At 34.7% G+C, this 115,266-nt stretch overlaps 2 protein-coding genes across 6 annotated transcripts; one reads left to right on the top strand and one right to left on the bottom strand.

The window, feature by feature from the left end:
• Window positions 1-18,191: 18,191 nt before the first annotated feature.
• On the top strand, window positions 18,192-87,638 carry WDR17 (WD repeat domain 17; the record flags this gene model as incomplete). 5 transcript variants are annotated; one of them, XM_080710605.1, is made up of 30 exons in its annotated part: window positions 18,192-18,257; window positions 25,227-25,355; window positions 29,034-29,217; window positions 32,860-33,090; window positions 36,323-36,574; window positions 38,904-39,026; window positions 42,252-42,436; window positions 46,458-46,626; window positions 47,816-47,907; window positions 50,476-50,558; window positions 52,855-52,941; window positions 56,152-56,316; window positions 61,103-61,305; window positions 62,381-62,530; window positions 62,613-62,743; window positions 63,039-63,164; window positions 64,916-65,071; window positions 68,039-68,103; window positions 69,938-70,070; window positions 70,780-70,871; window positions 72,170-72,269; window positions 73,201-73,340; window positions 74,923-74,943; window positions 77,306-77,441; window positions 79,651-79,792; window positions 80,096-80,198; window positions 81,385-81,486; window positions 84,536-84,634; window positions 84,944-85,127; window positions 87,519-87,638. In XM_080710605.1, 30 exons carry the CDS (start codon window positions 18,192-18,194, stop codon window positions 87,636-87,638), a joined length of 3,969 nt encoding a protein of 1,322 aa, XP_080566731.1. The 5 variants fall into 5 exon arrangements, with proteins under 5 accessions (XP_080566731.1, XP_080566732.1, XP_080566734.1 ...); XM_080710606.1 differs by having other exon boundaries at window positions 77,330-77,441; XM_080710608.1 differs by having other exon boundaries at window positions 36,374-36,574; window positions 77,330-77,441.
• Window positions 87,639-89,531: 1,893 nt separating this feature from the next.
• On the bottom strand, window positions 89,532-109,243 carry SPATA4 (spermatogenesis associated 4; the record flags this gene model as incomplete). The annotated part of the gene is made up of 7 exons (XM_080710230.1): window positions 89,532-89,653; window positions 101,928-102,044; window positions 107,120-107,340; window positions 107,446-107,564; window positions 107,973-108,102; window positions 108,900-109,045; window positions 109,169-109,243. The coding sequence occupies 7 exons, from the start codon at window positions 109,241-109,243 to the stop codon at window positions 89,532-89,534; spliced, it is 930 nt and encodes a 309-aa protein (XP_080566356.1).
• Between the last annotated feature and the right edge of the window lie 6,023 nt (window positions 109,244-115,266).

Genomic DNA, 115,266 nt, shown 5'->3' on the forward strand with positions numbered 1-115,266 from the left:
TGTGAGTGGTCGTTATTGATATTTACTGAATGGCTTACTTATTTACTTATTGACTTAGACAAACACTGTCCTTTTGAGAAAAAGCATAAATGTCAATTTTAACTTTTTTTTCTTAGCACCCAGGTTTATTTTATCTCCGCGTTACACCCCAGCCCCTTCAAAGAAATGATTTTTAATTTTGAGACAGGGTATCTCTAAATTATCCAGGCTGGCTTTGAACCTTTGAACTTCCGGTCTCAACCTCCTAAGTACTAGGATTACAGGTATGCACTGATGTGCTGGACTTTTCAATTTTAATTTCTTCAGATGAGAATTTGGATCAGTTGGTTATTTCTCTTTCATCTCTTAAATGAACAAAAATAACAAAAAAAGCAGTGGTAGGGTTAGAGTGGTATGGTAACTAGATAGTGTGGACAAACATAATGAAAAAAAGGACGTTTATTATAATTTTTTCTTAGTTTACCTGTTGTTTTCTTAGAAAATTTTAGGCCAGAAAATGCATTAATTTATTAATTTTTTATTAATGTATATTTCATATTCATGCATATGTATATTTATGTATATATTCAAAGACCTTTCTTTCCTCTTTTTATGGGGGGAACAAGATTTCCATGAACTGGGAAAACAGCACAAAGGAAATCCTCTGAGGACTGGTTTTATAACTGCTCTCAACGAGCATGGCCTAAGGGAATTTGGCAATGTTCTAAACGCAACTTTATGAAGATGGCTAGTTTTTGTTCACTCTTGTTTATAATCTGATGCTTGTAAAAGCAGGTGAAAAATTAACTGCCCTTCAACTCAGTGTCAAAGATTTAACTTTGAATTAAAAATAAATATCCATTTACAAGAAATAAACTTATTTTAGGTACCCAAAATCTTCTGAAATATTTTGAACAGATTGCTTCACGGGAGACTCCCATTCATAGCAACAGCATCTTGCCTTGTTTTCATAGCAAAATAGCCTCAGGCATATTTTCTAAAATAGGAAATCTGAACCTTTACCTCAGTTTAGTCCTTGGCTATACTGTGTCAGTATATAGCAGTTTTTCAATTATAAGGCTTTAATGAATTTTATTTAAATACCCACTTACAGAACTGGGCGTGGTGGCACATGCTTGTAGACCCAGAATTTGAGAGGCTGAGACTGGAGGATTGCAGTTTGAGGACAGCTACTTAGTGAGGCACTCTGCTACTCAGTGAGACCCGGTTTCAAAATAAAAAAATAAAAAATAGGGCAGGGGGTATAGCTCGAAGGTTGAATGCCCCTGGATTCCATCCCCAGACCTGCAAAAAATAAAAATAAAAAATAAATACCTAGTTACACACACACACACACACACACACACACACACACACACACACACATTGAATATTGGAGAGTTTAGATTTAGAAAATTATAATATCTCAGATAAAAGTTGCCTGTATTTTATACAAATATGTATGTATGTATAAATATTTATATATGCATGAGATATAATAAACTGAAAAAATATTATCAGTTAAGATGAACATGGTCAAATTAATGGTGTAAGATCAGATGGCTGGGCAAGAGAATTTATTAATTTTACTGCTTTTTTATTAACTTTCAATATTCAATATGCATATAGGATTTTCTAGGTTTTATCTATTATTTTTAAAGAAGTACATTCACCATTTTCCCTTACTATTATCAGCTAATTGTATATTTCTGGTACATTTTAATATAAATTGTGGAGAATTAGTTATTTGCCAAGTCATAAAATAATTATCAACATAAAAAGTGTATATACTGTGAAGTACAGTTTCATCACAAACATGATGGGGGTGAACTACCAGCACAAAGTTGAACCTATTTGTGTTTCATTCTCACCATAGCTTAAGATGAGTAGCACATTTTCAAGGCCATGAAGACAGCCAGACACAGAGATAGTAGATAGATACATAAATGATTTTAGAAACATCAAGACTTATAATGCATTCATCTGTCACATTTTTTAGACAAATTTAAGTACTTCCTTGTGATATGCTAATAAATATTTACCAGGCTGTTCTCTGAAAAACCAATGCATGCATATAAATACATTTATTAAATAAGTTTATTATAAATTTCATTAACAGAAGTGTTATGACAATTTATATATAATACAATATGCGCTATTCTTTATTTTATATTCTATATAGCTAATTAATTTTCTCAAAATGCTTTCATTAATTTTTGCCAAACTCTTGTAGACAACTTACACTTGTAATTAAAAATGAGTACATGACTGACATTAATGTTGACTGATATTTTTGTTTATGTCATTGGTAAAAGAAAAGTGAAACAATCAAGGGAGGTGTAGAAATATCACTTGTTCACTTGAGCAATTTTACCGAACATAGTAATAGATTCGGGATATTAGAAGAGTAGTTTCCCGATTTTTTGTGCCATTTAAAGTGTAATATTTGTAGACAAAACACATTTGAAGTTGAATTGCATTAATAGTTTCCTTACTGTTTTCCTAAATTTATACCAGAGATTGAGAGATTATAGCCCATAGTCAAACCCAGCTTGACTCCTATTATCTCTGAGCTAAATCCCCAGTCCTATTTTATTTTTTCATTTTGAAACAGGGTCTTGCTAAGTTGCTGAGGTTGGCATATTTGATACTTAAAAAAGATGAAAGAGTACTAAAATTATATTTTATAACAAAAATATTAATTTTAAGTATTTAATGCATATATATACATATATTAATAGGCAAGATAGTGGATATAGATTACAGGTCTATTAACAATTTCAATTATGTTTTTACACATAGTAAAATTTTAAGTATAGAACTTCATATTTAATGTACATCAATTTTATAAGATCCTTTCACCCTTGTTTCTGTTTTCTTTTTCCTTGTTTCTATTAAAAAAATAGGTGGAAAGGGCATTTCAGCAAGGTGAATCTACAGTTCTTTTGTTCAAGTTTTCCTAAGATTTAATCTTAAGTTTTTTGTTGGCTTTTATTTAAAATAGCCAAGAAAAATGTACTTGTCGCATTAAATTGCATGGAACACCTTTTTGAAGCCATTGCTCATCCAGAACAGGCCTGGCCTTGAAGATGAATTGACTAGAATCATGTGGTTTCCCTAATCACTCTGCTTTTAAGTTCAATCATGAAGAACTCCATGTACTCAGAGTGTTAAGAACTAATGATTGCTCTGAAACTGTCAGCCTGAGTGACTGACATTTTTCTCCCCTGGTAATAGAAGGGCAATGCATTAATTTGTTTTAAAAAATGAAGATTTTCCTTTAGAAATTCGGTTATATTGTTTCTCTAAATCTAACTGTAGTTGGCAATTGATTGAATCTCTCCTTCGAAACTAATGAACCAATTCATGGTAAAGGGCTAAGAGCACTGAACTGGAAGGCTGGGATCATGATATCAATACTGCTGTTAATGTAATCAGAGATCATGTCTGTTTCTACACACACACACACACACACACACACACACACACACACACAGTGCAATTCTATAACTTTCCAGACCTTAATACCTTCTTTATCTTTAAATTTAGAGTACATATTCAACATATTAAAATGTCTTTTTAGTTCTTATGTTTTTTTTTTGTTTTGTTTTGTTTTGTAGTACTGGGTATTGAACCCAGGAACATTCTGTCTCCAAGATACACCCTAGCTCTCTTTTATTTTTTATTTTTTGTTTGGAAACTGAGTCTTACTAGGTTGCTAAGAGTTTTGATATGTTGCTGAAGCTGTCCTTGAACTTGAGATCCTCCTGTCTCAGTCTTCTAAGTACTGGTATTGCAGGTGTGCACCACCATACCTGGTTAGTTTTATATGTTAGCTGGAGACTTTTTCCTCTTCGTGTGCATTATAAACTCTTCAGCTCTATACCGACAATATATCAGTTATAAGTGTTTCCTCCTGGTCAGTCATGCTTTTCATCTTTCTGCAGTCTCAGGTATCTCCAACAATTCCAAGGTATTTTTTCTCAAGAAAAATCCCTGATTTTACTCAACTTCAGTGTCTTTCTTTGGCATTGAGGATAAAGCCTAATGTAAATATGGAATTCTGTATCTTCCCAATCTGTATTTCCTTTTTGAAGTACTAAGGATGGAATCCAGGAGCATTCTACCTCCAAGATACACCCCCAACCCTATTTTTTATTCTTTATTTTGAAACAGGGTCTCACTGAATTGCAAAGGGCCTCATTAAGTAGCTGAGGCTGTCCATGAACCGTAGTTCTCCTGTCTCAGCCTCCCAAATGCTGGGATTACAAGCCTGGCCACTGTGCCTGGCTGGATTTCTTTCTTTCTTTCTTTCTTTCTTTCTTTCTTTCTTTCTTTCTTTCTTTCTTTCTTTTTTGGTCTTTTAACCTTTTACCAATTTCTGCTCTCCATTCTTGTCTTTGGATACCACCCTCACCTCCTCCATGGAAGGCAACCATGTCAAAATTAGTTATTTCAACCTTTTACTTTCTCCACTGCTTTCAGGAACACTGCTTTTGCTGCACGTTCTGTTCTTTCCCCTTTTGTATCAAGTAAAATCCCATTTCTTTATTTATTTCCTATTCAAATAACACTATTATAGAAAGTTCCCCCGAATATCCAGAGAGAAAAATTTCTCCTTTCTTCTCCATATTAAATCATCTCATACTACTCTCATGCAATCTATTTTAGAAATTAACAGGTTGACTTATATTTAGTTGTCATTTTTTTCCAGTAGATTATATGCTACTTTATTCAGTCACCAATCAAACCTTTATTGAAGACCCATTTTTCATTAGGCTCTTTGTCAGATATAGGGAACATAGTCGGAAGAACTAATCTTTAAACGAGTTCAATGTCTATATAGAGTCAACTTTAAATAATTTTTAACTTACAAACTAAGATAAATGTGGTGATAGGATGTAGTCTGAAGAAAATAGAGTGGAAAAAAGAAAAAGACAAGTTCATGCACAGGAGGGTAGGGATTATATCCAGGGAATGTCCCTGGTTGGGGTACACCATTAATTTAAACCTTTTAGCTAGGCATGGTAGCACATTCTGTAATCCCAATATTTGGGAGGCTGAGACTGGATAATGGAAAATTTCGGGCCAACATCAGGCACTTAGACTTTTAGCAACTTAGGAAGACTCTGTTTAAAGCTAAAATAAATAAATAAATAAATAAATAAATAAATAAATAAATAAATAAAAAGGGCCTGGAGTTGTAGTTTGTAGGTAGAATGTCCCTGGGTTTATTCCCCAGTACCAAAAACAAAACAAAACAATTCAGAGCCTGGCATATAATAAAAACTCAATGAATGTTGTTAAACACGTATTTTGAGTATATAAAGGCCTATTTTCTCTAGTGTGTTGGAAAAAATCCATAGGTAGTGAAGAGATTTCAGAGGTATAATAAAGCTCACACGAGTGAGAGTATCAGGCCTTTCTTTGCACAGATATTCCACAGGGAAAATTAGTTTTGCACACTGTGAGAGCAGATATATCAACTCCATCCACCTTGACTAACAGAAACAATCTCATGCACAGAAGACTCCCACAAAGCTACTACAGGCTTGTAGAACCATCAGAAGTGCAGGAGACAGCCTTCCTTACACACATCAGGAGATGGAGATTCAGCTTCTTCCTCCTGGCTTCCCCCCAGGAGGTCAGGTGATTGATTTATTTGTTGCACGTTTGACTCATTTTCCTAGAAAGTTCAGACTCGGCAGGTAATGTTAGGTGGTGAGATCGCTGATGGCTCCTTCATCCTACACTTTTCAACCTCACTGCAGACCTTCTGCCCCATGCCGCCTTCTAGGTCCAGACCACCACGGTCTGCGCATCCCGCTGGTTGCTAGGTAACCACCTCACCCGCAGCCTGGTCTCCAGGGGGTCACGAGCTGCTTCTGCCTCCCTTCCAGTCGTTCCAATCAGCAACCAGGGTGCGCGTCACGTGGGACTCTGGGGCGGGGCCTGGGGCGGTTCCCGCCACCCGGGCGCCTGGGTCGAGTTGGCCGCCCCAGCCTCCCCGCCTCTCGGGACCCGCTGGCCAGCCGCCCCGCCCCTGGGAGCCGGTGCCCGCGCTCCTGCGGTCCAGCTTCAGCACCGTCCGCTGTCCGCAGCTGCAGCTGCCTCCAGGTAAGGAGACCGGAGGCCACGGGGTGAGCGCCGGCCGCGCGGGGCTGGAGAGGGGACTTTGATTTGCCCTGGCGTGGTGGTCGGGGCCTCGGTGGTCCCCGCGATCGCAGGCTGGCGCTGGGCGCGTCTCCTAGGGCTTTGCACACGGAGGCGCGTAAGGGCTAATCCCCCGAGCTTTAGATCCACACACCTGATTATCACAAGGAGCAGCGAGAAGCCATCATTCATGTAGTTCATGTAAACCAGGACTGTGTCGAGACACACTGATTTACTTTTGTTTTTAAGGCTCTTAAGCATATGTATGTCTAGAGCATGGATTGTTATTCTCACCGGTGTGCACACTGTCAGACACTTCTCTGTATGGATGATTCCTTACCCCTTGGAAGATGGTCGTAATATTAGGGTTATAACCCAGAGGTCTGATTAATAAGGAAATGGGTTCCACAAAGAGGCAGAGGTATTATGTATGAAGTAAATCATAAAAACACAATCTTCTCTTTTCTCACCCCACAGACTTTTGTGGATGCAAATAAATATTAAAAAGAACCAAAGATTTACGTTGACAAGATTTTTTACACTATTAACCAAAAGCAATTGGTTGGAATGAAATTTAGTGAAAAGTTTAATCATCAGTTAAAAATAAGCCACTCTTATTCTATAGGATTTGGACACAGTTACTACGTTTTAAACTTTCAGAAATATCCTTCAAAGAAAACTAACCAAAAACCAAACATAAGTTCATTATGTAAAAGGTGCAAAATAGTCCGGCGTGGTGGCACAGGTTTGTAATCCCAGCGTTTGGGAGGCTGAGACAGGAGGATCGCACAGGTTGAAGCCAGCCTCAGCTATTTAGTGAGGCTCCCAGCAACTTAGTGAGACCCTATTTACAGATAAAGTATAAAATAGGTCTGGGAGTGTAGCCCAGAGGTAGAAAAGCCCCTGGATTCCACCCCCAGTACTACAAAAAAATTTTTTTTAAAAAAGATAAAAAAAGGTGCAAAATAGAGTTGATTAAAAACAGAACATGAAATTATAAATTGTAATTTTTAGCACTGAAATAGCATTTCTGGGTAATGATAAACAGAACATTGGTGAAAATGAGTTTATGAAGGTTTATCAACTTTAACTTAACAGGGATTTAAACATTCGGTGCATTTGTAGATTTATGAATTGTCTTATCATTATTCTGCATTAAGGGAGTTGATGCTGGGCTTCTGGCATTTATAACCTATATGGAAAAAGCATTCTCTTAGATACTTTGAAATTCTGCCCTCAGTGGCCTGTGTATGCAAGAAAATGGAAATAGTTATATCTTACCTATTTGAAGGCAAAACTCTGAAACAATCTGTTTAGCAATCTATCCTGTTCTATCATCTGAAATTCAGTATAGTAATTATGTGCTTATGAAAAGTTAATTCAGTAGAATTTGGGGAAACGTGCTTTAGTGGTTTACTTAGAGATATATATATTACAAATAGTAGTCTCAGTTTACTGAATCAAGAGTTCCAGGGAAGTTTTCAAAGGCCAGACAGAAATCATATATGTGTACTTGAAAGTTTTTAATTTCCTTCTTTTAATTTCCTTCAAATTCTGACAAATTTGAAGGATTTGCATTTCTTCCAGAATTCATTTGAGATCTCATATGTGAAAAAAGGTTAACAGTATATCAGATGACTAAATGACAAGCTTAATTAGCCTTTCATGGTAATGGTGCCTATTATATGGAAGAATCACTGCTACCTTTTACAACTGCTGAGTTTCATTTAGCAGATTGGAATGTTACAGTGAAGCCATGTAGCTTCCATTGTGCCTTCAGGGACAAAGATTTCAGTGAGTGTTTTAATTCATAGACAGTATGTGAGGAGATTGGAAAGAGTTTCTTATAACTCAGCCTCTTTTTTAATCAAAAACTTATAAATTGAGACTTGGTTGGCACTTTTCAACAAGACCGTGCTTTGTTCTGTATAACACGGTGATGATTCCCTCATGGTTGATGACATTATGCCTTGGAGATTTGTGAGCAAGAAAGTAGATCTGGATACCTGTAGAGAATTTTAGGTATTCCCCAAAGAATCTAGTGTGTAGGGAAACAAAATCTAGAGGGAAACTTGTTCTCAGTTGAGTTTACTTAAAGAGTTCATGAAGGATTTGTAACTTTGATAATCAATTGGTGGGGAAATACTATAAAATGATCAGCTTTGACCTCTGCCTTTATGTTTATTTTTACATATACTTTTGTCCTTGTACTTTGAAAGAAAAATCCCATCATGATTGATTAGAAAGACTTATTCATGTAGTGAAGCATGCCTTATCACAATAGACTGTAGAGTTCTGAATATTTTCATTTGGTCTCAGTGATAGACAAATATAATAGAAGATAAATTCAAATTTTTCAAGTAGGCTAAACTTTGAAAAAACACCAACCTGAATTAGGAGCTACGGCTGGTACTTGCCAGCCAGATATAATTTAATCAACCACTTGAGTGAAATAATTTTGTGTATAATGATACAGGTCTTACTTTTATTATTTCATATCTACTTGCAAAGTATAGTTTATTAGACTAATTATGCCTTAAGGTTCTAGAATTTTACATCTACCTTAATACATATAACAGATAAACAGACATTAATATAAATCTTAGACAGTAAAAAATATAAGAGGTAATTCATTGATGTTATTTTGTATTATCAGGTTATTTGATAACTGTCACGTTCAGGGAGGTATTGACAAAAGATACATCAAATAAATTCCCATCTGTCAGTGAGGATGTTATAACATCCAATACTTGTTTATAGATTCAAATGCTCCGAGATGGGAAATTCACAGTATCTTAAACAATTTTTCTTATGCCTAGGTTTGTTTTCTTCTTCCAAAATCATTTAAAATTATGATTATGTATTAGTATTCCAGGAAATCTCACTTACAATGATTATATACAATAAGCCCAATTTCATATCACACAAATAACAAACTTACTTTCAAGTTGCAAAGTAGCAAATAATTCTCATTATAGAGAGCACTTGTGTTTAATGTGTGATAAAATAATTTTCATTCATTAATGGAAAGAGCTCCATGTGTAGTCATGAAAATTAAATAGTTGCTTAATAAACAGCAACTAATATTTAATGAAGCTTAGTTTTTAAGATATATATTTTAGTAACTCTTTTAAGTGCTAGGGAGCATCTTTCTTAAAACCGCATGACAACACGTTTGAAGGAACATTTTAGAAAAGAAGCTAGAAGGGTTCTTCTATAATAAATAAAATCAATTAATCTATAATGACATCAGTTAATCTCATTATTTTTCACATGAGAACCAAACACATAAAGACTGTTTCTTAAAATTAGGAATAGGAAAGTTAAACTAGAAACTCGGGCTTTGACACTTAGTATTATGCTACCCTTCTCAACAGTTACAAAATATATCACCAACATTATTTTCTTATTTTTTATAATTCTTCAAGTGACTGATTCAAAAGTTTGAATAACTAAGGTTTAAATCACTTTGGTATTCTTAAAATAATAATTAAACATAACAAATAATATGCTTATATTTGGTCTCATCATTTAGAAATGTTTACTTAAAATATTTGTTCAAAAGTACCTTACCACAATCTATATAACGTATTTACTTGCTTATCAATGCAATTTAAATTCTGCTGCAAGGTCTTTTGTAATTTGAGATTTGGTTACCTTAGAAATTCTTTATCTCAGTGCACCCTATGATAGCTGTCACTCCTGCAGTTAAATGTTAATAATATTAGGATTAAATTGCTTTTTTAAATCATACCTGAAGCCTAGATTGTGGGTATCTTTAGGTAAAATTTTAAATTTGAATATGTTTATTTTCTAGGATTTCTCCCTCCTTGGTACTAGATGCATCTATTGCACTGTTATTTTACCTGTATCTTAGTTGAGCAGCATCAGCATCTCCTGGTTCTCTTGTTAGGAAAACCTGGCTACTCTATTACCATACCCTTTGTGAGGGGGGACCCTGGAATCTGTTTTAGCAATTCTTATGCAAAGTAGGGTTTGAGAAGTACTGATGAAAGGTGCCTTATACCATTGGACTTGGTCACCTCTTGAGCTTTGAAGCTTTGCTTGGGCATACCATGCACTACTGATTAACTCCTTCCTAAAAATATTACAGTAGATATATTTTATTAGCATTTTTATTTCATTAGTAAATTTCAGAACATAATGTCATACCTTCATAGTAATATTAGTTCATGTTTAGAGAGAATTGTATGTTGGCTAAAAAATAAATTTTAGCAAGTAGATTATGAAATAGATTAAGCACTGCACTAGTATTTTAGGACTTATTTCATAATTCTGTCAATATACTGGATACATATACAGAACAACCTTTTGAGTTTAGTGCCTTTAAATAGGCTATTCGTAAAATGTTTGAACTCATAAGCTCCCATTGGATTTTCCGTGTTGGTTTGTTTATTTTAACCAATTGACTCGCCAAAATGATTATTTAAAAGTCTTTGCCCAGAACATGAAAATATGAGTATAAGTTACTTTTTTGACAAATGAGAATCTTGATGTTTATAGATAGAGAATTACAAATGGTCACTTTGATATAAAAACTCATATACAAAAGCCATTTACCAACTGAATTAATTATAGGGGAACAGGTCTCTTCAGGTTTACAGGGACATTTTATGGCATAGCTCCTAAGCCTTCCTTCATGAAGAATGGTATTACTTATAAAAATAAGCCTACAAACTATTCATTATACCCTATTAAGGAAATAGCCCTATATATGTTGTGATAAATATTTACTTTCGTAATGTTTCCTTAGTGGCATATTCACTTGTAGTTTCTTAGGTTATGAATGGAAATCTGTGGTTTCCTTCTCTTCTACTTTTCTATGGATGATTTTCTCAAAATGGTCACACAGAAGTTTTTATGAATAAGCCTGTTTAAGTAAAAGTAGATTACTTCAGTCAAATCAAACATCATTTCCACATTACAGCACTGAAGACTCTAATCTTCCAAGGCCCTAGATAAATCTATAATCATAGTTCAAATCCATGTAATTTTCATTTTGGTGGTTAAAATATAGGAATGTATAAAATAAATATATGTAGGTGGATGGTGAATATAACTATATTCACATTCCTACCACTTTAAATCACTATCTTGCTTTTCTGATACTCAGTATGTGATTTTTACTTATATCTCCTGGTTTTGCTGACCACCATGGACTTTATACTGGTATAAGGAGTCATCTTGTGTGAGCCCAAACTAAAACTTCCATAATAACCTAACACTTTCTGTGTGCTTCCTAATCCAGGATTTTAATGTAGGCTAATACTGTATTAGTTGTGACCTCTTTTATCATTTAAGCTTTTAAGACATCATGATTTGACATATATTGAGAATGCTTAGATAAAATGTCCTGCCAGCAAAAGTAAAAAGGTAAACTGAGAGATGAATCTTTGTTAGTAGAAGATGCTAGAGGTAGTTTTTTTTCCCCCTAAATTATCTACTGTTATGTAACCAAGTCAGTAGTTCTCAAACTTCTCTGGCATATCTGGAGGCAATATTGACAAGCCCCATCCCAGTATTCTGATTTGTTAAATTTAGAATCTAATCCAGAAATCTGCATTTGTGGCAATTTTTTGAATTATGTTACAGAATGTATGAAAAACACGCACACATTGAAATGAACTAATTCAGACACTCAAAATGTCTTACTTTTAGCCAGGTGTGTTGGTGCACAATTGTAATCTCAGTATTTGGGAGACTGAGACAGGAGGATCACAGGTTTGCAGCCAGCCTCAACTCTACTTAGGCTCTCAGCAACTTAGTGAGACTGTTTCAAAATCAAGAATAAAAAATAGGGCTGGGTATGTAGCTCAGAGGTAGAATGCCCCGGGTTCAATCCTTAGTACACACACACACACACACACACACACACACACACACACACAAACACACACACTCCTATTTATGCTTAATAATTTGTGGCTTTACATATCACAGTGAAAGTCATGATCCTATAGAATTAAAGATACCAGAAAGATACAGGAAGATTTTAAGTTAGTAAACCAATGGTTGATAAAAAAAATAAATACTTGCAGTATCTTATATTTTCAAGTGTTTTTTCAAACAATAATCACATACTGATTATGTAATTAGAAATATACTTTGTATAGCTTGACCATATATTAACATTTAAAACACTGATTTTATTGATATATTTAAAAATTTCTATAATAAAGGTGATATATTTCTATTACAGAATACTTTCAAAATTTAGAAGAGTATAAAGATGTGCTTAACAAAACATTCTTAAATCTCTACATTCCAACATATATCTGATCTTTTAATGCACAGTTTTAGGCACTTTTATTGATTATTTTTTGTACCAGGGATGTAACCCAGGGGCACTGTACCTCTGAGCTATACCCCAGCCCTAGTTTTTAGTCTTTTTAAAAAAAATTTTTAATTTTTTAAATTTATTTTTATTGATGCATAGTATTTATACGTCATAATGAGGTAAAAAACTTGTGTAGGCATAAATGCACACATCACCCAGCCAGCCCCCACCCAGTCCCCAGCTCACTCCCTCCCCAACCCTCCCTCCCATGCTTGGTTTAGTGGTTGACTTTGATAAGTACATCATGCGCTTTAAAGTGTTTCCCTCTTCCCACCTCCCATCCCCACAGTTAGGTTGTCTTATTTGCTCCTCTATAGGATCTCTTTTTTCACCTGGAGTTACTCCTATGACTCCATTCACCCTAGCTTTCACATATTAGGGAAAGCATCCGATTCCTTACTTTTTGTGACTGACTAATTTCACTTAGTATAATGTCCTCAAGATCCATCCATTTCCCTGAAAATACCACAATTGTATTTTTTTTTATGGCTGAGTAAAATTCCATTGTGTACATATCCCACAGTTTTGTAATCCATTCATCTGTTGATGGACATCTTGGCTGGTTCCACAATTTGGCTATGGTGAATTGTGCAGCTATTAACATAGATACACAAGCATTAGTTTGATAATTTGGTTTCTTTTCCTTTGGGTAGATATCCAGAAGTGGTACTGCTGGATCAAATGGTAGATTTATTCCCATTCTTTTGAGGATTCTCCATACTGTTTTCCAAAGTGGTTGCACTAATTTGCAATCCCGCCAACAATGTCTTAGAGTTCCCTCTTCTCCACATCCTCGCCAGCATTTGTTATTTTTCATGTTTTGAATGATGGCCATTCTAGTTGGAGTTAGGTAAAATCTCAGGGTAGCTTTGATTTGCTTCTCTCTGATTGCCAATGATACTGAGCATTTTTTCGTGAATTTATTGGCCATTTGAATTTCTTCTTTTGTGAGGTGTCTATTTAGTTCATTTGCCCATTTTGTTATTGGATGATTTGCTTTTTTAGTGTTGAGTTTGAGTTCTTTACATATTCTATATATTAGTCCTCTATTGGAGGGGTGGGTGGCAAAAATCTTCTCCCATTCTGTTGGCTCTCGATTGAGGTTCATGACAGTTTCCTTTGCTGAACAGAAGCTCTTCAGTTTTATGCAATACCACGCATTGATTTGTCTTTTGGTTTGGTGTACCTTTGGAGTCTTGTTGAGAAAGTTTTTATCTGTGCCTATGTGTTGCAGTGTTGGACCTATCCCCTCTTTGAGGAGTCTTAAGCTCTCTGATCGAATTTCCAAGTCTTTGATTCATCTTGAATTGACTCTTGTACAGGTTGAGAAAGTGGGATTAATTTCCAGTTTTCTGCATATGGTTAACCAGTTTTGCCAACACCATTTGTTGAAGAGGCTATCTTTTTTCCAGTGCATGTTTTTGGCCCTTTTGTCAAAAATCAATTGGCTGAAAGTGTGTGGACTTGTCTCTGGGTCTTCTATTCTGCTCCATTGGTCTATGTATCTGTTTTTGTGCCAGTACCATGCTGTTTTTATTACAATGGCTATGTAGTATAGTTTAAAATCTGGCATTGTGATTCCTCCTGCATGGCTTTTGTTGCTGAGAACTACTTTGGCTATTCTGGGCCTTTTGTTTTTCCAAATAAATTTAAGGACTGATTTTTCTATGTCTGTAAGACATGATCTTGATAGTTTAATGGGCATTGTGTTGAATCTGTAGATCACTTTTGGAAGTATGGCCATTTGATAATATTTATTCTGCCTATCCATGAACATGGAAGATCTTTCCATCTTCTAAGATCTTCTTTGATTTCTTTTTTCAATGTTTTATAATTTTCTTTGTAGAAATCTTTTTCCTCCTTGGTTAAGTTTATTCCTAAGTATTTTATATTTTGTGGGTGATCTTGAGTGGAAGTGTTTTCTGAATTTCTTTTTCAGTGGGTTTATGGTTGGTGTACAGAAAAGCTTTTGATTTTTCAAGATTGATTTTGTATCCAGACACTTTGCTGAATTTGTTGATCAGTTCTATAAGCCTTTTGATTTGAGTTTATTGGGTTTTCTAAATATAGTACCCTGTCTTCTGCAAATAGTGAAAGTTTGAGTTCTTCTTTCCCTATTTGTACTCCTTTGGTTTCCTTCTTTTGCCTTATTGCTCTGGCTAGAGTATCAAGTACTATATCAAAGAGAAATGGTGATAATAGACATCCTTGTCTTGTTCCTGTTTTTAGGGGGAATTCTTGAAGTTTTTCCCCATTTAGTATGATGTTGGCAGTGGGCTTATTGTAGATTGCCTTTATGATGTTGAGCTATGTTCCTTCTATTCCAATTCTCTGCAGTGCTTTTATCATAAATGGATGTTGGATTTTATCAAATGCTTTTTCAGCATCTATTGAAATGATCATGTAATTTTTGTCTTTGGTTCTGTTTATATGATGAATTACATGGATTGATTTTCATATGTTGAACCAGCCTTGCATCCCTGGGATGAACCCTACCTGGTCGTGATAAATGATTTTATGTGTTTTTGAATGTGTGTTGCTAGTATTTTGTTTAGCAGTTTTGCATCCAAATTCATCAAAGATATAGACCTGTAGTTCTCCTTCTTTGAACTCTCTTTGTTTGGTTTTGGTATTAATGTGATGTTGGCGTCATAGAATGTATTTCTGAGAATTCTGTTTTTTTCTATTTCATGAAATATATTGAGGGGTATTGGTATTAGCTCTTCTATAAAGGTTTTATAAAATTCACTTGGGAAACCATCTGGTCCTGTGCTTTTCTTTGATGGTAGGCTCTATTGCTGTTTCAGTCTCTTTGATTGTTATTGGTTAGTTTAAGTGTTCTATATCTTCTTGACTCAGCTTAGGAAGGTTGTATTTATCTAGGAAGTTGTCAATTTCCTCCAGATTTTTCATTTTGTTGGAGTATAGTTTTTCAAAGTAGTTTCTGATAATCCTCTGGGTTTCCACACTGTCAGTAGTAATATCTCCTTTTTCATCTCTTATCTTCATAATTTGGGTTGATTCTCTCTTTTTAGTTAGTTAGGTTGGCTAGTGGTTTGTCGATCTTGTTAATTTTTTTGAGAAACCAGCTTTTGGTTTTGTTGATTTTCTGTGTTTTTTTTTTAATTCTCTACTTCGTTAATTTCTGCTCTGATTTTAATAATTTCCTGTTTTCTACTGGCTTTGGGATTAGATTGTTCCTGTTTTTCAAGGCTTTCAGGTGTGTCATTAGGTTATTTATTTGATAATTTTCTGTTTTTCTTATGTGAGCACTCAATGCTATAAATTTTCCTCTTAATAACTGCCTTCAAAGTGTCCCAGAGGTTTTGATATGTTGTATCTTTCTTTATTTTCATACTCTTGAAGAGTATGAAAGAGCTCCATCCTCTACAGGAAATGTGTAAAGGAAGTGCATCCAAAGCAAAAGCATTTCGAATCTTCAAGGCACTTAGTCTGAAAGTGTAGAACAGTTTATGTTTGGGAACTACAATGAAAGCAGGGGACCGGTAAGTAAATTATTCCATTTGTCTGCACAAAACATGATGAGAAGTTTTATTTAAAAAGTGGAATTAGGAGCCAGGTGTGGTGGCGCACGCTTGTAATCCCAGCATTTGGGAGGCTGAGACAGGAGGATCGTGGTTCACAGACAACCTCAGGTACTTAGGCAGTTCGCAACTTAGTGAGACCCTGTTTCAAAATAAAGAATAAAAAATTGGGTGGGGGGTGTAGCTTGGAGGTCAAATGCCTTTGGGTTCCATCCCCAGACCCGCAAAAAATAAATAAAATAAATAAATAAATAAATAAATAAATAAAAAGTGGAATTAGGGATGGAGATAAGGGCCTTTTGATGAAGCATTTTAAATGTAATTTGAAACGGCTTGCTGATCATATGTAATAGGAAGGAAAGACAACATTAATGAGCAGCAGATGGCTTAATGTCTTCATTTCAATTTACTATCTATAGTATTCTCATGGTCATTGGAATGGAACATCCAAGAGGAAGAATCTTGGGTGGTGATAAAAAAGGAAACCTTACTTGAAATAGATTTTAAGTTCTAAACATGCTAATACCAAGATGCACAGGTGAAAGTTTGAGGTATCCAGGATTAGTAGGTATTGGAACTGAAGCTTAGGAGCGTGGCTTGGATAGAAGGTTAAGTGTATTGGTAGAGGAACTGGGATCATTGAAACAGAGACAAAGTAGTCAGGAGATTTAGGCCTGTTGCATACAGGTTAAAGAAAAAGGGAAAAAGTAAACCAAAAACATATGCAGGACTTCTACCAAGAAGTGCAAGTCCAGCTAGGATAAGCCAGACGAGAGACAGCTAAGAGGTGGAGACAGTTCCAGAGGCTTGGATAAGGCAGGAGATTCGAACTGAGCAGACAGACAGGTGGAGAGCCCTCCGGGAGAACTAAGAACAGGGAAAATAGCACTGCCCTGATTCAAGGCAGACATCAATGTAGTGAAATTAAGCAAGGGACTTGCCAGTCCTGGAACTTCTTGTGGAAGCAAGGACTTCAAGAAGGTATTATTGAAAATATTTCTATGATATAAGAAATCACAGTTCAGATAGGCTATTCTCAATTTGCTATAGCAATACTTATATTTCATAGTAGCGTGTCTTTTTATGCCAGAGTAAACTCTGCCTTGCTTTTGGGTGTGAAGGAGGAAACAATCTAATTATTTCCTCTTCTTTTTCCTCTTCTTCTGTCTCCCTGTTTTCTTCTATCCCTTTGCTCTTCTCTCCCTTTTTCTCTTCCCCCTTTTTTTGCTCTTTTACTTTTTCCTTTTATTCTTTCCTGTTTTGTTTCTTCCTCTCTTCCTTCCTCCTACCCTCCCTCCCTTTCTTCCTTCCTTTCTTTGATTTTTGTACAAATGTAAAGGTTTGATGAGTTTCATTGAGAAAAGGTCACTTGGATCCTTTTACATATTTGGTTAAACATCTAAGTCTTATAGAGGATATTTTGCAGTCCAGTTATTCTCTGATATAGCAAGAAGTATATATATTTTTATCATGGCTAGTAAATAATTTATTGCAGAATGAGTAAAAAATAAAATTCATGTGATTTTTATCACCTGTTGAATGTACTAGCACTCTAAACTTTTTGAAAGAGGTGATTAGCAATCAGCAAACTATAAAAAGATTTGACTCTCAAGTACTGAGCTGTAAGCAAACAGTAACGTAAGATTGACATTGTCATTTGTACACTTTTTAATTTGGAAGTTTTATATATCTAGCTTTATGTCCAGCTCGAAGTGGAAATTTGAACTTTTTTTTTTTTTTTTTTTTTTTACTTTCTAATACGTTGTTAGGATTTCTTAAAAAAATAAAACTTCTATCTTTTGAAATCATTTGCCTATTTCATACAAAAGTTAAACCTAAGATATTTTTAGAATGCAAACTGAAAGTCTAATAGAATACCTGATGTAGCATTCTCTGAAATTATACAACATAATTATTTATCTTAATATAGTATTATATTTTCTGAATTAGCATCCATCTGACAGGGTAATTATTTCTGAGGTATTACAGCCCTTTAAGCTGAAATATTTATGCAGTATTTAGTTTCTTGTACTGACCTCATTTCACAAGAGAGATTGTGGTCAAGCTTGTCTGGTTGAAACACATTATTGTTACTTTAGGTGCTGACTATTCTGATGCCGAGTTTCCATTTGCCTTGATTAAAGTAGAATCATTCTATGGCTTGGATGACTTACGTTTCACATTGGTTTGAGCAAGATGATTGGTTTGAAGGACTACAAAGAGTAAGATACATTTATGTTGTAACTATGACTTTCTGTGGTTGTTTTCCGCTTTGATTCTTATGCAGCTATATTTTGTTTCACTTATACTGAAGATACTTTTGCATTACCGAATTCTGATAGTAGATAAGATAGTTTTTTGATATGTTTCAAGCAGAAATAAGTATACTTTATTAAAATAGTTATAATCATATATTAAAGAAAAACGTATTTTTTCTATCCTGCTTTCAGATAAATTTTAGTCATATTTTCATCTTGTCTTTAGGCTTTAAATATAAAATATCATTTTGTAAATGAGATTAATGTATGAAAATAGCAATAACCTGAAGAAAGTAATTTAATATAAAACCATTTAATGAAATAGAAGTTAAATGTATTTTAGTACTATATATTAGAATAATATTATAAAAGGAAATGCACAAAATTTCTAAGAATGAGTGCCATATTGTATACGATAAATTTTAGGCAATTAATTATGGTTCCAAAGGAATTGCAATATCATGGAAAATTTTGCATGGTAATTTTTATCCTGATCATTATTTCAATAATAAAAAGTTATTTAAAATATAGCATGCTAAAATGGACAGCTTTGTTAAAATGGGCTTAGCTTAGAAATATAGGGTTTCTTTTTATTTTACATTTCTAATGGAGAGTTTAGCATTATTTAAATGACGACTGTGTGGATTTTTATTTTCACTAATTTATTTCAACAAAAAAGCCAGCCTATCTCTGTGCAGTTTGATCACATTTTTCTCATCTTTGTTGGACGGCATAGGCTCTTAAGATACGCAGAATTTTATTTTTATTGTTTTTCATGTCTCCATTCTAATCATGTCAGTCCTGTATTTCTCATTATTTTTCTTCTTTTTAATTATAAATTCTCAGCAGTGTGTATAGCTTCTTGAGTGTTTTCTAGATACTTTTTCCCCCCTTGTGTAACATGCCTGTAAACATCTTTGGAGCCAATTGATAGCTAACTTTAGATATTAATACTCATATTTGTGAAACCTAAAACATTTCTCAGAAAAGTGGTGGAAATTATTAAATAGCTTTTCATCCTGAATTCCAACTTTATCTATAGTGATGGAAAAATTTAACTTATGAGTTTAATAGTCTAATTCTAAGACACATACATAGCAACACACACACACACACACACACACACACACACACATCCCTAGAGTACTGGTATCCTTTGTAATGTGTTATTATATTTTACATGTAATAAAAGTGTATTTCTGATTTTTTTTTTTTTTGTGTGTGTGTGGTATTAGAGATGGAACCCAGGGGCATTCTACCTCTGACCTACACCCCCAGCCCTATTTTTTATTCTTTATTTTTTATTTTTTTTATTTTTTATTTATTTATTTTTTTGAACTGGGGATTGAACCCAGAGCGCCACACCTGCAAAGCAGGCGCTTTGCCACTGAGCTACATCCCAGCCCTATTCTTTATTTTTTGAAACAGCATCTCACTGAGTTGCAGAAGGCCTCACCAAGTAACTGAGATTGTCTACTAACCATGATTCTGATGTTTTTAAAATGTTTTTTTTTTCCTTAAGTGGTTCCCATAGGATAACACAGGGTGATAGTCTAATCAGGGGGGTAAGGGAGAACTGATTTTAATAAAAATCCTTTTTACTAAAATATGTGTTTTTATAAAGTACCTTTGAAGCAGTTCAGGAAGATTATGAAAATTCAAAAATATTTCCTTTTTTGCCCTTTAATTTTACTATGGGTCTTTGTAAATTAATTTATGGTTTTGAGACATAGTAAAAGAGGAACTGTTCTTAAATATAAAAAGATTGTCCTTAAAATTACCATGTCATCATTCAGAGTTTGGACTCCTTCTTGTTCAAGTTTTGATCAGTTCTTTTTTTTTTTTGGTGGTACACTCCCAGACCTATTTTCACATTTTTATTTGGAAACAGGGTCTCCTAAGCCAGTGGGCGCGGCTGGCTTCGAACCTGCGCGATCCTCCTGTCTCTGCCTCCCAAGCCCAAGCACGGGGATTACAAGCGTGCGCCACCATGCCCGGCGGCTTGATCAGTTCTTAAACAGATGAGAGTAAAAGATCCTATTCTAAACACAATTGACGTGTGACTGTTGGCTTCATTTTAAGCCAAAAATTGAAATTATTTTTAAGTTATGTGGAGATACAAATATATCCTAAGTAATTATTTATCATATGAGATTTCTTGAGTTATTTTTTAAAATATTCACAGGAAGGGAAGTTGGATTTTTTAGTTAAAAATTCTGTTAGTAATACACTGTGATCTTCCCGTCTCAGCCTCACAAATGCTGGGATGACAAGTGTGTGCCACCATGCCTGGCTTCCATAAACTTAATTTTGATTTACTTTTGAAATTTGGATTGATGATATCATAACTCTATTATCTATATTTGAAAAAAAATTTTTTTGGCGGTACTGGGGATGGAACCCTTCTGCCTCCAGGCTACACTCCCAGAGCTATTTTATATTTTATTTGGAAACAGGGTCTCTTAAACCCACAAGCCTGGCTTTGAACCTGCGCGATCCTCCTGTCTCCACCTCCCAAGCGAGGGGATTACAAGTGTATGCCACCATGCCTGGCTATATTTGAAATTTTATGGTGATCACCCGTATTATAATTATTTGTATATTCAAAAGTAAGCTTTATTACCTGTACAATGCTAATGAGGACATACTTTTATTTATTTGTTTGTTTGTTTATTTATTTATTTGTGGGTCTGGGAATGGAACCCAGGGGCATTTGACCTTGGAGCTACACCCCCTGCCCTATTTTTTTGTTCTTTATTTTGAAACCGGGTCTCACTGAGCTGCAGAGGGCCTCACTAAGTAGCTGAGGCTGTCCGCGAACCGTGATCCTCCAGGTCTCAGCCTCCGGAATGCTGGGATTACAAGCGTGCGCCACCACGCATGGCTATGAAGACATACTTTTATCATGACTTCACTTACTGTGCAAAGTATCTTTCAACATATATTCCCTATTAAACATAACAGTAAACCGTGTAATTGGTGCATGTGTGTGGTAGTGTATTTCATGTGGTATGACTGAAACCAAAAACAGAATTAGGTTAGAAAATTAAAAATAATATCCTGCAAAGGCCACAGCTGCCAGGTGACTGTCACTGTCAGTTGCATGTGTGATGACACAGTTCTCTGGCTTTCTTCCAGAATTCATTATAAATTTGTATTATTCAGTGAGCTGCAGTGTTTAGTTCCTCATTGGTAAAGAGTACACGTTACTTTGGGGCCAAAAGAGTTATTTCCTGAAGCAACAACTATTTGGAATAGACATGAAAATTCTTAAGTGAGTCACATAAAAATAAAACATTCTGAAGAGAGGATAATGAAAGGTTTAAAATACATATTAAATGTATTACCTATTACAATTAAATATGCCTATTTACTATTTTACATGACATAGTTTATAGGATTTACATTTAAATTTACAAGTATATATTTTGAAATATACACTTAATTGAATGTTTTCTATTTTTAAGAATATAGAAATATTAATTGTGCAACCATTCATGCTAATAACAAAGGAAAACCCATGGACATTTAATCTCCATGGCAACCATAGATACCACTTAATAAACTGGTATATATAAATATACCACTATATATAATATATATATTATATTATATATAAACATATATATGTCATAATCCTATTGAAAAAATAAGAAGTTTCAAATACTAACAGTTGTTTGAATACATAATACAGATTTTTAACATAATGGTATTTATATGTTTAGTGATATGTTTTTAGATTACATTCAGAATCATAGCTTTAAAAAATAAAATGCCAAGCTGGGCATGGTGGCGCATGCTTGTAATCTCAGTACTTGGGAGGCAGAGACAGGAGGATCCAGGTTCATGGCCAGCCTCAGCTACTTAGTGAGGCCTTCCACAACTTAGTGAGACCCTGTTTCAAAATAAAAATAAAAAGTGAGGCTTGTGTGTAGCTCAGATGCAGAATGTCCCTGGGTTCAATCCCCAGCACCACAAAAGTGAAAGGCTAGAATGGATATTTAAGAATGCACTGTACTTTCCACTCAATTATGCTATAAACCTAAAACTACTCTAAAATAGTTTATTAATTTTTAAAATATGAAAGTTAGCAGAAGGTGAAAATTTTAAAATGACTGCATTTTATATGTTTCAAGTTTTTCTTAGTTATGTTTCTTTTTTTCTTTCTTTCTTTTTTCTTTCAGTACTGGCAGTGAAACCCAGGGGCATTCTACCTCTGAGCTACAGCCCAAGCCCTATTTTTATTCTTTATTTTGAAACAGGGTCTCACTGAGTTGCAAAAGGTATCACTAAAGAGCTGAGGCTGGCTGCAAACCACAATCCTTCAGTCTCAGCCTCTCAAATGCTGGAATTACAAGCTTGTATCACCACACCCGGCTTTTTAAAAATTTTTTTATTGGTGCATTGTAATCATACATCTTAATGGGGTACAAGATGCTAGAGGTATACATGTTGTTTCTTTTCCAAATATAAACTCAACATTTTGTTAAGTAATTTTTAGTTACCCAGAAATGTCATAATTAGTAATCATGGATAAATAATATATAAAAGGTTATTTAACTACTTTGAGGCTGAAATTGTATATATATGTATATATATTATATATTTACATATATTATTCAAAAAGATATTGTAACATTAATTGAAAAAGGTATATATATTATGTTTTATATATAAAGGTATATATATTATGTATATGCAGATATATATAATACACAGAGATATTAATTTATCCTGAATGCTAGTACCTGAAGAAATATAGTGTCTTTAGAGGAGGAATAAAGAATATTTCTGTAGAAGTTTTTGAATACTAGTAAGCATTAAAGATTGATAGCACTGTTTCTTTATCACAGAAATTATTCACTTCAAATGATTTGTTTACTTTTTTGTATATCTTTAACAAGTTCTGTCTAGGTAGGTGCTTTATTAGGCTAAAACTATAAAATGTTGAAGAAGAAGAGGATAAAAAAGCAGAGAAAGTAGATCATTTCCAGAAGCAAAATATGAAGTGGAAAAGATAAAAGTAATTTTGTAAATTAATACATATTACTAGTCCATTGGGTAAAATATAACAGATGAGCATTTAGTAATTGCTGGACATTAAAAAAAACTGGGGGTATAATCAGTATAGGATTCCAGATAATACTGAAAATGAAGCAAATAATAAAAAGAGACACCAAGCTATTCTCCCAGATCAACACCATGCATCATTATTTCAGGATAAGCTTTCTTTAAATTTCTAGGTAGCAGATTAGGAAGATAAGAGGGTATCTAAATTAAATTGGAGGACTCCAGGGAATACACTCTACAAGCAAGCCCCTGAGACATTCCTACTACCAATCACATATGTGTGTATGTGTATGTTTTATATAAGTGATACTTCTATATGCTTTCGTTTTGACATTAACATTATGCTCTTATAAAGCTTTTGAGCAGAATAAACAATGTTGACTAAATATTGAATAAGTTAGGTAAAACTGATTTTATAATATAACCTAGTTTTCCATTTAATTATCTAAAACTATTTTAAGGTTATAATTGCTTTATATAGTATTTTCCTTACTTGAAAATCAGGTATGAAATTCACACTAATTGATATTTAAATGGAATTAATTTATAGTGCAAGTGGAAGATTGTCTTTCATTTTAGACACTTCTATATTTTTAGAATAGTATTAGATAAAATACCTAGTGATGTTCTGGATTCCACTTTTTTGTGGTACTGGGGATACTTTGGGATACCCAGGGGCATTCAACCTTCAAGATACACCCTCAGTCCTATTTTTTAAATCATTTTATTATTTTGAAACAGGGTCTCACTTAGTTGCAGAGGGCCTCACTAAGTTGCTGAGGCTGCCCTTGAACCACGATCCTCCGGACTCAGCCTCCTGGATGCTGGGATTACAGGCGTGTGCCACCACACCTGGCTTTGGATTCTACTTTAAAAAAATGTCTTGGCCAATAATTTACTGTATTAATGTTTATTCAAATATAAATTAATTACCAGCTTTTTGCTTTCTGCTTTTAATGATGAGTAATGTTGTTAAACACCTTGTATAGATATAATTATTTTCACTAGGTTTTGTGAGGATAGTCAGTGTAAGCACCATGTTCGGCTAGGTACCGTGGCACACACCTGTAATCCCAGTATTTGGGTGGGGGTTGGCAAACTGAGACAGAAGAATCACAGGTTCAAGACCAGCCTCAGCAACTTAGCAAGACTCAAGCAAACTAACGAGACCCTGTTTCTAAACAAAAATAAAAAAGGCTGGAGGTGTGGCTCAAACAAAGTATACCCCTGGGTTCAATCCCCAGTACCACAAAATAAAACCCATAAAAACCAAACACTCCACGAAGTTCTATGACATGACACAGTCCACACAGCATCGGTCTATAGTGTTTTAAATTTCAATTGGCTGCTTTAATGATTTAACAGTATGTAAAAATCGTATAGTTCACAGAAATATCTGGATATTTTAGTTTTTCTGTGAAGTTATATCCATCTAGTGGCATGGGGTAGCCATCTTCAGTGGTACGGAAACCTTTTAGATAGGATATTCACTTGATTTTCACTATAGTTTTCATCAGTCCTTAAGGGTTCACCAACATAGTCATTCCTCATTTTATGATCTCATGATCTCTGAATTACTTGCCTTGATGTTTATATGCATTTGACGGTTTCAACTCCTTTTATCTGAAAAGGTAATGGGAAATCAATAGAATTAGTAAAAAAAAAAATTTAGGGCATGAAGGTAAAGATTGGGATATATATACATACATACATACATACATACATACATACACACACACACACACACACACACACACACACATATATATATATATATACATATATATATATATATATATATATATAAAGAAATTTAGCCAATAATGAAAATCACTGACATTTTTTTCAAATTTTCTTTTCAAGCCAAATATGTCCCAGGTAAGGCAAGTGGGATTGTTGGCTGCTGGATGTCAACCCTGGAACAAAGATGTATGTGCTGCCAATGGAGACAGGTTTGCATATTGTGCTACTCTGGCTATCTATATTTATCAGGTAAAATAATACTAACTTATTGATTTTTAATTTTAACAGGTAAAATATTATTTATTCATATTTATTTTAAGTCCCTGTCACATGAAAGCTTAATGGTATAACTGAATTGATGTTTCTAATTTCAAATATTTTGCTTTCATACTATATTGGCTTTGTTATATTAAAGTATTCTAGCAGTAATTTATGGTTTATTTCAATGTAACAGTATAGTCTCATAATACTGATGTAAAACTTAATAGGAATCCATTAATAAATTAATTTCTGCAAATAGTTCAATATTCTATAGTGTGGTTAGAAAACTATAATTTGTAATGGCAAAGTCAGTGAGAGTTATTGATGTACAACAAAGGTTCTTTGTACATTTTCTATATTTATAGATTCTTTAATTTCTAACATATAGAGAAGGTTTTTCTATTAGCTACATGGGTACATTTACAATATCTATCACAGGTAGCTTAAATTGCTAAATAACATAACAGCCTATTCATTTCTTTTTTATTTTTTATTGGTGCATTGTAGTCATATCTCTTAATGGAGTACAAGATGGTAGAGGCCTACATGCACACATCACTCATTTAGCCCTTCCTCAATTCCCACCATATTCCCTGCCCCTCCCTCCTTCTCATGTTTGGCTTAGTGGTTGACTTAGATATGTTTGTGAATGTACATCACCTACATTAGGGAATTTCCCTCTTCCCCCTCACATTCCCCTCATTTAGGTTGGCTTACTTGCACATCTATAGTTTCTCCTCCTTTGTCTAGGGTTCCTCCTATGACCCATTTTCTCCCTAGGTTCTGCATGTTAGGGAGCGCATCCGATTTCTTATTTTTTGTGACTGACTAACCTCACTTATCATAATGTTCTCCAAAGAGATGCAAATCAAAACTACCCTAAGATTTTACTTAACTCCAACTAGAATGACAATCATTAAAAACACAAACAACAATAAATGCTGATGAGAATGTGGAGAAGCGAGAACTCTAATACATTGTTGGTTGGATTGCAAATTAGTGCAACCACTTTGGAAAGCAGTATGGAGGTTCCTCAGGAGAATGGGAACAAACTTACCATTTGATCCAGCGATAGACTTCTGGGTATCTACTACCCAAAAGAAAGCAAACCAAACCACCAAACTAATGCATGTGTATCTATGTTCATAGCTGCATAATTCACAGTTGCCAAATAATGGAACCAGCCAAGATGTTCATCAACAGATGAACTGATTATAAAACTGTGGGATATGTATATAGTGGAATTTTATTCAGCAATAAAGAATAATACAATTACATCATATACAGGGAAATGGATGGAACTGGAGAACATAGCCTAATTATTTCTAAATATTTATTTCTAAATACATATAATTATGTATTTATATTTTGTACTTTTATCAGTACACCATGGTCTCACATCATAGTGTAGTTCAGAATGATTATGATGCACATGCACACAGCACTTGGTGGGCTTTTTCCCAGCTCCGTCTCCACTTCCTACACCATCCCCAAATAGGATAGTGAGATTGATATCGGTTTTCCACGTGTATACATAATGTCAGTGGAAATGTCCCATTAATTAATTCTCCCTCTCTTCGCTCTGTCCTCTTCCCCTCGACCACTCCTTAGCTCCACTGGACTTTCTCCTCCATTATCTGAAGTCTCTCTGGTATCCCGATTACTCCCTAGCTTCCACATATGAGAGAAAACATATGACGTTTCACTTTGTGTGACTAGCTAATCTCACTTCACATAATATTCTCTAGGTTCACCCATTTTCCTATAAATGACATAATTTTATTCTTCTTTACTGCTTAATAGAATTCCATTGTATCTATATATATCACAGGTTTTAACCCATTTATCATATGAATAAATAGAGGCCCTAAGTAAGAACTAAAAAGAGTCTTTGAGCTAAATAATTATGTATTTAAGTGGGCCAGCTTAAAATTATTATTGTTCTAGTGCTAATCAGATGAGAATACCAATAGTACTGGATCGTTTTTTCCTTCATCAAAATTGTCTAAGAATAATGGAAGGAGAAAAAATTAATATAAGAGAAAACCTTAGGAAAATAATTAGATCATTAGTCAAAATTTGATATAAATGTTGTTTATGGCATCATTGTTGGGATAACAAAACTTAGAACTTATATAATACCAAACAATAGCATAATGGTTTGGTCTTTCAGCATCAATTAAATTTCTTTGTAGACCAAGTATTACTTAACAACAGAGATACAGTGGTGAACTAACCAGGTAAAATCTTCTTGTGCTACTTATGTTCTTAGGGTGGCAGGGAGAGATCATAAAATGAATAACAGAGATAACCATGAGGTAGACTTTAGGGAGAGTTGTGAATTTTGATAGCATAGCATGGTTGAGAAGAGGTGATTTTGAACTAAAAATTGAACAAGTGAATACATAGCCTTGAGCAAATCAGTGGGGAAAACAGTAGAGATCAAGGGAACAGCAAGCATAGGCTTTAACAGGGAAATTGTTTTTCCCTGTTGGAGAAACAAGAAGTTCAGAACAAGCAAGGAGCAACCTGATAACAAATTAGTTTTGGCAAGATAGCAGAGGTTTGATCCATGTATATTACTAAAGGATGTCCTGAAGGATTTCACTGCAAGTACTTAAAGATAGGTTGGTATAACATTTAATATAAAGGTTTTAAAAACTTTCAGTGAGGCCAGGAATGATGGCACATGTTTGTTTGTACTCCCAGCATTCGGGAGGCAAAGACCAGAGGATCATGGTTGGGGATCAGCCTCAGCTACTTTAGCGAGACCCTTTGCAACTCAGTGAGACCTTGTTTCAAAAGTAAAGAATAAAACATAGGGCTGGGGTTGTATCTCAGAGGTAGAATGCCCCTGGTTTCCACCCTCAGTACTGTAAAATAAATAAATAAATAAATAAATAAATAAATAAATAAATAAATAAATAAATAAATAAAATAGGGCTGGTGGTATAGCTCGGACGGAAGTACATTGCCCCTGGGTTCCATCCTCAGCACTACATACACACACACACACAAAAAAAAAACCCTTCAGTGACACTGTGAAAAGTTCATTACAACAACCTAACATGTACAAGATAAACTAAGACATGATAAAATAATGGAAAAATTAATTAATCCACTAATGAATGAAGGCACATTCACAAAGGAAACAGGAAAAAATAAGCTATCCATTTCATCCACTTATATATAAAAACACAACCTAATCTCCCATCTGAAAAGCAATGTTATAGAAAATGGCCGACAATAATACTGCTGTGGAAGAACATCTCAATAACATAAGAATGAGAAGTTGGTTTATTTAACCTAAATCTTTTTGATTCAAATATAAGTAAAAAATTGTAGAAAAAAGTTACAGTATAAATTTATTAAAAAATGTAGCAAATCTCTGAAATACTATGCATATTTAAATTTAAAATATTTATTTTTGCTAATCTTAATTGATCTGTATTTATATCAATTCATTTTCTTAATGGTTTCTTTCAGCCAATTGACTATACTTGAATGTAGTTGACTGTAGAATATGGCTTGGAATGTGTTCATAACTTTATGATTAGGTGAACTAATTTTTCATGTGTGTAGCTTTTTTCTTACATAGCATGATAATCAAGAATGTATTATCTAAAAAGGAACACTAAAACTTCTTATTTATATATTTTGTTTTAGTTGGATCATCGTTATAATGAATTCAAACTTCATGCAATTATGTCTGAACATAAGAAAAGAATCACCGCTATCTCTTGGTGTCCACATAACCCTGATCTGTTTGCAAGTGGTAGTATTGATAACTTAGTGATCATTTGGAATGTTGCAGAACAGAGAGTCATTGCTAAACTCGACAGTGCAAAAGGTATGTTTATCACCGAGACTTAGTTTATATTTTATTTCAACAATCACAACTAGTTTTAGTAGTTCAGTTTTTAAGTTTGTGATTTCAAACTAACCTATATAAGAAATGCATCATGACTCCTATACAGATATGTATAAAAGCATTTTTATGAAATAATTATACCTAGAAGATATGCTTAACTAAAACATCAATACAAAATAATTTCATTAATATTGAAATGTGCAGATTTCAAAATAAATATAAAAATAATTATTTAAAATTTACTTTTAATGAAATGAGTAAAAGGCTTTGCCTCATCATTGGTCTATACCTCTGTTTAATATACAAAGATAATATTATGCATATACTTAATATAATGTTCACTTGGTTTTCTACTTTTATGTGTAATTTGTTCATTGGAGAAAGTCCTAGTATACAAATAGATCTTTGTAAATTTGAATATTTATTATCCTATTTCTATTTAGCATTGGAAACTCCTACTTTAATCTTACTCCATATTGATAATACAATTAATTGTTTTTCTGTGTTCAGTGTAACAATAACTCACTCTTTGAGCTCCAATTATAGACTAGGCTTTTAAGCTATTACTGGATATATTTTCCATATTAGTAGCTTCTTTAAATTTTTTTAGATTTTTTTTATTGGTGCATTGTAGTCATACATTTTTTTTTCTTTTTTGTGGTACTGGAGCTGGAACCCAGGGGCATTCTACCTCAGAGCTACACTCCTAGCCCTATTTTTTTTTTTTTTGTCTTTTTATTTTTGAAAGAGGGTCTCACTGAGTTGTGAATGGCCTCGCTAAGTAGCTGAGGCTGTCCACTAACCACGATCCTCTGGCCTCAGCCTCCCAAATGCTGGGATTATAAACACGCACCACCACACTCGGTTTGTAGCCATACATCTTAATGGGTTAAAATTAATGAATCTAACAATTTTCTATCTTAGATGGAAAATTGAAACAGGACAATTTCACCAACTTTATTTCAATCAAAATTTCTTTATAATATTCTTCTAAATATATAGCAACATTATTGGGAATTCATAGGCAATCATATTTTTCATAATAATAATGTCTTTTGGAACCTATAGATATATTTAAGTTACTTACAATATAGCTTTTTCTTTGTCTTTTCCATGTCTTTGGATCATTAAGAATGCTGAACTTGCCAGGTGTGATGGCACACGCTTGTAATCCCCCACTTGGGAGGCAGTGACAGGAGGATTCCACAGGTTCGAAGCTAGCTTTGTTGGCTTAAGAGACCCTGTTTCCAAATAAAAATATAAAAAATATAAAAAATAGGTCTGGGAGTGTAACCTGAAGGTAGAAGGGTTTCCAGGAATCCTAGTATCACCAAAAAAAAAAAAAAATGCTGAACTTATCAATAAAATACACACATTTTCTTATTCAACTATCATTTAAAAAATACTGGCCAAATGAGGTAAATTTTCAGATATAAAAATGCAAATTTCAGAGCCAGGCATGGTGGAGCACTCTTGTAATCTCAGCATCTGGGAGGCTAAGACTGGAGGACTGCAATTCACGAACAGTCTCAGCTACTTAGTGAGACCCTTCACAACTTAGTGAGACCCTGTTTCAAAATAAGAATAAAAAATAGGCTAAGGGATGTAGCTCAGAGGTTGAATGCCCCTGGGTTCCATCCCCAGACCCACCCACACACAAATATAAATTTTATTCCCAAGTTGATGTGCCCTATTTTTTATTTTCACTTGTAACAACCAGAATGTTATTTTATATAACCAGAATGTTATATAAAAGATATTTTAAAAGATATTTTATTAAGTGAGATGCCATTATTTTAATTCATAATTTTTCTTCAGATTTTTATTATATCAATGAAAATACCAGATTACTTTGGTACCAAACTTTGTGGTATACAGACAGTGATTGATAGCCTCAATTGAGGTCTTTTTAATATCTCCCCATGTTTTCTAATTTTTTGTTTCCCCACCAATCACAAATCCTACAGATTATTCCAGTCATTTTAATATTAATCAGCAATGCACTTTTTGGTGGTACTGGGGATGGAACCCAGGGGCCTTATACCTCTGGACTACACTCCCAGATCCATTTTATTATATTTTATTTGGAAACAGGGTCTCTTAAGCTAGCTGTGGCTGGCTTCAAACCTGCATGATCCTCCTGTCTCTGAACAATGCATTCTTATAATATATTAAATTCAACTTTATGTGAGGTTAATTTTCAATGACACAAAGTAAAATTTTTCTAAAACTTTTTTCAGATTTTATTTGAAATAAACTAAAAGTTCTAACCACATCTTGTAACCATTTATAACTGCTTAATGAACATATTTTTAAATATGCAAAACTACAGATTAGACAACATATATTGTCATCTATGTTAGCCAATGATTTATCATCAAACACCATGTATATCACATTTCTTCATGATATTTTTAATTCATCAGCTATAAACTGTTGCCATAAACTTAATTTACTGCAAATTTCAGCACTGTGTCTTTATTCATATCATTTTTTCTTCCTGGGAAATACTGCTCATACTATATATTTAAACACAACCTCTCTTTCTAGGTATAATAGGTAACAAATTTCTTTTTAGAAAAGTAGCTCAGATGTTCTCAAACTTCATTTGAAGAAATTTGTTAAAAATAGGCTTCTGGGTCCTATTGCCACATGATCTGATACATTATTCAATTTGATGATCCACATACAATCAATTTATCTGTGTTAGAAGATTCTATAATCTCTCTCTTGAGTCCTTAACTTCCCAGACATCGATTTTATGAATGATTTTTGTTGGGGGAAAGGATAATGGGGAGTGAATTTAGGAGTACCCTACCTTTGAGCTAGACTCTTGTTTCTTTTGAAACAGGGATTTGCTAAATTTTTGAGGGTCTTGCTAAGTTGCTGAGGATGGCATTGAACCTGTGATCCTTCTGTCTTGGCTGGGATTATAGGCATGTACCACTCTGCCTAGCTTATAAAATTTATTTGCTCATAACAGTAGCAGAAACATTAACGATTAACTTTTGTGTTTCATAAAGTAGTTTAAAAGGTACTCATATACATCATTATATTTTCTTAAGATGCACGTGAAATAGCCAGCTGTTTTGTTATTTATATTTTATAGATGAATAAACAGAGTAGTTTAGAGGTAAAGCTAGGAATTGAATCTAAACTTTTCATAGTTGCATAAATCTTTTCATGAATTTAATATATCTTTCATCAATTGATACTGAAGATCCTTTATCCCATACTACTTTGTATGCCTACAATGCCTAGAAAAGGTCTTATATACAAATACAATAAGTATTCATTACTTTAATATATAGTTTATTGAAATAAAGAAATAAAAATTTTTCTTACTTCATGAGGCATGTGATCATTTACTAAAATACTATTAAGCATTTAAACACAATGAGGTGTATTCTTTTCATCATGAAAGTTCCCTACATATATCTCCTGTATTATTTGGGATTATTTTATAAATCTAGTTCCAAAGTAAGAGAGTAGTATATTTTAAAGGAATAAACACTTTCTTGTATTTTAATTTGCTTTAGAAATGTACAATGCAAATGGTATTTAGTGACACAATTTTAAACCACATCTTTCTGTTAAGTATCTATGTTTAATTCATTTCAGGGAAGCCTAACTGTCTTAGCTGGTGCTGGAATGAAGATGATGCTGTAGCATTTGTTTCCCACAGAGGCCCACTGTTCATTTGGACCATCTCAGGACCAGATAGTGGAGTGACTGTTCACAAAGAAGCTCATAGCTTCTTGTCTGATATCTGTATATTCAGATGGCATACCAAAAAAAGGGGAAAAGTTGTATTTGGTCATATTGATGGAAGTCTATCAGTTTTTCAGCCAGGTAAGAATTCATTTAATCTAGTCTCTTAAGTTATATTTTTCTTAGCAGATATTCTTTCTAACTTACAATATGTATATTAGTCTGCCTTTTGGGACTACAACACATACCTGAGGTAAATAAGCTTAAAAAGAAGAAAGGTTTACTTTGGCTCAGTTTTGGAGGTTTAAGCATGTGACCAATTGGCTCTATTGCTTTGGGTCTGTGGCAACACAGTACATGTTAGCAGGGACATGTAGTGGATCAGTCCTACTCAGCACATGCCTGAATAGGAAAGCAAAAAAGAGGAAGATGAAAGGGCTGGCTTCCCACACACAACCACATTGGAAGCAGGTCCTCAGTGACTCAGTACATCCAATAAAATATGTTCTAAAGGTTCCACCACCTCCAATAGCACCATGAGCCAGGGACCAAACTTTTAACACATAGGTCTTTGGGGAACATTCCAGATCAAAGTATAGCAATACATAAAGTCAAAAGCAACAACGTTTTAATATTAAAGTAATAGATGTGAAAATATTATCCACTATTGAGCCAACTACACATACTAATTTGAGGTAACTTTTATTTATATGTATTTCAATACATTTAACTAAGCTGTGTAGATCTTATTTTGAATTTTCCCAAATAAATCATTTGTCCTATGTTTGTGCTTTTCGTGTCAATTACTTATGTCTACTTATTTACTAAAGAAATAACCTAAATGAAAAGTAATATACAGTGAGAAAATATGATGGCTTTTTAAAACTACTCAAAAATATTTTCTCACCTGCTTATAAGGAGACAATTTTGATGCCATAGCTCTTTAACAAAAGCTTTAAACATGGCAAAAAAAGGGACAATAACAATTTGAACCTCTAGTTAATTAATTTGGCTGAGTTAAAAGGTAGGATAGATTAATCTATTCTGATTTTTTCAAATTTCAGAAATAGCAAAAAAAAAAAAAAGTACAATTCAAAAAACAAAAGAGTACCTGACTTGGTCTTTCCTCTAAGTAACTATTGTTAACTTTTGGGAAACATGTTTTTAGTGATCTGGTGTCTCTTTTAGTATATGGGACTTAGGCTGGCTAGAAAGTTAGGTACGAGTGTTTTTACAAGAACAGAATAATAATTGCATTTAAAAACATATTACATTCAAATTATCTGAACTTAATAAAAGAAATAAGAAATGAAATTTGAAAAGAAGAGATTGTGAATTGTTAAATCTTTCTTTACAAAATAATTGTTCTTATTAACTTAAAAAAGGATTATATACAACATTGATACATTGAGGGCATTATATTTTAAATACATTTTAAACAGTACCCATTACTTGCCTTTTAAATAAAGGTAAAAATAGATACACAGATACTTCTTTACCACTTCACCACTCTGCTCTTTGTATCTGGGCTTAGTTCTTTGTGGGTTATGCTAATTTAACATGGGGATAGTTCATCCCCTTGTTGAAGATTATTATAAAAAGAGATCAATGACTCTTGCTATATTTATTTATTTATTGTATTTTTGTTATTAGTTTTTTTTTTACTTTTAGTATATCATATTGGAAATGGCATACATTCAGACTGTGCTTGGTGTCCTCTCCCACCCCCCATTTCCCCTTTCCCTTCCTCCCAATGATGAGTGTCCAGGTTGACCATGCTACATTCATACTTTTACACATATTCAAATATAGTTTCTCCATTAATCAACCTCTGCCTTCTTTCTCTCCTATCCTTCCATTTTGGCTTTGCTGAGGTTTCCCATCCATTATCTGGAGTCCCTCTTTCATCCCCAATACACTCTAGTTTGGGCATATTAGAGAAAATATATGTCCCTTCTCTTTCTGTGCTTGGATGATCTCACTTAACATAATGTTATCCGGTTTCAACCCTTTTGGAAAGATACCCAGTAATGGTATAGCCAAATCATGTGGTGGACTGAGGCAGGAGGATCATGGGATTGTAGACAGCCTCAGTTACTTACTGAGGCTCTCTGCAACTTAGTGAGACCGTTTCAAAAATAAACAATAAAATATATGACTGGGATTGTAGCTCAGAGGTCCAATGCCCCTGGAATCCATCCCTAGTACCGCAATATATATATATTTAACATATTTATATAAATATAACATCTTGGTAAATTTAATTCCATTCCAAAAGTGATACAATTTCAATTCACTTTACAAATATCTGATATATCAAGAAAACTGATATATCAAATATATGATATGTAAAAGAAAACTAATATTTTTCTGTTTTTATCTTACCCCACTGGAACATTCTAAGCACCTAATCAACTAACACATTTAATCTTTTAAAAACCTCTTTGAGGCAAGTGTTATCTCCTCTATTATGAAAGTAAAAAAACTTGGGTTCAGATTATGAATCTTGGAAGCAGAATTTGAAATAGGCAGCTAGCTTCAAATCCATCACTTCTTGATAGTCTTCATTTTGAAAAACACCTATTCCTGTGCTATTTTAACTAAGTGAATTTTGTTATTGACAAAATCAAGTGCAATACTTACATATACCTTTTTCTTATAATTTTATAGTAAAAATAGAAATATTTAAGGCACTAGAGATTACCAAAACAAAGCCATTGAGTTTGACCTGACCTTTTTTTTTTTTTTTTTTTTTTTTTTTTTTTTTTTTTGCGATACTGGAGATGGAACCCAGGGGCATTCAACCTTCAAGCTACACCTCCAGTGCTATTTTTTATTTTGAAACAGGGTCTCACTGAGTTGCAAAGAGCCTCACTAAGTAGCTGAGGCTGTCCTCAAACCGCGATCTTCCTGTCTCAGCCTCCCAAATGCTGGGGCCACAGTGTGCGCCACCATGCTTGGCAAGTTTGACTTTCATCAAGAAAACAAATTGCTTCCCTTGCATTCACATGATAATGATCCTTCCTGCAAAAAAACAACAGATTGGTATTCTCAAAACTCTTAGAGATTGGTGCTATACACCAATAAAATTATTATGATTTAAATACTAATTTTAGTCAGGTGTGCTGGTGCATCCCTGTAATACCATTTGAGAGGCTGATTCAGAAGGACCACAGGTTTACAGCCAGCTTTAGCAACTTAGTGATGCCCTTAGCAACTTGGCGAGACCCTGTTTCAAAATAAAAAATAAAACAGCTGGGGATGCAACTTAAAAGTAGAATGTCCCTGGGTTCAATCCCCAGTACCACAGTATAAATAAACAATTAATTAACCTTTTGTGACTTTTTGGAAAATTTTTTTTGTATCATAATAGGTAACAAAAATCAGAAACATGTTCTGAGACCTGAATCTCTTGAAGGAACAGATGAAGAGGATCCAATTACTGCCCTGGAATGGGACCCACTATCTACTGATTATCTTCTTGTGGCTAATTTGCATTATGGAATTCGCCTAGTAGATTCTGAATCACTTTTTTGCATAACCACATTCAACTTGCCCAGTGCAGCAGCTTCTGTACAGTGTTTAGCCTGGGTTCCCAGCGCTCCTGGCATGTTTGTAACTGGAGGTATACTCACGCCTCTTCTCCTGAGTTTTAAGTATCCTTTCATTGAGCTAGGGAAACTATAGTTTTCTGGTTAATTTTGTGTAAAATGTATTAGTATCTCAAATGCCTAGTTTACTTTAATTTATATAGTACATCTTTAAGATGATTAAAAAAATAAAAATAAGGCCCAGTGTTCTGAACTTCCAGAAATACATTGTAATATAGTATGTCTGCATATATATGTTTGTCTGTGCATGTATGAAAGACAAGAACAGTTTAATTTTGGTTATGGCAGTAAACTTACTGACCAGAATGACATTTTGCCAGGATAGGAGCCCTATCTACCTCATTAATAATCATGACTGCCCTTATCCAGATATGCCTACATAGACCCAAATATTTTGAACCTGGTTTGAAAATGAAAGTAGAACTTATTACCATGGGTGGAAAAAATGCTCCTTCATGGTTTTCTAATCATTAGGGAAATAGCAAAGGTAAGTAGTTATGAAGAATGAGACAATGGGGGTTGTTAAGGATGCTAATTAGGAATTAAGTGACTCCTTTTACCATTTGCCTAGGTTGAGAGAGAGGCCTCTGAAGAAGCATTTTCACCTACTATATAAGTACTTCCTACATTGATTAATGCAAAATAATAATGATTCTATGTCCTTTCAATATTTTAAAGGAATTCTTTACATCTTGAGTGTTTAATATACACATGGAAATAGATTATTTGTTTCTGTATATTAATTGCATTTAATTTTACAGAACTTAATAATAGGCATCACAGCTTTTAAATATATTTATTATCATCATTATTAATGAAATATAGTCCACATATCATAACATCCACCATTTTTAAAAGATACTATTGGCCCTGCATGGTGGTGCATGCTTGTAATCCCAGCATTTGGGAGGTTGAAACCAGAGGATGATCAATGTTCATGGACAGTCTCAGCTACTTTGGCCCTTTACAACTCAATGATACCCTGTTTCAAAAATAAAAAGACTGAAAAATAGGGCTGGGGGTATAGCTCAAAGGTACAGTGCCTGTGGGTTCCATTCCCAGTACTGAAAAAAAAAAGTAAAAAATGATACTATTGGGTGGTTTGCAGTATAGTCACAAATTTGTACAGCCATCTCCACTAATTCCAGAATATTTCATGATTCCCCAACCAACTCTACCTATGAACAGTAAAGTTTCATTCCTCCTTCACAGTCCCTGGAACATGTGCACACATATAATCTGGTAACATACTTTCTATACTTGTGGGTTTGTGTAATCTATTTTCTATATCTATATGGATTTGCCTACTCTAGACTAATTTCATATAAATGGAATCATTCCATATATATCCTATTGTGTCTTGCTTATTTGACTCACATAACTCTGTCAAGGTTCATCTTGCATTTATCAGTACTTCTTTCTATGGCTGAGTAGTATCCCATTATGTGAATATGCCATTAATCATTCACAGACATTGATATTGTTTCTACTTTTATTCTATTTTGAAAAATATTGTCATAAACAATTATGTACATATTTTTGTATGGACATATGTTTATAATTACGTTGAGTATAAACCTAGAAGTGGAATTGCTGGGTCATGTGGTAATTCAGTGATTGGCTGCCTGATGAACTGCCAGATTGTTCTCCAAAGCAGCTATTAAGTGGGGTTTTTGGAAAAAGTAAGACTTTCTAATGGTCTTCAGCTATATCTAACAGTCCTTATTCAGTTAAAAGTGGACAGTGGAACAGTTTAAAATGTTTGAAGAGAGCCAGGCATGGTGGCGCACACTTGTAATCCCCACGCTTGGGAGGCAGAGACAGGAGGATCACGCAGGTTCGAAGACAGTGCTGTTGGCTTAAGAGACCCTGTTTCCAAAAATAAAAAAGTATAAAATAGGTCTGGGAGTGTAGCCCGTGGGAGTGTAGCCGGAAGGTAGAAGGGCTTCCAGGAACTCCAATACTACCAAAAAATAAAAAATAAAAAATAATGTTTGAAGAGTGAAAGAATTATTTAATGTTAAAAATGGAGAGTTTTTGTAGCTGACAGTGTCATACAAGTGTATATAAATGAAGTGGTTTTACAATCTAATTATTATACCATTCTTGGGGTAGAGGGAAATCTTCCAAAGCAGGCTTATAATAAAAAAGAAAAAGTGCCCCAGATTTAAAAATTAAAAAGCATTTTAGTAGTTTCTTTGGTTGTAACATTATATATACATCGCCATTCAAAATATATAAATTATTGCTAAAATTTTCTAAGCTGAAGTCTTTTTATTATTTTTATGTGAGAATTAGTTTTGAACAAAATTTGTTAACGTGCTTGTTTGATCATCTGACTAGATTCTCAGGTGGGTGTTTTGCGGATTTGGAATGTTTCAAGAACAACACCTATTGATAATTTTAAATTAAAGAAAACAGGATTTCACTGCTTACATGTGCTTAATTCTCCTCCAAGGAAAAAATGTAAGTAAATGTCAAAATATTAATATTTAAAATATATTTATATCAACTAAAATGACATATAGTGATGTAAATATATTAAATACCGTATGCACTTTGAGAAGCAAATCTTAGATATAGCCTTAATTATGTGTGTGTGTATATAAAATGTGTGTGTGCAACACATGTTTTAAAGGGACCACCAAATTCACAAAATGACTAATATTACTAAATTGAAATTATTAGAAGCCAACTTGTATTTATAAAATGCTGTTAAATTAGACTATTCAGATCACCTTAAATTGTTTCTGTGAATAAGATGAAAACAATGATAATGGTGAAAATAAGTTAGTAATATCAAAAGTGATGGGTCTAAACAAAACTGATCTGGCCAAAAGAATTTATTTCAAACATGGCTCACTTATCATCTGTACAGATTATGACAAAGTTCAAAATGTAATGTTCACATTAGAAGATCTAGAATTCATATTTCATCTTTACATACAAGTTGTTGCTGAATTTGTAGTTAAAATTATGGGCATTCTATATCTTCTTCATTTTTGTTGTGTATTTTTACTGATTGTCATTCATTGCTCCTGGAAACAAGAAAAAAAAATAACAAAACATACTTATGCTATAAATAAAAATCACTGGAACTTGGAGGAAGTTTAATATTTGATTTTTATTGAAGGTAAGGGAAATTAATTTCCTGTTAGGTCTATCACCATCACTCTGCATGGTTGGTAGTGTTTCTGTTTTGTTTGGATCATAAAAAAATTAGATAAGGAATTTAGTGATTGAAAAATCTAGAGTAATTCCTCTTTACTTGAGTCGGTGTATGTTTATAATATGCTACTCAAGCATACATATGATTATAATATCGTAAATAATTAGCAGTGGTTAGTCAAATTTCTACATTTTTATATATAATTTAGCAGGCAGTGGTAAGTAGTAGAAAAATGCCTCTATTTTACCTTCAGCCTTTTAACAAATTTAAGCCTTTCATTTATGTCCTAATACTTTTAGGACCTGGATATTTTGATATCTAGAAATATTAAGAGAAATGGAATAATATGCAGGAGGCTCTCTTATTGTTTTGTAGTCTACTTTTGTTAGTTTTAGTTTCTTTGTTTATAGATTATGAACTTCTCTATTTTGGAATGATTGAGACATCACAGATTCTCTTTTCTTTAATACTTGTTCATAGAGCAGAAGTCTATATCTATTAGTCAATTAGAAAATATAAAGACGCACATACCAATCTTGTTAATTTTGAGTATTTCTTCTTTTTTTTTTTTGCGGGTCTGGGGGTGGAACCTAGGGGCATTCAACCTCGGAGCTACACCCCCTGCCCTATTTTTTATTCTTTATTTTGAGACAGGGTCTCACTGAGTTGCAGAGGGCCTCACTAAGTAGTAGCTGAGGCTGTTCATGAACCATGATGCTCTTGTCTCAGCCTCCCAAATGCTGAGATTACAAGTGTGCACCACCACACCCAGATGAGTATTTCATTTTAGATAACCTATGTTTTCCCCTCAATTTTTCTTTTTTCTTTCTTTCTTTCTTTTTTTTTTTTTTTTTTTGCAGTACTGGAGATGGATCCCTGGGGCATTCTACCTCCAAGCTATACCCACAGCCCTGTATTTTATTATTTATTTTGAAACAAGGTCTTGCTGAGTTGCAAAGGGCTTCACTAAGTAGCTGAGGCTGTCAGGGAACTGTGATCCTCCTGTCTCAGCCTCCTAAATGCTGGGATTACAAGTGTGTGCCACCATGCTTGGCTCTCCCCTTAATTTTTAAATATAATAGTTTAGAAGAATAATTATGAAAATGAAGTTTTTAGTTTGATTTGGAGAAAGACAATAATACATGAATGTCTGACAATTGAATTTACTTTTTACTGATTTTTTTTGTACCAGAGTTTTTGAGGATTTTGCACAGTGAGAAATGGCATAATTGCTATACTTGAGGCTGTATATACAGTAAAACCTAGGGGTTTTTAAATGTTTGGGGAAATTCTTATGGGAAAAAAAGATGTAGAAGAACCTCTAACAAGGTTAATGCTCATGCTGAGGTCTTTTGAGAATTCAGTGTGTACATTTTGGTATCTAATTTAGTAGTTAGTGGTAAGCTTTAGCTTACACAAAAATAAAATGGTTTAAAAGAAAAAAATAAAAGGTAGATAATATCACTGAATTCTAAAAAGTATGAGTTACAGATTGATGCATTAAAGTTAAGACCAGTCATCTGCTCATAATGTCAACTAAATAAATTATTAGAAAAAGCAGCCATGCATTATATTAGCTTTTAACCCAGCTATCCAATATTTCATCAAACTGGTTACTTCCAAATTCTTTTATTTGTTGTTCATTATAGTTGGACTCCCTCTCACTCTCCAATTCAGAGAAATGAATATTATCCATAATGAATCAGGAAGACTTTATCTTGGTAATAAAAGAATGTACTGGGAAATATTTATCCATATTTTAACATGTAATTAATAATAGATTGGTCTAACAATTACAGTGGCATCATTATTTTGCATGATGTTTGTAAGAAAATATTCACCATCTAAAGAAAAACTTCTTGAAAGGAGAGAAAATATGGATTAAATAACATACAATAATTAACTAAAAAGAAGATGTTTATATAATTGAAAGAGAAATGAAAGTCTACGAACAATAAAAAATAAGAAAGAAGAAAGAAAAGTTGAGATAGAAATGTATGTCAGACTGTAATTCATGATTTGGGTGCTAAATTGGATTATAACAAATCTCAAAAATAATTGTGTTCATTGGCTTGAAACTAGTAGCAAAGAATTATTCTCTTTTAAAGAGAAAAATCCCATACATATTTGCAATTTATGTGAGTAAGTGTGGAATAAGCTATCATGTCAGTATTTTGAAGAGAGAGTACATTAAAAACAAGCAGGCTGTGCTATAATTTATGGGGAGGTAAAAAACACAAATATTCACAACAGACTGTGATTTCTCACTCACTAATTTTAATTCATTTTACTCCATCTGTACATCTCTATACCTCTTGAAATTAAGTCCAATTTTATGCTTGTATTTCCATATTGTCTGGCTATGCTGAAGAAGTGTTTCAGTGTGGCAGAAACCATGATCATTTATATAGATTCTGGATTTGAAAACAAAACAAAGCGAATAAGTATCTATAAACTAAACCAATGGCTTTGTTCCACTGGGAAGCCATTGACATAAATCCTCTGTCTCCCTTCTATTTTAGTTTCAATTCAGTCTCCAACCAAAAATCATTATACATCTTCAACAAGTGAAGCAGTTCCACCCCCAAGTTTGACACAGAATCAAGCATTTTCTCTTCCTCCGGGTCATGCCGTGTGCTGTTTCTTGGATGGTGGTGTTGGACTTTATGATATGGGGGCCAAGAAGTGGGATTTTCTTAGGGACTTGGTATGTTGGCAGTAATTTCTTCTATTAAACACAACACTTACTTGGCATAAATTTGTGTTGTTCACCTTTACTCTATACTAATATAAATGAAATTATTGTTATAAGTAATGATATATGAAGATCTAGTTGGTTGAAACATGTTTAAATATAGAGTAATAAAACTATTAAGATTATGTAAATGTTAGAAATTAAATTTTTTGAAAACATTAATGTCTACTTACCTCATGTTGTATGTAGTGGTCAAGTATACTTCAAAAGCCAGGGGTGCAGCTCAGGGTAGAGTGCTTGTCCTGGGTGAAGCACCTGTTCTAATTCCTGTTTTCACTCGAAAAAGAGAAAAAGCATATAGGGGTACATTATTGAAGGCAATATAGGGAATAGAATTCTTTTAGGATTAGAAAGACAACCTTTTGTCATTTATTCCAAAGCATATTGCTCCAATGTTGTCCGTGAACAGAGTAAGGTTGGATCAGCGGGTTTCTAAGCCTTATTTCTATTGTCGCATCATTATAATTTGCAAATTCTGTTCTTACCATCATTAAGCCTTTACATAAGATACAGTACAACTTCTTATGGTTCATTTTGTATCCATACTACTTTATATAGTACCTAGAACACAGGAAGACTTTAATAATTATATTTAATGATGACATGCAATAATGCACTTTGTTTATAAGTAATGTTTGTCAAAGTTATCCTCTTTAATTCTCCATAGTGTAGAGTTTATAAAAATACTCCTATTTCCCACAGGTTTGAATTAGATAAAGCTAGACACTTAGCAAACTTAATTGTTAATTTCTTTCCTATGATTTCACGTAGAAAAGGAATCTAGACTTTGTGTCTGTTTTTTGGCTGTACTGGGGATGAAACCCAGGGGCATTCTACCACCAAGCTACACCCCTAGACCTATTTTTTAATTCTTTATTTTGAAACAGCATCTCACTGAATTGTAAAGGGCCTCACAAAAAGGCTGAGGCTGTTTGCAAACTGTGATCCTCCTGTCTCAGCCTCCCAAATGCTGGGATTACAAGCGTAATCCACCTCACCTGGCTAGGTTTTCTTTTAAAAAAGAGAGGGAATGAATCGATAAGGTTGAGTCATTTTGAGACTGCTCGTTTAATTTTGCCCTGAAAAAACACTGAACAATAATAGTACAGATATTTCTGAAACAATGTATAGCTTGATTATAAAAATATTTCTTTTGTAGATATTTATTAGAAAATTATTTGATTTTATTTCCATTTATCCTTTTTCATGTAAACTCTTTCCTAATGTTGTAAACTTTTTTCTGTATTTAAAATTGCCATTCAAACAAATTTATGATAAAGAAGGGAAAAATAGAAGAACACAGTTAATTTTATAAAAAGTTGTTTTAGGCTTGGCATGGTGGCACACACTTGTAACCCCAGTACTTGAAAGGCTAAGAAAGGAGGATTATAGGTCCAAGGACAGCCTTAGCAACTTAGGGAGATCCTGTTTAAAAAAAAAAAAAAGAAAATGGCTGGAGGTAGAATGTCTTATGGGTTCAATCCCCAGTACTAAAAATAATTGTTTTAATAGAAGAGAAATCATGCAACTTTAACTCAGTTTTTTATTAAGTGTATAGCTTCACAATAAAATGTTTTAGTCATAATATATGTTAAATTTATAAATCTAATAAATACTAAAAAGTACTACAAAGTCACTTAATTATACATTATTTCACTAGCTTTACTCATTTAAAAAAAATCTGCCAGTCAGAAGAGGTAGTCATTTTTTTCCCTTATACTTTATCCTGTCTTAAACACAACTCCAAATTTGAAATACTAGAGGTATTAGTAGAAGAAACATTTCCCTCTTCATATATACATATATATGAAGCTCCAAAGATTTCAGATTACATAGAGTAAGAATTCTTATTACTATACATTCTGAAAGAGATGCTACCATATGAAGGTTTGCCTGTTAAAATTAAGAAAAATGGGTCGGGCGTGGTGGCGCACGCTTGTAATCCCCGCACTTGGGAGGCAGAGACAGGAGGATTGCGCAGGTTCGAAGCCAGCCGCACGTGCTGGCTTAGGAGACCCTGTTTCCAAATAAAAATGTAAAAATAGGTCTGGGAGTGTAGCCCGGAGGTAGAAGGGCTTCCAGGAACCCCAGTACCACAAAAAAAAAAAAACAAATTTAAGAAAAATGAAGCCTCTCATGGTGGCTTACGCTTGCAATCACAGCATTAAGGAGGTTGAGACAGGAGGATCACAGTTCATGGCCAACCCTGCTACTTAGTGAGGCCCTTTGCAACTTAATGAGACCCTGTTTCAAAATAAATAAATAAAAGAATAGGACTGGGAGTGTAGCTGGGAGGTCGAATGGAACCTGGGTTCCATTCCCAGTACTGAAAAAAATTTTTTTAAAAAGGCTATATTTTACTCTTCTTCCCTGTTTCCTTCTTGGTAAGAAGAAAGCAGAATTACAATTTGGTTCTTGATATGTGGATTTTCAACGTTACAATTTGAAGGTATAGCAGTGAAATACAATTTAAAAGAACACATACATGCTACTACTGCCTTAAGTATGTTCTTAATGTGAGAAATAACCATCTGAAATAACGCCCACCAGTGAACCCATGGTTGTAACCATCTTCCTTTTTTCCTTTTTTTCTAACTTTTGGAGTTTTCCTCCTCTACATTCACCTAAAAGAGAGACTTTAGAGCACCTTTGCATTTCCCCAAGAATTTCCGTTTCTGCTGTTAGTGGAAATACAGAAAGTTTGAAGGCTTTCATTGTCTATCTTACTACAGCAGTTGAGGAATAGAAAGCCCTGTTCTCATATCTCAACTCCATCTCTAGATCTAACTCATTATAGTTTCTGCCGCTTGCATTTCAATTTCCATTCTTCAGTATTTGGAAGAAGACAAAATACAATTCTGACTTTATTTTTTAGCCTCTTTATTTTTGAAAAAAGGTCTCACTGAGTTGCGAAGAGCCTCACCAAGTAGCTGAGAACTGCGATCCTCCAGTCTCAGCCTCCCGAATGTTGGGATTTCAAGTGTGTACTGCCACACCCAGCCTAATTCTGGCTTTTTAAATTGGATTTGAACAGATGTTCCCATGGACACATTAGTTATTAAGTGCTACTGTACAGGTATATGTTTACATGCATATACCACTTCATAGTCTTATGAAGTGTTTAGTCTTATGAAGGGTGTTTAGAATCCAAATTCCAAAGAATATATGTGCTAGAAATTTTTGAAACAAAACTCATAAAATTTTGAGGCAATGCCTGATTCTTCCTATTTCTGCCCAAATTGTGAGGACCTTTTGGAATATATATATATCATTAGTATTAAAAAGGAATATTTGTATTAACAGAAATTTAGTTTTGCTATCACATTGTTCTTTTACTCTACTGCCAGAATGGCATGTAGTATTGATAAGTAATCGCTTTATACATGTCTAGCTTATTATTCTGTTTATTAAAAATTCAGAATACTTTGTATTGAATTAAAATTGATGAATGAGGCTTTTGAACAATTTGAATTTAGTTGCTGAATTGAAGAACTGTGGTTGAATAACATGTAGGTCTGCACAAAATATAATTTGACTAATGCCACAAATGGCAAATTCCACAGCTGACTTATGTAACAGATCACAGTCAAATGGTAGGTTCCCTAAAAAGAGTGTATAAACTTATCTTCAGGCTATGCATATGGGATATATAGGAAATAGCAATGACATTCATGTTTAGACTAAAGTCTCATCACAAAGACGTTTCACTATACAAAATGGAAATATTCCAAAATTCAAAAAAATATCTGAAGTTTGTAACACTAACCATCCCAAGCATTTCAGATAAGGGATATGCAACCTGTAGCAATAACAGTAGCATTGATTCCAATTTTGTGTGTTTCTGTTTGTATATTTTTGCATTAATACTTAGAAAATCATACTACCTGTATCAATCTGATCATGTATTATGGTCTGTGGATTAATGGTGTCTATTTTTCTCAGTAGTTATGACCTTTTTATACTGCATGCTTAGGGACATGTGGAAACTATCTTTGACTGCAAATTCAAACCTGATGATCCAAATCTTTTAGCAACAGCTTCATTTGATGGCACTATAAAAGTTTGGGATATAAACACACTAACAGCAGTCTATACTTCCCCGGGTAATGAAGGGGTTATTTATTCCCTCTCATGGGCTCCAGGTAAGAAGTTATTTTATTAAAACCAGGAATGCAATTAAGTGGCTTTGCTAAATTTTATTTTCATTTGAATTATCTTCTTCCTCCAGATATCATCTTGTTCCAAATGATCATAGAGGCAAATTAATACCAACATTTGGTTGCTTTAGTTTTAGAATAGACTACCTGCAGAGGTACTTTAATTCTTGAGCCTTTTAATATAACATAGTCATATAGAAAAGCCACAGTAAATCTGAATAATCTTTACTCATCCGATTTTTAGCTGTATTTGTAGAGCTATGTCTTGAAATGTATAAGACATTTGCATGATAAAAGTTTCTCAGAAATTTTTCATGTGATCCAAATTTATGAAAATAATAATATATTTTCTAAAAATTATGATGACTTCCCCAGATACATGTCATAAATATCAGTGATTAAATTTTTAATTATAACAATATATATATATAATCTCCAACCTTTGTAATATTGAAGAACTTTTATGCCATAAAATTGTTTCTTCTCAACCTCAGAAAGATGTAATGTAGACACCTCTATCCATAAATGAGAGATATCCTACAAAACCTTTGACACTTTCTCCCAAATACTTTTCTATAAAAATAATTTTATACATATAAGTGGATTTCACTTTATAGATTATTTATTATGCTTAATTATTTATCCTAATAGTAACTCATTGATTTAATAACCAGTGTTAACCAGGATACAGCTTATCTTTATTTTTTAACTTATTTCTTCAAGCATGGGAATTCTTAATTTTGAATTTTAGAGCCTTCAAGATGTTTAGATTTCATTAGAGTCTGTAAATTTCTTGGGATCTTATGAATTATTTTTAGTTTATAACATTTATGCCTGTATCTGTCAAGAACATAATCAGATTTCCAGAGTGGTCCATGACACACAAATGGTTAAGGTCCGGTCTTTTCTATATCTTATATCTACAGTGAAGAGAAGTCTGGAAACAAAATGATCTTACCTACAACTCTTGATGGCAGTGTTGGCTCTTTTAAGCCTGTGCTCATAATTATCGTAGTGTGCATGACCACAGCAGGTTTTCCTAGCCTGCAGTATGGGAATTGGAGCAGCCAGTAGAGTAACATAACACTATGTGTGCTATTAGTTGAACATTTTTTAAAGAATCACATTTGTGGCAATTATTTAATATGTAATATCTACCACATTTCTTCCCAAGGTGGTTTAAATTGTATTGCTGGGGCAACTGCCCAGAATGGAGCTTTTATTTGGGATGTTCAAAAGGGGAAGATGATACAACGATTTAATGAGGTGAGATGCATTTATTGCTACTGAGTATCATGATGTCTTACACTGTACAACGTTCTGTTAATGTTATTTCTTAACAGTTAATAACCTGGTAGTTTGTTAATCTTTTATTTAGAAGAAAATCAAAGTAATTGCTCATATGCTGAAATCATTCTGATAATTGTAGATGAGTCTAAGATTCAAAAAAATTCAAAAAAATGAATTGCAGATTCCAAAAATTTTATATCATCCTCCAAAAAATCTAAGCAAATAATAAGTAATGAGAGGAAGACTAAACTCAGAAGATTCAAGTTACAATTCTAGTTCTATTAGTTGTACCTCTTGACAGAAAGAGAATCATTTTGTTGCCTTGAACCTATTTTTCACCTATAAAATGATGAAATTGGATTCATCACCTTTTAAACTTCCTTTCAGTTGTCAAATTCTGTTACTGTATTGCAAGTCCAAAAGCTGGCCCTCTTCCTATATGTGATGCCACAAATTGCACTTATACTTAGGCTTAAATTATCATGCCATATTTTACCAAGTCTCATTAATATTTGTGTTATATGATATATTTATAGTAATGTACAATTTGATGCAACAGAAATATGATAAATGTCTTTATATTGAAATTTCATTTTTATAAACAGCAACTGTTGAATTGTATTAAATATATAATTTCTCTGAAAGTTATTTATATAATTGAGGCTTAAAAACCATTTTACATGAAAAAAAGCCTCATTACCTATTCTGAAAATTAGAATTTGGAACCTTAAAGCAAGATACAGACTTTGAATTATATATGTCTTTGAAAGAAGGATGGCGATCTCCCTCCAGTTTCCACATATAGGAGAAAATATACATCTCATGTTTTGAGGTGCTTAAACTTGCTTTTTATAATATTCTTCAGTTCATCCATTTTTCCACATATAATATGAGTAAAATTCTTTATGGATGAATACAATTGTATTGTGGATATGTCTATGTATGTATCTATACACAAACACCTAGGCTGGTTCCATATTTGGCTATTGCAAATTGTGCTGCTATGAATATGGATATATAATACTTTTATTTCAGTTACTTTGAGGATATGCCCAGGAGCACTATTACTGTATCATATGGTAGTTATATTGCCAATTCTCTGAGAAACCTCCATACTGATCACCATAGAAGTTTGTAGTCTCATCAACAGTATGCTTTAGTTACTATTTCCCCACATTTGCTCTAGCATTTATTATTTGTCTTCTTGATGATTGCCATTTTAACTGGAGTTAGATGAAATCTTAGTGTAGTTTTAATTTGCATTTTCCTGATTGCTAAACATGTTGAACTTTTTTTTTGTGTGTGGGTCTGGGGATGAAAGCCAGGGGCATTTGACCACTGAGCTACACCCCTTGCCCTATTTTTTATTCTTTTTATTTTGAAACCAGGTCTCACTGAGTTGCAGAGGGCCTCACTAAGTAGCTGAGGCTGTCCGCGAACCGTGATCCTCCAGTTCTCAGCCTCCCTAATGCTGGGATTACAAGCGTGCACCACTACGCCCTGCATGTTGAACTTTTAAAAATATATTTGTTTGCCATTTGTATTTCTTCTTTTGAAAGAATCTATTCAATTTGATTGCCTAAGGAGGATTACGGCAGGGAGGAGAGGGGATATAGTCATAAAGAATGTAACAATTGAAATAATGCTACAAATGTTCACAAAATTACTAATTCCAATTTCAAAGACATGAACAAGAAGGGTGAGGAAGGAAGGAGGGACCCTGTAGGAAGGAAACCAAGAGTGGTATGCATGTATTTTTCTGTCATTCTATATCCCAATATGATATAAAATTACAGTGCACTAATGCACACTTGTCATTCCAGTTCTTGGGAGGCTGAGACAGGAGGATTGCAAGTTCAAGGCCAGCCTCAGCTACTTAGTGAGGCCCTCTGCAACTTAGTGAGACCCTGTTTCAAAAGAATAAAAAATAGGTCTGGGGTGTAGCTCAGAGAAAGAATCCCCGTGGATTCAACTCTTTGTTTTGTGTCAAACAAAAAGCAATAGAGCCACCACATTTATGTCTTAAAACAATGGATTTAAGTATGAAAGTGTTACACATTTGCATTAGCTTTTCATATACAGTGACCAAATACCTGACAAGAACAGTTTAGAGGACCAAAGATTTATGTGGGCTCAAGGTATGAGATGTTCAGTCAATGGTTGGCTGGCTTCAAGACAGAAACATGGCTACCGGGTGTAGTGGAGGAAAGCTACGCAGGAAGGCCAGGAAGCAGGGTGCGGTGAGGGGCTACAAAGGGATAGTTAACACCCAGTAAGTCCTTTTAAGTTAGTTGCTGATTCAGTTATTTCACCTCTGCACAGTTTTGCTTTGCTAATGCATGAGCTTTTCTGGGAGACATTCCGTATCCAATTCGTAACAGCATTCTTAAAGTATGTATTGAAGTTTTTGCTATTGACAAGAATACGTCTGCTGGTATTATGAAAAATAAGATCATAACAGAAAAGAAATACTAAGAAGTAAATAAATAAGAGAAAAAAGGGGTGAATTATTTTTTATTGATAGGTATTTTGCATTTTTTGAAGCATGGAAAAAATGGAATATTCTGCGTTTCCTGGAGTCATAAAGATTCCAAAAGAATAGCAACCTGCAGTGGTGACGGTTTCTGGTAAGTACTCTGTATGATATTATGAAATTACCCTGTTTATAAAAGGTGGTTTATCCCTAGTACTGCAAAAAAAGATGGTTTATCATTCAAAGTGTATATCAATGATATCTCATTTTTACAGCTATACCAACTATCATAGATATTATTTATCATTTAATTTACTTAATAAACAACAGTTTGTTTCTTTAAGAATATAAAATAAACCAGTCATTGTCTTCTAAATGAAAATACCATGTGAATTATAGCAAAAAGGCTGAATTCCCTCAAGGAAATTTTAAGGGCTCATCACATTTTGGAAGGAAAAATATTTCACAGGTGTTTCAAGAGATATCAAATGCCATAGCAAATTTTTCACAGATTTTAGGTTATTTTATTTATGAAAGGATAAAATGTCTTTGAAAGCAGGAATATGATAATCCAAGTGGCATTTTTTTTTCCCCAAAAGAGCAAACCGAGCTGGGCATGGTGGTGCTTGCTTGTAATTCCAGTGCTTGAGAGGCTGAGACAGGAGGATTACAGGTTCACCTTCAGCCTCAGCAACCTCATGAGGTCCTCTGCAACTTAGTAAAACTCTGTTTCAAAATAAATTGTAGAGCTGGGTGTATCTTGGATGTAAAATGGACCTGAGTTCAATCTCCAATAACACAAAAAATAACAACAACAAAAAAGCAAACTTCCCTGACATTTTGTTTTAAAAAGTATGTGTTTTCTTAATTTGTTATTTCCCGGGAAAAGGTGGGTTTCCAAGTACAATAATATAAGGGAAAATTGCCCTGGTTTAAAATTGGACAGTGCTACCCTTTGGCTATCAATCGTCAAACTTGGAACTTGGCAGGACTAAAAAGACACTCTTGATTGTTGAGAACACAGAAGTTTGTCTTCTGTTAGATTGCTCTATACTAAATTCGATTTTCCCATTCTCATTTTTTTTTTTTTTTTTTTTGCAGTTCTGGGGATTAAACCCAGAGGATTCTACCTCTGAGCTATACCAATCCTATTGTGTGTGTGTGGGGGGGGTACTGGAGATGGAACCCTTCTACCTCCGGGCTACACACACACACACACACATACATACATATATATATATATATATATATATATATATATATATTTTTTTTTTTAACAGGGTCTCTTAAGCCAGCAAGGCTGGCTTCGAACCTGCCTGATCCTCCTGTCTCGGCCTCCCAAGTGCGGGGATTACAAGGGTGCGCCACCACACCCAGCTACCAACCCCATTTTTTATACTTTATTTTGAAGCTGGATCACACTAAGTTGCAGAGGGCTTCACTAAGTATTTGAGGCTACCCTTGAACTTAGAATCCTGCTTTCTTAGCCTCACAAATACTGAGATCACAAGCATGCACCACCACACCCAGCATCCCATTCTCGATTTTAACTTAAAAGAGTAGATATCGAAACCAAAGATCCTTTATGAGGAAATTAATATTTTATAAATAGATTAATGATGTTTCTTTCCTGAAAAAGAACTATTTGCAAATTGGTAGATACCTAACAACAAAAGATATGCCTAAGAACTTTTAATTAAGTGAAACATAGTTAACTTTACCATTTATTTTCAGGACATTATTTACTTGATAAATACTATGTTCAGTGATTAAGCATTTGTAAGCATCAGTTACCACCACTCACAAGGAACCTCAAAACTTTTAGTGGGTCTAATGGCATTTAAAAGTATATTTTAAATAACTTTTGAAACCTTACTACTTTTTTCCCCCCCTAATGAAATCAATAGCCCTTCCATTGTGGCTAAAATAGATTAGAGTAAGATAGCTGTTTCTTTATTTTTGCAGTTAAATAATAAGGACCCTTCGTTGATAATGGGAGTTGGGGTTTCTCTGAATATCTGTTACTGCCATAAAAATGGTATAAATCATAAGCCCTGGTTACAGCAGCACATATAGCCAACTTTGTAAATGAATAAACACTATAAAATTTAAACCACCTAATTTTGAAAATCTAATGCATATGTTAGATGATTGCATTAAAAGGTATTAAATATATTTTTCTAAACTAAAAAACTGTAAGAAAATATTTCTAAAGCAATATTTATCACTTTTAATTTGATTTAAATGAATTCCTATGGTTAATATTACATGATGCAAATACACTTGTAGTTGGTAATATCACTTTACACAGTACTTTGAAGTATTTATGATTTGCAAAAAGGGCTTCTATCTTGAATACTCATTCTTGAAAGTGACAATTCTGATTTTATGCCCTTGAATAATGTATTTAGACTATCATTTTCCTATTAACACCTTATAATTAATTTCAGTATTATTCGAACAATTGATGGTAAAGTACTGCACAAATATAAACATCCAGCTGCAGTGTTCGGTTGTGATTGGAGCCAAAACAACAAGTAAGACTTTTTTTCTGAAATAAGTAATAATTATATTTTAGATATTTTAAATACCCATACATTGTATGCTATTTTCATAGGTAAATCTTGCCACTCTTTTTAGATATTTGTCTTACCTAACAAATGAGAAGCTTTGTGTTTATTTATTTTAATTATTTTTATTTTAAGAAGTTTTTGTATAATTTAGAAATACTGATTTCATGCTGTCAAGACAACTTTAAGGTACTTTGGAAAAATCATATTTCTAACTAAGAAAAAAATGGAAAAAAGTACATTCTATGTGTGACCTTTACCATTGAAATGCAGTCTCTTCCCTAATTTGTTTTAGGCATCTATGTAGTGCTATTGTTCCACCATGACTTTCCATAGGGTCCCACCTCAGACTTAGGCTTCTGCACTGAATTATTTCCTTAAATATGGAATTTAGTGGGTAATTTTGAAAGGGAAACCTTGCTTGTGAGTTGAGATTTAAAATAAGTCCAAGTATAATTTCAAAAACATTGGACCTTTAACTCACTGCATTTCCAATAATTTTGTGTTTCAATATTTTCTTTGATAGAATATAAATTATATTTAAATAAATTATATTTAAAAATCCAAACTTTAGGTTTTTCAAAAACAGCATGAATTTTCTTATGTTTTTCCATACTACACATGAAAAGTATATAGATGAATATTGAAATCTTATTATATTTGTGTTTTTAATCAAACCATATGTTATACAAAATGTTATGTATTTCTTCCAGTAAATACAGAAACACATTGTTGGTTTGTTGGGTTATATTCAAATGAGCTAATGACTAGTACATCCCAAGGTCTAAAAATTGCTAAAAACAAAAACTACCAAATCCCAAATCCTTGTCACTTGCTTTTATACATATCATTTCTCAATTTTCATTTCCAATCAGCTACCAATACCTGTCATATGCTCCACCTAAATATTCTTTATTTAAACATCTCCTTGCCACCAAACCAATAATATTTTCACTTTTATGTTTGTTTTAGGGGTCCCTCAAAAGCCTTCTAAAAAAATCCAAGAATTTACACTTTTTATAACCACTTTCTCTCTTCCCATCTGCGTTCTCTGTGTTGTTATCAGAGTCAACATTTAAGGCACAGATTTTTTTTTTTTTTGGTGGTATTGGGGTTCCTGGAAACCCTTCTACCTCCGGGCTACATTCCCAGACACCTATTATTTATTTATTTATTTATTTATTTGGAGACAGGTATCTCTTAAGCCAGTGAGTCTGGCTTCGAACCTGCGCGATCCTCCTGTCTCTGCCTCCCAAGCGCGGGATTACAAGCGTGCGCCACCACGCCTGGCTAAGGCACAGATCTTAACATAGCATTTGACTGTTTAAATTCTTTAATAGTTTCCCATGGGTTGTAGGATAAAATATAAACAGCAGATCCTGTAAAAAAGACTCTGTATAAAATAGTTTCTGTCTACTTTATTATTCTCATTCTGTGCCACAATCACCATCTCCTTGCATCTGAATCTGTTTCCCTTTATCTAGGATTCTACTCCCTACCTCACACCACACACCCACCTAAATTGAACATAGAAAACTGCTACCCATTCCTTAACTCCCAGCTCAAAAACTACTTAAACAGAAAAGCTATCTCTAATCTCAGTATTAGGTAAATTTCCCCAATAATGAGTATTTAGAGCACTTATTATAATAAAATTAAAGTTTAAACTCTATAACTGTTGCATATTAACTGTCTCACCTTCTAAAGGCCCATAAGATCCCCAACTACATTGTCTATGTTTATTTTATTTTATTTTATTTTATTTTATTTTATTTTTTTCGGGTGTGGGGATGGAACCCAGGGGCATTCAAACTCTGAGCTACACCCCCTGCCCTATTTTTATTCTTTAATTTGAAACCGGGTCTCACTAAGTTGCTGATGGTCTCACTAAGTAGCTGAGGCTGTCCGCGAACCACTATCCTCTGGTCTCAGCCTCCTGAATGCTGGGATCACAAGAGTACTCCACCACATCCGGCTTGCATTGTCCATGCCCAGCTTGCATTGTCTATGTTTAGCAAGATATTCTTAGCAAAACACTGAGTGCTAAACCTCATTCTCCCTTGAAACACATAGATGTTCAGTAAATATGTTAATTATGCAAATTAATATAATTAGCTTGAATTAATGGAAGCATTATCTGAATAACAGAAAAATTCACTAGAACAGTTCTATTTTCATTGTTTTAAAGGGTTAATAAAGTATTTGAAAATTTGAAATGAGATTTAAATGCATTATGATTAGTTTCTTAATAAAGCTTTATTGAAAAGTTGACAATAGAAGTATGTTAACTGTTATGCTTACCACCAAACATGACTCATGAATTTTTAAAAGGTTTTTTTCAAGAACCTTTGAAAATATTCTTATTGTATTCATATTATGCTTTGTATCTTGGAAGCAAAATAAAATGCACTGACCTTATCAAAGTTCACTAATAAGGTATTTTGAAATTATAAGCCAAATATCTTTATCTATCCTTCAGATATTTTATGTTTATGTATCTGCATCCACATATATATAAAAATATTCTTGTGGGTAGATGTAAATATATGTACTATGCAAAATATGGTTTCAAAATGGAGACTGGCCTGTTTATTAGTGGGCCTTAGAAAGATGTAATATGTTTATAGCAGTTTTCTAAATATTATATTTCTGCATATGGGCTTACTGAAGCTGGGCATGTACTGGGATTACATGCCTGTAATCCCAGTACATGTAAAGCTGAAACAGGAAGATTCCAGGTGTTTAGAAGCCAGCCTGGGTAACTTGCAAGACTCTTTCTCAAACAAACAAACAAACAAACAAACAAATAGACTGGGTATGTAGCTCAGTGATAGTATATAGAGGATTCAACCCCCAGTATCACAATCAATCAACTAATCAATCAAAATAACATGATATGAGGCTTACCTCAGGGATAAAGCACCCCTGGATATCTCCCCCCCCCAACTCAGCTAGAAACACAGAGTAAGACATTCTTTTTATACTGGAGCAGTTTCTGCAAATGAGCAATTGCATAATTAACAATCGCATAATTCTATACATGTAAATTTTTAGTCTAACTTCATTAAAAAATAAAAAGTCTGCCTTTAGAAATTAGAAGTCATATATTTTTAAAGTTATTACTAGTAAATAATACCCAAGCTACTGCATTTTAATGTTTCATTGATGACGTTTCAGGGACATGATAGCCACTGGCTGTGAAGACAAAAATGTTCGCGTATATTATGTAGCCACCAGCTCTGATCAGCCATTAAAAGTGTTCAGTGGACACGCAGCGAAAGTGTTTCATGTTAAATGGTCCCCTTTGAGGGAGGGAATTCTTTGCAGTGGATCTGATGATAGGTATGTATTTTTGTACTCTCATTTTCTAGTATTTAAAATCAGAAGCATATTTTCTCAGAAATGCATATATTTATATAATCAAATTATATATAGAAATATTAAAAACACATACTTAAATGAACAGCTAGCAGATAACTAAATTACATCTATCATGTTTATATTATCATTATAGTCATGATTTTTATTTTGCAGTGTGTTTTTATTGTGCATACTTATTTTCAGTTTTTTAGCAAGAAAAGTAAAAGAAACAAAGGCTTTAAAAGGGTACAGAAGGAAAGGGAAGAAGATTTGAAACAAATATCCATAAAATGTAGAGAAAGATTTGTTTTAAATAGTGGTATGTTGAAGTGGGAAACAACGGTACTCTGTTTTATCAAGAATGAAGTAAAAGCTGATCATAAATTTTGGCATAAAGAGAAAACATTTCGGAAATGAGGATTTAAAATTTTCTAAGTTTGTGAATTTCTGAAATCTTATCTGTATTACATATTCAAAACAGATATATTTACATAAATTGTTTGTTTAATTACTATTTAAAGATGGGATAGATTTGAGTAAGAAAACTCTTTTGCTGTACAGGTAGATATCATCGTGTGTAGTAAACACAGGTTTCATATTGAATAATTAAGTATTTTCACCTTGAATATTTGGCATGAATCCAAAATTAATAAGAGAAATAATTAGGAAATTTTTGTGGGTTAACACTTATGTAAAATGTTACTTATACAGTGGTAATTATGTAAAGGTGGATAAGGCTTTCATTACGAGATGTTTCTAGTCTCTCAACATAGACTTTAGCATCGATATTTTGTTGTATAGAAAAAGTATAATCTTCAACCATTGGCTAAGTAATATTTTCAGAATGAGCGGAAGCAGCCGGGCATGGTGGCGCGCGCTTGTATTCCCCGTGCTTGGGAGGCAGAGACAGGAGGATCATGCAGGTTCGAAGCCAGCCACGTGCGCTGGCTCCGGAGACCCTTTTTCCAAATAAAAATGTAAAAATAAGTCTGGGCGTGTAGCCCAGAGGTAGAAGGGCATCCAGGAACCCAGTACCACCAAAAAAAAAAAAAAAACAAGAATGAGCAGAAGTATTTTACCATTGCAATACTGAAAATTGAAAAATTTTTTACTAATGTTATGTATTTCTTTAGTAGTCACTATTAATATAGGCAAAAGTTATAAACACCTCACTAATGTTATCTTTTACCTTTGAATAACAATGAAAAATTTGGGAAACCTTACTTTCCAATATACTCATAGCAAAACTCATGGATACTATACCTGAGCCTAGCAAGCCTAGACAGTTTTTATCAACAGGGACATATAAAAGCCTTTCATATGTTTGGCAAAAAATGTATAATGTAGCTGGGTGTGGTGGCACACGCTTGTAATCCCCGCACTTGGGAGGCAGAGACAGGAGGATCGCGCAGGTTCAAAGCCAGCCACGCGCGCTGTCTTAGGAGACCCTATTTCCAAATAAAAATGTAAAAATAGGACTGGGAGTGTAGCCTGGAGGTAGAAGGACTTCCAGGAACCCCAGTACCACCAAAAAAAAAAATGTATGATGTAATTCTGAAGCCTAATTAGCTGTGTCATAAAAGGAAGGACACCAATAGCTGGACATTTTGCACATGTGTGTCATCCCAGTATTTGGGAGACTGACGTAAAAAGATCATAGGTTTGCCGGGTGTAGTAGCGCACGCTTGTTATCCCCGCACTTGGGAGGCAGAGACAGGAGGATTGGGCAAGTTTGAAGCCAGACGTGCTGGTTTAGGAGACTCTGTTTCCAAATAAAAAAGTATAAAAATAGGTCTGGGAGTGTAGCCCAGCGGTAGAAGGGTTTCCAGGAACTCCAGTACCACCAAAAAATAAAAACAACAACAACAAAAAACATCATAGGTTTGAGGCCAGTCTCAGCAACTTAACAAGAATATCAACAACTTAGTCCCTTAGTTGTTAAAGAAGTAAATAAGACATACAGCATTATACTTAAAAGTTTTTGCTCATCAAAGGAAACCATCAAGAGTCTAAAGAGAAAACCTACAAAATAGGAGATCTTTGCCAGCTATTCTTCTGATAGAAGACTAATATCTAGAATGTACAAAGAGGTAAAAGACTTTATGTTAAAAAACAAAATAACCCAGTCAAGAAATGGCAGTTGAGCTAAATAGATATTTCATAAAAGAAGAGGCCCACATGGCCAACAAACACATGAGAAAAAAAAATGTTCAACGTCATTAGCAATCAAGGAGATGAAAAAATCAAAACTGCATTGAGATTCCATCTAACCTGAATCAGAATGACAATCATCAAGAAAACAAAAATACAATAAATGTTGGTGAAGATGTAGGGAAGTTAGAACCCTTCTGCACAGCTGGTGGGATTGCAAATTAGTTCAGCCCATATAGAGATTAGTGTGGAGATTCCTGAGAAAACTAGGAATAGATCCACCATATGATCCAGTTATACCACTTCTGGTATCTTTCTAAAAAGACTAAAATCAGAGAACTACAGTAACGTATGTATGTCCATGTTATAGCAGCACAGTTCACAATAGCCAAATTATGGAACCAGCCCAGGTGTTTATCAACAGATGAATGGATTACAAAATTGTGGGATATGCACTCAATGGAATTCCACTCAGCAATAAAGGACAAAACCATGTCATTTGCAGGGAAATGGATGGACCTGGAGGAAATTATGTTAAGTGAGATTAGCTAGTCACAGAAAGTGAAGGGTCATATGTTTTCTGTAATATGCAGAATCTAGGGTGTAATCGGGACACCAGGAGACTTGACATAATGGAGGAGAAACTCCAGTGGAGCCAGGAAGGTGGTCTAGGGATAGAGGAGGTGGGAGAAGAGGATCAATGAAGGAATTACTTCCATCAGCGTTGCGCACATATTTGAGAATACCAGTGTCAATTTCAATACCCTGTATATGGAAGGGGGTAGAGAAAGGGGAGGAATCCCAGGGAAAGCCCACCAAGTGCTGTGTGCATGTATATCACTATCACTATTATTTAGATTATGATGTGAGACTATAATGCACCAATACAAATATATAAAAAGTAAAAATGGCTGAGGGTATAGCTTGGAAGTACAGTGTCCCTGGGTTCAATCCTCAGTACCAAAGGGGTGGAGAGGAAGGATACTATTCCAGCGACCCTCTACAACAACATTATTTTAATATAAATCACTTTAACATTATCTATAAAAACATAAAAATGAACTTGAAATGTTTGCATGCTAATATGTATTGAAAACTAGCAGCCGACATTGTGATTATATTTGGATATATGACATAGTCATTCCTGAGTATCCAGGGATCATTCAGGACTCCACATCAGTCTCCTTGGATGCTCAAGGCTCCTATAACCTACATATACCCTCTCATACACTTAAATCATGTCTATATTACTTACAATACTTATTACAATGTAAATACTATATAACTAGCTGTTACACTGCATGATTTGGGGCATTGATTTCCTAAGTCTATGATCTGCCCATGGGGGCTTTGGTTGAGGGGAGCTGGAAAGCTCTAGGGGGTGGTAGAAGCCTCAGGTGAAGCTGGGAGCCTTGAGTAAAAATACAGGGTGTAAATACCCAGGGGTTGTTGAGTCTTTTTCCTGTAAAGGGGTCAGTAAGCCAGTAAGTTTGGGAATCTAAGGCTTATGGAATATAATAACATGAAGAAAGTATGGACATGTTCATTATGCAAATTTTAAAAGATATTTTCTATACAGGCTTGGCTGAATCTGTGGATAAAGAATTCATAGATATAGAGGGCTTACTGTATTGTCCTGTACTAGGAAATTTGGAAAAAAAGAAAATTCTTTAATGTAAAGCAGAAGTAAATGTGTCTTATGAAAATAAAGGTATATGTTGTGCCTCCTAGATAGTGCAGTATAACATTTCACATACTAATACTTTAATACTGTCAGATTGATATATGTTTGTGACTAAAAACTTGTGGATTATCTAACTAAATTGGCATTTGGAGATATTAAAAAAGTATAATCTCAGTATCACTTGTTCTTTGTACAGTCAGGTCTAAGTAATATCATAAATCCTTTTATATTTAATTTTTTTATCTAAACTTGTCTGTACATTGGCCAAGTAAGTTGTTTTACGAACAAAAACATGAAGGAATTATTTCTATATTGATAAAAATGTAAATATAGAATGATTTTTCAAATGATATCCATCATCATACATATTTAATTTAATTTAATTTAATTTTTGTGGTACTGGGGTTTCTGGAAGCCCTTCTACCTCCGGGCTACACTCCCAGACCTATTTTATATTTTTATTTGGAAACAGGGTCTCTTAAGCAAGCACAGCTGGCTTTGAACCTGCGCGATCCTCCTGTCTCCGCCTCCCAAGCGCGGGGATTACAAGCGTGTGCCACCATGCCCGGCATCATCATACATATTTTAGTGACATACTTTTATATTATGTTTCTATGTTACCATAGTTTCTTTTTTATTATATTTGTTCTGGACATTACATTTCATAAAAGCAGTTTTTATATATAATATCTGAAGCAATATATTTATTCTCAGTAATAAATTTCCAGTAAAAGACAGGAAAGAAAATGTGTTGGAATAGGATATGCTGGCATAATTCAGTCCTCTCTACTTGAACCATAAGACTATTATTAATATATCTTAAAATTAAATATTTTAAATATACTAAGAAATAATTACTTTGATTCATTAATAATATATTAATACTTTGAGTAAATTGTAATATGAATTATAGACATAATATCTTGTTTTCAGTTCTGTCCGAATCTGGGATTATACTCAAGATGCCTGCATCAGTGTTCTTAGTGGACACACTGCACCAGTGAGGGGATTGATGTGGAATACTGAGATTCCTTATCTACTAATATCTGGCAGCTGGGACTATACTATAAAAGTGTGGGACACTCGGGAAGGAACTTGTTTGGATACTGTGTGTGATCATGGTGCGGATGTATATGGTAAAGTATTCTTCATGTATTTGTCATTCCTATTTATTAATAGTGTTTATACTTTCTGCATAGTACAGTATTTTTAAAGAAGTCTTATAGTATTTCACTTTGAAATAATATTTTTCTCACTAGAGAAGTATGTATGTTTATTATTGAAATATCAGATGACACCAAAGATAATGGAAGATTTCATTAAAAATTACCAGAAGATGACTATTAGCACTGTTTTTCTCTCTCTGCAAGTTTATTTTTTGTGTATATACACATATACACACACACGGAGTACACACACATACTCATACACACATATACGTGTGTGGGTTGAATTTTTCTCTTTGCTCACCATCAACTCCAGAAATAAGTGGAAGAAAAAGAAATTAATAATAGATCACATATAACTAATTTACACTATTATACTTATTGACCTATTCTTGGATTCTAAGGGAACTTTTTGTTTTTTAAGATAGTACCAACTATTTTAGAATTGAATTAGGTATGGAAATATCAGATTATTGATCTTTTGCATATCATTTTACTTTGTTATTTTTTCTGTCTCTTTGCAAAACCTTGATGAGAGTAAGCCTATTGGACATGGATTTGAGAAAATAAATCCATTTATTCAGATCCATATGCCTCATCCCACTGGCCTTTTAGCTGAGGCAATGTAGGACTGAGTGTCGGAGAGAATCCTACTTTCTGATATCTGAATTTAAAAGTCTCCACTCTGTCGTCCTCTAGAACTTTCGCCTATCCTCCCATTCCCTCACAGATACCATGTGCCCTATTGGTATTACAGTATGCTTGCTGCTTTGCCAAAGGAAATATAATTTCAACATTTTCATTCAAGACTATTTCCTTTCTAATAATTATTCAATTTTACATTTGTGTTTACAGAATATACCTAATAATTTATTGATATCAAGCAACATACTAATTAAATGCAAGTAAAAAGTTGACTCTGAGAACCATTCTTTATTCACAAAACTTCTTAGAATTTTAATTCTGTAGATGTTTTATGAGGTGCATATAAATAAAAGTGGCTTTCAATATTTACTTTAGTTAAAGGTTTTACTTTTTCCACCAGGTTTAACATGCCATCCAAGTCGCCCCTTTACCATGGCTTCCTGCTCTCGTGATTCTACAGTGAGACTCTGGTCACTTACACCTTTAATCACTCCTTTACAAATAAACATCTTGGCAGACAGATCTTGGGAAGAAATTATTGGGAACACTGGTACTGAACATATATAATTATTATTTTATTTTTAAACAAAGTATAGGAAATTTTTTCTCACAGAATTATGTCTCATCTTCAGATTATGCTATAGAACAAGGCACTCCTCCTCTACTGTGTGGTAAAATGTCAAGAGATATTAAACAAGAAATAGAAAAACTAACTGGTAATCCTCGAGTGAAGAAACTAAGATGGTTTTCAGAATGTTTATCAGTAAGTATTAAAGGAATTAAATGTGAACATTTTCTATTTATCCAAAATGAGTGACTACATTTGTCATTAACTTATGTATTTATATTCCGAAGATCAATTCAGTAGGTCTCTTTTAACATAATCTGTGAATATAAGAAAGCAAATATAAAATCAGAAACAACAAATGAGATAATGTAAAGTTGTTTTGTTAATTTTTAAATTTAGATAAGTTTGCATTGTAATATTTTTGAAGATGCAAGACGTGTGGATTTTTGTTCACTGCTATGTATTTGACTATTCTGTATCAACTTTTTAGCCTCCAGGTGGCAGTGACAATTTATGGAACTTGGTTGCTGTGATAAAAGGGCAAGATGATAGTTTACTCCCTCAGAACTACTGCAAAGGAATAATGCATTTGAAACATCTGGTTAAATTTAGAACAGTAAGTAAAGAATGCAAACATAATATACTCAAGCAAGCCTTTTGACTCCTACTATGAAAGTGGGAAAGTTGTAAAATCCACATTTATGTAATTGGGTTGGTAGACTGAAATAAATGAACACTGAAGAAATAAATCTTTGAAATCAAAGACGAGAATATGAATTATTTCAGAACAAATTAAGACAGCCATAGTGTTCATAGATTGAGTCTCATAACATTGTTCAAAGGTCTCTTGGAACTTTTTTTTTTGGTGATACTAGGGTTCCTGGAAGCCCTTCTACCTCCAGGCTACACTCCCAGACCTATTTTAAAGGTTTTATTTGGAAACAGGGTCTCTTAAGCCAGCGCGGCTGGCTTCGAACCTGCACAATCCTCCTGTCTCCACCTCCCAAGCGCAGGGATTACAAGCGTGCGCCACCACACCCGGCTCTTGGAATTTCTTGCAATGCTTTACCTTCATGCTATTACCAAATTATTGCAACATAGGGACTGCTACAGTTTTACTTTCAGAGGACCTGTATGCTGCAATATGTTTTATGAAAGCTGATTGTATGATAGCTTTATAAAATTATTTCATGAGCTTTTTAAATTTATTTTAAGTTTATTTTCTTGTTGCAATTATACATTATAGTGAAGTACAATGTGATAAAAACATACATATGTACACACAGCTTTTGGTGTATTTTCCTCCACATTCTAACCTTCTCCCCTCTACCCTCCCTGCATGTGTTAGTGAAATTGGGAGTAATACCTTCACATGTTGTCATAGTATTCTTTGAGCTGTTTCCTTCCTTTATCAATCCTCCTTCTTCCTCTCCCTAATTCCTTCCTGCAGTCCTTTTCCACTGCTCTACAGGTGTCTTGCCACATTATTTAAAGTTCTTTGTTTTCTATTTTTTGTAGCTTCCACATATGAAAGAAAACATAATCTCAATACAGAATTACTTGTTGCCTTATACGTAGGGCAATATACAATATCAACAACAAAATCTGTACTTGGGTGAGATAGAAGAAATAATTTATATATTCCCAATGAAATATCAATAATTAACTAGTGGAGCATAGAGAGAATCGTGTCACAATGTGGATTTGATGGTCATAAGGAAGAACTGTTACCCTAAAGAGAAAGCACTTTCCTAAATCACATGCTAAATGTCTCATAACAGTAACTGAAAAATCTCTTGATAGTTTAGGGGACAAACTGAGCCAGTGATTTTTAAAATTTTCATTAGAGACCTGTTTGTTTGTTTGTTTGTTTGTTTGTTTAAGCAGTTGCCTGTCACTTCACACGACCTCTGGACATCTGGACTATCATTTAACCACAACATTTAAAGAGTATAAAGGGCAATGGAATTCAGCTTCTCTTCTCCTACTCTCCATCTGCATGCACATGCCAAATATTATGTTGAATAAGTATTATACTTCAAAGAGAAAAACTGTTGTTTTAAGTATTTAATGTCCATTTGTGAGGCTGAGACTGGAGGATCAGGGTTCGTAGCCAGCCTCAGCTACTTCGTGATGCTCTCCGCAACTTACTGAGACCCTATTTCAAAAGAATAAAAAATAGGGCAAAAATAGTAGCTTGGCGGTTGAATTACCCTGGGTTCCATCCCCAGACCCACAAATATAAATAAATAAATAAATAAATAAATAAATAAATAAATAAATATTTAATGTCCAATGCTAGATTCTTTTACAATATCCAACTGTTATATAATTGAATTTTAAGCTTTTTATTTTCTTTTAAACCAGTCAGAGGCCCAAGAATTAACAACAGTCAAGATGTCTAAATTTGGTTGTGGTATTGGCGTACCTACTAAAGAGGAAAGACTGAAGGAAGCTGCTGAAATACACTTGAGATTAGGACACATCCAGAGATATTGTGAACTTATGGTTGAACTTGGAGAGGTAATGTACTCTAAAGTAATATTACTGTGTTTAAAGTAAAACTCTTAAGTATTAAGGATATACTTAATTGTTAACTATTCAAATATGAAGCTCATTCTTTTGCATCTAGTTGATTCTCCAGCAATATGATATCAGATGTATATCCTAGAACAATACTTAACTTTAACAAAGCAAGGTCTCCACGGCTGGTAGCATGACTTGGGAACATGCATGCCCCACCCCAGATCTACAGAATTATAAACTTAGGGGATGAAGCTCAAATGTCTGTATTTAATTTTTTATTTTTATTTTTACTTGTATTGATGCAATGTAATTATGTATCATAATGATATTCAAAGTGCTACAGGCATACATGCAAGCATCACTTAGTATATTTCCACTGTATTGTCCCTCCCCTCCCCCCATACATGTTAGTGAGAGAAGTAGTGAAATCTTATATGGACATAAGCCTTATTTGAAAAAAAGTGTGTTTTTAATAACCCTTCCTGGTTATTCTCACACATCCTGAGGTTTGAGAATCACTGCTGTAAAACTACTAGAGGATGAATTTGCATACAGCAGAATCCTCTTGATAGTACTCTTTTTTTTAAATCTAAATTGCATATTGGCCAAAAGAGGGGTTTTCACTGGGGATAATCTGGTGAAGAATGCTGATAACACATACCCTGATTTTTATGGAGGACTCAGTCAACAAATCAGATTTTTTTAAAAAAAAAAGTTAGAATGTGTGCTACTAAAAGATAATGGCTTCCTTTGATAGGTGGGTAGCGGCTAGAATGGAATATAGGAGAGGAGAATGCTCTGTTTGATTCTGCATGTGGGTTACATGGGTATGTATAGTTTGTAAAAAGTCTCACTGGGCTTTTCCCTTTTCTGAATGTATATGTTAGTTCAGCAAAAATTCTCTCCTTTCTTATCCCATCCAAATAAACTTTAGAAGGACATAGACACATTGAATACTTTATTATTTTTGTAAACCTCTAGATTAATTTTATAATCATAAGGCATAATATTAAGAATGCCTATAAATTAAATAAAGGAAAACTAGGCAATATAGTTACATTAAGTATATTAAAATTAAGTTTAGTTACCTTCTTATTTTCCCATACATTTAGAGACAAATAATGAATTACTGCTTGAGTTTAAAAAAAGGTTTATTTTAAAATATTATGGAAAAGGCGTTATAAATTAAAAGTATTTAACTTAGGAGCAATGTAAAATTCTTATCTCTAAAGTAATAAAGATCCAACTTAAAGATTACTGTTTCCGCAGGGCATTACTAGGAAGAAGAGCTATCAAAAGTCAACCAGAAAATGAATAAATTTTTTAGAACTGTAATTCTTGACCTTTCTGAGCTTTATATTTGGGTATATATAATTTTAAACCATCTTAACTCAAAAGCTTTCTCAATTAGGTATTTGTGTATGAAGCTTAATCATTTTGTTGTTGTGTAGATTTTCTAATGGACTTATTCATAAAACTGTGTTTATAATTCTTTAAAACATGAGTATGCCGGGCGTGATGGCGCACGCTTGTAATCCCTGCACTTGGGAGGCGGAGACAGGAGGATCACGCAGGTTTGAAGCCAGCCACGCTGGCTTTAAGAGACCTGGTTTCCAAATAAAAAGTATAAAATAGGTCTGGGAGTGTAACCCCGAGGTAGAAGGCCTTCCAGGAACCACAGTACCATCAAAATAAATAAATAAATAAATAAATAAATAAATAAATAAATAAATAAAACATGAGTATTCTTATAATTACTCATAATCACCTTCTAAATATCAGATTAACCCAATGGAGGTAGGAATACAACTTTTCACTTATAAGATAAATTTTTGTTGAAAGAGATTGGTGAATTCAGAATTAATAATCAATATGTAAACTCTTCTTTCCATTTTCCTTTTCTATAATAAAGACTTATTTCCTCTAAAAACATATTTTCATGTGCCTTTTAAAAAGTAACATGATTTAAAATATGTAATGTCAAAAATGATCAATTTAAAATTTAACATTATTTTAAGTTAATTACCAATTTTCCTTAATTGAAGTAAAACTCTCATGTTTTGGAAAGCCCTAATTAAAATGAAGCTTTGATTTATGTAGTCACATTTAAGAATATTTTATCCTCAGTTCTCCTCTAGAGTTAAATTCAGCAAAATCCATATTTTAAATAATAATCATAATTATCCTTGACTGAATAATTAGCTCCCTTGATAGTAGTCTTATTTTTTAAATAGGAAAATTATTAGTAATTATAAAGGAAGACATGACAATAAAAATAATTATGAAAAGACTAAAATGGGAATACATGCTGTATTTATTCAATATAAGTAACGGTGAAATAAAAACTTCAATATTATTTTTAACACAAAACACTATAGAACAAATTACTTTGATGTGTCATGTTAGAAGATGAGTTATAGCCGGGCTTGGTGGCGCACGCTTGTAATCCCCGTGCTTGGGAGGTGGAGACAGGAGGATTGTGCAGGTTCGAAGCCAGCCATGCGCGTTGGCTTAGGAGACCCTGTTTCCAAATAAAAATGTAAAAATAGGTCTGGGAGTGTAGCCCGGAGGTAGAAGGCCTTCCAGGAACCCCAGTACCACCAAAAAAGAAAAAGAAAAAAAAAGATGATTAATGATATTTTCAAGCTATATATTTTAATTACTCTTCTTTCCACTCCCCTCCTTTCTCTTCTTTTTTTACTCCCTCTATGTCTCCTTTTTTCAATCTTTTTTTTATCTCTCTAGTATTATGATTGAATTTTCCCTGATAAATAATTTCACATACTGTATTTTATAACATGTTATCATTTAGTTTATGTGGAATGTAGTAGAGTACAAAATATTCCTGGAAATTCAAAACTCTAAAATTCTGTTTTATAAATATGAACTCATAAAAAGTCTGTTAAGAATTATATAGTATAATCAAAATAGAGATGCTTCTGCTCTTTTTCCCTATACTTCTAGTGGGACAAAGTCCTTTCTATTGCACCAGGGGTTTCTATGAAATACTGGAAGAAGTTAATGCAGAGGTAAGGCAGAGTGTTTGCATTCAAGCAAATGCTTTAAATCATGCTTTGGCTAAAATAGAAGCATTATAAAATATGGCAGTGCTCTTGGGATTTCTTATTCTTATGTTGTCTCAAATACTGAATGAATTTTGTATCTCCTGATACAGAATGAATCTTATATTTGTCTTTTCCTCTGATGAAGACAGTGTAAGGCAAAATTTTTCATATCAATTGGAGAAAAGACAGACAGCAAAAGTGCTAACTGACTAATATACTGTGTTAAAATATAAGTAGAAAAATTTTCTGAAAGTCTTCAAATGCTTGTAGAATAGTATTCTAAAAATAATCATAAATATTCTTTCTGGAGATACTAATTCCTGCCATTTCCTCTTCTCAGCTATAAGGTAGATACTGATGATGAAGAAGGATCTGACTACTGCGAAAACTTAACTAGATGCTCCTGTTTAAGAATGCTGTAAACCAGCAAGATTCTCTCTCAGGCATTTTTAGTTGTCTAAAGTTGCCCTAACAAGTTATCATTTACTGCATGGCTTAAAACAATTGAATTTGTTCTCTTATCATTCTTGGGGCAAAATGTCCAAAATCCTTTTTTTTTAAAATTTTTTCGTCAAAATTATTCCTCCTGAAAGTCTGAGAAGAATCATTTCTATCCTTCTCTCCAGCTTCTGATAGTCTTCATCAGTGATATATAGATGCATCACTATTGCCTCGGAGTCATCTTTCTGTGGACATTATTACAATTGTGTGTGTGTGTCTAAATTTCCTTTGTTTATAAGATTACCAAGTAGACTGGATTTAGGACCTACTCTTTTTATATATTTATTTATTTTTGTGTGTGTGGGTCTGGGGATGAAACCCAGGGGCATTTGACCTCCGAGTTATACCTAGGGGCATTTGACCTCTGAGTTATACCTGCGGCCCTATTTTTTATTCTTTAGTTTTAAACAGGGTCTCACTGAGTTGCAGAGGGCCTCACTAAGTAGCTGAGGCTGTCTGCGAACCACGATCCTCCAGTCTCAGCCTCACGAATGCCGGGATTACAAACTTGTGCCACCATATCCGGCTGGGACCTACTCTTAATTTAATAAGTTACATAAACAAAGACTATTTCCACAGATAAGATTACAGATACTCTGGGTTAAGACCTCAACATATGTTTTGCATAGCATTTCATCTCAAAATACACACCTGTTCTCTATTCAGTTCAACAAATATTTATTTAGTGTCCCCTATGTGTCAACTATTATACACTGTACCAATAAAAAAAGAAAAAAATTATGATAGGCCTATAAATTACTATTGAATAAGTAAATTATATATCTGGCTTACGGCATTAATAATATTGTGCATTGTATTATAGATATTTATATTCTTGTATTATCCTTTTAAGGATTTTAAGCTACTTCAGTTTAGAGACTATATTATTATGCACATTAAAACATTTAAAATTTTGTCTTAAAAATGTAATTAATGCAGTCGCAATTAGAAATCCCATCATATATATGTGCCCTAAAACTTATTTTCAGATAAACACAATGCCTACTTTAATAGCTAAACTGCATCAACTTTTAAGACTTGAGATGTTTAGGATACTTGAAATATGTACATATGTAGTGTTCTAATGGTAAATAAGTATCTATGGTGTTTATTATTTTTATAACTCCTATATGTGTTTTCTATATGTGATTTGATTAAAAACCTAAGTTCTTTTTAAATGATATGCCAGTGGGCTTTATGAGATCTGATACAAATTTTGGGTATGCTTTCATAAACCTTGAAGTTAACTATTTTAATATAATTTAATATAGTAAAAAAAAAGTTCCTATTTTATTAGGAGAGCGGACCAATTAATCCAGGAAGATAAGGATGATGTCATTCCATACTGCATAGCCACTGGTGATGTGAAGAAACTGGTCAATTTTTTCATGTCAAGAGGTCAGCTTAAAGAAGCTCTACTTGTTGCACAGGTACAATCGCACACACAGGCCAGCCACGTACATCCATGGGCTTGAGAAAGGGAGAAGCTGTTGACAGGCTCACCTTCACATGACTGATGGTCACAGATAGCTTGGTTCACCCATGGACCCAGCCTTTCTTCTCTGCATTTCAGTCATACTATGTTTGTTCTCATCAAACATATGTTGCTTTCAGTCATACTATGTTTATTTTATACCTTTAAACATACAAGCACCTCTGAAGCAACTCTTCACATTCTGCTGACTGTACCATACCATGTATCTAAACAACAATATTATTATTGATTTTATAGTGGTGGTGCTACTAAGGATTGAGCAAGGGCCTTCCTCTACCTCTGAGCTACACCCCCCAGCCCAGTTTTTGTTGTTGTTGTTGTATTGGAACAGGGTCTCACTAGGTTGTAGAGACTCTCACTACTAGCTGAGGCTGTCCTGAGCCTGTGATTCCTTCCCCATCTCAGCATCCCAGGTCTGGGATTATAGGTGTGTCCCTGAGCAGTATTTTAGGAACCATTTACTTGAAGCTTCATGTTAGTACTCTTAATGGAGTTAGTATTTATTTCTTTTCAAATTCTAAAACTACTTCCAAGTCATAGTATACATTTCAAACATAAATGTAATTTGCTTAAAACAATATTCTAAAATTGGGGTGTTATCAATAGATAACTAAATACTAATTGTAGGCTTACTTAAATTCTAGGCTGCATGTGAGGGAAATATGCAAACTTTACATGTTTCTATGCCTAAAGAAGCTTCAGATTCCGATGATATCTACAAAGAAGACTTTAACGAGTAAGTGATTTATTCTCCGTTTTTGCTTAATGCTGTTTAGGGTTTGTTTCCATTTAGGGACTTTTGTGGGATATGTATCTCATCCCTCAGCATATGGAGAGCTCGCTGCTTCATGCTCAGCTGCATTTCTCAACAGGATGTCCTATGACAGTGCCCATCCCAGACAGACAGGAAACGGCAGGCAGGTAGACACAGCCTACGCGTATTACACAGAGCTTCCCAAAGGTAAAATACGTTTCAATAGAGAGCAATCAAAGCACACGAATACTTAAAAAGTGATCAAACCATGGGGAGGAGAGAATGGTGGAACTAAAATGTGCTGCTTTTCATGTTTCTCTGTGCAGTCAATATATGAAATATCCCAGCAATGTTCATAGTTACATGATGCCAGCGTTGTTGTATAGAATATTTATTCTTCTTTTAGTGAAGAAATTCAATAGTTCTTTTAGAAAAAGAAAAAAATTAGACTTTTTTAGTGTTTCAAACTTTTCATTACGGTCTTCCCTCAGCCTTTCTACTGACTCCTATTTTTGCCCGAGACAATAAGATAACTTTTGGGACACTTATAAAATATAAAAACGTTGCCGGGCGTGGTGACGCATGCTTGTAATCCCCAAGCTTGGGAAGCAGAGACAGGAGGATCACGTTGGTTCAGAGCCAGCCTCGCTGGCTTAAGAGACCCTGTTTCCAAATAAAAACAAAAAAAGTAAAATAGGTCTGGGAGTGTAGCCTGGAGGTAGAAGGGCTTCCAGGAACCCCAGTACCACCAAAAAATAAAAAGATAATTAATTAATTAATTAATTAATTAAAATATAAAAGTTTTATAAAATGTCATGCATTATGTTCTGGGACTCATGTATTCTTTCCTGGATCTTGGCTGCTTGCAAATCTCTGCCATTTTTAAACCTGGCATTTTAAGGAGCTAACATATACAAGCCATATCTTGAACACCACCTAAGGTTTGAAACAATTTACTTAAACAGGCGATTTTTCTAATGTTATTGCTCCTATAGCTGAGTCATAATTTACCTAATGAGAAATGGCAAGTTTTAAAAATACGGCTTTTCTTCTGACAATTGTGAGGGCTAAGACTTAACAGACTATTTATTTACAAAGACTGCTTTTCTAGCTTACTTTTTTTTTTTCCAAACTAAAGCTTAGACCTAACATAAAGATGTCAAATTAAATCCTGTTTGGTCCTTTGGTCACTCTATAAAAGGACATTATTCCATTTTTGTAAAGGAACTCTTATATGTGTGTATGTATATAGATATATAATTTTCTTTCTTTTTTTCTAGACTCCTGCACAAAGTCAGTAAAGAACTGGCAGAATGGTATTTTCAGGATGGTCGTGCAGTACTAGCCGCATGTTGCCATCTGGCTGTAGATAATATCGAGGTACAACATTTCAAACTGGTATATGTGGTTGAAAACCTCTTTAGATGTGTGATGGTGTTTGAGAGGGAAAGATAAGGTAACTTCAATGTAAGATCTGGTTTTGCATGCTTCCAGGCCTGAGTAATTCCACACAGAATAAGTGCAAATAAAAGCTACAGACTATCAAACCTGTTATTTTATTTATTTTTAAAATAAGATATGCATTTGTAACAACCTTACTTTAAATGTTTCATCATACATGAAAAGTGGTGATGTTGTGAAGAGAAACATACATGGATTCCATACATAGAATCAAAAGATCTGACTTTGAATCCTGCTTCTGTCACATTGAACATGTCATTTAACCTCAGAATCTTAAATGCCCTCAGCTTGCAAATAAAAATGTGAATGACTACCGTACATATTTTACACAAATTTGTTAAGATTATGAAATCTGATGCAAATTAAAGCATTTGTTTTAGTATACTGTGATATATTCTTCACATATGTTTTTAAGGTACAGTTTACTTTGTCCCACTCATGTAATAAGGAAAATATTAAGTAAATATATAAATCATACTTTGCTCTTATCCTTATGTCTATTGACAGTGTATATAAAATTTTGAAGAAGCTTTTAAGAATGTATATTATTTTTGATAAACGAAAGAACATGTTGAAGAGTATTATTAATTGCAAAAGTAGGAACAAGAGTTCTTAAACTCTTAAATTCTTACTTGATAAAATTTTCTGAATGTCCTACTATCAGATTTTTTCATTTGAAAATTGTAATTACTCTTATACAGGTGCTTTTTAGAAATATTACAATCAATATTTTGTTAGAATAATTGCTTTATAGGCTAATACTACTTTATCTGCTTTGTGAGCTTGGAAGGGAATGATGATCCTACCCAGCATCTATGCAACTGAAGAAATTATTTTCTTATTGAGCAAGCTTGCTATGGCATACCTGATTCGTGGAAATGAACTGGAGTTGGCAGTCTGTGTGGGTACAGTACTAGGAGAATCTGCAGCAGCAGCAACCCACTATGCCCTAGAATTACTGGCAAGAAAATGTATGATGATTCCAATGTGGTAAGAATTTCTAAATTGAAAGAATAATTTTATAATGATGTGTGCTTTTTAATAATATGTTATATTTTATATGTATTAGATTATAGGATCTCCTTTTGTATAAAAAGATACAATGATGGAGGAAATGGTGACAGGGGAATGGACTAATGCTCAAAACCTCCATGGTTAGATACTGAAATCTACCACCATCCCTCTGAAGTAGCCCACTTGTAATTCGAAGCACCTAAAGTGTCATGGGACAAAAAATGTCCACTTGGTAGGATCATCAGAACCACATATTTCACTGGCTTAAAATTTTGCATATCTACAACTGTTATTGACAGATCTTGTATCTGAGTTTAAAGAATGAAAAATGTAGTCACTTTTCTAGTGCAGATCTGCAGAGCCCTGTTCTTAGGTACCATTAGTGAAGATGGGATGTTCTCTCTCATTCAGTACATGTGTTTTGAGTAAAGATGATTTCAGAATTTTATCTTCCAAACTACTAGGACCTCAAGAAGTTTCCAGATTTATTTATCAAGAATGGCCTCTCCCCATTACACAAACCTTGCACGCACAAACCCTTAACATGAAGATATGACTATTGAATATTATAGGAGATCATAATAATAATTAGTGTCAGCTAACTAACACACCTATACTGCCTACTATGTGCCAAGGACTATATTAAGCACTTTAGTTTAAATAAACCACTAGGTCTTACAAGATATATATTGATTTATGTGAGGTCTCGGTAAGTGGTGCAACCAAGATTCAAAGCCACATAAACCAGCACTAAAATTTGTATACCATCTCATTATCTGAAGCTGTATTGGAAAAAGAGCCTTTTTAATTCTCAAATTTAGTCTGGATCTGGGAGTTTTGCAGAGAATTAGAAATCTCATAGATGTTCTCATTTTTACATGTATCTTATTGTAATGTAAGAGCTCCCTATCTTCCCAAAAACATAGTGGTACCCCATTACCAGCTTTAAACTTAAATGTATTTAGTTCTGACTATTTTCTGAGAGTACCTAGTTATACTCAGAACTAGAGTAGTCAATTATGTAGTTATTATTACTTGCCTTGGACCCATCCCAAAACATTAAGTCTTACATTATTTATTTATGAAGGCAGCAGATTCCATGCCAAAAAAGTCATCAAGTAATACAAGTGAAATGGGATTCACTTTTTTAAAATGAAGGTAAAGTGTGGCAAATACATATTATATGAAAAATGTTAAGAAATCTTTCAACTAGCTATATGTCTTGGCTATTTTAGTAGAAAATAAACTTTTATTACCTTGCAGTACCCCTACCCCAAGAGCTTTTCCTTTACAAAGCCATGGATATGTGTGCTAGAAACCAGGATAAAATTCAAATTCTGAAATATATAATATTGATAAGGTTAGTTTTCAGGAGAGAGCTATAATCTTCATGCCTGTTTATAGAGTTACACAACTTAAAAACAGAATAGTACATAAAAAGAATACAATTTTATAAACCAAAAACACTTCATGTCCTTTACAAATTACTGATAAAATTTTACTTATCTTGATTTTTATAATATATTTATTATACTCATATTCAATATTTTATTTTTAGCTTTCCATCCGTTGGATACAGGTATCATCTAGTTTTATTTTTTAAATATGTTTATTGTAAAAATTTATATGCTGTTTTGAGTATTTAAGTGCTACCTCTATTATAAGAAATGTTAATTAACTATTTTCACTCTGCTGTACAGTGTGCCTATATATTATATAATTTATACAATTTATAGCAAATAAAATCTAACCACAAACTAGTAACAATTCTTATAACCTATGTACAAAAATCGCTCATGCTTTTATACTTAATCTTGTATCATAAATAAACGGTGGCCTTATACAATACCAAATAGTAGCTAACTTGGATGCAAAATGTTCTGATGTTAAAATTTAAGAGTTTGTATCATTTGGTTGATCAATATCATTTCATACACGTATATACCAATGAGTGCAGGTGTGTGCACACACACATTTACCTCCCATACGTATACTGAAGTTTAAAAAAATAGTAAATTAGATTTGAGAATGAATAAAATGAGCTGTCCTTGCTATAAATTTCATTACATTAGGATTTAATGTTATAGCAAGAAAGTCAGGTTTTGTTTAGAGTTGACAGAAGCTTATGATTTTATCATAGATATTTTATAGGGGCTAAAAAGAAATGAAAATTTTATATTTTTATGGAAATTATTAAAAACTGCTATAAGGCATCAGGCAGGGTGGTGCCCATTTATAATCCTAGCATTCAGGAGCAGAGACTGGAAGATCACAGTTCGTGGACAGCCTTAGCTACTTAGCAAGGCCCTTCACAAGTCAGTGAGACCCTGTTTAAAAAAAAAAAAACAGAAAAAAACTAAAAACTAGGGCTGAGGGTATTGCTCAGAGGTACAGTGTTCCTGGGTTCCATCCCCGGTACTACAAAAAAAAAAAAAAACCTGCTATTAAGTTGTGGTGTCAGAAAATACACAAGCTCATTGATACTTTTTAGCAAGGACAAGTAAACTACTCCAATTTGGAATTTCCAAAAACGTTCAAAGTTTTACCTGACCAGTGATAGTAAGAAGACTGGCAATTTGAGAAGACATTATGTTTCATTAGTAAGTGGATAAGGAAAAATAATGTAAAAAAATTGACAAGATAGAGAATATTATTCGCATAATGTTTAATTATTAAATGTTTTATGTAGAATTTTATATTCCATTAAAGTTTTTATTCTAAAAACCTTAACCTATCTAAAATCATTAGTATTTTAATAGCTTTTGTGTATCTTTTCTTTAGTAAGACTTTCAATTTGATGCCAGAGGTTACAAATTGTTTCTACTTCTATATATTTTTGATTAAGCACCTTTTGTATTTAAAAAATAACGAAATACATAGATGACAAATGTATATTTTACTGGAGCCTTCACAAACAAGATAAAGGATTTTACTCCCAAGGATTCCTTGGTATACAGCTTTATACTCTCACTTGAAAATCACCTATTTTAGCCAGGAGTGGTGGTGCATGCTTGTAATCCCAGCATTTGGGAAGCTGAGACAAGAGGATTGCGGTTCGAGGACAGCCTCAGCTAAATAAGCCCTTTGCAACTCAGTGAGACCCTGTTTCAAAATAAAGAATACAAAATAAGGCTGGGAGTATAGTTTGGAGGTAGAATGCCCCTGGATTCCAGCCGCAGTACCACAAAAAAAGAAGAAGAAGAAGAAGGAGAAGGAGAAGGAGAAGGAGAAGGAGAAGGAGAAAAAGAAAAAGAAAATCACCTATTTTAGGTCATACTATTTATATGCCAATATTTTGAAAACCAAATATCTTGAATTGTTTTCTCAGTTATGATGTGTGTTGCCAAAACATATTACCTAGTTATTTGAAAATAAGATTTTACAGAAAATATATTTAATATAAATTAATATAGTTAGTTCATACCATTTTATGTTTTTAAAACTATTTAAGTAATTTCTTCTATTGAATTTTTAAAGTACATGAGAAAACTACATTTCTATCTTTAGTTTTACCCAAAGTATAGGAAATATGCAAAATACCAAAACTTCTGAGCATATGGTAGTTAAGTAAATATTTCACTGATTTCGGCCACCTATCTTAATAGAATTTTCTACTGTTAGATAACCAAAGTTGATGACTTAGCTTTTACAGTTTTCTTTAGTTTGTTCCAAAAAACATATACAAACTACTTAGATTTTTAGAGAATTATTCTGTAATGATAGGATTTATTATAAATATGTAAATATTCATGTATGGCAAGCTTAGATATTTTAAAGTATTTAATACTTTGATAACATACTTAGCCGTCACAGTTTTGGGTTTCTATAACATGCATTTAGAAGACTAGCATGATTAAATAAAAAATTAGTACTGTTTATTTAATAGGAAAACAAAGATGGTATATTATGAGTCTTATTTTTAGATCACTTCTTCATTGAATTTTCTCCTTTTGTTATGTAAACAGGAATTTGGCAGCCGATCTTCTCTTAATGATTCCTGATAACGAACTACATTTAGTAAAACTCTGTGCATTCTACCCAGGGGGTATGGCAGAAATCAGTGATCTTCATGAGAAGGTATGCTGATGATTCTAGTTTGGAACTCAGTATGATTTAATTAAATTCAATTTCAAGCAAATAAAGATAGGTGCAGAAAAACGAATATACAAAAAACATATAAAAGGTTTCAACAAAAATTATAGCAATAACAATTTATTGAGCTTCTAACATATGCATAGACTTTTTAAATTTTTACATATATTTGTATAGTACTTAATTCTCATGAAACCATGATAGGCAGGAAATACTGTTCTATTTTATGAAGTAAGTAATCTCAGAGAAGAAATGGGCTTGTCTAAATTAGTTTCAAGTGGAGTGAGTATTTCAACTTCAACAAGTCAAACTGGAAATCCCAATCCCTTTCCACTATACACTTTGCATATAAGGTATATTTAAAACTTTTTAAAATAGACAATATAAGACCTTTAAAAATTAGATATAATATTTTTAACCATTTTCTAACATGCTTTAAAAGACTCTACTATGGAACATAGGAATCTATATGCCAATATAATATATAAAATGCCAAAATATTTAACAATAGGGAGATTGTTTATTTATATAAATTATAGTATATTTTATACTTCAATGTCAATAATCTATGAAAAATTCATGTCTCTAGTTTTGTTGATATGAGTAGATGGTTATAAAATACAATTGAAGATCACAAACTATCCACATGCCATTTGTTTTCATTTTCAAATAACCATTTAGATGCATCCTTATAGCATATTTAAGAAAATCTTTTGTTTTTTTAAGACAAAGGTAAAATTTAAGTAGGATATTTTATCAACTTTCAAAATAAATTTTCTTTATTTGAACCTTGATTTTTTTCTGAGTGGGTGAGTGGCCCTATTCATTCAAAAACATTTGTTTATTGAATATTATGTTAATACAGATAGACCAACAATGTCTGTGACTGAGTGTGTGTGTGTGTGTGTGTGTGTGTGTGTCTGAATATTAAGGAAAATATTGTGAAAGAATAAATGTCTAAAGTTACCAGGAGGTTATGAAATTAATGAAAATTTTAACTTTAAAATTTATATTGGTATATAATAGTTACATATAATAGTGGGGCTCATTATAACATTCATATATAAACAACATAATTTGATCAACTCATTCTCCGGTGCCTCCCCTTACCCTTCTCTTCATCCTCTCCTTATTTCCTCCCTCTGTCTACTGGTCTCTCTTATATTTTCATAATTTTTTTTTCCTTTTTCATTTGAGGAACCTCCATACCGATTTCTGTAGTTTTTGAGCTCGTTTACATTTCTTCTATCCCATATCAGTTGCTCAGCAAATGACTGATAATTCACGAATAATATGAAGGTCCATACGTATGATAATCCCCTTAATTCAGGTTTTTGTAAATTTTTTCTTTTAGAGAAAGAGATTGAGAGATTTAAAATTTTCAGTCTTCCTTGTTTTGAAAAGTAGGAAATATAAACTATTGAATACATGCATTAAAATAAAGTGAAAAAACATTCAACTATCATTGTTGCTTAGAGGCAAACTTTTAAAAATTGTAAACTCATTGGAATTTAATATAAAAGGTAACTTTATTCTATCCACATTATGGCAGCAGAACAACTTACTTGAGGAGGACCAGACTTTGAGTTTGAACAGAAAAAAAAAATGTGCAGTGTGTTTTTCATTACATAATCATGAAATATCATGGACCAAAAATATCTATTTTGTGGATATTTCATAATGGCCACTATCCTTACATATATTTTAATTTTAAAACTTACATATTTTTAAACTTACATATATTTTCCTCTTTGAAATAAGGTTGCTTGGTCTCAAAAGCTGGGTGATAGTGCAGAAGACATATGATGGTGCACTTTTGATATTTACACATTCAATATAGGCTCTGGCAATGTTCAATACATTCTAAAATAACTGACTTCGGTAACTTTGCTAAATTGCATTTTTAGATATTAATTTCAATATTACAGCCAATCAGGACAATTTAATTCTATGTCTATTACTGGGTACTTGTGTGGTGGAAAACTGTGGACTCATTAGCTATGACATCATGTCTTGTTTTAGATCTTAAAGATATTTCCATAAATATTTGCTCTTACTACAAATAATTTTACTTACTTCTATTTTTAGAAATTTTTTAAGTAAAACATAGGGCCATATGAAATATTTATTACTTATAATTGCTCTTATCTTTATAAGTATTAGTAACATTGTCATAAAATCAATTATTTCATAGTGTAAACTACCCACAGTAGAAGAATGTATGCAATTAGCTGAGACAGCCCATGCAGATGGCAACGTATTTGAAACTATAAAGTATTATTTATTAAGTCGAGAACCTGAAAAAGCCCTTCCTGTTGGTATTGACTTTGTCAAAGGTAAGTTTCTAGTTGGTAGTATAATTTTAAAATGTAATCATGCACTTGATCTTGTCATTCATCTTGATAATAAGCCATTCTAAATTTAAAAGGAGATACACTGCTGATGTAAAATACAGCATCTTTTCTGATTTTTATGATATGAGGACCTGAGAGAGAGTGAATAGAAAAATGCATCTCATCTGGAAAATAAACAGATAGATAGGACTGACTTTACTTAATTTTAACTATATAAATTAAAATTGGATGGACACATTTTGATAGTATTAATTAAGAGTCTCTTAATTGATTTTATTTTGCCAGCATGCATCAGTAGTTCAGATTGGACACTGGATACCATTTACCCTGTTCTTGACCTATTGAGTTATATTCGTACTGAAACGTTAGTCTTGCATACATGTACTGAGTGAGTACTTTTTCTCCAAAATATAAAAAAGGATAAATTCAATGTTTAAAATGTGTTTTTGTGTGTGTGGTGTGTGTGTATGTGTGTGTGTGTTGTGTGTGTGTGTGTGTGAGTGTGTGTGTTCATATAGGATCATTTTGGACAGGTAGGTAGCTACAGTTGTAGAAAAATTAACTTATTGTTGAATTCTCAAGAAAAAATAATGAGGTCAATTTGAATTGAATATTAAATATGAATAGCCCAGTTAGCAGTATCTAGTGTGTATATATATATATATATATAATTTTTTTATATGTGTGTGTACATACCCATACTCACTTGATTCAAAGACAGGTAATTAAAAGTTTTCACATAGTTCTAGAACTCAAATTCTCAAGAAATTAATGGTCATATTAATTATATATCATTATATGTAAAACATCATACTAGGCTTTGGGGAAAGAAATACTTGTATTATGAAGTAGAAAATACACATCATACTGAAATTTAAGTACCACTTAATGACACTGTTTTATAATTAAATCTCTCAGATGAGGCAATATCCTGGGAAACTGGTGAATTCTCTGAGCAGGAAATAACAGTAAATGTTGTTTGTCCTTTAATAGAGTCTACCCAATATGCTACACATATTCCTAACTCTGACCAAAGGAGTTACTTAGAGATAAGTGACAAGAAGAAGACATCAAAAGGAAGCTGGGGTTATAGGTCAGTGGTAGAACTCTTATCCAGCTCCTGTGAGGCTCTGGGTTCAATCTCTATACTGCAAATCAAGATAAAACAAACACCAGCCAAAAAATAGAGAAAAACAGTCAAGAGTCAAATGATATTTAAAGACTTTTGTTTTAAATTGTAATTCATGATATGTCTTAAATATCAGAATAGGAATTATTAACTGATGAATAAATTATCTCCCTCAAGTTTAGAAATTTTTGTCAACTACTAAGCCAAGCATGGGAGGGAGGGATAGGGAGAGAATGGGGTGGGGATTGGGTGGGGGCTGACTGGGAAAAGTGTGCATGTATGTCTACAAAAGTATGTATCCTACTCTGATGTATGAATACAGTGCACCAATAAAAAAAAATGTGGCATAGACCAATGCAAAAAAAAAAGATATTTTGCTATAAATATCAACGATGTTTTATGCCTCAAATTATATAATTTAAAATATACATATATTCTCTTTTAGAGCTCGAAATGAATTACTCATATTATGTGGTTATATTGGTGCATTATTGGCTATCAGGAGACAGTATCAAAGCATTGTTCCAGCACTTTATGAATACACAAGGTAAGACAATTTCCCTTCTCTCATGAAATCAGAGAAAAATTTTTGCTAAATTGAATAGTCTCTGAGTGGATCAAAAAGCACCAAATGTATTATTACATGCAGTCAATAGTTTACTCAGAATGTGCATTATAATAAAGCAGTGATAAAATATATGAATTAAGAATATTATGCAAGTTAGTCACAAAAAATGAAAGGATGTTTTTTGTCATATGTGGAAACTAGGGAGAAATTGCAACACAAGAGATACTCTAGACAAAGGAGGAGAAACCTTAGTGGAGTGAGGGAGGGAACTTAATTGAGGGATGTGAGAGGTGGGAGGAAGACCTAAGAGCAAAATACTTCAGTGAACACGGTGTACATCTACAAACTTATCATGCTAATCATAGTGTGGGGAGGTGGGAGGGAGACAGCATAGGGTAGGAACTGGGGAAGGGCGCAGCAAGCACTGTGTGCAGGTGTGTCTCTATCACCTGGACTTCATCATAATGTATGATTACAGATACAAAAAAAATTGAACTAAAAATAGAATGCATTAGGCTATAAATGGGGGAACTCTAATTCTAGCATAAGCACATCAGGTTTATTGGTCTTCTTTGTGAAGGCACTTCAGATAGCCATTCCAGAGCTGTTGAAGCTGTTCATTGATTCTATCAAGCCTGAATTCATCTTTTTCCTCAAACTGACATTCTTGTTTTCTCCGCTGTTCTGTGAGTTTTTCATAATTGTAAGATATTTGTCAGCCCTCCATATATTTCATTTCATATATAACATACATATATATTCCATATATATACTCCATGTACATATGTACTATATATATATACACTTACACACACACACACACACACACACACACACACACACACACATGCACGCACATACTCTAAGCAGAGAGAAAAGGGTAAAAGAGACTTCAGAGGACTATCATCAAAAGACAGTTTTATGCAGGAAGGAAAGTCCACCTTAGAGCTTTGTGCCTACATTTTACTCATCTTAACTTTAACCCTACTTTTAAAATAAGACATAGGACTGAGTATGCTAACTTTCCAATCTCTGTGGTAGAAAAATATCAAGTAAAAGGTATTTGTGAGTAGTAGGTAACCTGTTTTATAGTTCAAGAATAATATACCAGCCTAACACCTATACTTTCTAACAGGTTATTGAACTTATTCTTAGCTTATTTTTTTAATGGGTTCTTTTTTTTTTTTTTTTTTGGTCTTTTTTGGATCAAACCCAGAGTGCCATACCTGCAAAACAGGCACTTTGCCACTGAGCTACATCCTGGCCCCAAACTTAATTCATTATTCTTAAATATACTAAAAAATAAAATTCACTTCCCCTTTTATAAAAATCTACTTCTGAATTTGCTAGATTATCAAATGGGCATAAGTGACTTTTAAACACTTGATACTGAGAGCTATAGAAGTAAGCATTTTTTTTGAGTACCCTTTATATGACAGAGAAGACTCTGAGAGAAACAGAAAGATTAATTATTCCTAATGTCTCCCTCTCATGAGAAATTAATGCTATCAGGGTACTCAAGGAAAAACCTGTTTCTATCCAAGCAGCATAAACAAAATTAGAAGGCAAATTTTAATGATTATTAAAATATAGGAACAATGGGATATAAAACAAAATTAAATGAGTAGTTAATGAAATATGCTTAGCTATATGTAACTTCAGTAATGATAAAAGTTAAAAAGAGAAACTGAGCTGGGCATGATAGGGCACAGTTGTAATCCCAGCATTCGGAAGGCTGAGAAAGGAGAGTCACGGTTTGAGGACAGCTTCAAGTACTTAGTGAGGCCCTTTGCAACTCAGTAAGACCCATTTCAAAATAAAGAATAAAAAATAGGGGTGTGGGTGTAGCTTGGAGGTGGAATGCCCCTGGGTTCCATCCACAGTACCACAAAAGAAAGAAAAAGAAGGAAAGGAAGGAAGGAAGGAAGGAAGGAAGGAAGGAAGGAAGGAAGGAAGGAAGGAAGGAAGGAAGGAAGGAGAAAAAATTGGTTGCTTAAATTATATCAAGAATTTTATTTATTTATTTATTTATTTATTTTTGGTGATACTGGGGGTGGAACCTAGAGGCTTTCTACCTCTGGGCTATACTCCCAGACCCATTTTATATTTTATTTGGAAACAGGGTCTCACTAAGTTCCTGAGAGCCTCACTACTTAAGTAGCAGAGGCTGGCTTCAAACCTGTGCAATCCTCCTGTCTCAGCCTCCCAAGCGCAGAGATTACAAGCGTGCGCCACCACGCCTGGCTTATATCAAGACTTTTAAAAAGCATTTTTATTTGTAAGGCAGGAGAGATTGTGAGAATGTTTCTTAAAGGAAATATGTTAGTTTAGAAAGAAGATTTCCAAGAACTTCTCTGACAATTCCATCTTTGTCATCTTGTTGTTCTGCTTGTTGACTTCCCTAGCCCGCTAAATACACAGCTCCCCCAAGGTTTTGTTCTCATTCCCTCTCTCCTCTCTTTCCTGCCGACCACTCCACTTTCCTCGTCTCTCCTTGTCTTTTCTGTCCTCTCCTTTCTGTGCACTGAACTTCAGGAGCCTCACCATTTGTTCAGCTTCACTGATCACCTCTGTGGAGATAACTCATTACTTTCTTCTCACATTTTTCTTCTCAAATTTACTCATTTTCCTGTGTTCTTTCTCTTAATGATGCTATTATATTTCTGTCATCTGAGATTAAATTGTCAGGGTTGTGATGAAGTGTTCTCTCTCACTCTGGCTATTAGTCACCATTGCTTAGCTTGTCTACATATTCCCCATACATTATACAGTTCATTTATTTTTCTGCTTGTTCACTCAGTAACTCATCCAACCAATGTTTCTGAGGCATCTTGAGTCTTCCAGAGTCATAAATGCAAAGTGTGTGTACGTGTGTGTGTGTGTGTGTGTGTGTGTGTGTGTGTGTGTGTAGTTATATTTATATACGGGTTAAATAATAACTATGTAGCTTAAAATTGTAGTTAAAGTGTATTTGCTTCTCAGTGTCTTAATTGTTATGTCACGTGCTCATTTCTTTTCCATGTTTCAGTCAGCTATTAAAACGTCGAGAAGTGAAAGTACCCTTAAAAATCGGACATCTTTCTAAGGAATTAGATGCATGGAGAGCTTGCACACCATCTACCAACCAGTGAGTGAAGATAATATAAAAGTTGGAATGTAGGAGGAACTTAATCTTGTAGTTGGAAAGGTGCATGTACTCATCAGTTTAAGCAGAATTAGTGAATCTTGATTTGTTGAGCATATATTCGATAATAATTTATAATAATATTCTTTTTTGCCTTGAAGTCTTTTGTATTTCTATTACCTAAGTCTAAAGCCAGTTTGCCTGTGTTTATAAAGGAGAGATAAATAATTATCAGAGACTATTTTTTAATATAAACCTCAATAATTCTGTGATTCTCTAAAACTGAACATTTAACATCTTTCTAAAATATAGATCATCAGAAGACTCTCCATATACACCACCTTCTGATTCACAAAGATCGGTTTATGAAACTTTATTAAAAAGGCTCAAGGAAGAACCACTCAAAGGAATTATTGGACCAGATTATGTGACTGGATCAAATCTTCCAAATCATTCTGATGTTCACATCTCCTGTCTTACGGGATTAAAAATCCAGGTACAGACTAATGTCAGACAGAAATTGTCCATTTCCATTACTTTTATGTGTTTTTTTGAAATGTTATTTTAAAAGAAGCATAAACTAAATAAAAATAGGTAACTGTAAAGAGGCATGGGGCCCAGTAAGAAAAAAATATTGCCCTTAATGCTTTTATGATAGTTAATATAAATGAAATCATTCTCCTTCATTTGTAAATTTAGAGAGACAGTCTAAATTATTATCATAAAAGTAATTCATATAATATATATACTGGGTAAGAAATTATATGTATACTTAGTTGTTTTAAAATACATATAGTTCATGTCCTGAAGGAAATTAAATAAGGGAGATAAAGATCAGTAGTTAAATAATTTTACCATAATATATAAAATTTAACTTCTAGTCCCCATTTGTATTAAAAAACACAAAACAATAAAAATAACTGTATAATAATTGTTAATATGTGATATATATATATATATTTACATTGTGTTACTGAACTTTTTAGCAATTAAAAATTACTGAAAATCTGTCATGAAAGATGGCCAATTCCCAAAGAATAGCCGTGATGTACAACCAAATGAATGACGATGAATGAAAGCAGAGCCTCTCAGGGTGACCCAGTGGTGTTACTATCTTGAAGAGACAGAGAAGTCGTCATCATACTGGAGCCAGGATTAGTTGTAGGAGTCTTTGGGAAGCAAACAAACTTGAATCCCATGAAATGCTAATTCCAATCACAAATTAAACTAATAGAGCTCCACTTCGCAATAATGTACACATTTTAATGCATAATTTTATGTTTCAAATGTAATGTTAAATATTACATTTGTAATGCTGACATTCCAGGCCACTAAAGAAGGCATTTTTAACACAACCACTCAAAATAAATGAAATAGCTGGATACTAATGTAAATCCTACATACAGCTTAACTGGCCACTCTAAGCCAAAGTCTTTGAAATGCATCAGTATTTCCCCAAACCTGGTACATAATTATATACACCTTTATTATCCACTTGTGTTTAGAAATAAAGCAGCAAATTCAATAATTTAAAATTAAGAATGAAAAATATGAAATTTTTGGAGCCTATCTTCAGGTCCACTCACTCTCCTTTATGTACCATTTTAACATTCGATACCTTTGTGCTCCTTGTCCTCCTCTTACAGTTCCTTTCCTCCAGAGTAGAATGGCCACATGACTGACAGACACCATATAACTGCTCTGCACCCAAATCTACTTTTAGGAATTGATCTGCTAATATCAACAATAAGGCACACATGACTAACAAACATGAAGTGTTACCCTCCCAGGAAATTTCTATTTCAAAAAAATTTTCAAAAGAAAATCAATGTGTTTAGGTTAATATTATAAAAGTTCAGGTACCCACTGCTATGAAGTTATATAGAGCTGGTCATATGACGGGGTTTCTTGTATCTAGAAATAAGTGTCTAACAACAAATGTATCATTTAAAATTATAACAAAAACCTGATAGCTTTATCTCATTAAGAAAATAAAAATTGTACCATATTTTGTTTTTAAAATCATGTATTTCCTTCTAAGAGCTAAGTTTTACATATTGAAAGTTGTTTTTGCGTAACTACCCTGTGCATACATGATATGCAGTTTCATAATTATTGATACAACTAATTTATAAGTATACCCTTAAGTCACATGACTGAATATAACTTTAAATTGTATATATGCATATAAATTAGTATATTCTTCATCTTCTGGAGAGCAGGATTGAAGTTTCTGGTTTAATAATCCCACAGTTATTTTGGCATAGGGCAAATGGTTAAAATACTGAAGTATATGTATTTGCTTACTTATTGTTAAATATTTTGTTTTTAAACTTGTTTTTCTTTTTTTTCTGGACTGGGGATTGAACCCATGGACATTTTACCTCTTGAGCTATACCAGCCCAATTTTTATTTTTAATTTTGAAAAAAATTATTTTTATTTTTAATTTTGCTAAGTTGTTGGGGCTGCCTCATACCTGCAATCTGCTTGTCTCATTTTCCCAATTACTGGGATTGCAGTCAGGTACAACTGCACCCAACTTAAACTTTATTATTATTATTGGTGCATTGTAATTCTACCTTATAGTGAGATTCAAAGTGATTAATTACTACATGCACACAGCATCACAGTGAAGTATACCAAGTCTATTACTGGGCTATATGATTTTATAAAATAAGTTAACTTTGTGGAAATCAACAAATTAACAAAAGCTTTTTTTTAATATTTTGTAGCAGATAAAAAAAATAAAAATTCTCTCAACTCTTAAATTTCTCTTTAGCATTGCCTAGATATCAGTGTTCTTATTGTAGTGATTCTGCTTCTAGAGGCATAAAATAGTGCTGCAAATTTATAAGCTAATCTCTTCTCAACTTTCACTGTATGCAGGGACCTGTATTTTTCCTTGAAGATGGGAAATCTGCTATCTCATTGAATGATGCGTTGATGTGGGCAAAGGTGAATCCATTTTCGCCTTTGGGAACTGGAATACGACTCAATCCATTTTAATAGAATATTTTTCTCCATTCTTAAGTTTTTTTAAAAGAACTTTTATGGGTTAGTATTACCTTAATCTTGGTTTTTCCAAGAGCCAAAGGTTGGGAGGAGGATTGGGGATTGGGAAAGATGGGGAAAGCAGTTATTTTATTAATTAACTTCATCAATAAAATATTTATATAATTTAAAGGAAAATTAGGTGTCTCCTTTGTAAATCTCAACAGCTACATTTAGGATGGAAGTAATATTTAAATTATAAAAGGCTGAATATTCTAAAAAAGCTTATGAGTTTTACAAAGCATAAAAGTTACCAAAATATATTATTGAAACATATAAAATAGTACATCACTTAGAATAGCTATTGGTATACAGTTCTTAATGAATATTTGAATTACTGAATATGATGAAAGATCAAAATGTAAGATGTATACAATTGATATTCAGGTTAATAAACAACCATATTGTCTTCTATGAAATATATAGAAACCACCAATTTTATCTTATACTTAAGTTTTAATTTATAAATTTAGTAATTATCAATAAATGGATATATATCAAAGCACTTTTGAGTTTTATTTTTTAAGAAAGAAAACATACCAGTGTTTTCACTAGAAGTTCAACTGTCCAGTTGAACGGGTAGAAGTTACATAAACAAATTTAAAAAACAATGGAGATGATAAAAGTAAAATATAGTCAAATAATATATGATAATTTGATAATAATTGACTGTTTAAGAAGGTATTTGGTATGCATGAATATTAGTTTTGATACATGTATTTAATATCAATATTTATGTAATAAATTTTATATTGACTTCCTTTAAAACAATTTGATGAAAATTATTTTCAAATAAATTTATGTAAGCTAATAGGATACTAGTTGAAATTTTGAATATATTATATAAATATAATTTTAAAAATATTTTTTAAAAGTATAATAAAGCTGTGCTGGGCGTGGTGGTGCACGCTTGTAATCCCCATGCTTGGGAGGTGGAGACAGGAGGATTGCGCAGGTTCGAAGCCAGCCTCGCTGGCTTAAGAGACCTTGTTTCCAAATAAAAATATAAAATAGGTCTGGGAGTGTAGCCCGGAAATAGAAGGGCTTCCAGGAACCCCAGTACCACCAAAAAAAAAAAAAAAGTATAAAGCTGTGAACAGCTTAATATGATACAAATATTTCAACTGGCTAGAATTCTGAGTTTGAAATTGTTGAAATTAATGCATATCAAGAATAGTACTTTGATACTCAATTGATTTCCTCACAGAATTAATAATGTAGATGTTTCTGTCTGGCTAAAAAGTGAGCTTGTATAACAAGAATAATTGTGGCTTTTGTTATCTTTAAACTTGTTTCATTAAAATGTTTTTAATCTTGATAAAACAGCTCCCTAAACCTAAAAACATAAATTATCCATGTATGTATCATGCTTATCACATTAACCACTTTTAACTCAAAAAGACAATAGGGAAACGAGGCATGGTGGCACATGCTCTTAATCCCAGGACTTGGGAGGCTGAGACAGGAGGATCGCAGATTTAACAAGTAATGAGACTCTCATAAACCTAGTGAGACCCTGTCTCAAAATTAAAATAAAATAGGACTTGGGGTGAAATGCTCCTGAGTTCAGTCCTCAGTACTACACACACACACACACACACACACACACACACACACACACACGTGCACGCGCAATGGAAAAAAGGAAAAACTTCATATCATAGTAACTTAACTTCAATTCCCTGAATAACCATTCTTCCAGTTGGTTGGGAAGGTTCTGTTGCTGTGAAGAAGCTACTTTAGCTCCTAGAACACGAAATTGTTTCCTTCTGTCAAAGATACAATTCATCCTCAAGAATTTCTTGAGGTTAATCACTTTAACCAGATTTTCTAACTTCATTTCTTAATTCATCGTGTGAGAAGTCCTAGAGAATATTTAATATTTCCCACAATCTCCGTAGGTTCCACAGGAGTCTTGGGAACTTTTACCCTAATCAGGACATGAGTGATTAGCTCTTTCAAAGGATTGACTAAAAAACCAAGAGAAAAAAAGAAGCAACTATTTAACTGTTTACCCAAACATAATCATTTTCTATGGATTTTTTTAAAACTATCAGAGACTTTTTAAGACCTTCTCCTAAGGAACTATATCTCATCAGTTAAAATATTCTTATAAAGTAATGCTCTAGATTGTCCCCCTAGAGTGCAAGGCGGCAGGTAAATTATCTATATCTAGTTAAGATGTCATTTGAATTGGATCTCAAGTCAGATGAAACTGGATTCTGGATATATTCCTAAAAATTATCTATCATCAGATTGCTTGAATCTTTCTTCCTAAATATTATCTATTCAAAAATGTAAAATTTAAGAAGAAAGTCTCTGGGGGCAGAAATGCTAATAAAACATCTGAACTGTTGAAAAAAGCAGAGAAACTTAATACATGGCTGGAAACTTACATGCATGTTATGAAATTCAGTGTTAATAGTATTCATCTTGGAAGTCAAACAAGACTGTTAATGACATAGCATTAAAACATGACTAATTCCAGCTGAAGAAAAATTTGCACATATGAATATGTAACATATTTACCAAGAATATATAAAAATATATATCTTTGAAAATATCAATTTGCTCTTCTTTCCCTTCAATAAAAATACGGGAGCCAGAAAGACGTGGTGGCACATGCCTGTAACCAATACTTGAAAGAGGCAGAGATAGGAGGCTTGGAGGTTCAAGGACAGCCTCAGCAATGTAGCAAAACTCAGCAACTTTGAGAGACTCTGTTTCCAAACAAAACATTTAAAATATAAATGGGTTGAAGTTGTAGCTCGGAGGAAGAAAGTCTCTGGGTTCAATCTCCAGTACCACAAAATAATTAATTAATAAGGGGGCCCAACACCAACTGGTAAAGATTTTTTTTTTTTTTTTTTTTTTTTTTTTTTTTTTTTTTAACAATTTTTTATTGAACATAAATAGTATACATTTACACTATATTTGGTGCCCTCTCCCCCCGCCCCCATTTTCTCCCCCCCCCCCACCAATGGTTGGCCAGGTTAACCATGTCTTATTCATAATTTTACACATGTTCAGGTGAAGATGCTCCTTAATCAAGATCGGCCTTTCTCCTCTCCTATCTTTCCATTAAAACTTAGCTAGTATTTCCCCTCTAATATCTGGGGTCCTACTGGTATCCTTTGTGTTTTCTAGTTTGGGCATATTAGAGGAAACATGTGTATCTTCTCCTTCTGTGCTTGGCTGATCTCACTTAACATGATGCTTTCCAGGGCTTTCCATCTTCTTGCAAATGATAAAATTTTGTTCTTCTTTATGGCTGAATAGAATTCCATTGTGTGTATTTCCCACAGTTTTGCTATCCATTCATCTGTTGATGGTGATCTGGGTTGGATCCATATTTTGGCTATTACAAATTGTGCTGCTATGAACATAGGTATGCATATGTTGCTGTATTTCTCTGAATTCAACCCTTTTGGAAAGATACCCAGGAGTGGTATAGCTGGATCATATGGTGGATCTATTCCCACCTTTCTTAGGAATCTCCACACAGATCTCCATAGTGGCTGAACTAGTTTGCACTCCCACCAACAGTGTAAAAGAGTTCCTCTTTCCCCACATCCTCGCCAGCATTTGTTGTTGTTTGATTTCTTTATGCTTGCTACTCTCACTGGGGTTAGATGGAATCTCAGTGTAGTTTTGATTTGCATCTCCCTGATGGCCAGTGATGAAGAACATCTTTTCATGTATCTATTAGCCCTTTGTATCTCTTCTTTTGTGAAGTGTCTATTTAGTTCATTTGCCCATTTCTTGATTGGGTTGTTTGTTTTGTTGGTGTAGAGCCTTTTGAGCTCTTTGTATACTCTGGATATTAGCCCCCTATCAGAATGGTGGCTGGTAAAGATCCTTTCCCATTCTGTAGGCTTCCTCTTTAGGTTATTGATAGTTTCCTTTGATGAGAAGAAACTTTTTAGTTTAATGTTATCCCACTTGTTTATTCTTGCTTTAATTTCCTGAGCTTTGGAGGTTTTGTTGAGAAAGTTACTGCCTGTGCCAATATGTTGTAGTGTTGAACCTATGTTCTCCTCTACTAACTTCACCGTCTCAGGTCTAATTTCTAAGTCTTTGATCCATCTTGAGTTGATTCCTGTGTTAGGTGAGATATAGGGGTTTAGCTTCATCTTTTTACAAATGGCTAGCCAGTTCTCCCAGCACCACTTGTTGAAAAGGCTGTCTTTTCTCCAGCGTATGTGTTTGGCCCCTTTGTCAAAGATTAATTGACTAAAGATGTGTGGGTTTGTTTCTGTATCTTCTATTCTAATCCACTGGTCAGTATATCTGTTTTTGTGCCAGTACCATGCTGTTTTTACTACTATTGCTCTATAGTATAGTTTGAAGTCTGGGATTGTAATGCCTCCTGCGTGTTTCTTGTTATTGAGAATTGCTTTGGCTATTCTAGGTCTTTTCTTTCTCCATATGAAGTTCATGATTGATTTTTCTAGGTCTCTGAAGAATGTCACTGGTATTTTAATGGGAATTGCATTGAACCTATAGATCAGTTTTGGCAGAATGGCCATTTTGATGATATTTATTCTGCCTATCCATGAGCACGGGAGATCTTTCCATCTTCCAAGGTCTTCTTCTATTTCTTTTTTTAATGTTTTATAGTTTTTGTTGTAGAGGTCTTTTACATCTTGGGTTAGGTTTATTCCTAGGTATTTTATTGGTTTTGAGGTTATAGTGAATGGAATTGTTGTTTTTGTTTCCTTCATTGTGGATTCGTTGTTGGCATAAAGAAAGGCCACTGATTTCTTTAGGTTGATTTTGTAACCTGCGACTTTGCCGAATTTGTCGATCAGCTCCAGAAGTCTTTTGGTTGAGTTCTTTGGGTCTTCCAGGTAAAGGATCATGTCATCTGCGAATAAGGATAATTTCACTTCCTCTCTTCCTATGTGGATTCCTTTGATTTCCTTCTCTTGTCTGATTGCTGCAGCAAGAGTCTCAAGGACTATATTGAAAAGGAGAGGTGAAAGTGGGCATCCTTGTCTTGTTCCTGACTGTAGCGGAAATTCTTGCAGTTTTTCCCCATTCAATATAATGTTGGCTTTGGGTTTGCAGTATATTGCCTTGATGATGTTGAAGTACTTTCCTTCTATCCCAATTTTTTGCAGTGTTTTTAACATAAATGGGTGTTGGATTTTGTCGAATGCTTTTTCAGCATCTATTGCTATGATGATGTGGTTTTTGTTCTTGGTTCTATTTATGTGGTGAATAACATGTATTGATTTGCGTATGTTGAACCAGCCTTGTTTTTCTGGGATGAAACCGACTTGGTCGTGATGAATTATTCTCTTGATATAGTTTTGAATGCGTATAGCTAGTATTTTGTTTAGAATTTTTGCATCTATGTTCATTAAGGATATTGGTCTGTAGTTTTCCTTTCTTGAGGTATCTTTATTTGGTTTGGGGATTAATGTGATACTGGCCTCATAGAAGGAATTTGGAAGAGTTCCATCTCTTTCAATTTCCCGGAACGTGTTATGAAGTATTGGTATTAGTTGTTCACTGAAGGTTTTGTAGAATTCAGCTGGGAACCCATCTGGGCCTGGGCTTTTCTTTGGTGGAAGAATTTTTATTGCCGTTTCTATTTCTTTGGTTGTTATTGGTTGGTTTAGGCTTGCTATGTCCTCTTGGTTGAGTGTAGGAAGGTTAACTGTGTTTAGAAATCTGTCGATTTCATCCAGGTTTTCAAATCTATTGGAGTATAAATTTTTAAAGTAGTTTCTGATAATGTTTTGAATTTCTTCACTATCAGTGGTGATATCTCCTTTTTCATTTCTAATTTTGGTAATTTGAGTTGATTCTCTTTTTCTTTTGGTTAGGTTGGCCAGGGGTTTATCAATTCTATTAATCTTTTCAAAGAACCAACTTTTTGTTTTATTGATTCTTTGAATTGTTTTTTTGTTCTCTATTTCATTTATTTCTGCTCTAATTTTGATGATTTCTCGTCTTCTGCTGGCTTTGGGAATGGATTGTTGCAGAATTTCTAGATCCTTGAGTTGTTTCATTAGGTTCTTTACTTGGTGGTTCTCCATCCTTTTTATGTGGGCACTCAATGCGATAAACTTTCCTCTTAGTACTGCCTTCATGGTGTCCCATAGGTTTTGGTGGGTTGTGTCTCTGTTTTCGTTTGTTTCCATAAATTTCTTTATTTCTTCCCTAATTTCTGCTCTTACCCATTCGTCATTTAGTAGTGTATCATTCATTCTCCATGAATTTGAATACTTTCTTTCGAGTTTCCTGTTGTTGATTTCTACTTTTATTCCATTGTGGTCTGAAAAGATGCATGGGATTATATTACATTTTTTGAATTTGCTGGTATTTTCTTTGTGTCCCAGGATGTGATCTATTTTGGAGAAGGTTCCATGGGCTGCTGAGAAGAAAGTGTATTCTGTAGTTCCTGGTTGAAATACTCTGAAAACGTCTATTAGGTCCATTTGGTTTATGGTTTCCTTTAGTTCTAGAGCATCTTTACTCATCTTTTGCCTCGAAGATCGATCCAGTGGTGTGAGAGGCGTATTAAAGTCTCCCAGAATTATTGTATTTGGGTCTACTTGGGATCTTATGTCCAGAAGGGTTTGTTTTACGAATGTGGTTGCACCCACATTTGGGGCATAAATATTTACTATCATTATATCTTCTTGGTGTATTGTTCCTTTTAATAAAAGGAAGTGCCCTGATTTGTCTCTTTTGATGTGTTTTATTTTAAAGTCTGTTTTGTTGGATATCAGGGTTGCTACCCCTGCTCTTTTTCGGTCACTGGTGGCATGGTATATCTTTTTCCATCCTTTCACCTTCAACCTGTGAATGTCTTTGGCTGTGAGGTGAGTTTCTTGCAGACAGCATATGTTTGGATTATGTTTCCTAATCCACATTGCCAGTCTATGTCTTTTGATTGGTGAGTTAAGTCCTTTGACATTAAGTGATATTATTGAAATATGCTTTTTGTTTTCTGCCATTTTGTGTTCTGTCTACTCTTGGGTGTTGTGATCTTTCTTCTTTACTTAAATGGCCCACTTATTAACTTCCTCGCTTCTCTGATTCTGGAGTCTGCTTCTTTTTTCTTCCTTATGATTTATTTCTTTAAGAATTTTCTCTAGTGTTGGCTTTGAATTCATGAATTTTTTGAGATTCTGTTTATCCTGAAAGACTTTGACTTCCCCATTGATCTTGAATAGTAGTTTTGCTGGGTAGATTAATTTGGGCTGGAAGTTATGTTCTTCCAGGGTCTGAATCACGTCATACCAGTCTCTCCTAGCATTCCTGACCTGGGTTGTATAGTCTGGGGTGATTCTTATTGTTTTGCCTCTATATGTCACCTGTCCTTTTGTTCTTACTGCTTTTAAGATTCCTTCCTTGGCCTCTATGCTGGTCAATTTGGTTATTATGTGGCGTGGAGTGGTTTTTCTTTGGTCCTGTCTCAGTGGAGTTCTGTATGCCTCCTGTACTTGAAGATTCAAGTCTCTTTCCATATTTGGAAAATTCTCTGAGATTATTTCCTTGAAGATATTACATATGCCCTTGGTCTGTACCTCTATCCCTTCCTCAATGCCTATTATCCGTAAATTAGGGCGCTTCATATTATCCCATAATTGCTGGATGTTTAGGTTTTGTTGCTGTAAAGATTTCTGTATATCGCTGACTGTGTTTTCGGTTTGGGATGTACTGTCTTCTAATATTGATATTCTGTTTTCCATTTCATCTAATCTTCCAGAGTTTCTTTCTATTGCTGTCTTCATTTCACTTATTGCCTCTTTCATTTCATTCCAGACCTCTTTCTGATTCTTTTTTAGTGTTTCTATTTCACCTTTAACCTCCTCTATACTTGTTTTAAAACCTTTCATCATATTGAACAACAAGATTCTGAACTCCCCTTCTTGCATTTCTAGTAGGTCAGTATTCGTGATTTCTGCTGTCTCTTCATAACTCCTGGTTCTCATATTTATAGTGTTCTCTGTCCTGTTTTTCTGATTTCTACCCATCGTTCGTGAGTAATGTGTTTAGTCAAATCTTAATATTAGGAGTTTAGGAGTGTCGGCCAGTCAGCAGAGCCTTTCCAGTGTTGAAAGTGGGTGATGTGGGAGGAGCTGGGGTGATGGGTAAAGGAGTCAGATTAGGTGGAGGATATGTTAGGTTGAGAAGGACTTTAAGTATGATAAAGTAATAACTTGCTATGAATGAGAGAGAGTTAACTACTAGGACTCTTGTTGTTAGTAGAGTAGTTATGGATATAAAAAATACTTTGAGTTTTAAACCATGAGGTATATTATGGGGAAAAGTTTTGGGGGAGAAATGTATGTAGGTTAGTGTGGGAAGGTTTGTAAATAGGGATGCTGGTAGGAGCAGGCAGACATAAAAAAAAAAAAAAAAAAAAAAAAAGAATCCGCTCAAGATACCAAGACTATTATGTAATCCAAGAAAAAGGAAGGTAAACCAATCAAAGGAGGAGAATGAAAGAAAAGGAAGGAAAAGGGAAGAAAGAGGAAAAAGGAAGAGGAATAAAATAAAAGGAACTAGCAGCCGTGTGAAATAAAGAAATAAGGCAAACTATCCAATGTATATATATATAAAACAACAAGTTAAAGTAAGAGAAGTTTGGATTAAAAGAAGAAAGAAAAAGAAAAAAAAAGAAAACAGCAATAACCATACTAAAACAAAAGCACTTTAAAAGCAAAAGAAAACATAACATCCACATTAAAAGTAAAACAAACAGTCCTACTTATTTACGCATATGGGGTCAGGTCCATATAATATGTGTGTATCTGATTGCTTGGTAGCTTTCAGGATACCGTCCAATGTCTCTTAGTTTTCTTTGTACTCTATTTTTATCTTCTTAAGTCACTCTGGGTGTTTGGACACCTTTTTCTCCTTTAGCTGCTTTAGGTTTATGTGTCCGGGTGTCTGGTTTCACTGTTATTTGATTCTGTACAGTTCACAGATTCTGCGAAATTCTAACCTGTGGTCAGCACATCTGCACTCACCACCCTCGCCTCCAGCCTGTGCTTCCCTACAGCAGGGGTGGAGAGTGACTAAAGTGTAATTGGCACTTCCCCCTGAGGTCCTGAGCAGATTTTGTGGCCCGATGGATTTTCTTGTGTCTCTGGAAATTCCAGCTGGGCTAGCCAGGTGTGGTCCCAAGATGTGCCCTGGGCAAATGAATGCTGGTTCCTGGGTGGCCACACTTACTGCCAGAGCTCTGCCTATTCCAAGAGTGCAGGCTGGATGCCCTGTTAATACTGGACCCTAGTGAGAGTGGGTGCAGCTGTCTATTGCTGCTGGTATGTTCTTCCAAGGTGTATTGAGCTGTGTTCTCACTTAGAACTAAGCATCTGGCTACCAGGAGGTTGGGAATACCCCGCGGTGGGCCAGGGGTGCAGGGTAGGTGCTCAAGGTTCCAGTGTGCGGTGTCCAGCAATGGTCTCTGCGTCCCGCGGGACGTAGAGGCTGGGGGTGCCCCAAGGAGATTTCCGGGTCTCCCAGTGCTTTTGCAGCCTGGAGGGTAGGCTCTGGCAAGGTGGCAGGGGTTAGCCACAGAAGCAGGCTCCAATTTAGGAGGGCAGTGTACAGGCGCTGATTACTAGTAGGGGACAGGCAGGAAGCGCGAGGAGAGTGCTCTGAGGCTTGAGCCCGTGGTGGGGGTTTGAGACTGCGACTCCGCACACGCTAGGACCCCAGTTACTAGGGCGCCCTCAGGTACCTGTCTTGGTGCAGGAATCCGTGTGAGTCTCTGTGCCGATGTGATCCGGTCGCTGGTGGGCAGACAGAGTTCTGGAGGGTGCTGCTCGCTGCTTAGGATGCGGTCCTAAGTCCGTTTTTATTCCCGGATTATCTTGCCGTGGAAATATCGGGCAGGCAGCTCCTTGGACAGCTGCCAAAGCAGCCCGCGGTTCAGCGTTCTGGTCCGCGGTCAGATTGTATCTGCAGCAGGTCCCGTGTCCGATCTTTGTTCTTCTTGTTCAAGTTCAGGGTTCCGCCGAGGTACAGGATGTGTTTTGGTTCCTGGTATGTATTTGTTTTGTTGATTTAGACACTGCTTTCTCAGTATTTAAACTTTATTTACTTCAGCTACTGAGAGGTGCTGTGTCCCTCAGTCGCCATTTTGAAAAAAAAAAAAAAAAAAAAAAAAAAAAAAGATTTTTTAATTTAACCAAATGGATTGCTGAACACCAGAACCAAATTCCAATAAAAGCATTATTTTTCCCCATAACTTCTTATCAATGTGGGGGGCATATATTGTTTAAAAATGGTTTATAGTAAAATTATTCACAGAAATGAACAAAATTTTCTTTGAGCTAAAGTGTAATAAAAATCATCCAAATAAATTATTATTCATGAATGTGATATATAAATATACAATACCAGGCAAAGTAGAAACTCATTTTCTAATAAGGAAAATATGTAATACTAAGGAAGGCTTACTGTTCCTACAAGATTTATGGGAAGGTACTTACTAATCATGGTGAACTATGTTTAACTGTACCTTATGCTTATTTTTGTTCTGTACTAACTGATTTTGTATCTTCAACAGTACTTGGCATAGGTGTTTAATAAATGATTGTTGCGTTGAACAGAAAAGAAATACTCTTTAGCCCGGTTATGGATAAACACCACTTTATTATTGAAATGCATCCAAGATGAAGTGATTATATCCCCATAATATGGCATGAGATGGTGGTGTCACTTCTTCAAAGCCATTTTGACAGGTGCCTTTCAATGTTTCTCTTCTGTATTTTTGATAATTCTCATTTGAGATAAACAGTATTGATTTCCAGGTTGCTTCACATGAATTTCTTTATGGGGAATGCCACTATCACCTGTCTTTGCTGGGATATTTAAATAAACAAAATTAAAATTAATTTGTTCTATTAAATATTTACACAGCAAATAGATATAATACATACGCATATGTATAGAATGGTTGGCAGACTAAGCACAGGTTAAATACGTGGTAAACAGAATATTTAAATCACACATTATCGTAGTCGTGGATTAGAAGAAAAATCATCTGAATGTCATGTCACCCGTCTCCAAAAGTCATCAGCAGTGCTTAAAAATATCCGGGGCTTATTTTGGTGCATCTGATACTGAATATGACTCAACTATTTTTAGATGTTGCTTCAGAAAGCAGCCGAGGCAACAGCAGCATGACTTTATACTTAGGTTTGGCAAATATATGTGACTCCTAATACAGTTTATGGAACTCTGATTACACTAAGGCCTCCATCCTGGCCACCCACTCTAGGTCACTCACTTCTATTGTGAGGAACCAGTGAGAACTAAAAAAATGTATCTTTTGTTGACCCATTATTTTGCTAGGCACTGATTTAGGTATAAATATAGAGAAACTTAAGAGTTAAAAAAAATTGAAGCAAAGATAATGTGCTGCTTCATGGAAGATTTCCCAGTGAGCAGCCTGGTTGCCACTGTGCGCAACCTTAAGTGGTGAAATTGAGTTCCTACATTCTTCTGCTCTTGCCTTTTCTCCCACTAACTTTCAATTTATGGTAGCCAACCTGAACTAACCACTGAAACAAATGAAATGGAATCCCTTTAATGAATTTAGAAAAAAATGATTTAGTGCTAAACAGAGTTGTTCTCATCTGTAGAATCACCAAAATTGAATTCACACCATTCGTTAATTCCATGTGTGTCTACTAAGAGAAGTCAGGTATCTGGAATGGGCGTGAGGAAAGAATGAAAGTGTGTGCACCAGCCCTTTCTGATAAGCCCCGTCCAGGGAAAGCTCCCCGCCCCCATAAACCCATCAATCATTTTGAAGAGGAGAAAGCCGTTGGAGTGAAAAGGAATCAGCATCCGAGCATCATAGAAGAGAATGCAGAAGGAATGAAATGGAGGAGACTCTACAGGAACTGATGCATTATTAAAATCATAAAAGAAAAGATTCATTCTATCTGGAATCCTGAGGTGGTGATGGCATACAAATTTTCTAAGCACTTATGTGAACTTTGAAAATTTTCCAAAAGATAACAGCAGTTAGGAATTCAAATCGCAGCAAGCATGGTTTTTGTGTACATATACAGACACACACATACACACACTCACACAGTGTGCTACTAGAGATTGAACCCAGGGGCCTTCTGCCTTTGAGCTACACCCCCAGCCCTATTTTATTATTTTATTTTATAAGCTTTTATTGGTGCGTTATAGTCTCAGTTGTGGAGGGCCTCGATAAGTTGCTGAGGCTGCCCATGAACTTGTGACTGATCTGTCTCAGCCTCCTAAGTACTTAGATTAATTACAGTGTGTGCCATCATGCCGGGCCATTTTATCTATTTCTTACATAGGAAGAAAGCAAAACTGTGACTCATTACCAGTCCTTCACACCTTTTCATTGCAGGTCCCCAATCCCTCCCATCCTAGTCAGATCTAATTGGCCATAGGGGAAAGAGATAAGCAAGTGAAAAAAATCAAAACTCTCCCTGCCATCTCTATCCCAAGCCCCTGTGCCCATCTTAAGCTCTTCTCCATGCTTATCTTACCCCAGGTAATCTTCCACTCCACTGGAACTTTTATGGCGTATGTCAACAACAGAAGGAGACAAAGGCAAGCTGAAAGAGTGCATTCCCAGAATCTGAAGGTGAAACTATACAACACAGCCTATAATCCCAGTAATTAGAAGGCTGAGACAATAGGATCGCAGGCCCACAGACAGCCTCAACAAGTAGTGAGATGCTCATAAACCTAGTGAGACCCTGTTTCAAACTAAAAATAAATTAGGGCTGGGAGAATAGCTCAGAGGTAGAATACCCCTGTGTTCAATTACCAGTACCCACACGCACATACACACAAACGCATGAGCATGTGTGCTTAGTACTATATGCCTCGGTTATATGATGAGCTAGAGGGATTTTGGTGGATTGAACTTTTGTTTGGATATTAAGAAGTGTGCTCTGAGGAACACTTGTTCTACAAGGCCATAGCCAAAAATTAATAGTAATATGTTATAAAATTTTGGAAAACACCTCGTTCTTTAAAAGTATACTAAAAGCTCTGAAAAGTCCTAAGGCTAAAAAATGGATTGACGTGGAATTGCTCTACCAAGACCTGATGTAAACAAAGACCGTTCCACCCCTATGAAGTCCTTTTTAATACTTAAGTAAACATGCTCTGGAGCAGATGCACAAATAGTTTTCTCTAAAGCTCCTGATAATATTTTAGAATTTGCAGTAGGGTTGCCAGATAAACTACAGATCACTTAAATTTAAATTTCAGATTTAATTTTTAGTGAAATTTTGCTCCAACATTTGTCTTCAAAATTATTTGTTTAAGCTAGGTGTGATGGTGTACACCTGTAATCACAGTACTTGGGTGGGAATCTGAGACAGGAAGGTTTCAGATTCAAGACCAGCCTCAAGATTCTTAGCAACATAGCAAGATCTTGGTTGGTTCAAAACAAACAATAAATAAAAATGACTGATGGTGTAGCATGGACACAGAATGCTCCTGGGTAACACACACACACACACACACACACACACACACACTGTTGTGTTACCCTGTGCTTTTACTTGCTAAACCTGTCAACTAATTTGTGAGTCATAAAATCTCTTTGGCAACTACACAAACTTGTTACTATAGGGAAAAAGCCCCCTTAGACAAGAAATAAAGCAAGTGTGCATGACTATGTCCAGTCATACTTATAAACACAAAAACTTCAATTTCACACCATTTTCATGTGTCAGAAAAATTTTTGACATGTTCTTCAACCATCAAAAATGTAAAATACTTTTTATTTTTTTTTACTACTGAGGATTGAACTTGGGTATTCTACCTCTAAGCTATATCCTCAGACCTTTTTTAGATTTTTTTTTAAACAAGGTCTCACAAAATTGCTGGCGTGTCTCACTAAATTGCTAAGGCTCTTCTCAAACCTGTGGTCCTCCTGCCTCAACTTCCCAAGTACTGGAATTATAAGCATGTGCCACCACACCAGGCTTGACTTACTGAGTTTTGAGCCTGCCAATAGCTTCATTTGGTTCAGACTCATCTACTTACAGATAAATGAGAAGCTCGATATATTCAGTAGCAGCCAGTGAGAGGTGGCAGACTACAGTCCTCTCCACAATCAGTGCATCACCATATATAACTGAATACATCGTTTTTGACCAAATGTTGGCCTTGTCCAATATTAACTATTTTTTTTAAAACTTCAGTTGAGTAAAGTAAGATAAAAATACATCCATTTAACAGGCAGAAAGAAGCAAAACTTACGTAAAACAGGAGCCACTCTCTCCTTGGAAACCTTTGGATTGCATTTGCGCTTAGGACTTTGGAAAGGAAGGTGATCAAGAGTGACTACTCCCACTGTTGGCTTGACTTCAAACCACTCTAGAGAATACAGACATAAAAGTTGTTTCTTCATTATCATAATGGCCAATGCCAAAATATAGCACCACAATTAAAAATTAGGCAAAATATTTAAACATTTGGTTTTCGTGTTATAAAGTGGTATGAACACATAGGTTAACAGCCTACACCCCCAGACATGCACATTGTTCAAGGTCTTCAATGCACAGAGTAGTTATTTTTAAAAAATACTCTAAAGGTAATAATCTTTATGTTTCTATTTGTTTTTGACACATTTAATTCAATAACATATCCAAGAAGGTGAACAAATCGGTTTAATTCATTCCAATGAAAACTGGAACGAAAAAAGCAAGGCATTATCACCCATGCCAAGAAATGACATATTATCAGTACCCCCAAGCCCTCTGCTGTCACTCCCAGACAGTACTCTAAAAAGGAAATGCTTTCCTGACTGCTTCATCGTGTTAGTTTTACCTATTTTTATTTTACATAAATAAAATCATCCATCACCTATTTCATTTTGCAAACATACTATAAAAACAGTGGCTTAAAATTATTCTCGCATTTCTTTCTAACTGATCCTACAAATTGCAAGACTTGGGCAAATTCCCCTTGCTTCTAAAAGTCACTTCCTGCTCTTCACTGAGGCTGAAAAAGTGTCTAAGATCATCTTTCCTTATGCCATGTTTTGTGAGGGCTAAGATCAGTAGCCTTCTAAAAATACAGTCATCACTAGTCATTCCTTTGGCAAGTAGTGAATAAGTTTTTACAATCAGCAGTACCAAGAATCAAAACAGAAAAATGGGTACTGCTTAAGAGTCAAAATGTTTGAAGCCGGGAGTGTTGGCGCACGCTTGTAATCCCCGCGCTTGGGAGGCAGAGACAGGGGGATCGAGCAGGTTCGAAGCCAGACGCACTGGCTTAAGAGACCCTGTTTCCAAATAAAAATATATATTAAAAAAAATAGGTCGGGGAGTGTAGCCCGGAGGTAGAATGGCTTCCAGGAACCACAGTACCACAGAAAGAAAGAAAAAGAAAGAAAGAAAGAAAGAAAGAAAGAAAGAAAGAAAGAAAGAAAGAAAGAAAGAAAGAAAGAAAGAAAGTTTGAGGTGGTTGTGGATAAAGAAGAGGTGTGTTCAAAAGAAGGCATCAGATATACATACAGTTTAGCCCTATGCAAAGATGGGCTTTTAAATATAAGAATAAAACAAATAGATATACATACAGTTTAGCCCTATGCAAAGATGGGCTTTTAAATATAAGAATAAAACAAATAATGAGGTCTGGTTTGTAGTGTTAAAAAATACTTGAAAGATTAAAATGCTAGGCAACAGAAGACTTGAAGTGGCTGTCACGAAAGGATCGAGTTGTACTATCTGAGGTTCTTAAGAGTTTGAGGGAGTAAAAATATTATTTTTAGACTAAGATAAATGTGTATGTTAACACGTCTAGAGTAACACTAAAAGAAGTAGAAATTTAAATTTTTCAACATTGACGCTGGAAAGTCTTTGGGAAAACATTCAGCCCAAAAGAAAAAGAGATGCTAGAAAAACAAGAATCAGAAAGAGAACAAATAAAAGCCTCAAAATAATATGCAATGTTATATTTACATCTGAATGCAAATATAATAATAGTATCTGTAAATTAATAATAGTAAAAATCTCTGTAAATGCAACAAGAAAGGTCCGTGCAACCAGATACATCATAGAACAAATTCAGCGACTCTGTAGTATGGACACTTAATTATAAGGTAATAGTAATTAGGACAGTATGAGTATTGCAGTGGCACATATGTTGGCAAAGCTGAATGGAGAACGAAAACACAAGAATCCTCTACACGGAACCTTGAAACACGAGTGGGTGTGCCCATCAGTGGAGAAAGGACAGACTGTTCAGAAAGTAGTGCTGAAACAGTTGCTTCTTCCTACGAATTGCAGATGAATGAAGCGCTTTAGCTGGGCATGAATGAAGCGCTTTAGCTGGGCATGGTGGCACATGTCTGTAATCCCAGTACTTGGGAGGCTGAAACAGGAGGATTACAGGTTTGAGGCTAGCCTTAGCAACTTGATGAGACTCTCAACAACCTACTGAAACCCTGTTCCCAAACGAAAAAATAGAAGGTAGAAGGCCTTTGAGTTCAATCCCCAGTCCCACAATCATTGCACCAATTTAAAAAAAAAAATCAATTAGAGAAATAGTTCTAGCGCTTACACGCCACCCTTCACAGAAATTGCCATGAAGCACATGTACAAACTTAAAAATGTTTGTAAGAAACCTGAAAGCAGCCGGGCGTGTTGGCGCACGCTTGTAATCCCCGCGCTTAGGAGGCAGAGACAGAAGGATCGTGCAGGTTCGAAGCCAGCCACGCACACTGGCTTAGGAGACCCTGTTTCCAAATAAAAATGTAAAAATAGGTCTGGGAGTGTAGCCTGGAGGTAGAAGGGCTTCCAGGAAACCCCCGTACCACCAAAAAAAAAAAAAAAAAAAAAAAAAAGAAAAAAAAAAGAAAGAAACCTGAAAGCATTAAAAAAAAACAAGACAGAATACACTCTCTTGTGCCAGCAAAGCCTAACCAGCAGCATTAGGTCACTTTAGAAACACTGAACTTGTAAAGGAAACAAACAAAAAAAGTTAAAGGCTCCACTTAATCAATTTAAATATAGGAGGATATATAATGTAATGGTATAAACAGTATTAAGCATGAAGTTTGCACCCATTTTTAATTTCTGCCATCACAAATTATCGCAAATCTTGTGATTTATAACAATAGCCATTTTTATCTCAGGAAATAAGTCCGGGTCCTCTGCATGGCATCTCAGAAGGCTGACATCTAAGCACTAACATGGCTGCATTTCTCCTGGGAGCACCAGAGAGGGAAGTCCTCACAAGCAAGCTCAGGGTGTTGGCAGAATGCACTTCCCTGCATTTGTGGGACCGAGGTCCCTGTTTCTTGGCTGGCTGTCAGCCTAGGACAGTCTTTGCTGTGAGAAGCTAGGCCACACGATTTCTAAAGTTTTCCATGTCCCCCTGGCAGCAACGACTGGCCAAGCCCTATCCATGACCCTTCAGTCTCTCTTCTCTTTCTGCTGAACTTTTCTAATTCCAGCTGGACACCGCTCTCTACTTTTAATAGCATATGTGACTAGACTGGATATATCTGAATACTCCAAAATACACATTTAAAGTCCGTATTTAATTACGTCTTTAAAGGCTTTATTTGCAATATAATGTAATACATTCATAGGCTTTGGGGCTTAAGGCATAGCAATGTGGGGACGCATTCTGGCTACTATAAAGTTTGAGAAGATAAATGATATTAAATTATATATAATATATATGAATGAAGTTAAGAATTACATGTAAACAGTGTGCCTAAATAAAACTGTGTGTGTGCGTGTGTGTTTTACAGGAGGTTGAAACCAGGGACCTTCTACCTCCAAGCTACACCCTCATCCTATTTTATATTTTGTTTTGAAGCACAGTCTTGGCAAATTGCTGAAGCTGTCCTGGAACCTGGAATCTCCTAACTCTGCCTCCCTAGTACTAGAATTACAGATGTGTACCACCATGCCCAGCAATGAAACTGTGGCTGGGGGAGTAATGGAGATCGAACCCAGGGGCATTCTATTTCAAAGATACAGCCCCAGCTGTAAGGTGCTGAGGCTGGTCTTGAACTTGTGATACTCCCTTCTCAGCCCCACAAGTACTGGGATTACAGGTGTACACCACTATGGGAATTATTAAAAAGGGCAGCAGGACAGTAATTACCCATGGGGAGAAGTGTGGAGAGCGCAATCAGTGAGGGACACACAAGGCCAGCGAAAGGTATAAGTCATGTTCCATTTCGTAAACTGCATAAGGACACACAAGTGTTTATTCATTGTTACTAGTCCTCTCTAAGCTGTTCACACACATATACATGTGGGTATATAATACATTCACAGCAAAATTCTGTTGTTTAAAATCTTAATGTACAACTCCACAAAAGAACTAGTAACATGAATTCTTTCTTTACTCATAAATTCATGCATAGAGCCAGAGATCACAAGGAACAGAAAGAAGTAAAACAGGAGATGAAAAACCAAACATCGTAAGGAAGAGAAAACCCCCAAATATCTCTTTCAAACTTTTGGGGGAGGAGTTAAAGTTACTGCTTTCCTCTCCTTCTAGAGACCAGAGAGAAAAATGGCTCTTCAGAAAGTGGTACATTCACTAACATCAAAGTCAATCACGAAGCCAAACCATAAGGAGGGAGAACGGAGGATGAGGAGGGAACTGTGGAAGGACTGAATGAGTGATGTGTGCATGTCTGCCTCTACCATCCTGTACCCCATCAAGATGTATGCCTACAATGCACCGATAAAATTTTTAAAAAAGAAAGTGGTGTTCAAAGAGAAGAGAAATCCTAACGACTTATATTTGCCTCATTTCTTGAATGATCTGCAGATATGGGAATGATGAGCTTTCTGAGTGTCTGAAATCAAGTGAAATAAGATTCACGGCATGAGTGGTGTCCTGAATAAGTACTAGAAAAGCGAGAGAGAGAGAGAGAGAGAGAGAGAGAGAGAGAGAGAGAGAGAGAGAGAGAGAGAGAGAATATTAATGAAGAAATATGAGTGTATTTTGCCAGCTGCCTGGGACCACTGTAAAGGAATGTGCTTTGACAGTTATCAGTTATTCCAGCATCACGTCTGGAAAATTGCCATGGGAAGGGTAACCCTGACCATACTCTAGACCACATAGAAAATGAATCCTAGTAATCAGGCTTTTCCTAAAGAAAGAATATATATCCCGATTCACTCTTAAACATTCAGATTCTCTTGAGTTACTTGATATGTGAACTTCCCTTAAAAGTTCACATGAATAGATTGACTTTTATCTAAAAAAGAAGCATCTATATCCTATGTTAAGATGCTTTCATCACAGTGGATAATTGTAAGCCACTCCACTGATGATCATTCTACTGCTAACATAAAAGACGTCTTTTCCCATTTAGCCAGTACAGCAGAAATGGGGCCACGGCCGGCCTTTATTTCATCTGTGCTCAACAATACCCTCATTGCGAGAACTCAGCTGAGTTTCTAAGGAAAACTTACTTGGATTCAATTTTCTGCTTAATTTTCTTTGCAACATGTGTAAAAGGAAGAGGAACTCTATTTTACGTTCATTGCTGAGTTTGTTGGGATTGCTGATTAATTCTGATAGTCTAATGTTATCTTTAATAGACTTGGAAGCTGTAGACCTGGGAACCAGGGGCAAATTCATCTGGTAACTATAGTCTGTGAAATTTACAAGGTCATCCTGGATACTTTTAATTCTGGAAATAAGAAAGAAAATATTGTTGATGAGTCGCATGTTAGTAACAAAAGATAAGCAAAGGCTTCTCATTAAGTTGTATCACAAAAAAATTCAAATAACTTACACTCGGTGTGTTAATAAAGTGTAAACCTCTTGTATTAATATTTCAGGAACTCCAGCTTTACAATGAATTGTTCCATGGATAAGTTCTTTAGGTAATTTAAATTTTTTTCTTGCTAGAAACTTTAATAGTAGAAAGAAAACATTTTCATCATAAGAAATTCTATAAAAATCACTAATAACTATGGATTTACTTTAATTCTTATTTTATCTCTCAACTAATTTTCTGGTGCTTAACATATTAATCATCAAAGATAACACATTTTTATTCAGCAAGGAAAACAACCATTATATCCTTCACTAACTGGTGAGTCTGTTACTATGGAATTACTATTTATGACATAAACAATTGAAATATAATAAATTTGATACATGGAATAAATTTCCAAGTCAATAGCAAAGTATCAGTGTAATATTACAGCACAAAGTCACACACACACACACACACACACACACACACACACAGATATCCATGACATTTGTAATGTACCTTTTAAAAACAAACTTAAGAGTAAATGATTACTAATTTACCTTCTCTAACTGTGCCCAGTTATCCAACTTGACTTTTAAAGAGGTTCCATTTTCAAAGGATGATATTTTAAGGTCCCAGGGATAATATATACAGAATATTTCTGCAATCAGGAAGCCATTTGAAAAATCCCTGATCCATAACAATAGGAAATTAAATAAAGTGTAGTTAATATTTCTGTTAGTGTTATTTTATAATTAATACTGATCTAATATTCCAGACAGAAAAGATGTTGTAAAATTTGATCATTGCACCAGAGAGACTTACTACAGACTAGCATTTTCTAAAATTATATACACATCAAAGGCTTTGATGTTGTTTTAATGAACCCAACTTATTAATTCGTATTAACTTTAACAAGCTCTCCAGGTGATTCACACGCATCAAAGTTTCATATCCATCTTTGTAAGGAATCCTGAATGCTGAAATTAGTAAACCAGGGTCCTTCCTTCAAAAAACCCCTGCTCTTAAATTCTAACGAATTCAGTTGGAATTCCCTGAGCAAATATTAACTGCCAGTTACGCAGCATCTTTTAAAAATCCCTGATAAACTTCGGAGCAGAAGCAAATTCTGAAGGAGTGACCCTGGTTATTACTGATGTCCAGTGTCCCTGAAGAAGCAGCCTTGATAATTTTTTTTCTTTTATCTTTTTTTTTTTTTTTGTAATACCAAAGCATTGCATATTAGCTTAAGTATACAGTTTAAAGATTGGTCGAATAAAAAAAAAATGAAGAAAACGCTTCGTCATATTTTTCTTAAGCCTAGCTCCCTAAATGTTTTCCTGTGTTTTGTTTGTGCTGTGAATGGGCGAGTCTTGGTCTGAAACCTAAACCAGGTCGGGGTAAACAATCCGAGGCTCTGGAGCCCCCTGGCCTAGACCCGCAGGTGGAGAAGGAGAGGAGGACTGGGCTCTAGGCTTGCTTGGCACCTGTTGATGTTCCTGGGGAAGAAGCTGAGATTCAGGCCCTGGAGCCAGCGCAGAACAGAACAGGACAGGCGGGAGTTCCTCGGGGGATGCGGATAGGCGAGTAACTTCTTAGGCTTCCGTTGGATCGGAGTTGCTGGCTTCGGCGGCTGTGGCTGCGGCTGCCTCTGCGGTTGAGGCTGCGGCTGCGGCTGCGGCTGGGGCTGAGGCGGCGGCTGGGGCTGCAGCGGTGGCGGCGGCGGCGGCGGCGGGGGTTGCGGCGGGGGTTGCGCCGAGAGTGGCGGCGACTTGGCGGAGGCTGCCGCCGGCTGCGTTAAGCATCCTGCATTCTGGCCGGCGGCAGCCATGACGCTTTCTGGGTTTCCACGGCAACCGCGGCGGTGGGCGGGGCCTACGGGTCTCCGCCTCTGCTGGGGGTTGAAGGGTACTGGAGGTTAGCAGCATCCGGCTCTGGTTTTGGACAGTCTGGAGAGCTTAAACTTTGGGCAGAGCTTTTCATCTCAGTTTTAATTGGGTAGCAATCAATTTAGAGCTTTATTTTTTCTACTGATTCGTGGCTCGAAATTTTGTATTTTAAATATCGTGGTTTCTGCTCAGGCAAAGTCCTGTGATCAATCAAGCATTTTGAGGACCAATGTGAGAAAGCTCCAGGGGGTTTGTTTGGGAATTGGAAACGACAGGAGTTTTAAAATGCGAAGGGAAAATTTTGTTCAAAATTTAACATACCAGTTTTCTTAATTATTACATCATGCATTCATAAAAATTACATAATATATGAAAACTGTGTGTCTGTGTGTGTGTGTGTGTGTGTGTGTGTGTGTGTGTGTGTGTGCGCGCTATTGAGGACTGAACCTAGGAGCATTCTACTTCCGAGTTACAGCCCCAGCCCCATTTTTTTACTCTTTATTTTGAAACAGGGTCTCATTGCAGAGAGCTGAGGCTGGCCATGAACCTGCGATCTTCCTGTCTTAGCCTTCCAAGTACTGGGATTACAAGCGTGTGTGCTGCTACATACTTTCTGAAAACAATTTATGGGTTAGATTTTTCACACTTCACCAATATGCCCTATTATGCATAATTCATTTATTCATTCAATAAATATTGAGTCTTTTCTATATGCCTTGAATTGATCTAGTCACTTGGGATTTATCAGTGAAAGATGCAGGAAAAAAGGCATAGTTGCGCATGCTTTTAATCCCAGCATTTGGGAGGCTGACATTGGAGGATCAGGGTTCAAGGACAGCCTCAGCTACTTAGGCCCTTTGCAATTCAGTGAGACCTTGTTTCAAAATAAAGAATAAAAAGTGGGGCTGGGGCTGTAGCTCGGAGGTAGCATGCCCCTGGGTTCCATAACTGGTACAGAAAAAAAAATGTAGGAAAAATAGAAAAAAGTTAAAAGTAGAGTGATCACGAACGACCATAAATTAAATATTTTAATATACTTTTATTGATGCATTATAGTCTCGTGTTATAATGTAATCATGTAAAATTAAAGTAAATCACTTAAATTTAAGTCAACTTAAATAAAATACAGTGCCACTGGGCACAGTTTGATTGCGCAGGAGCCCTGCATGGCTTGTGGCTCTACTTCCAGACACCACAGATGAAGCACTTTGCCATCACTGCAGGAAGTTCTGTTTGACAGTCCTACACTCTATACCTTTCCAGGGTAGAAATATGTTAGGACCAATGATGGAACAAATGGGACAAATAACAAGGCTTGGGAGAGCCTAGAAAGTCTTCTCAGAGGAGGTGACCTTTGTTTTTTTTTTGGGGGGGGGGTTGGGGTTTTTTTGGTGGTGATACTGGGGTTCCTGGAAGCCCTACTACCTCCGGGATATACTACCACGGGCTACACTCCCAGACCTAATTTTTTTAAACTTTTTTATGTGGAAACGGGGTCTCTTAGGCCTGCGAGTCTGGCTCCGAACCCCAATCCTCCTGTCTCCGCCTCCCAAGTGCGGGGATTACAAGCGTGCGCCTCCACGCCCGGCACAGGAGGTGACCTTTGAACTGGATTTGAAGTAAGGCAGTATTTATAATTTGTTAAGCCACAGGCTTTGGAGGACTGACTCTACTTTTCTGAGCTGTGAGTCTCTAGGCAAGATATTTAGCCATTTTTATTTGTAAAATATGAAAATAAATAGGATAAACCTCACAGGGTTGTTGTGAGAATTCAATAAACAAGTTAAGTTTGTAAAGGTTCTTGAGTCCGGGGCACCACTGTGTGCTCATTGAGAAATGCTTTTTGCTAAGATGATCCTGGAGATCTGTTGGATATGAGAGAAGGGGGCAATTCTATACAGAATGACTAATATGAAGAAAGGAGAGAGATATTAGAGTTTTTATGAGTGCCAGAAATAATATGTGGCCCACTCAAGTAAGAGAAAGGGATTAAGCTTTAGCATGAAGAGTAACCCAAGATTTGGGTTGTCATGGCCAGCTAGCGCAGTAGGGTAGGGCTCAAGATTGAGGTTTAATTTGGAATGGTTTTACTGTGAAGTCACATTTATGTAACAAATGTGTTGATTGTTAAATAAATTCCCTTTACTTTTCTGCACTGGGAGAGCAAGAACCCGCACAAGGTATTTCTCCTTTGCTAAGCACTTGGTATGTTCTGTCAATAGTGGCAGCCGAAGAAGCCAGACAGCCAGAGGAAGAGACAAGGGATTTGCTGTTTCCAGTTTGCTTGCTGTTCATTCCTGTGTCACCACAGCAACAAAGCTTCCTCTGGCACTGGCAGCTGGTTCCAGGCTCCACCTTTTTTTTTTTTTTTTTTTTTTTTTTTAGAACTTCTGGCAGGTTTCAGCGTACTCAGAGATTTTTAGCAACCACTGAGAAGTTTCCCTCCTTAGAAGTCTGGGACCCAGGTTTGACTCCAGGGCAGTCTGTCTGAGCTCCTAAAGTTCATTGGCAGCTGTATATACCCATCTCCCTAGGAGACTGAGTCTGTAAACCCATCTCATTAGGAGACTGAGTCTGTATACCCATCTCCCTAGGAGACTGAGTCTGTATACCGCACTTTTCCTCCAAGTCTCAGGTTCTTATACTTTCAACATCCACCATAACACGTATACATTGCTTCCTGAGCATCAATTTCTGAGATTATTTGATGGCCCCATTTTAGTTTTTTCAGTGCAGTAATATCTATTTAACCAGTTCCTTACATTAAGTCCTTGGTGTTGAGTACATGAAGTGACTTCTCTTTTCCTAACAGAATTCTGACTGATACCTGGAGTCAGGTTTTTTACTACTACTAGCTCATCTGCATCTTACTTGGGGGTCTAGGGTAGTGGCTTTTCCCTGTCCAGGCCATGTCAGCATAATATAAGCAACACAGGGACTTAGTGCCACGTTTTGTGAGATTTCAGAGACTAAAATATTTGTGCAGTTTTTGGAGCTGACAGCAGGAAAATTGACTTGACCTTAGGCAAAAATCATGATTTTTTTCAAAATCAAAAAACAATGATCCCAATAGAGAGAATCAAAAACTGCTTTTGGTGTTCCTTGCAGAATGTTATAGATGTAAAGAAGTGCTTTCAAGATCAATAGCAGCATAATAATGGCTAGGCACTGTGGTGCTTCATTCCAGGAAAGATATTTCAAATGAAGCCAGGCATAATGGCCCATGCCTGTAATCTCTGTACCTGGGAGGTGAAGACAGGAAGATCATAGGCTTGAGGCCAGCCTCAGCAATTTAGGAAGGCCCTTAGAAATTTAGCGAGATTATGTTTTAAAATAGAAAAATAAAATAAAATAAGGCTAAGACAGAATGCCGTTGGGTTCTACCTCCAGTAACACACACGTGCGCGCGCACACACACACACACACACACACTGCTGCCTTAAGCACCCTTCATCCTGGCCGGTGGCAGCCATGATGCTTTCTGGGTTTCCACGGCAACCTCAGCGGTGGGCGGGGCCTACGGGTCCATTTTTCAAATGGAAAAGCAGGTATATAATTGGAAGACCCTGCAGATCAAGCTTACAGTAATAGGCATTCCCTAAGATCAATCCAACTTCTGCATAAGCCGAATAACCATCAAAGTCGATGGTCAGTGTGAGCCTCTCACTTTGGCTGCGCCTTCCTTCCACTTTGGAGTTAGCTGGATTCATATCAGAGCAGGTTATCTGCTGTGTTGTGACCCACTGAAGGCTCCAATGCAGCTCTAGAGACTTGACCAGTTCAGCTTCACCCGCAGAGACACAGGTATCTCTACCTGATTCTAGAATCCAGTTAGCAAGTTTCCTTAGCACTCAGACTGACCTGTATCCTCCAATTCAGACTGTAGCCCCGTTGAGGTGATAATTTTTGTTTTAATTTATATAGCTTCAATTTTTTGTTTTTGGTGGTACTGGGGACGGAACCCTTCTACCTCCAGGCTATACTTCCAGACCTCTTTTATATTTTTATTTGGAAACAGGGTCTCTTAAGCCAGCGCAGCTGGCTTCGAACCTGCGAGATCCCCCTGTCTCTGCTTCCCAAGCCTGGGGATTACAAGCGTGCGCCACCACACCCGGCTATAGCATCTTTTTATAATGAGTGGAAATTTGGTCAGGAAGAAGAGATACAATTCCTGGGTCCCTCCAAGAACCCAATATTTTTAAAGACAGCAAAAAGTATTTAAAACAAGAAAAAAATGAAGAAAATGCAGAACAAAGTATATGCATCTCTTTTAATATGTAGGCCTGATGCCTAGTAAAAATACTTGTTCTCTTAATATTTATTCTAGATTCCAAAATATAGAATTTTTGTAAATTGCATACGTTCATTGACTATTGACATATTTTGTCTTTTTTCATCCATAAGTCAATAGTATATAAATTAGGAATTTCTTAAAATTTTTAGACTCCAATGTCATTACTTATAAAACAGTTATTTTACACAATGTCATAATAAAAATTTTAAATTTGTTAAAATCTGCTAGTTTCATCACCTTGCTGAAGGTAGACTTTTGCTATCAAGAAAATTAGTTTTAATAAATTATTAAGGGAAATATGTGATATATTACTCTAAAGATACATGGAGTTTAGTAGCTAGCAGACTATTACAGAAAATCAGAGAACTTTGGGAATGTTCTAGTTTAGTTGCTCCTATTCTAGAGCCTGATCTCCAAAGACACTTGAAAGCAGTAATGATTGGTTGGTTAGTGATGTTTGTCCTTAACTTATTTTTGCTATTTCAGAATATAAAGGTGTCTAGTTGTCATGAGGGTCACAATGATGTTACTGAGTGAGCTGCAATAACTTCCCTAATAAAAGAAGTCACATAGATCAAAGTTAACACGGAATGAATCCCAAAAGGAATGCACCTTCTTCATCTTTCAAGTTCTTGGGAATCCAAAAATAAATCCAATGATTACTTGATTAGGATGTAGAGTCCACATTTTCAAGAAACTCCTTCTGGCAGCTCACAATTGTTTTTAAACCATTCTGTCCACTTTTAAAATAATACTGGAAACTGTGTGCCACATACAAGGAATTAATGCTAGTACACGGTGCTCATTAAGATAGTATCAAAAGCCTTTTCCCCAGGTTTAACCAAGTACATTTCTGTATTCTAATCTCTACCATCTCTGTTGTCTGCAGCTCTGAACTACCTTTGTCTCTATTTAAGCTTAACCTCTTTGGGAATATCACCCAAAAACTATCTTATAATTATCACAAGACCAGGGAGTTTTCAGAGGTGGTTTTACTAAATAATTTAGTCCAGTTTTTAAGGTGTTTACAATGGAAACCTTATTAACACTTCTACTACCAACAACAATCTTTTTAAAACATAAAGATATATCCATGTGAATGAAATAAGCTAAAAACATGAATTGCAAATGTCTATATTTTAAAAAACAGAACTTTGAAGTTAAGTCAGAATACATGCACTATAATTTATATTGTTCATAGTCCAATATTAGAGTCGCTCTTCTAAAAGTGATTCAAGATTTGATCATTTACCTTTATATCTCAGATGTTAAACTTAGCTTTGACTGATTTTAAAGCTAAGTAGTGATTGCTTGTTCATTTCTTAGTGTAGGTTACTCTATCATATTTTAACTGAATTCAGATTAGGGGAATTTTCCTCAATAGCATATTAAAATATTCAGAAATCTCATGTACAGATAAAACTATGGATAATGTTCACTAATGTAATTATAATTACAGTTAATAGGCAAGTCAGTTACAATTGATGATAACTATAATGAGCTACAAGCATTACTTTTATAAATGAAAACTCCAGTAGGAACAGATATTTTTCTCTCCTTCATAAATACTCAGTGACTTAAAACTCAAACCTTGCTAATTATGCTATGAGATTATGTGAGAATAAATCAGAAGCTACAAAGCAACAGAAAAAGTTAGGCTATTGGAACCTG

Source organism: Muscardinus avellanarius, assembly GCF_963383645.1.
Source record: "Muscardinus avellanarius genome assembly, chromosome: 14".
In the NCBI taxonomy this organism is placed as follows: domain Eukaryota; kingdom Metazoa; phylum Chordata; class Mammalia; order Rodentia; family Gliridae; genus Muscardinus; species Muscardinus avellanarius.